This window comes from Homalodisca vitripennis, chromosome 2, assembly GCF_021130785.1.
Source record: "Homalodisca vitripennis isolate AUS2020 chromosome 2, UT_GWSS_2.1, whole genome shotgun sequence".
NCBI lineage: Eukaryota > Metazoa > Arthropoda > Insecta > Hemiptera > Cicadellidae > Homalodisca > Homalodisca vitripennis.
This window is the reverse complement of record NC_060208.1, coordinates 67741935-67852500: the sequence shown is the minus strand read 5'-3', so window position 1 is coordinate 67852500 and position 110566 is coordinate 67741935. Positions and strand designations below refer to the sequence as shown.

At 33.8% G+C, this 110566-nt stretch overlaps 2 protein-coding genes across 2 annotated transcripts; both read right to left on the bottom strand.

The window, feature by feature from the left end:
• Window positions 1–23932: 23932 nt before the first annotated feature.
• On the bottom strand, window positions 23933–57951 carry LOC124355662 (cytochrome P450 4C1-like). The gene is made up of 13 exons (XM_046806823.1): window positions 57853–57951; window positions 50166–50340; window positions 49023–49129; window positions 46866–46956; window positions 44543–44725; window positions 40254–40323; window positions 37987–38110; window positions 34936–35002; window positions 34736–34845; window positions 30399–30467; window positions 28095–28266; window positions 25953–26120; window positions 23933–24302 (listed from the first exon to the last, which is right to left on the bottom strand). Exons 2-13 carry the CDS (start codon window positions 50317–50319, stop codon window positions 24139–24141), a joined length of 1479 nt encoding a protein of 492 aa, XP_046662779.1. The 5' UTR covers window positions 50320–50340; window positions 57853–57951; the 3' UTR covers window positions 23933–24138.
• A 13631-nt stretch (window positions 57952–71582) lies between these two features.
• Window positions 71583–102938, bottom strand: LOC124355660 (cytochrome P450 4C1-like). Its single transcript, XM_046806822.1, has 12 exons — window positions 102824–102938; window positions 102119–102225; window positions 100377–100467; window positions 98856–99038; window positions 98235–98304; window positions 95966–96089; window positions 84934–85000; window positions 84733–84842; window positions 78425–78493; window positions 77030–77201; window positions 75054–75221; window positions 71583–71973 (listed from the first exon to the last, which is right to left on the bottom strand). Exons 1-12 carry the CDS (start codon window positions 102936–102938, stop codon window positions 71813–71815), a joined length of 1437 nt encoding a protein of 478 aa, XP_046662778.1. The 3' UTR covers window positions 71583–71812.
• Between the last annotated feature and the right edge of the window lie 7628 nt (window positions 102939–110566).

Genomic DNA, 110566 nt, shown 5'->3' with positions numbered 1-110566 from the left:
ATGGACTCCAAAAACAAACATATTTAAATTAAAAAAATGATGTGTATTTATAATTATTGCAACGCTGTACTCTACCACACTATGCCCCTACTTTAAACACTCCTTTACAATACTAAGCATCATTAACGTCGTATACACTTGTGTATGAGAACCCCTATGGCGTTTCAGTCCACCAAATTCTACTCTATTTTAACTTTTCTACTGATTTAATTAGGGTTTATAAAGTGGGGAAAAAATAATTTTATAATTCTTACAACGAATAGTGTATTAATGAGCTATTTGTTAGGTGGGCCTCATGTTAACCACAACCCTATTTTTGCTTACACAGTATCTATCTTGTGTGCAGCTTAAGACACACACCAAGCCTGACATGCGCAGTGTATCCCATGGTCGCACCAGATTTCAGCTACTAAACTGGCATCAGCCCTCTAAGCTACATGTATATATATATATAGATATATATATATAGTATATATAATATATATATATATATGTTTCTTAATGTTTTGGTAGCCTAGTTCCGTAAAGCTCCCAAACAGCTATTATTTGTATTAAATACAAAATACAAATACCAATCACTTTATTTCCAATTACTATTAAGTATTGAAATGGTGTCAGGTAATTAAAAAAAAACCAAAATTCCGTTTTCAAGTAATTGGTTCATTGTAATCTTATGGAACCTCAGCCACGAGTAGAAATGAATTGATGGTGTTCTTCAATCTTCCTCTTGGAGGGTCTTTATTTTGCTTGGCAGTAGGTTATACATAGCATTGTTGCTATAAATTTCGGCGTGTTGTAGTCATGAAGATCTCTCTCTACCTTGGTCAAAAAATTGTCCAAGCAGCATATATTCATAACTTCTTATAGTAAGAGGTTACTAGAGTCATAGATCTTTAGGACATTATAATGCTACTCTATAACTGTTCCCCGAAGCCTAGGCTCTGCATAAGGCCTTTTCCAACACCAGCTATTGGACCCAATAGAATAAAAATGATGTGTGTGGCATGAGTAGGGACCTCATGGCAGATAAAACATTGTACACAGTGACATTCCTAAATTGAATACAATCTGATGGTTTTTGCCCAATTTCTCATAGTGTTCTCAAGATATCAAATTTAACAACACAGCCAAACCATAGGATTTTTTGCTCCATAGAGAACAATGTTATAACAATTTGATCACCTAATTATTATTATAGAATCATGGAGATTTTCATTTATAAATGAAATTATCATTAAATGAACATGGAAACACATTTTTAGTTTTTATATAATTTAGTTTATTTTTATTCAGACAAAAATTTCAAACCATTTTGTGCTTCCAAGGAAATAAATATTAAAAATAGGCTTACACTTTTACAAGAAAAACTAAAACAGCATTTCAGTGTGTAATGAATTCTTTTTTTTTTAAGAAGCGACGCCTTTTCCATAATTCTATGACCACATACTAAGGATGTGAGGATTTTATAATTTAAAATTTTTCTTATTAGGAGAAACTCAAGGTAATTCTACTATAGCCAGCTCTTGAATAAGCTGGTGAAAATATTAGCCTCAAATAAACAACTTCAACACACTGTCTTTTATTTTTAATTACCTTGAACCCTTTAATTTGAGTATGAAGTTCTGGTAATAGATAATTTTTGTAATATATAAATAAATAATTTTTCTATTATTTAAAATTATGAATTTTATTTCATTTTAAAACTTAAGCTTCTGTCTCAGATTCCATAAACATTAATCTGAGCAAATCACTTTCATAGACAACCTTTTAGATTTTCCTAATCCAAAGGCAAGGACGGATTTGTGAGAAGACAGTGTCACCAATGCTAAACCACCAATTATAAAAATTTTTATATTGTGATATTTTTTATTATATTATATAATTGAAAAAGAACGCACTTGCGTAAATTCATTTTACTATCATATTAAATTGATACATATTAAAAATGACATCAAACAGTTTGGTCAAAAATGATCAATCTTTAACAGTTAATATTTACATGTGTTTGAACTTCAAGTAACTAGTAAACACCCCCTCAGCCCGCATTACATTGTGGCAGCCAAACTATGACAATAAGGCAGAAAAAGTTACCAGAGAGGATATAGGCTATTGAAACAGTATGTATCGTTCCAAAGGAAATTTCATATAGAAAAAAAACCATTAGAAATGCGCTATCATGAATGAACTATCATTTGATTCAGAAATGTCCACTTGAAAACATTCTAATTTAGACTGAGTTCAAAGAAAGCCTCATTTTATAATGTAACTATTAATCGTAATTGTAAGATTGGTAACTATTTAATATTTGACATCTTTTTCACCAGCTCCCCCACAATTTAGATAAAATACATTAATCCTGGTAATTTGTATAAGTCAGTAATCCTCCACTACCAGCTCAGAAATTTAACAACATAAAGAAGCTCTATGATATATAATACAAGATTCCCTAACAGATGTTCTGCATACAGTGATGGACACCCAGATTGTAAAGATGTACTTTTTTGAAGTACAGCACACTTACCTCTTCAGTTGTATTTATACCCACATGATTCCCTCTGTGGTTATAAATTACATAATCCTCCCAACAAAAACCCCCCTGCACAGCCACTATATACTAGATGCCATTGATTTTAACATATTAATAACAAAATAATCATGTTTTTTGATGAATAATGATGCGCTTATAGCAATATATCATTAAAAATGAAGTCTTAAATCAACACACTCCACTGTGAAAACACTGTCATATTTTTAAAATATACTTTGACGCATGATTTCAACAATTAATATGGAAAGGAGCAAAATACTTCAACATATCAATGTAAATGTTTCCAGAAAAAAGGACCATTATTCAATCGATAGAAATTCCACACCATACAGTAATTACTCTTTACTTACTATCCCTCAACAATGTGTGTTCTCAGTTCTCCATATCCTAATATGTTTGCTTTTTTTACTTTAACCTGATAAATGAAACATACCTTATCAAGAAAAACTATTCTTTTTAACATAAAGTATCGTGTTTAAGTTAAAGTAGCATAGTATACAGCAAATACTTTCAGATAATCCCAGTAAATGGTTTTATGTAATCTTTTGTAAAATTTGAAGTTATTTATGATGGATTCCTAGCGATTTGGAGAACTCTGTATACAGGGTTCGTGTTTCATATCTTTTTGATTGTTTCATAATGACTGATCATGCCACAACATCCTCATCGCTGATACAAATAGGTACAATCATTATTTTTCTTGTAGTTTAAACTGCCAGTGTTCAGAATTTTTTATTCCAAGCCTTAATTTTCAAAGGTCAGGAGGGTCTATATTACATCTCATTTTTAAATACTCTGCTGAACAGTCAAACATCAGACTTTGTTTCAATAAACAATCCACCACTGATGCTGTAACCAATAAGTGTCTAATTGCAATTTCAATGAGACTTCCTATTATTTGTTTATGTTTAATAGTCAACAATTTAAAAACCAATCAAGCTGATAAAACTTCTTGAGCCTCTAATGTATAGGTGGCATTAAGGAAACTTAATGAATGAATAACTAATATAGTTGCCTCAATCAATGGAATAAAAATGATGGGAGAATATAGGAGCTGTACAACTTATTTTTTTAAATACCCTTTATTACTTTTGAAACCTTTCTTTCTGATAGAAATGAAAACAGTAAGTCTAATAAATTTGATAAGTATTTATATGTACCCTAAGTAAACCACTGAATTACATATATACCTAAAACCACAATATATTAAAATTGTCAGAATTTCAAAAATGATGATTTAGTTTTGTGAAAATAAGTACCATAATTATCGCTTATGCAGAAGTAACACATTCATCTACAACACAAGTAAAATGGTGCAAAATAATATCACATATCACATACCAGTATTTTTATTTCCCAAAAGTTTGTAAATAAATATAAATCACTGTAATGATGGCACACACTTTGTATTTAAACTGCAATTCATGGTAATAAAAAGTTAATTAAATCCTAATAAATAACTATACCCTGAACTGACATTTCAAAGGTTTAATACCGTGTCACAATTTAAAGTAATTTCATTCAGCAGATATCTTTGAGCAAAATAACACACAATGTGATATTCAGTTGATTCCTGATGTTTATATTCACCATAACACATTAGTCAAAGTTGTTCTCCTAAACTAAAAAAGGTTATTGAACAGTTATAGTATGTACAAATCATTCAAGTAGAATGATGATCTCATACGTAACCAATTCAAGAATAAAAAAATAGAACCAAAACTAGCAACAGTCACAAAGAAGTGTTACGACGACCCCAATGCTCCATGTGACAACGAAACTTATAAAGCCCAAAACAACCAGATTCAAACTTAGATAACTCTTAGTTTAGTTTCTAAAATGTTTTATGTTGAAAACATTATTAAGTAAATTTAATTTTTTCCGTGAAACATGTTTAATTGTTTTTCTAAAATGTATAGATTCTAAAATCCAAGTTGAAAATGACTGTTAGTGAATTATTTCCAGCAATTTAATGTAACCATAATAAAAAGTACTGATTTAAAACAATTAAAAAATTTAAGTTTTCTTTAAAGTATTAACAAAATGAAGTATTAGATATTTGAAATGAAATTTAATGTAAGTCTGTTACAAGAATATCTAAAAACTAAGACACTATTTATACAGTAAAATAGAAATTGATAACAGTATTTGATATTGAAAAAATGGTTTTAGTATAAATTAAGGGGAGTACTAAATTGTTTGCTTCACGTATATAAATTAGATTTCCTCCTGTGCCTAGTGGTATCCCTTTGAAAATAATATTAATTATCTATTGGTATGAATTGTAATGTTCAGTATACAAGCAAAACAAGTTTTTGTACTACTTCCTGCTCCAAATGAACTTACAATTGATAAAGTAAACTCTATAAAACATTAAAGCAAACGCAACGTCTGGAAACAGGTCTTTGTAACAATTTAATATGGAACACAGGTGACAAAAAGGTGTTTTGAAAACATCATATGTTCAAAGAATGACATTGTGACTGCTAAAAAGATTACTCATTATACGTTTTATGACTTAAAGATTGTCAATTTAAGTTAAAAATCTAAACTTAAAGGAACCTTGTTTAATAAATTTTTTTGCAGTAAATCATAAATCTCAAGGAAAGATGAGATCATTTAAAGCTTCTAATGCACAATATATGTGCGTAAAAATAAAACAAAACTTATGGTTTCTAAAAACCACCTTAAATGAATCACAAATCAAATATATTGAAACCGATAAATAAAATTATTTCCAACCTAAAGTACACAAAACAAAAATGAAACAAATTTTTTCAAAAACTGACCAATAGCTTCACAATCAATACCTCCAAATACGATCTGAACAAACCATAACAAATAAATATTGCTAATATATTCTTTTTAGAACCACTAAAAAGCTTAAGCATTAGCTTTAGATATATAAAGCCTTTTACTTTAAAACTCAAAACCTTTAAGATGAAATAAATTTGAATATAAAAAAAAGGCATTGTTGAGATGTTATTTCACAGCTTAATTGTCGAAACAGGTTATTGTACAAGACCTGTTGTTTCTATTCTGTGCTATAAATCTTGATAACTGCCTTCAAACTATAAATTATAATTAAATTACAATTTCTATAATGTTACCTTGTTGTAAATAAATAATTAAACTTAGTACAGCTGTTATAAATCAACCTTTTGAAATATTATAAAAACAAGAAATAAACAAAGTATATTAAAAATTATAAATCCTAAGACACCTTTTTGCTTGAGCACTGCAAAATGTATTACTTAGATATCATATTTACTTTTTTCCTACTTAATAGATATTGAATATTGATAATTTGTGTAAGTGACAAAGATTGTTAAAAATTTCTTATATGAAACAAGCAAATTTCTTATATCAAACACATCATCTGTGGCATCTACATTTGGGAAATGCGTTAAAACAATATTCTTGCACAAATTCCCAAATGACCACCATTAATGTAACTTATTATTTGTTAAGACTGACTTAACAAACTGAACCAAGGTGCATGTAAATAATTAATATCAGAATCTGTATTACTGTCAATACTGTAAGTTCAATCTGAATCTATATAATAGTAATATTGCATTAGTAATAAATTATTATAACGAATATAGTATCATTCCAATCATTGAGGTTTAGATTGATAATAGGTATTAAAATCCTATAGACATAAGGATAATAAACAAATACAAATATTCATTCTTGCTAATTTGAGAAGAGGGTAACATTTCATAAATCCACAAGTAGGTGCCAAAGGTGTCCGTTGGAACCGTACCCCTAAGTTGATGATTTGGTCTGTGACAGTGTGAGATTTTATGTAGAAACCAGACACCTACAAGATTTCAATGTCATGCACTATTATTATGTAATCATTTCATATATGCTATAATCTACTTATCATTTCACAAAGCATTTGCCACATAATACAAAAATGTCATCGCAGCCTTTTGCGATAAGGTTTGGTGTGCTTGTGGAACTATGTTGTATTTGTGGAGCTTTTGAGACTGTAATCCAGGATCCAGCTTTAGAAATTCACCGGAGTAACCTCCTAGATGTAAAGGATTTGATCCCGTTCATTTATGCCAATGTTATTTATTGTCACTGTTATGCACATTGTTTTAAAACTTATTCTTATTGTATTAGTGCCTGATGCAAAATCATCTAAGGAAAAATCAAATTATTTTTTACCTTCTTTGGAATAGTAAAGAATGATTTGTAACTTTACTGAAGATAGTCCAAAGAGGCATGTGTCTTAGAGGACATCAACTAACAATCTGCAATTCAACTATAGCTTCTGAAGTCCCATATTCAGACACCAGATGGTCTTGTCATTCAGAAGCGGTTCTTGTGGTTTAGTATGCTTATATGAAACTGTAAAAGTCGAATTGAACATTGTATGGACCTAGTACCTGTTCAAAAGTTTAGGCAACCAGTAAAAGTATTTTGCTACAAGTTGAAATCTATTAGATTTTATTCAATACTTATCAAATATGCCTCCCGTTACTTCAGCTTGTTGTGAAAGTGAGTAAAGATCTGCAAAGTCATAAAATAAACCCTTTTCCCCAGCAAGTTTATTATGTAAACAGCCAAGATCTTGCTTAGTAAATAGAGAAATGGTGAAGAACAATTTGGAGGAAATCTTCTATTAAAAACAAAGGACCATGTGTAGACACTAGATATTGAAATAGCCCAATATTCATAGAAGTAGTAGTATAAGTCGTATTAAAGACAAACTAGTTGCCCTTTTTTTTTTCCCTTTCTATACACACCCACATAAAGAAGAAATAAAATTTAACTATTTACTTATTACCCTGTTTTGGACGCTCTTGTAAAACATCTGAATGCTGGGAATTTGTTCAAGAAACAAAGAAAAGTGATTTCATATACCGAGATTGATGGGAAATAAATATTAATGGCTGTATGTGAATGTGTGAAAATGATGATCTAGAAATTCTCGCAAAACCAGACAATGTCAATTCTGCAGAATTAGCCGCAAATTTTAAGCTGTTAAAATCAGAGAAGCAAGGTAAAGCTTAACTCATTTTCCGCCTAAAAAGAGTTTCGATATGTATCAACTGTTTCCGAAGTTCCCACAACGAGATTCACAAAAGCTATCTCAAAACACATTGTCATGAAATCCAAAGCTCAGATCTAACAATGCGTCAAGATCGTTAAAAAAGCTTGATTACGTTATGTGGAACAAGAACTGGCTGGCCTAACGACAAGAATTACATCTTCAAAAGAACACTGTTTCAATCAACCGTCAGATGACAATAAAAAAAAAAGTTACATGAAACATCAATGTGTAATACTTGCCATTAAGACACATGTAATGCTTTGAATCCTTTGACTTTGAACTTATTCAACTAAAAATTAGGATAACTCCATTACTTGGCTCATACTCATAGGACATTTATGCTTGGCTAAGAAGACTAAATGTATCAACTACTCACTCAGTAAAAGAAATCGAATTAAACTGAATTACAAACACCACCACAACTGAAAAAAGGGGAGGAAAAATGGCCAGCATCACGCCTATGCATATCCACAAATGACATCTTTGAAATGTCAAAAACTGAAGATGCAATAATTAGATTAGATGGTTTGAATAGTAATGATGTACTATAAAATAATATACTCGTAAACACTTTCAATAATTTATAAACACCCATCTAATAACCCTCCCAAACAAATTTTTTGTGAAAATATAAATTATTTGTAATGAATATAACTGAACATATAAAACATTCCAAACATTGAACCAACCATAGAGAAGATTGCACCCCATAAAGAAGAAGGTTTGATGTTCAGATAGATATAGATTGACAGTTGCTTAAGTGCTTTGTCAAATGTTGAAATATCATGTTGGTTCTAGAACAAGTTAGCACGGCAACTTTCATTTAAAATGAATAACCAGTGTTTTTAATTTTACTGTGTTGTACAAACATATGCTTTTTATGCCCCTAGCTTAAGAATATTAACTGAGATTTTGTATTCTTATTTATTATTACCTTTTGTAGGATAGTCATTATAAATTTTCTAAAACAAAAAAGATTTTCTATATAATGACATCAGAAGAATGAATCAAGCTGTTTTGTTTAAATTCAGTTTTATTGAGTATAGTAAAAAAGAGCAATAAATAAAGCTCATATAAATTAATTTCTTTTCAATAAAATGCCATTACATACCTTGTCAGCCTGCAACTAACTCTCAGAGAACTATTGGCAGCGATCAGGCTGAGCTGCTGAGATGAAAGATCCAGCAGCCCAAGTTACCGACATATGACAGGCCATCGGCGGCTATTGTACCCCATCACATATGCCGGTTGAAGTAAATCCAACTGCGGGTAAAAATCACGGAGCTAGATGGTGGACCACACCACGATACCACAGCCCCTGCTGTGCATTGCTATTGCCCAAGCAAACAATGTTGCCACATGATGGAAAGAATCTAAAACATTAAACATCTGTGTACTAACTTAACAATATGGTATCATGGCAATTAAGGCCTAGAATAGGCTATACATTACTTTCATCTTTTTTTTAAACACCTAAAATAAACATACCATATAATTGATTGTTCTCTTATTTATACTTTTCTCATTTCTAGCTATTTGGTTTTTTTATAATTTGTTAATGCACCTTTTTCTATCAACAAACAGTTTTGCTTGTTTGTGTTAATTTTAATAATATAACATGTGGAACCAGACCAACTGGAGCTCTGAATTGGTAGCTGTTTAAGTAACGATAGAAACTAGGTGTTCAACGTACCCTTTTTTTGTGTGGGGCAAAGAATTCAATACAATTATTTGAGAGCACCTCCCAAAATATTCTGTAAGGGGTTTTTTTTGTTGGGTAGGGAGGGGTGGGGTTGGTTTGAAGAAATTTTTCAAATGTAAAGGTTGAGCGTTCCTCATTTTAAAAGGACCTTTTGAAAGAGGACATAAAAAATTTTTCAGAATAATCATTAAAGATAGAAGATAAAAAGAAAATAAGCGTAACATGTTTTTATTGCTACTTTATTGAACAACTTGCAAAACCAGCAACAGTTTTTAAAACGATTTTTATAAGGGTAATTGTTCTAACGTTGTTATTGTTTTAAATAAATTGGAATAAGAGTAATTGGAATGTAAATTTTTACCTACAGAACAAAAACATTTTAGATAAGACAAATTTTTTAATACAAACAATTTGGATCTGTATTACATTTATTGGTGTTAACAAACCATAACAGTTGTAATTAACTAATTTTTTTTAGTGATAAACCTTTTTATCATATTCAAAATGTAAATAATTGTTAAATGTCAAAATATTTTAGGAACCTATCTTAGTTTATTTCTTGCAAGAGTGGGCTCTTTAACTATTTTGAACTAAACATTTTAAGGAGTTTCTTAAGTTTGTTAATAAAGTAATAATAAAAAGAACTTATGACATCTATTATAGAAATATAAATTGAAAACATGGTTTTATGCACTGCAAAAACCTATAAAATAAGGTACCACATGCCACCACGTTTTTACATTAAAAAAATTCCTGCAAAACTAACACAACTCCCCCCACACCCCCAAAAAAACTCAAGATTTGAGGGTTTTGCAAAATAAGTTAAACCAAATTCTTTTTGCCACAAAATAAGGGGTGGGGAGTTCTATCTTCACATGATACCACGGTCCAACAGACTTTTGTCCAGTTGCTGACCAGGGACAACAAGCATAAGGCCGTAATATGCAAAGAAAGGCTTTTATCCTTGTTCGATTGACTAATAAAAAGAAAGTATAAATAAGCAAAACCGTCAATTATATGGTATTTATTTGGTACTTTGGATTATACCGACCACAGCCTCAACATGAATCGTTAATTCACATTTCGTATATCTACTGATTACTAGATAGCCGTAGAACAATATTTCGTCCAATTATAAAACAGGAATTGTCCTTATCGCAAACCCCTCCCCAATCCTCAGACAGAGGTCAAAGTCCTGAGCGTCAAGTTTATAATCGTGATTGCAGAGTCCTCGCCGCCGCGTTCAGCTGTGGTGCATCGCTTTGTTTGTACTTCCGTGTTTTACCTCTACATTTCTCCCAAACCACAAAAATTTCAACAAAACAAACATTTACCAAACTAAACTTTTTATTAAAAAAACTACTCAAAAATTCTTTGTTTTATTCTTGATCACTGATTAAGCCACCCAAAATGCGAGTGCCTCCGGCCCATCACGCGCGGCTTCGGCAGCCACTCGTTGCTGCCCCGCGCTGATGTCGACGAAAGAGAAAACATCCCTCGAGATTGTACCTATCAGTAAAATATTCAAATTCTAGAAGGAGCAAATCCGAAATATAAATTGAATTGTAATGTGAAATGCATGATGTACCCGTGCAAATCACGTGATCGCCGCGCTGGCCTGCCGTAATCAGTATTCTCGAGGAATGATAAGATAAACAGACGACCAACATATACCGATCACAATACCTTGAAAATGCTTGTAAGTTTGTAATTTTTGGTAATTGAAAGAGTTTGTGTTTTTTTCGTTCTATCATGTTTGGTTTCTATAAATTTCTATTTAGTGTTTCTTCATACTGTTGTTGGTCGTATAATCCCAAAGTACCGTTTATTTTTCGGTTTCCTAACACGAAGATGAAAGTAATGTAATAGAAAAGAAATACTAGTAAGCTATGCATATGTTGTATTGTTAGTAATACATATTTAGCTATGAATTAAAAAACAGTTGACGAAATAAAGAAGAAAAGTTATTGTGAATACAAGAGAAAGGACCAATTCTAGATAAGACAAATGTACATAATAATGTAATTAACAATAGTGATTTATTAATCCTATACTATGATAATTAAGAAATTAACATTTGTAAGTATAAAATATGATAAATAATTGTAGTTTTTTATGTAAAAATAAAGAGAAAACGATTGAACATTCAGATACCAGTATATGAGGGAAAGTAGCCCTATACATTTTAGAAAAATTATGAACAAACCAGTGAAAATATTATAAAATTATAGCCCTTAAACATTCCGATTGAATATCAAATTATATGTATTACAGATAAATGTTATAGTAATCTTCGTTCTAAGTTCATTAAGATATATCTCTGATTTTAACGACTCCTCGGTCAACAGATTTTGGGTCAACAAAATAGCCCCCGCCTGAACTTGATTGGGATTTGTTTTTTTCGTAAACACTTAAATATACATTAGTTGTCGAAAATTAAAAGAGTGCAATATTTACATCTGCCAATTAATTTTGCTGAGATTCAAACCGGAAACCACTAACCATTCAACAATTGAATAGAAATGCATGACGGTAGAGTAACTATGAATGATCTCCGCACTGTGCGACAATCCTATCTTTATATACTCTGGGCAGGGTGGCCACTACAAAACAACGTATAATGTGTAAATACATTACCCCTTCTCACTAAAAGCCTACTATAAAATTTTTTTTTTCTTCACTATTCAGTTGAACTCTTAAATTTTGTTACTCACACACAAACCGTATTTAGTGTAATACTTGGGTGCCATCAATCATTCACCTCGCCTCCTCACCATTAATTACTCGATCCAACCATTCATAACCGCATTCAATAATTTACATTCTCCCAATCAGGGAAAAAAAAAAAACAAGATATGATTTTAACATACATTTACCACATTTTTTTACTTCTTGGATTTTTATAAACCTACATAATGTCATCCCTTCAATAATCCAACTGTTTAGTTCTAACTAAAGTTTGTATAATCAAACAGAAATAAAAAATCAGGATGTTTTTAAAATTATAACTATTTATTTCTCTACAGTAATATCAACAAACATACCAACAATAATAGTAAAAAATAAAAAAAAAATGATAAAGATTAATCTTGCATGGAAGTTAAAAATAATTTATTACTACTGAGGTAAAAAGTAATATTTTTATTTTTTACGTTAAGTTTTATAAAACTTTTGAGGAATACGCCACTTTGTCTAACCAGTTTTAAACTCATAATATTACAGACGATCAATTAATTAACTATGTCACTGTTTATTAACGCTGTGACCCAAAATTCAATAGTTTATTAACTCTCAGTCATATTTTCAATTGCTTGCTATTATTTTCTTGATTAACAAAATTTTCCATCCACTGGCGGCATTTCAATAAAAATTATAGTGCTGTGCCAATTTAACGTCTGGCTCAGATTTATTTTTAAGTTAAATTGATTAATATTCATATTTACTTTTTGAACCGTAAATTTTTATTTGTTTAATATGATTTATAAACCCATTTAACACCTGCGGATTAATTATTTACTCCATTTCCTTATTACGCTTAAGAAAATATATTTTATAAAAACAAAGTTTTTTGGGTGCTTAATTATAAACAACATAAATCTTTTTTGACAATACGTATATATTAAGGATTAAAGTTGATTGAAAGGATTGTAAAATTCAAAAACTTCTCTGTGCGGTTCTACTGAGGCCGTGAAGCTTAAGTTACATAATTTTATGAAACTATATATTTGAATTGGAACTTGTGTATGAAATATAGGCCTTAACAGTATTTTTTGCAGAAGTGATTATATACAAATGAAAGCAATAAGGGCTAAAACGTTTAATTGAAACTGCAAAGGGTGTTTCGCATATGCACAAATATCGACATGAAATTAAAATGTGAAGTGTATTGGCCTGAAACACTTCCACAATGATAGAATTGATAATGCCAACAACAATGTCGTGTCCTTAGTAGATCCATTCTGCTTTACCGACTTCATGATGTTCAGTTATTGTCGCTGAATTTGGTGTTCGAAAGCCTACATAAATAATTTACACTTTTAACAACAAATCTCCAACGCAAGCTAATTTTCGGAGTCGGGGGATTGTTATCGTGGAAGAAATTCAAACATTTCCTAGAAAGTATCCTTAAATTTACGGAAATGAGTGCAATAACAGCATCTCTTTATAAAATCTATATAATAGGCTACTACTCACTACAGTAGTTAAAATCACCTTTTATAACTTTCAAAATCTCGACACACAGTAAAACATGTTGGCTATCAACAAACAAATCTAGTATAAGTTTTTAATTTTTCATGAAATCGAAATAACAATAAATTATCATCCTAAGTTACCGGCTTACACCGCGCTGAATACTTTGCTAACATGATTAAATATTGATGTTTTTCGCCTCGCTAAATACAGAACCATTTTCAGTCAACTGATGTTCAACCACCTTCTAAACCAGTTTTGGTTTACATTTTATTTACGCTGGGACCGGACCGAAATATTTCAAATAATTATATATATATACAATATATATATATATATATTATATATAATATATGTATGTATGTATGTGTGTGTGTGTGTGTTGTGATACTTAAAATTGTATTTTGCTGGATATTTACAACATTTACATGATAAATAAAATTCGTCATTATCTCTTTATTCAAATATTATTGAACTTAATTTATTTAATCAAACAATGATTCACATATAGAGATTTACTGTGTGTTATAAATGTACATGCATCCATGCATAAAACATTATGTACAATTATGCATCTTCTGCAAAAAATTATGTGGTTATATAGAATTTTAAATTTAGAGTATTTTTAAACTTAAATACGTGGCATTTAAGTGTGAATAATGGTTATCGCAAGTTACGCAATACATTCCGGCACGCGAAATGATCTCAGAGTTTGCCGCTACTTTATTTTCGCGGTCTGTGGTTCACAGCCGTCAATAACACCAGGGCCGTAGCCTCATCAAGTGAATACTGGGTGTCTCGCCTTGTGATGTGAAAAAAAATAAGTAAAGTAGCTGTAAACCACAACTTTCATTATAAACAGGGCCTGCCATAGATTGTGCGGGCCCGGTGCAAAATTGTTATGGTACTAAACATTATTTATATATTACATTATCAGTATATATAATATCATGTATCACACTATATTTATATATCATATCAGTTTACAAATTACTGTACGCTATATAGATACGTCCCTGAGAATTTGTCTAGTTGGTAAACCACTTTATACCAAATTTTGTGTTCAACCAAGACTGACAAATAACAACTGAATACTGTGTTTGTGTAGGCTGTCTTAACGTCACAAACAGCACTGGGTACACCATACTAGATTACCCGGGGCCCGGCGACGCCACAATATCGGTTATAGCTGCCTTGGTTGTAAAAGAGGAAGACCCATCTTTCTTTACAGACATTCAAAAAACGCGTAAGCTCATTTGTTGTCTTTTTGTACACCTTGTCTTAAAAAGTCTGTTTATGTTATTTCAAAATAAAAAATATGGCAAAGAAAATTTACAAGAGTACGCTTTTACATTTCCAAAAACACAATTTATACGCACAGTATACAAATGATGCAGAAAGATATGAAACAAATGAATTGAAATTACGTAGTTTTATCTTTCTTTCATTTAAATATCTCTTAGGATAATTTAAATCTAGCTGATACGGTTTCACACGTATTTCCCTCATCCCTATAGCACAATATAGAGGCGTCTATGACGTCTTCTTTTTAAAAGGCTTCTTTTTTCCTAAAAAGTGGCGTAATAACTGCTACTGATTGGATATAACTGAACGTTCTGTACAACTCTTTGAGTCAGGGAGATAAACAATATTCTATGAGTTCCAATGAGAATTAGAATTTCTATTTTTAATTCCATAGTATTAGTCTAACTGTTAACATCTTAGTAGTTGGTATTGAATACATTTCAGGCTACCGGAATATGAAAATGTGTAGCCTACATGTTATTTTTCAGCAAAGCCTCAAATTAAAAATACTATACATTAAAGTGGAAGTAATGACCTGAATATAGTAGCAGAACATTGTTGTAAGTTGAGGTTCGAATGCCGTGACTTAGGCAGATGAAATTAAGCTTGAAAATTTAATGATCTTTTGGCTAGCGGCCTCTCGATAACAACACATTACATTTCCATCAAACATGTGAGGGTATGTAAGCACAGGTACTTGTGTTTGGGCGAGTTCGTGTGTTTTTTAATGATACTAGCCAACAGCACGACCTGTCATATGTATTACAGTTGAAGCTTATAGTAAAGTAACTAACTAATAACTCACTACTAACTAAGTAGTAAGTAAGTGACTTATACATCTGGGGTTTTCCGTTTAGGGCCACCGACGCTGAGGATGAAATCCAGGGATATGAAAGATATACACGAAAATCGTTGATAGAAGGGGCACATTTATAACAAAACTAGCTGACACGGCAAACGTTGTTTTGCCATGTAAATTCTTATTAGTATGTGCGAATGTGGTGTATGAGTGGAAGAAGCATGGTAATTTAATTTGATAATAGTGTTTTTTTTTCTATTGCTGATTTTACCTCTTTTCTGATAAAATACATATATACATACACAGCTCTGATAACCGCACTTTTGATAAAAGACAAATAATTTCGGTTTAATAACAGTGTTTAAATGTAAAGTAAATGTCAGACTACATTATCTCTAATAATAAACAATGTTTACACAGAGCAGTTGATAACCATAGAAATGCTCTTTTAATTAATATTTCAGAACTTTAGAGTTGCTACTTTAAAGACCAGTGGGGAGTAGCCCGGAGGGATTTTAGAAATAAGAATACCTTTGCATCTATTCATTTCAGGAGCCTTAAGAATCTCCATGTCAAATTTCAGCGCAGTTGTTTGTTTAGTTTATGTTTGGATAAAAAAAATCAAGTTAATTTTACAGACACACAATAATTCAAGTAACGTTTAATCAATAATTAAAATTAATTAATGATGGCAAATTAATGCTCATATTTAAAAATTAAATGATAGAAGATTTAAATTTTTTTGTAGGCTGAGGTGTCCTGCAATAAAAAATAACATTAAAAAAGACGCAAGGTACACGTACATGTACTATATTATAAATTGGTCTAAAATTCAAGCTTTAAGTTCAACCATAGATAATTTATTTTAAACAAAAATATACATCTTAACTTAGCACCTTCAAATAGTGTTTGGTTATATAACAAACGGATATGTCTCGTATTTGCAGTTTCCAATATGCAGGCGCTTTGAAAACTGTGATCTTCTAAATTCAATTGATGGACCACCCTGAACACTTCGAGGTATGAAAAATAGATAGTAGCCGATTTTCAGACCTTCTGAATATGCATATGCAATTTGGTGAAAATCGGTAAAGCCGTTTCGGAGGAGTAAGGTAACTAACATTGTGACACGAGCATTTGAGAATTCTACGAGAACTCTATACTGGGCATGGGCTCTCTCTCATCTCTTTCATTTTTACTTTTAATTAATAAAAATCGTATACGGCTAATAACGTAGTATAGTGTACATAACCTGTAATTTTCTTAGTTTATTCCAAATTTAAAAACTAAATTAAAAATTTAAAACTATGCTAAATATTTTTCCAGTACCGTATTTGAAATTTCAGTATTGTATTCCAATCATCGTTCAATGTGAAAAAAAGTATCCAGTACACGTTAGGTGAAATGTGGAAATTTAGTTTGTTGCTCAACCTTGAACACCCAGAGACGTAAGACTTAACTTAATCCCTGACTTCCATCTTGGCTCATCTCAAAGATACTGACAATCTACCTTAACAGTAGTGGGGATGTAGCACTAAAAACCTCCGTTTTATCCTTCCTTTAAGCTGCCAAGTGATTCTAAGTTTGGTGAAATTTATTCAATAAAAGTTTCACATCGCGTTTACATTATTTAGCAGAGCTAAAATTAACATGTGAATTGTCACAGTCAACACAACAAATAAAAAGAATCAGAAATAAAAAGTACAAATTACACTTTTGCTCAAAAAAACTTATTTAAGGTAAATAAGAAATATAAATTGATAAATTAAATATTTAAGTACTCGTCAACAGAGTAATATGCCCGGATTATGAATTTAAGGAATTTTTAAATGTTTGAATTAAATATTCAGTTTTTAAAGATTCTGGCAATTTATTGTAAAGTTTTAACGCAGAATAATACACTCCCTGCTCATAGAGTTTTAATCGATGAACAAGATAGTGTAGTATCTGATTCCTTATATTGTAAGGGTGAGATAATTGATTTTTATGGAACTGTTCACTATTGGATTTGTAAAAACTTAAAAAATGTACAGAGATGGAGGGGTCAAAATGTTCTTATTGATGAAAAATGGTTTACATGACTGTCGGTTTCGGAGCTTAAACATAATTCTTATAATTCGAACACATTTTTTGAGTTTGATGTATTTCACCAAAATATCTCAGGTGCGAGAAAACATATGCGTAGTAGACAAACTTAATAGTATCACGGTTTGATACAGAGCTAATTTTGTTCTCAAAGCAAAACAAGCTGTATTTATATTTTTTTATTAGTTCCTCTACGTGTTCATTCCATTTAAGGTGTCTACTACTACCCCGAGGAATTTTGAAGAGTGAACAATCCCAATATCAGGCAATTTTACTTCTGGAATGTGATTTAAAAAAGGTATGAAGAGAATTATTAGGCTTTTTCTCTTGTTGAGCATCAGACCATTAACGCTAAACCAATTACTTACTTCATATTGGGACGTTTGCAAAGCACTTTCAAGCTCATCCATATTATTTCCTTTTACTGTTAAAGTTGTGTCATCTGAAAATAATGTAACAGACGAATAGCTTAGGCTGTGTGGAAGGTCATTAATGTAAATGAAAAACAGCAAAGGGCCCAATACTGACCTGAATTGTGATTGTACTTCACATCACTGTCAAGTGCCCAGACATTGTGAAGACCGTTTGACAACCCTTTTGTTGTGAGGTGAAAAGTCAAGTGCTTTGGTGTCTTCGTCGTTATCCCTAATGGAGATAGTGAACTAAATAATTTTTTGTTCCAGCTAAATACCATTTGTTCCTCCATTCGCCTAACCATGGAGGTAGAAGTCCTAAACAAGCTCTTTTTAATGTGTATGTGTATTAGGAGATAGGATTGTCCTTAGACTAAGAGGTTTCGAAAGAAAACACACAGAAGAAAATATATCTATCACCAAACCATCAGCGATCTGTCAAAGGAGCAGTGGCCTACTCGTCATTAGATAGAACAATGTGCTTATGCACAAATGTGGATTAAAAGAGGGATTTAAGAAAGTTAAGTCGGATCTTAGACTCAATAAACATATGGAGACGAAACAGAGGAACCATTACTGAATCAGTAAATCAGATTAGAGATAGATTTGTGTTTATGTCAATTCCTTATGTACCGTCAAGAGTACAACATTAGGACCGTGTTTAAAACGCACAGTATTCTTAGACAGTCTTTTAAAAACAAAACCAAGAAATAGCACACAAGATTTAAGAAAACTGTGATTTCTGCATAAAATGTAGTTGTAATATGGAATGCATAGGCGATACAAAAAGACCATCCAGCGCTAGGATAAAGGAACACAATGGAGATACTAACAGAAATGTAAAAAAATGCACACCATCATCGTATGAATTGGGATAAAGACAGCATAGTATTATCATAGAATATCATTCCTTTAAATAGTAATTAGGCAACGAATAGAATAGAATAGAATAGAAAAATTATTTATTTTCTTGAAAATATGTACAATAGTAAAATTATATAAACATCATTTATACCTTAAGCATAAACATTGCTCCTTAGTTGTAGACACAATTGACATGAAAATAAAAATAAAACAATGTAACTTTTTGTTAAAGAAATATGAACATGTCTTTTTTTATATTAATACAGCTAAGGTACATCAATAAACAAAATTCAAGAAAACAAAATAGGACCTCAAAAGGCAAGGAACTGCCTGTGTAGAGGCTCCAACTTTCTTAGAAAAACAAAAGAAAACAACACTCAAGCAAATGAAATTAACAAATAAATTCAAATACGATAAATCTTCCCATTTAAACTAAGCTTTAATAAAACAAATTTGAATAAAAAAAACATTATATAATTTTCAAAGTCTAAAGCTAATTCAGTACATAAAATGCCATGAATATAAATTATAACCATATCCAGTTATTATATCTTCCATATAGACTTAACGTTTGTACAGACTTAACCAACAATAAACTTAAAATTAATTATCAACTATTTATATTTACTAGAAAATCAACACTTTCAAAAGACAATAACCACGTTTTTAATTTTTTTGAAAATGATTTAGAATTATTACAATTTATTATTACACTTGGCAAAACGTTGTAAATTTTGGGTCCTAAAAAGATGTAACCTTTTTGAAAAAAAGTTAAATTAGGCTTGGGCACAGTAAATACAGGTTCATTTCTTAATTTAGAGATATAACTACTATTTTTTGTGGTAAATTCCCACTTCTTACATAAAACAGCTTTAGGACCTTTGAAAACAAACAAATGCTTCAGAGGAAGAATTTTACTAGTTACAAATAGAGGATACGAAGCTTCTGTCTTCACCTTTCCTGTCATTAATCTTAAAAAAAAACTTTTGCAAAAGAAAAATCAGTTTGATATTTGATTCATAATTCCCACCCCAACAAATTAAACCATATTCCAATCTACTATTAACTAATGAGAAATAAACCGTTCTTAAAACTTGATCTCTACAAATTGTTTTCAAAAAGTAAAAACATCTCAATACATTAGTACGTTTAGACTTCAAATTTTGTATATGTTTCTTCCAATTTAACTCATGATCTAATATAACTCCTAAATACTTCATAGTGGTTGTCTGACCTACTATAGCACATTCAATATTGCATTTGGATTGAAAACAAAGGCATTTAGCACATTTATAAACTATACAGTCTTGGAATTTCTTCTCAATCCTTAAATTAAAGTTTATATATTTTGTCTTGGCAGGACTTAGCAGCATATTATTACTAGAAAACCACCATTGAAGTGCATTCAAATCAAAACTAAGGGAATTTTTGACCGTTTCCCAATCATCTTCAACATAACACAAGGCTGTATCATCAGCAAAAGAAGTTATGTGACCGTGAAAACGTGCATCGCAAAGATCATTAATATAAATTAAAAATAAGATCGGACCAAGCACAGATCCTTGGGGTACACCGTGTTTTATTATGCCAAAGTCACTGATTGTTTTACAAACTTTTACACATTGTTTTCTATCTGTTAAATAGCTTTGAAACCATTTTAAAACTTTACCTCTAATTCCACAGCCAAACGTTTTTTCTAAGAGTATCCTATGATCCACTGTATAGAAAGCTTTCTTAATATCCAAAAACAGACCAGTAACCTTTTTAGCTGAATTCAAACCAAAGTAAACATTTTCTAAAAAATTTCTTAAAGCATCTTCTGTATTTAAACCACTTCTAAATCCAAACTGGTTTTTACTAAAAAAATTTATTTTTTCAAGAAATTTTATTAATTTTTTTCATTACTTTCTCATAAATCTTAGCAAATGTTGAAAGGAGCGATGTAGGCCTAAAGTTATTGCAATCATTTTTTGAATTACTTTTATGCAAAGGAATCTCTACAGCCTGTTTTAATTTATCAGGAAATATACCTTCATTAAAACTAAAATTAATTAAATAATGTAAAACTTCCAATATTTCTTTCAGAATGGACTTAATTAAAGTAGAGTTGATACCATCGACTTCATATACATTACATTAGCAGACCAAACGATCAGTAAAACATTAATCGAAATCAGACAGCTTTGCTTGCCAACTTTGGAAAATAGGCTAACAGGACTCATGAAGTATTTAACAGGTTAGAGATTCTAATAAGCCAATTCGGAGTCATAGTATGGTTTTGAGAAGTTCATATAGAATGAACCAATAGCAAACATTTCTTTTCTGCCGCCATCATGTTTCTTCCATGATGATTGCCATTTCTTAATTACTAGCGGCCTTTGGTCAGTACTCAGTGGTTGATATAAAATGAAAAATGCCTTTACTAAAGAGGCGGAGTTAGAACTGTAAAGCCCTCTCTACCATTCAGTCTCAACTGGTTAGTCGTTCAGTGGAGAATTGTTCTGATGCTTTAGTTCGGTTTTAATACTTAGCGTGTTGTTTTTATTAACTGGATAATTTAGAGATAGTGTGCATGGAGTTGACATAGAAAATGTTTGTAGTGAATCCTGATTGACGCGTGTCGCGTCTGCAGAAGAGAGCAGATTGCAGAGCTCGAAAAGTAGTGATACTGATTATTTGTACCACTGAACGATGGAAAATATCCGGAAAATCCTGTTTCTTCCATGCTATTTATTTTTATATTGTTATATTGTTTAATTCATGTAATAAAAGTGTATACTTTACAAAAAACCTTGAAAGGGTTTGGGTGGTATTAATTAAATTTTATCTAATTAAAGTGAAGCATACCCATAATTCTACGACAAAAATAAAGGCATGAATGTGTTTGCAGTTTAACATTGTTGTTCTACGGAGTTGTTATTAACCTCAATGTTGTATCACACAACAGGACTTTAATTAATATACTTCATTCATGAAATTATTTTTATTACTTTACTGAATTTGTATATTTTGAAACTAAATGATTACATCCTTAAACATTAACCTGCATAATAGATTAGTCTTTGTTATGATAACATATACATTAATCTATGAATTTATTACTATGGATAGGAATTCTAAAAGCTTACGAATAATTTAATTAGGTCACAACGCAGGCTTTTTACCCCTATAACTACGAAATGAAACTTAGTTAATTTGTTAGAGTTTGTGCTATAAATATAAATTGTAGTATAACTCGAATCAAGACTTTTGCCAACGTAAGACAGTAACACTGTTTTCGGCGACGCACATGACGCTATGGCAGGTCGCAGTGAAGTCAAACTAAAACCGAGTCCAATTGGATCGCAGATTCAACCTCGTATTAGGATTAGAGCGTTAAGAATTTATTAATAACTATTCTTCCAAGTGTTAGTACTGTTTCTCAATTCTGGGAAAACTCCAGAGTCTACAAGATGAAATAGATGTGACTGAAAGCATTTTAAAACCATCCATCATGCTTTAGTACCTTTATACTCAATATTTTCGTAAACATCGAATTCATGTAAAGTTGAACTTTTACATGAATTAATCCTAACAGCCCAGGATGGTGTTGCCTCGGCAGTCTGACGATTCTCCTGTTTAACCGAGCAGGCCCCTGCGTCGGTCTTGGTAAATTAACAACAACCATAAAATCTGTGTTAAAAGTTAAGCGTTCTTTATAATTATAAAACCATACAATTACTTGTACAAGTGCTTGTAAAAATGTGGTCTTAATCAGATCACAAGTTTCCAAGTTAATAATTTTTAGAGTTACAGTTTGGTTGAAAAGCGACAGAACCGGCATATTTTTCCTTCTTTCTGACACAAAAACCGGAAGTTATTGTTTGTTAATTATTTGCTTTATATGTTTAAACGCATGTATACACAAGGTAAATATTAGTAACTATCGTTATCTTTGCTCTATTTGTCAGTTATGGTTAACGTTGAAACTCGGGTATCAACACTTGTTGATCCGCGAATGGGATTAACCAAGAGGGATGAGTATTAAAAAGTTCGAATTCTTTGTTTAGTTCCTTTGTACGTATTATTCTTGAACCGATTTATAAAAACTCTTTTAAACTTAAAAACTCTAGTAAATAACTTTTTTTGTATGTATCCTATCTAAAAGTCTTGAAACCATACGAGTCATTTATAATTGTACACTAATACATTTGACCCTATTGGAGTTGGGGTAAAATTCCGTTATATGTCCCTAAATATTCAACCTCATCTGTAGACAACCAACAGTATAATACTGAAATAGTAATATCCACCAAGAATATGTCTTTTTGACTATTTAAACAAGAGAAAGTGTTTATAATTTCGAACTGTCTCCTTCCATCAGTGCTACGGCAGCTGTGAAAAACATCCTTCGAGATAGTGCCTATCACAACAGAACAAAAGTAGAGGGTTTGGTCAGAAATGTCTGAGAAATCTATAAAATATTATAAAATATTTTGCTTAAATGTTTCCTATGAGAAAAGTTTCCAAGGAAGTTTTCAAAGAGAGTTCCAAGCACGGCTGATCAGTTGTATTCTCGTTATCTTTATAGTGATATGACATTTGATAGTTACGCTGATAACTACGTACTGATCCTTAGTAGTTAGTAGTCGTTAACAGTGTAGAGTAATGTACGAAATTGTTTCGGATCGTTATTTATCTAATGGAAAAGAATTAAGATCTGGGACCATACATTGAAATTTGATTGTATAACACCATGTCATCCGTTTTCTTTAGTAAATTTTACACTTAAATCAACGTTTAAAATATTATGTATATATATTAACAAACACAGCATATAAAAGTGCCCATAAATTTAAACTAATATAAAATTAAAACCATTTCCCTTAGTCAGAATAGATCACACGGGCACGATTTGTTGGGTTAACATCAAGGATAATAAATCAACAAAAATTATTAAATATTTGTTTTAATGTGGAAACCAATGATTACACAACCCGTCCGTTGCGTAATATTAACCATTGTCCGTTGTTAAGTGCCAAACAACACTGCAATACCATACAGACTCGCACTGTTATAAATCCTAAGTTACTTACACGTATCCATCCTTTATATTTCAGGATAGTTTATAACCTCATTGCATGTTTCATTTCGAAATTACGCGGTTCAAAAAAGACCGCTTTATACTTTGGTGTCGCGAGGTTCTATACGAATGTTGACACCAGAGACAGACTTCACGACTATGTAGTATTTTAAATCCAAAGGAATGTCAGATGGTAGGATTCGGTAGTTTCTGAGGACTCTGGATAGCACAGACTTCATTTCCAGCATAGCAAATCTTTGACCTGAAAATGCATTGATATTTTAATATCATCGTTTTAAAGAGATGTATTTTAAATTATCAGCAGACAAATAGTGAAAGGGGTTTTAGTCAAACAGGGGCGGTTTTTGTTTCAAAAAATGTAAGCTCGTATTTAAAGAAGTCCATTGTTACATAAATAATCAAAATGTTGATGTAACTCTAAAACAAAACTGGGAAAGAATCCATTGTTTATCCTTCACTTATCAGTACTTACATATTTAATAGTAGTGGGTCGGATCAAACTACAGATTTGAATAAAACAATAATCTCGGTCTAACCTGGTCGATATATGGCATTCGGACTCTCTCTAAATGTATAGTAAAAGTTACATAGTAAGATAGATAAATTTGATATCTTCATATCAGTACTGACTAAGCGCTGCATAGTTAATATTTGCTAAAATGTAGTGAGTTTAAAGTAATTTCTTATCTGGACATTGTATGGGTTGCTGAAAAGATTGAAATAAGAAATGTTACTATGTTTAGCCAAATCTAACATTCTTTAGCCTGAGATAATGACAATTCTAAAATGTGTACATGATGAACTGAATTATTTCGCTGAGCTTGCTGCGCTTTGAAGACTATAAATGGAAACAAAGTGTGGTTAAATTAACATAACAAACCGTTTTCATATAATAACAATGTTTACACAGCACAGTTTATTACATTGAACATAGTCTATCAATAAATTATACATTTTCTTTCCTGTAATGAAACTTTAGAGACGAGTAAGGCGTAAAGGAGTAAACAACAAATTAGCTTTGGAATAGAAATAAAGTAACAGTTGATTAATTAATAAGAAATGTGTTGATCCCTTCTACTAGAAGAATAGCTAACATGATGTACCAAAATGATTACATATGTTACATTTATTGTATGTATAACAATGTATGAGGAGCTAAAGCTGCAGAAGCTGGATTGAGAATGAAACAAACTCTTAGTGCAGTGATGCATAGCATTTTTGGTTGGATTCTCATAAAATAAAATAAAAACAAAATATACCATCTTAAAGAGAAAATTCAGGAGAATAATAAACAAACACCAAAGTCGATTTTTTTCATTTTGGAGGTTTAAGACTCCCCTTAATTATTTATTCAGTTTAATTTACACTTGAATAAAACGTAGGTGCTAGTCCATTTCAAACAACCACGGAAACATACTACCTCAAGTATATATTTTGGTCTTATATAAGTATTATAATACTGTGTTTACTATTATAAATGTGAGAAAAGTTTTATACCTTCTTTGCAAACAGTTTTAAAGTGTATGCCATTGTAAAGTATGTTGGTAAATGTTCACAGGAAAAATTACTTGCTCGATTTTATTAATAATTCAATCCGATTTTCAGTAAATAAGAATAATTAGATATTAGCTACAAGCTACAACCTCCCTCACACAAGAAATAAGATAAAATACGATGAGAGTATCTCTGTCGACAAGACGTTATCAACTTATACAACTCTGCGTATGGACAATAACACTCGAAACAATAATCTGTGGAAGCTACCAAGACACAATAGTGGCTCTTGTACTGTAGGCTAAATACAACTCTTTAGATAGCCCACCCAGTTCTGGTGCTGCAATAGTAATATAACAACTAAGTCGATATATCTCCTAGAGAATATCATACAAACCTATGCAGTTCCTTATGCCGGCTCCAAAGTGTAAGTAGGAATAGTGGGAGCTCTTCTTCTCCCATCTGTTTGGGTCGAATGTGTAAGGATCAGGATAGACCTGAGGGTCATGGCATATCGCCTCCATCAGAATTACTACACTAGTGTTTTTAGGTATTACGTATCCACCTGAACAAAAATATAAGAGTTACGGTTATTACAGCATATAAATATTAGTTACATTTTATCTTAAATCTGCTAAATTTCTGAATATATATCTTTCAATGGTTCTAAGTAATGTTTTTCTCAATTATTTAGTAGTAAAATCCAAACAATTGGGACTGAACTTTATAATATATTATTTTTTATAACAAATAACAAAGAAACGAGATGTTATAAATGAAGAATACCCAAAATTTATTATGTACACCATTGTTAAAAAATGGAAGGTTGACTATAATTATACTAAGTAAATTGGGTGAAAACTAATAATGGATGGGTATGAAATAATTTCAGAATTGTGATTCAAAAGCTTTTAGGCCAAGGAAAGTTTATTTGTCTGATTTATATTGTAAATTATAAAGTACTAAATTTAGAAAGTGCTAAATATTAATAACTTGAACGAGCTCACAGTGCTATGGGAAATGAGGGGTGTCCATGACGATGAGTTCAGCTGATTTCAGATAATGGCGGACATCTCTGTTTCTTCCCGGTGATGATAAGCTCTCTCAATAGGTTTAAAATGTCCAGTTTTATTTCTCTGAAATAGTGTGTGAAGGTATCCCAACACTCTACGTTGGTTCGATAAAGATGAAATATATAGTAAGAGGCCCATGCTTTTTGATCTGATATCTTTTACTTATGGAATATATAAAAAAGAAAGTTCGATTCAATCTATATTCATTACGAATTAAAATCTTCTTAGATAATAAGGAATTAAATTAAGTATATTATATGCTGGAAAGTGACAAATACGCAGGGGTAAACGTAAATAGGAAGGGTACAATGAGTTAAAATCTGAAATTACTGCTTGGGGATGGAGTACAAATGATAAATGCACTGATAATATGTTGCAGAAAATATACAGTTAAATATATTCGAATTTTTCTTACTTGATTTTATAACTTATTACTGTGTCATTATTAATTATCATATATTTATTATTGTTATTTATTAATTCATTACTATATGTATGCTTTTTTGCTAAGATTGTTTTGTACTGTTGTCACCTGTTTACTATCCAAATTTAACACAAAATGATTATGTTTGTGTCAATAGATCTTTTTTATTATTATTGTACATTGGGTTTACCGTTGGAAGTGAAATAAATAAATAAATGTTTTTTTTTCTAATCGGGTCAGATTCTATTAAATTGTGAATTAAGAATAAAAATCAGCTTGATAATTGTGACTTAAATTAAAATGTCTAAAACAAAATAATATAAAGTAAAAAGAGTAAATTAAAATAAGTTTACTTTAATTTACTTTAAAATAATATCAAGTATGTCTGAAAATACAGGGCGAATAGTTGTTAATGATACATGATTTGTAAGATAGGTGACAAATGTACATTATAATAAAAGTTTTCTTATTGCGAAAGTGCTCGTTCATATGTTAGCACATAGTACAATATAATTTTGCAACGTTAGTGAAATATATACAAGTGGGAGATCCTGGCCGAGTCTTGGCAGGGCAGGTACTTTATGTAAATCAATCTTTATTGAAATTATGTATCATATAAGATATCATATTTATATATGATGTGTGTGTGTGTGTGTGTGTGTGTGTGTGTGTGTGTGTGTGTGTGTGTGTGTGTGTGTGTGTGTGTGTGTGTGTGTGTGTGTGTGTGTGTGTGTGTGTGTGTGTGTGTGTGTGTGTGTGTGTGTGTGTGTGTGTGTGTGTGTGTGTGTGTGTGTGTGTGTGTGTGTGTGTGTGTGTGTGTGTGTGTGTGTGTGTGGTGTGTGTGTGTGTGTGTGTGTGTGTGTGTGTGTGTGTGTGTGTGTGTGTGTGTGTGTGTGATATCTTAGACAAGGATATCAGCTATAGTGTTAAATAGTAATACAGTTTTGAATTGGAACTCTCTTTGGACTTACTTTTCTAAAAATGCCCAAACTAAGAAACCCAACCAGTTTGAAGTTTCAGCTAGGTACCTGTATCTACCTACTTTTTAACGTTATTTCCTCACAACATACACGAGCTATGAATCCCGTCAGGGGGTACATTCTCAAGGACTCCTTGATAACGTTCTCAAGGTACCTCATCTCCTGCAGATCCTGGTGGGTGGCGTCCCGGTCACTTTCACCAAATATCTGCCTAATTTCTTGGTACACTCTCTCCTGAAACAATAATACAACTTATTTTGGTAAAGAAAGCATTTATTCTGTTGTAACAGTGAGAAACATTATTAAAGAAAGAGAGATGTGAAGAAGGATTCTTCCGCTAGTACCAGTGGTTATCCATATGAGCGTGTCATTCGGCCTGTGATTGCAAGAGGAAATGGAGGTAATGAAACACTTGAGGAGATTTCAACATTTAGTTTGCCAGAAATACTAAAAGAACAATTGAAATAGATTTGTACTAACCACTCAAAAATAATTTAATTTATTGTCAAAGCTATGGTACAACTGTTAAAAACGAAAAGTACTTGCTCCACCGACACTCGAATCCGGATCTCTCACTAGCCAGACCAGCATGTTGCAACACATCTCAGAGGCCTCACATTTTGATTTTGATTTTTGTTGTATTTGGCTTTTTGTGTGAAACATGTGTTTATTTGACACATGATTCATATAGTGTATCCTATGCTTGTACATTCTTGAAATTCACGCAATAGACACATTACAATTTATATAAGCCAATATATTTGACCGTGTAAACATTTTCTCAGAAGATAACGTAGATACTTCCAGGGATATTTATATTTGGTTTACACCGAATATTAATGACATATAGTTATAACCTATAATACATTTTGTTTTAAAAAGTTGGACTATTTTAAACTGGAGTAGAATAATATACTGTATACTGGTATAAGTGAGATTAACATTCAGCTGGTACTTGAGAACTGAGCAAGTGTAACATCTGCCCACTCTTATTTTTCCTGCAAGGTTAAGTGCAAGCAGCAACGTCTTCTATTTGTCAGGCAGAGTAGCTCGAATGGGAACTGTTCGACATCCAACCATTCTTTTTGCGGCGGGCTTATCAAGACCTCAAATTTCTACGAGGGCTGGTCATTGGTCAACGGCGATATAGACTGTCCTGACCTGCTGGGAGCTGTGACTTTCACTGTTCCGAGAGGGACTCGCTCGAAGTCAGTTTTCAGTATGCGTTACCAGCCAACTAATTATACTCAAAACCACGGCATATCCGGACTCCTGAAGACTGGCGAAGCGGCTTCTTCCTCCGTCAATTTCTTTGGGAATTCTTTTTCCAGGACGGATGCTATTGGTTTCCTGAGAGACTGGAAGTGATGCGTGGTGCATGAGCTACGTAGTCTCTGTTTTACAATTAATTCCTATATGTCAAAATACCTTGATATTGTTTTGTTTGTTTTTTTGTTTTGTTTGTATACTTTATATCTATTGTTGATTTCATTCGGATCTACTTGTAATATTTGTAAAATTGGTGTTATACCATTGAAATAAATAAATGGGAAGAGTGACTGCTTGCTTAGTGATCATAATTGCAGGAAACTGGATCAAAACCGTGTGTGAATATCGCCTTTTGTGCTGCTCGTTCCAAATTATTTATTAAATTATTGAACATAATTATTTGAATGTTTGTATTGTTGATTGTATTTTAGGGTATTTATGTCAATATAAGTAAATATTATTTTAAACTATGATTTTATTTATTATTGATTTATTGCGCTACTTGGAAGTATCAATTTATGATGTTATAATATTTTTTTGGCTTGTTTCTAAAACCCAGAATTACCATTTACTTTTATAAATCAATGTACCTTAATGTTTTGTATGGATTAGTATTATATCAGTGTCACTTTAAATTCTGTAGCATGTTATTATTTTATATGTTAATTTTTGAAAACTAAATACTTTATATTATTTCAAAAGATTGATTATGTTTGGATTCAAACCTGAGTTAAACACCGAACTTGCCATAGCTAACTCTATAAAAAAGAATTATATCATATCTTTATTGTAAAGAGCACACTATTGGCCTTTTTGTGATCTCAGCAGGGGATTTGATGCTGTAGTTCATCATATACTTCTTAATAAACTTGACAGTTATGGATTTTGAGTATTCGTAATTCAATAGTTTAAAACTTACTTTCTGGGACACGTTCATTGTGTTGATATCCACAATAATTACCAGCAATTTCTATCGAATTTTTGTGTTATCAATACCGGAGTGCCTCAGGGATCTATCCTTGGACCCCTACTTTTCATACCACTGAGTAAACTAACCTTAGTTTATTTCCTTCTTAATGAATAATCAGTTACCGTACCTGTATCTCAGGGTGGTGTGAGAGGCAGTACAAAGTCAAAGACATGGCAGTCTGCGAAGTGTCATATCCCTGAAACATAAATATAATATTACTGAAAATGATATTTCGAAAGTGTTAATTTTTATTTAAATACCATATTGATTTCTGAGGGTAATAAATAATAGCTGTAAGATATAACACGTCTTGGAATATCTAATCCATTGAGGCAGAAAAACACATGCTCTAATTCTGTTAACTGTCCTAAGTACATGTAATAAGGTTGTGTCGTGTCAGTATCGCATATTCTGACCGTTAGATCGCGTGAACAACATCGTTTCCTGAGATTTCGCTGCTCGCTGACCCATTCCCCCACTCAAAGTACAGGATATTAGTCATCTATCCCATCTGCTCATCTCTCTTTCAATCTTCGTGAACCCTGATCCCTAGATCTGGCAATTTAGGATACTTATTATATATTTTGCATGCGTTCTTATGGAAATTCAAACAAATATTTTGATACTCAATACATCAAAGAATTGGTATTGCTGTCTTCATAAAGTTTGATCAAACAATGTGAGATAGCAAAATTTTGCTAAAATGAGTTTTTAGAACTTTAAAAATAAAACACGAATATATATAATTTAATTAAAACTGTGCAGTGATAAATGATATACAGTTATATTGCGGAAATAGGGGTAAAATGTCATAATTTCTAGCCAATTCAAACTAAAATTTGTACTATCGCACACGGATAGTTGGTATGTTATTCGAAAAAAATATTTACTCTAAAAGTCTCTCAACCAATAGAAAGTTTTTTTAAATGCCTTACTAACTAACATTGTAAAACGTCGCGACATGTTGTAATTTTATGAACATGCAGAGTCTATAAAACACATGTCTTAAACTAGTGTTTTGACAAATGACTAGTTATAAGCAACGAAATCCAAACAAATTTTCCATCGATTTATAGTTTATAATCTATTTGAAAACTAAACAATTTATATATGCTTATTTTAATCTTTGGCATGTTTCAAAATGATTAAGTAATAGCTATGAATTATTTTAACACTCATAATACCATTATTTTTGAAACTACGTCATGAAGTCAAAATTCCCTTTCTGTCTAGTCGGAAGAAAGTAGATTTCACATGTGCTGTTATTTCGAATTATTATAAAGATTTAATTTTCTTCTGTAACTTCTAAAGCTTTCGAACGACCGCTTTTATAGGAAAAAAATATTAAGAATAACAGTAGTTTTAAAAATGGTTGTCTCATTTATAATTTATGTTGTAAAATCATCCCAGAAAACAAATTTATAAAATTGCGAATTAAACAGCCATCCTGAAACTTTTCTATGGTTGATACTAGCCAAAGAACTTACCCAAACATTGCATAACTTCAGTTTAAATTGGCTATAACTGATGCCAACCATGTTTTCACTTATTATTCCCGTAAACGATACTGCATATTATTCAAAAGTTTGTACCGATGTTATTCTGAAAATCCTTCACGACAGAGTAAAAATACGAAAACAAACGTTTAATGAATGACCTGAGAATTCTAAATGTTTCGTTTGTGTTTTTTTACGATGAAATATAAACATTCCTTTGGAAGTATAGCAAGGCAGGTATGTAATCGTTATATGTAACAATGTTAACAAACACGATTTCTGATTGATTTTTAACTAAATAATCAATTTTAAGATGTAAAAAAAGAATTCTATGTTTGTAATATTTTTCTTTCTAGAGGTTTCATGTCAGGCGATAAAGTTTTTTTAAATATTTGGAAGTGTTGTAAAATTTGTCTACCAACCTTCATAGTCATCATACCAATCAATGTTGTACAAATTAACTGTCTAAACTAAAAAAGCCAGTATGTAGTTTTGGGACGCTTCAAGATGGTAGATCCTTCCTTAGTGAAACCTATTCTTTTTGTATCAAATCAGCGGGAATATGTATTCCTAAGCCATATATATATATTATATATATATATTATATATAGTATTGTATTATTAAATTTGTATAAGAGGCAATAGCCTAATTTAATTTCAATAAATATTGAATCGCAAAAAGTACTTGCTCCGCCGGGATCTCTCACTTGCGGGTGAATGTGCTACCACAGAGGCCCACTTTTTTACCATTCAATTATTTTGTATTTGGCCGTTTCTTTCACATATAAGAGAATTTTTTAAATGAAGCAATATCCAAACAGATGGATTGGTCGAGGAGCCCAGTAGCAATGGCCTGCACAAGGTCACCTGACCTCAATCCTCTAGACTTTTTCTTATGGGGACATTTAAAGACGCTTGTCTACGACTCCGCCTGTGGATACCATAGAAGATGTTGCGAATAAGGATTGTTAACGGGATTCAACAGGATTCGTGAGGACACCTGGGATCTTCGAAGAGTTCGGCAGTCTATGAGAAGACGGCTGGATGCTATGTATTTTGAATGAGGGGAAACATTTTGAACATCTACTGTGACGTGGTTAGTTTTTTAGGACAAGTGTAACTTTTTTGTTGAATGATAATTTCAGATAAATTTTTTATGTATGATAATGTTATGATTGTTAAAAATATTTACTTGATAAAAAATAATAGTTATCTCATTAATTCTGTTTTAATAAAAACAGCTGTTTAATTTCAATATTACATTTTGTAGAGAGCTTTACAGATTTTGTCTATTTTTTTCCGTGCGTTTTGTATGTACTTAAGGATTATTTTTGTAAAGTTTGCGTTTGTCTAATTTATAGACTTATTTTACATCTTTCTCTTCGAAATTAAATTTTCTACAAGACAAAATACCTGTGAAAAAATTTTTTGTGTTTATTGTACATTTAACATAGTAACATCTGCTTTTTCAAAACCTAAATGTAACTTGTTTTTCTTCGGGACCAAATTTTCGCGTATTTCGTCACATATCTTAAAAATTAATGTAGCCTACAGGTCTGGAAACGGTTTTATTCAATTTTTTCAGTTCATTTTACACAAAGTACGCTAAATAGTACATCTTAATTAACAGACCATACAAATACCCGTAGGGCTTTCGTTGCAGCAGGGGAACTGAAATTCAGACGAAATCTTTCATCCCTGTATAACTTGGTAACCTAAGCATTTTTCGGACCTATATGTTTAATTAGACATTTGAATTTTTTTCTTATTTTGTTGTGTGTGAGGAATCACGCCTGACTTATGGGCAAAACCTTTTTTCTTCAGAACACCCTGTATATATTTATAATATAGTAGCAAAAATAAAACAAGGACACACACACACACACACACACACAGTAGATTAATATACGTAATGCAAATTATATCATCACCCGTAGGGGGTCGCTCTTTTTATGTGGTATAGATAAAATCCAAGTAATTATAGCACAGAATGTCCTGGTTTCGATTATGCATTATAACAGTTAAGATTCTGTATTCAATATATAGCAAAATTTTCTAAATTTGTAACCGATCAAACGTGAAGTTTGAAGATCAAATAATCTGGGGAGAGTTCGTTCTTACTGATAATAATCCACATTACTTATGTCACTTCTCCGGCCCGTTGTTAGTTATTTTTTGGTTGTAGGTTTGATTGAAGGTTTTATGCTTATACTCCCTCGTGAATACTTGTGCAATTGTTCATCACAAAATATCATCATATTTGAGGTGCCATATTTATTTTTGTCTTCACTGAACAAACTGTTAAACAATTCTGAAAATGCAGTATACACGGAATTTACCAAGACATAGTTATTAAGCGTATAGTTTTTAACATTGTTTATCGGGGGCCAAGAGGCTAAATACGTTGTAACGAGAGCCGATTTCGTTAAAAAGATTTGTATGTGTGTTTTTTATACTAGAATATCTTTTAAAGAAGAATAATATCTATTTAGCTAGCTGAACTGAAAAGCTCCTATGTTGGGATTGTATCAAAACAATAATTTATCGGAATTTACGATAGTGTATAGGACAACCTGTAGCCTTTCCCACTTAACTTATTAACAATTTATTTATTACGTACAGTGTAACGAGACATTGTAACCCGTGTAATTGCAGCGGAGAGTGGATGATTGAGATCTAAATAAGGTATCATTGGGAGTCCTAATCTTGGCAATATTTAATATACCTATTTCGATATTAGAGATACTCGAGAAAAACATGTACCGTAGTTCTATTTTAGTCTACATCGATGAGCACAAATGTAAAACAAACATAAGGAAAAGTAAAGAAGAACGGACTTACCTGTTAAAAAAGGCGATTTGAAAACTTAAAAAGAGGATTGCAGAAGCATACTATTTGTCATGTAATGCATATGTATAGAACTACTCGTATAGTTCTATTATAATAAAATACTCCACATATTTCTTACTGCAATCATGAAGGTGTTGACTTGTTGGCGAATTTCCAAGTCTGTCATTCCCGCGCCGCCACTGCTGTATTCTAACATCAAGTCCAAAAAAGGTTTTTTCTGTTTTGTTCCTAAAAAATACGTATGTACGTACAATAATTTGTTTACATGAAGTCCAAGCGCAAAAATGTTTGCACTTGTATAAATCAAAGAATACATACCTATGTCAATATCTTCTTCGTGCATCTCTTTAGAAGTGTTAAACGCTTGTCTTCTCTTCCGTATCATCTACAACACGATTAACATTTGCTATAATTTCTTTTAACTGCGACATGTTAGCAACATAACATTTATAATATTCTTTAAATTTTACAATATTATTTTGTTAATTGTTAATATTGTTAAACAACTACATCATCCGTGCTTATTACTTATATGCTACAATTTATTGTTAGCTATAGATTGGAAACAACGGCGTTAGAACAATATTCGTGCTATAAAAATGTTAGTTGGAGGTCACATAGAGCGCAGAAAATATACCTTCTGGCAGTGTACGCTGAAGTGATTACCAACGTGCAAGGAATATTTTGATTCGAACGATTGCCGCACGTTATTTAGCAGTAGTTGTTTTACATGATTACGAAGATTTACGGAACAACGTTTGTTCCGGGTAACATTAGAAAGAAAATCTTAAAGCGTTTCTATTACACCTCATAATAGAGGAGTGATTAGAATTTAGCATAATTTGTACTCGTAAAGCTACAGAGCGAGCCAAAGTGACGGGTATTCAGCAGCTCACTCCCCATTCTGAACCCTACAGTACATCCCTTATCAGAGTGATTGAGTATAAAACATGAAAAGTGCTTTTACTTGTTCAGTTTTGTTAAATGTAATTTCTGGAAACATTTAAAATTACTGTAGTTTATAAACCTTCAAATAGGTATACTATTTCTTACAATTATAAACCACAGTCGTATGACAATTATTCATACACAGTCCCCAAAAAGTTCTTAGATTAAAGATAATTACATCTATGGATAGGTAGTAAACCATCCATAATGTGTGTAACAGGTCATGTGGTGACCCAGTGTAACTGACAGGGCTTCACCTCTTATCAGTTGTTGAGTATTTTCTGTGATAATTACAGTCTATTGCCAGTAGACAAGAGTAATTTCTGTTCTCTACTTTAATTACGATGACAGGCGAGCGAGAAACCACAACAGTGCCAGGATGCTCGGTCACAGTGAAGGTGAGGAATTTCACTGTTAAGGAATTTTTAAATGCGGTAAATCTCCGATATGATCCTGTATCACAATCGGCAGTAGAAAAAAACAACTTCAACGACAGTTTTAAAGAAACAGCTTCGGTCAATAATCGTGCTAGATCAGGTAGACCTAGATCAGCAACAATCGAGGAGCAGATTTCGTCGGTTTTGCAGTCTGTTGTTGAAAATCCTCACGAAATAACAACTTGAATGTCTAGAAAACATAGGATTTGTAAAGTTTTTGTGTGTAAGATTTTGATAGAACATGAGTACAAATCATACAAAATTAATCCTGTGAACGAGGATGACGATCGATGTCATATTTTTGTTATGAAATGACTTATACAAATTTATAATATGATAATCTCACTAAAAAATATTGTTTTCGGTGAGGAAACAACTTTTATGCTCAATGGAGTAATGGGTTAATAGACACAATTGGCGGCGAGTACACCATACACAATATCCGGAAAAACCAACGCATGGTTTTATGACAGAACGAACTATAAAACAATTATTCATTGACAGGAACCTTACTGCTGAAGTATACTTCACAATAATTCAACAAAAGATAAAGCTATTCAGGAGGAAGTGTGGTTTCAACCAGAGGAAGCGCTTCCACATATAGCCTGAAAATCCGCCATTATTTGGATAGTACCGGAGAGATGGATACTCGTAGATTGACGTGATGCTGTTGGGTGTCTGCCAGAGCACCAGATTTGTTACTACTTCGATTGAAAATATGTTAAAGAATGTATAAGACAAAACTAAAACATATTATTGATCTCAGAAATCGAATAGTCCAGGAATCCCAATTAATCCCGCAGGAAAAGCTGCAGCTTGCAAGTTCATATCTTTACATAAGGCTAGCATATTGTTAGGCCGTTGAGGGAAAGCATTTGAGAATCTCTTTTGAATCAACATGGTGGTAAGATGATCAAAACTACTTAGTTCAGTAATAATAATGATCGAAAACTTAAGTTGTTCCTTAAATAATACGAAATAACCTAAAAATGTTCATGTTTATTATTATTCCGGATATGATAGACATTGAGACCTCTTGATATACGCTTTTAAGTTTGTTTTGTCGAGTTCTTAAATAGAGGGTTATATGATATTGCTTTGCATTTAAAAAGTTTGAGCTGACCCCAAAATTTACAGTTTTTGGGCATGTATTAACATTGAACCTATATCAAAAAGTACATTTGTATTCCTTATAAACACATTATGAGTTTGGATTCTCTACTGCAACACATAGAAATGTACTCTAGTTGTGTCCAGACTTTCAGTTCACCTGTATAAAACACGCACCGCAATTTCAGTAAGTTGTGAGTTAGAAGAATTGTAATATCCATTCCATCGTTTTGTCTGGTATGAATCTGGAGTTTACTATTCGGAATCAAAATTTACAATAAACTTCCATCACATCTTAAGATTTAAATTTAAATCAATCAATAATATTCAGATTCTTAATATACTAACCACAGTTCTTATGGAGTACTTCGAAATACAAAACTATCATTGATATAATAATTGTTGTTCGCGTACTCAAAAATATGAAATATACGTCGAAGTTTAATAATAGCTTTATTGGTAATTAGCTATATTTAATATTAGCTGTGCCATAGTGTTGTCTTCAGTTTTCATGTTTATTCTTTTACAGAAAAAGATAAATGTTCTGTAACTCATTCAATACAAATTAAAGTTAAAGATATAACTTATGGGAAGAGCCATTACCGCAAAAATAATACTATGTCAGAAAGTTGGATCGAGAAGACACTGATTTTATCTCGTCACATCCGAGATTATTACAGTCCAATACTATGTTCTGTGTGAGTACTGAGTATTCTGTGAGCTGTGTGCTATATGGCTAGACTAGGCTGTTACGGGTTTAATAACTGACATACCAGCTAGTTCAACCCGTCACAATGGAAAATTTTACGGTCCATGACGTCCATGCTCTCTATACAACTGTGTCCACTTGGAAATAATTATTCTATATATTTACCTCTTCCGTAACTTCATGTACGTATTTTATTAACTGATTGTGTCGTCTGCCTTTGGACATGAAATGGAACAAGAAACTGCTCTGCAGCACACTGAAGTGACGTTCAGTCAATATTCTCATCAATCTGTAAACAAACTTTATGTCAAATTTGAAAATTTATGCCTATGTTAAAACTTCGATGATGACCGGTAATTAAAAAACGCAACAGGATCAACGTCCTTTTTAATAATTATGTTATACAGTAGAACTGTAATTTTTCACAATTTGCTTTTTTTCTTTTAAGGTGTCAAATCCTAAAACATAAGATAGGAAATTTAAACAGCATGGAAAATAATTTAAAGATTGAATCATGTATCATGTAATATGATGGAGTCCTATAACATTTTCTAAATGTAAGTAAGCATACATCAGATACTGCAGTGTTCGTGGTTAAGATGAAGGTTAAGAGTTTAACCTTCCCTGACTTCTATATAATGTTTTGCTTACGTAGGGGCATTTCTGGTTCGAATTAATTATACTGTACTTCCGACTATCGATGCAGTTAGGATATGCTTCAACTTGCTTTAAAAGAAGGACGTCATTCATACCTGCCTTCTCAACTTTGGGCACATCGTCCAATGTCGTCCAAAAATTAGTGCTAAAAACAAGCTTATCTCAGTGATTCCCTTCTTTTGTATACATGTAAGGGTAAACTGATCCTTAAATAAATATATTTTGAGTCAATAAATAGCCTTAGCCATAAAACGTGCATTGTGCAAAGAACCTGGGGATCGGAACTTAACTTTCGATTCTTAGCTTGTACGAGTATCACTAAGAAAAACGTTACACAACTGTAGAAGCTCTAAGTTATCTTGAGGCTGCTTTGATTGATTTTGGTCCTCTAAAATAGCACCATAATAGTCCATCATATATTTTCTGAGAGCTTTGTTTGGTCATTGGCTTCAAACAAATCATTGCTACCGCGGGGAAATTTTTCTTTGTCAATCTGAGGCCAGTATTTCTTGAAACGCTTAAATTTGGCAACATCAGGGTTCTCACTAATTCCAAAAGCTGAACTAAAAATGGAGAAGAGCACAATTTCAAGTACAGGGTGTCTACATGGAATCCAGACAAGGCAAGAATTTAAACTGTCTTCAAGATTGGGACATGCGCCACTCTTCAATCCTGTATTGGCAACTGCTGTGTCAAATACTAAAGCACGCGCTTTTTTTCTCAGTTTCGTATAATCGAGAGCGTTTAGACAAGCTGTATCTTGTTCCTGTGCAATCTCATCTTTGGGACTCCTATCAGTTTTTCAACCCCGTATCCAGTAACAAGAATTGCCACTCTGTCAACTTTTTCAGTGCCCCCCGCAATGTCTGTGAGTGATTAACAATAATGGATCTTCACAAGTGGAAGTTGACTTGTCAGTTTTGCTACAGTTTCTCTTGTTTTCATACGATCGTGCTTCGAGATGCTGATGACTTATCTAAACTCGCACCACAGGCCTCAGAAACTGCATTGATGACAAACATAGCTTTACGGTCCGATAAGTTGCTGTCGAATGATGCTGCTACGTTTTCTGTGAGAATCTTCTTTCTTTTTCTGGGTTGTTTTGGAGTTGTGCTCGTGGAAAGTTGATAAATAAATAAAATCAGATTCATCTAAACTATTGGTTATGAATTCATCAGATTCTGTTTGTTCACTAGACGTGAGACACTCGTCGAGTTTTTTAATTTCATTTTCAGAACGCTGACATCTTAGTTCTTCTTGAGATTCACGTACTCACTTTCGGGGACTTTTTAGCCAATAAATTACAAATCATAGAGACCTCTAAACGTTCTCCGATTGGACCCAATTTGTTCCTGGTTATGCAGTATGCATAGTGGAACATAGGCAGCACCGTAGAGATACATATTTAAAACTTATTTTTCGTATATAATTGTGGACCAACCTAATATATATATATATATATATATATATATATATATATATATATATATATACACTTAATACTTTATCGTACGTATACACTGAGAAACTATTTCATCCTTTTTCATCTTGAAATGTTCAAAAGAACTATTCATATATCTGAAACCATACAAAAACCTTGGAACTTTTGCTTATATGTCAGTTTTGATTTGGAAGTATCGCATTACATATGAACCAAACGCACACTTTTTGGTTGATGTCAATACAAATAATACAAACCATTGTACACATTAAACATTTAACGATAGTTATCCAGATGATGGTGATATCTTTCTTACATACACAGCTCTACTTACTCATTGACTGCATTCAAAATGGCTGAATTTTTGTTGATCTGGACTTGTGTTTCCAATCCCATCGCCGTCTCTGGAACAGTATGTATTGTTGTAGTTAAAATCGTTAAAATTTTTATTGCATTCATCAGTATGTCTATATCTTTGTTAAGTGAATTGGGTCTTTAAAAACATTACCTTTTGACACTCTCATATCAATATTATTTGTATGTTCTCGGAATACAATCCTCATTAAATAACGGTCATGTTTGTGCATTGCTTCAAGATATTTTTATAGGACAATAATGAGCCTATTAATTTTGCAGAACAGCCAAAAAGTTCTTTATTACTTCGTTACTAACAAAGATTATGCTCATAGTGCGTGTATAGTGAGTGCCCTTCGACGACTTTTGTTTCGGGTTATTAAAATAAACCACCTTCAGTCATATTCAAATTGGTTTCACTAGGATATATTCCAGGATTCCAGTATCAATATTGCTATTTAACCATGATCCTACTAAGGGGGTTTTTAAAGCAAGGCCTTAATCACGTATTACATTAGGTTTTGCCTCAGGGAAGAAAGAGGGTAGTTGACCCAACCCATCAATCACTCCCATGGCTCAATAAAATTCGCTCACTAAAATTCCTAAGTAAAATTAATTATTCAAATAATACATTTTAAAATCCTACCCTGTGTTGTGAGTATGAAGCTAGTTTGCAAGCTAATTACACGAAATAAAAATTAATACGATTAACCTCGTTTGTCAATCACACCGTTGAGAATGACAGATTCGCCTATCGCAAAAAGGCATTGTAAGTACCGAATGACAGAAGGAGGGACGGTGTGATATTACCATAATTAAATCCACTAATTTAAGCCACTTGCCTAATATAATATTGTAACGAACTAATGGTATAGTCTTATAAAACCAATCTCTACTCTCTACAAGGGATTTCGTAAAAATCTCAAATACACAAGGTGAGGGTGGAAATCAAATTAAAACATTTAATGATAAGAAATTTGCTATGATAACTACATAAAGACTGAGGATGCTACTGTAAGAGATTAGTACGCCGGATTCTACACGGTAAACATGCTAGCTGTGTCGCTCCGTAATTTATTACGAGTTTGAACAGATATTTCGATTATTATTGACAGTTGCTGCGCTCGGAACATTTTTTTTAGTTATAATACAAGTGTAATGTGCATTGGACTACAATATACTTGTCTTGTAAGCAATCAACTGATATAATGTTCAGAACCAAAAGGCCGTTTTTCAACAGTTTTTTTTTTTTTCATTTATTACGAAACGTCGCACACTGTGAATTTTAAATGGACGATCTCTCCCCTTATGTGTCTATAGCGCAGTCAGTAAAGTCGCGACTATCTATACCTGAGTTACAAGGTTCGCTCCTCAGTCATGACATTTTTATTGCATAATTTCTTTATATTAATTAATAAACATTTTTTACAATTCATATTTTATATATTTGTTATATTGTTGAAATTGTATATTATTTATTATTTATAACAATTTTATTAAGATAAGTTTATATATTTATTTTAAGTCTGGACGATGATTTCAATAGAAAAACCAAAACTGGCAAACCATATCTATTATTCAACAATTACAAATACAGGCTACTATATACAGTATTAAAATCTGGAGAAAGTCCTCGGCAATTTTTTGGACGTAATTGTGGCGTATCAATAAAATCAGATGCAAACACGACTAAAGTGACGGTGTGCAACGATAAACACAGTGGCGAGCATCCTATGGCGAGACTATGCGTACACTGTCATCACCATGCAGGAACCTGCGACTGCTGTATGCCGCTCCGTTGTCCGCGTCCCGCGCTCCTGGTTGCTCCACGCCCTGCCCCGACATCGTGCTGCCCACTTGCCCCCTTCAACACAACTCCAACTAGCTTCGGAAAACTCACCGACATTTGAATTATTAATAGATAACGCAAGGTTGAAAGCAAAAGTTATCACACGCAAGGCGGAGGTTAAAGTTATCCTCGATCACTCAATTGAATCGGACCAACGACTTCTACAATTCCCGGGTGCAATATTTAAATCCTCAACATCGGTGACTCCTCACAAAAAACCTTGCACAAATTATGTAAATGCATCAGCTCAAACTGAGGAACTCCCGTACGTCCTAGAAAATACTCTAGTGAAGTCTATGAAAATAGCCGACATCGAAAAAGAAATACAAGATTTAAAACGACCCTGCCGTGAACTCTCAGAGAAGAAATAAAAAAATGATCGACTCAGTAAGATGTCTAGAGGAGGGAAATAAAAATTAGTTACAGAAAAAACACATGAAACAGATAATCAAGTTTGGATAGAGCATTTCTGGAAACTGGATTGATTCTTGTCTTTGGTGCTTGTGTGGATTGACCAAAGGTCGTATTCATACATGTTCTTGTGTTGGTTAATAATAACTTCAGTCACTATAATTTGTGCCATCACTATTATATTTTACTCTTATCTTCACCAACTACCACGGTCCTTCTGCAAGCCTTTTCATCATTTCAAGTAAAAGAAATAATGAAAAGGCCTCTTCTTTTATTGTCATGTTGCAGGAAATTAACATTCTTTTATAGAATATTGTTTTGTCTCTCTTATTAAGGATTGAAGATTGGCATGTTTATATTTTAGTAATGTTTTTGGAAGCATTATTTTACTTTTATTTTATACATTGTTTTTCTGATTATAATAATGCATATCTGTTTTCAAGGAGAAAAAATTGATTTTTACTTTGGTGTAACAGAATAATAATATGATAAGAAAAATTTGCTTGTGTGCTTAATTGTTATTGAATCAGAAAATTTGACTTAAATGTAACTAGCTATAACTAAATACAATACATAAAATAATTGCAAGTGAGTAATTTTTTGAAGGTGGGTTAGATTTCTCTAATTAACAAGTGTAACTTTAATGATTTCTAGTAATTTCAGATTGTTTACCATTAAATTTGCTTGTATTTTCATATTGCTATTGTAGAACTTGGGATTACTGCTTAGTTTTTTTTTTCTTTCTTTTAATGGAGAAGCTGATGATGACTCCCACCCAAGTGCAAGATTTATTCTTTTTGGATTGGTATATTTTTCTCAAACTTTGATTGTTGTATACTGTATTTACATGTATTTGAATGACATAGGTAAACAAATTTATTATTATTATTAAATAGCTATGAGGTGCTGGAAGATTTGTCCGAAGGTAGTGAAAATGATAAGTTCCCCAGAGTGGAAAAAAGGAGAAAAAAATGAGAAAAAAGAAAACACGTAAAGCTAAGTTGCATTACACTACTTTGAATAGCCAACAAAATGAATACTGGTTCCAAAAACGAATCTAAAAAAACCACATATCACATCTACCGTAACAGTGCACTATTGCAGGGGACTATTGAAGGGGATAGTCATGCACGCTTCATAGCTGAGCTGGTCCAGTCCCTAGTGACTGCAGGCAGGGACGGCTGTGCCCGGCGGCTGCAAGCCTGGAGCCGGAGTGTTGGAGCTTGGTGGTGGGGAGTCAATCTCTTCTCCCGGGACGCTGCAGTGTTTTTACTACCGGAGCGAATGACATCAGAGCCGGTCGATCGTCTACCATGAGAGGAAACTGCTGCAGGCCGGTCTGGTGGTAGCCGACTTGAGGAAGGCTAGCTTAGTCACTGTTTACAGCACACCACCAACGCCACTGCCATCGCCAACACCGCCTTCATGACTGCCACCGTCACTGCTTCTGCAATTATATGCCACCGGAGTTGAGTCTTCGGAAATCGCGGTCACGGAGCCGGCTGTTGATGTCGCACGACAATCGGTCCCTGGTTTGTGCCTCCCAAAATGAAGCGATGTCAGCGACAGGGGGCCACTCTGTCTCTATCTACTATTTGTAAATAGACTGTATACACTACGTAGGTAAATACGTTAGTACCTAATATAAAGTTAATAAGCACTCACGTCACCTGGGCTTGAATTTAGGTACTATTCCAAAAAACATTCTTTCAGTGGTGTTTTCGATCGGTACTTTCCCGAGCTCAGATCACATGACAGAACGCCCAACGTGATCAGACTGAATAAATTTAAAACATCTTATGAATTGCTGTTAATTAATCACATTTTTACTTTTATGCAGGGTTTTTACAATATCTACGAATTGTGATTTTGTGTACTAATATAATTATTATGGCTGTATATGTGACATTTACATGTGACAATTACAACTTGTATTGTATAACATTACTGTAGTGTCAAAATAAATGAAACATTAAGCAATTATTAAAACAAATAATATCAAAATTTACCACAAATTATATCGAAGGAGCAGAGAGACATCAGTTTGGTCACGTCAAATTCTTTCCCCACCATCTCCGACAGATTCTTCACTAGGAGAATAGCACTCTTCTCGAAGTATGAAATGAACGATTGAAGCACAGAAACGTGGAAGGCGGGAGTCAGGAACTTTCGCTGTTTCCTCCATTCTTCACCTTCAATTACAATCATTATGTCATAAATAAGACTTACACAAAACAAATAAATAATTATATTGTAATGTAATCTAATTATCCAGTCTGTACTTTAAAAACAAAAAAAGTAAAACATTCACCTTGTAACCATTGAAATGACAGCCATCCTACAGTATCTTCGGAATGTCACGTACACGTAAACTAAACAGCACAGGACTATGTATGCACCCTGGCCTAAGGCCTGTATTAGTACTAAAGCTACCGGAAACTCCATCCTAGCCCCAGACTGAAACGCGAGTGTTGTATTGTTACAAGAATGTGGGAGAATGTTCCATATAAACGGGCCAACCTAGAAAGGAATGTGAACTGACACTCGAGATCCCTGACAGGAACGAAAGGAGAGAGAGCGCTCAGTGGGTTGGGTCAGTTTATTTACATCGGCCGACGCCCCTCCTTACCTAAGTTTCAGTTCAAGTCCAAAACATCTTTATTCTGAGAATTGTGAAGTTGAATACATACAAAACATTAACATTTCATGCAATTTTTATTTATTTACATGAATTCTTTGCCGTACATTCCCAATACCTCTAATAATGGCGCATGCTGGACATAAAGTTGGCTTACTAAAGTACAGCCATTCCTTTACTTGTAATAGTTCATTTTAGATCTTCTCCACGAACAAGTTACTCACAATTATTCTATTTAAATATTACAAATAGATATTCGATATAAATATATTCTACCAGTTACATGCATAAATATCTTTGAATGTTAATATAGGAAAATAATCATAATATAAATTAATTGATGCCATCATGTTTTCCAATTTGTTACTGCTAACAACTAGCATGCGTAAATACATACATATATTCATTAATAACAAGGTAAATGTATATAAATCTACATACATATACTCGTACACACCTACATACACACATATACAAGTACATATAAATACCAAGAGATAAATAACATAAGCAAGTAGCAAGGTATAAACATACAAACAACAACAATAAATTAACATAATAACAATAACAGTAGAAAGGCTCATTCATTCATTTTATACAAAATCATACAGCTCCAATAATAATATATACATATAAACACAAACACACACACACACACACACACAACACACACACACACACACACACACACACACACACACACTCACTTTTTTACACGTGGCAATGCATAAAAAAGAAATATATCAATTACAGAGACAGAAAACAAACCAAATTTCAGTTTTACTCCCGATTCGAACTTTATACATTCTCCACTATAAATGTTAAACATTTCATCTTAAATTTAGGATTTTAGTTCAAAATATATACTATTGCCATATCTCTCTAAGCGGTAGGTGGGCTCTGTGACCCTTCTCTACTTGTCTAATAGGTTCTGGAACTTCAATATCCTGGAAGCAACTATAACCTTATAACACTCAGCGAGTGAGTTGACTCCATTTGCGTTTTTGTTCTTTGCTTTCTACAAAACCGCCACCAATTCCATTAGCGTGAAATCAGAATCCACCACAGCTAATGGTTCCAAGTAACTGATACTTGTGACTGGCAATCATCCTTATATTTCTTCCTACAAGCCTATGACGGTAGGAGATGTGTCTTCCATCATTCCATTTCAGTTGAAGAATGGTTTTATTCCTTCCCTTTGAATCGCGTATTTATTAAATACAAATTAATTCCAAAACCTTTAGGTTTGGTTCCTATTTGATAACACAACTTTATATGTAATAATATACAAATAAATTGAAATTAATTTTACAGCTCATTTTAATGAGAAATAATAAAAAATGTTCATTCTTGTCATGCAAATTTGGTCTCTGTTTCTACAGTAAAAGATCAGCCATAACATGTGCATAGATGGAGCATCTAAGCACATTCTACTCTACAACCTATTATAATGTAAAAATAACAGGAGTTTGGACATTTTCTAATGTGATAAAGTTCTGAATTTCTAATTCAGAATGTTCTGATGAATTCTATTCATAGAGTTAATTTCGTTCGTTTGTTAATATTACATGCATTGCCTGGAAAACGTGAATAATACTAATGTATTTATATATAATTGATGAATGTTTCTGGGACAAAAGTTATGCTATATAAACTTTAAAAATATAATCCACATGTAACATTTACTGTTTTACCTGAACTTGTGAAGAGTCCTTGATTTACCACAGGAAATAACACTTTGTTACCGTCCGGTTTATTCACCATGGCGTTATTGGACAGCACTACCTATGTACAAAATAATTGTTGATTATATTCATAAAAAGACTTAAAAGATATAAATTATCTTAACTCCTTCGAATGCTGTAAGGATTACAGTGAAACTAGAAGAAACTTCACCTAAATATGACATAAATATCAGTTGATTTAAATTGGTTCATAGATATGTCTATAGTCTTGCAATTGAAAAGAATTTTCACAAGCATGACAAGATATTCGTTATACATAAACAAATGTTAGACGTGGCACTTGAGTTTTGTAATCGGCAGAGGACCCAATTACCAAAGCTTGGATTATAAAAAAATACGTAAATAAGCTAATATACTAACTAAAAATTGCCTACAAACTAAAATAAGATATTTCGATATTACTTCTTTAAATACTATTTTAAAAAGATAGAAATAAGTATAATCGTAGCTCGCCAAAATAAGTAGTCAAAAGGGTTTCCTTTTTTATAGTCCAAGATTTTACAAATCTAATCACCATCTTTTTTGATCCAGAACTTTTCCATCAGTTCTCAGTCAGTAACAGCATAACCATTTTAAATCAGGCTCAATGGAAAAAGTTGAAAACTTTAGGTCTGTATTGATTCAGTCCTTCTTTTTTAGTGGTTTATATTATTTTAAAAATGTAGGAAACGTTGGTTTCAATTCTTCGGAGGAATAATTCCTCAGCAACATGGTTTCAACAAGTCAAAATCCACCAATGCAGCCATGTTTCAATTCATTAACTATGTTTTTAATTCGTTAGACAACTAAATGGTTCCATCGTAGTATTTTTTTGTGAATTATACATGAAGGCTTGTTGGGCAAACTTAAATGTTACGGTACACATGGTTCCACCCTGACTTGGTTCAAGTTGATATTTGGAGGAGACAAGTTGTGCAGCTCCCAAGTGATAAAACAATTTATCAGTTTTCAGTTCTCAGCCGATGGAGTCCCTCAAGGTTCCATTCTGGGGGTAATTCTTTTTGTGATCTATATGAATGATTTTCCTCTACATATTAAACAGGTCTAGCAATTAGTCTGCATGGTCTTTACACTTTAGGTATCTCAGTCGTCACACTCCCCAGTCATCCAATCAGCAAATATTTGAATGTAGAGTGCTACAATTGGTTCTCTTTGTATGGACTATCCCTGAACTGTAGCAAAATATACACATTGGTTTTAAGAATCGATCACCTGTGGCCTTAGACTCCATTATTCTCTCTAACATTAGTCCCTTAAATCATCACTTTTACGTCGTGCTTCAGTGCCTTAACGTGGAAAAATCATTTATTTGGGACTGCCATGTGTAACACGTTTGCCGCAGTTTTCATTTCATGTGTTTTACTGTGGGCGACCCGGGCATCTGAAGTCCCTGGGGATGCTCCTCACCGTATGCTTCTCCAACTTAGAATCCATACTACGATATGGGGTAATATACTGGGAAAACATTTTATTAGAATTTTTGGAATGCATGAATGGTGCATTAGTACCGGTTTAATACTTAACAATCATGCAGACCCCACTTTAAATTACTTAAAATTACTTCTGATCCTTGTAGACTTGGTGTTGCATTCTTGCCAGAAAGTGCCCTAGCCTCTTCACTTGACCGTAGGGTTGAATGTACGTACACTGGTGTAATTTCCTATAAATCGTACAATACGAAAGGCATGACCATGCTGGTAGTTCACAGGCATTACACCACGGGGTATGAAAAAGGGTCTTTTCACGTATACGTGAACATTTATAATGCCTTGCCCACTGATATTAAAGATGCAAATTCAGAACTTTCCTTTAAACGTAAATTTAAAACATTTCTTCCTGGAAAGAATGCCATATACAATTAAGGATCTCTTCTCATAGCAACTTAATACTCTTAATAATGTCAATGTTTTTAATGTTTTTGTACTTTTATTTATTTAACAAGCTTTGCTTTAGTACAACCATTGTACTTATGACGTGTTCATAACTTTTAAAATGTGTTTTTAAACGAACAAAATTCGATTTTGAAATCTGCGTATGACGTCGTGGGGAATGTATTTGGTATTTTATATTAAACTCGCATCTATGTTATACTTAGCTCTAACTTACCTCTACATCGCTAGTATTTCTAATGCATACAACGTTTTCACTGCACATTCTCATATAGTAGACGGGCCCGTACTGTTTTGAAAAATTCTTCAAAGTTATAATTGGATCTGTAAGACAGAACTTTTATAACCTTCAACTTTTTTTCAAACGTTTCAATTAAACAATATTGTTCATCAAAGATACAGTATCACTTCACTGAATAATAGTTGTATATGTATTAAACATATTTTATATTTGAAATTGTTGAACAGTTTAATAATACATAACATTTTATATTAATTAGTATAATGTTTGTTTTTGTCGTATATTAGATGTTTTGAGTTATTGTGTTCCATAATGTTATAATTCTTGTAAAGACGTGAAGCATCAATTATTCAAGTACTGCCAATACATGAAACCTATCAGAAACCATTAGCAGTAGGTACACTGGAGCTCCCTCTGTGCCTACATAGAAGGCTAGAAGCCCCTACAGGCAAGGAACGACTAAAAGCCGTGAATATCCAGAGTGCAGGTATTTCAAAACTTAAAGTTTCTATTTACTAAGTTTCTAATGATCCAAAAGTCTGATCCTGACCTATCCCGAAAACGGTTAAGAACGCTACAATTTTAAAGGCTGGATACTCCCAAATATTATGTGAGCAACTAGAAGCCATAAGATCGTAACGATTTCAGATGCAAAAAGCAATTACAGGCCCTAAGCTAGATAGCGAAGTTTAGAGAGATTAGGTGGATCCAGGTAAAGATGAATAATCCTGCCCAGTCTTTCCAGAAGCGGAAGTAAAGACCAGGTAAATCACAACAAGACATGATTGATTAATGTTGTAACATAATTTAGTGCTTTTTTGTAATTCAATCAGGGTTTAAATGAAAATTGATTACCCGAAGTTTCCGTACTCTCGTTTCATGTAAAATTGAAGCAAAACTCTCGGATTTTATGATAATTAATCTCGCAAATAAAATTAAAAAAAATACTTATATACATACACACACACACACACACACACACACACACACACACACACACACACACACACACACACACACACACACACACACACACACACACACACACACACACATATATATATATATATATATATATATATATTATTTTATATGTAAGTATCCATAATATCCACTGACCTTCCTTAGCGTGGTTGAAATAAAACAAGTTCCCTACTATAGGGTAGGGTTTGGGGCCGGGAATTTTTTCGTACAGTTTCTCTGCTCTGCTCTTGAAGAGATACTTCCTCAACATTACGATCAACACGGCAAGTATGACCAGCTCCACGAGCATCTTTTACGTAGATTCTTGATCCTGAAATCAATTATATAAACAAATTACTAATACTCCTTATTTAAACAAAATATATAATGAAGTAAGAAAAATACTAACATACCTTTAAACTTGTCATTAGTCTGCTAGTTAGACAACACAATTAACTAAAACCCACAAACAATATAGGTTACCTTGATAAACAAATATGTCTGCTTACAAGACCAAGATCACTGCTACCATGAAAAATGAAACACATTTATTTCTACCACGTGTGGTAACTGCTTCCTATTTTACTGTTATATAATATCATAATTATAGCAACTGCTATATTTTATTTATAAGTTTAATAAATAAATAATTATAGGAGGAGATATATATATGTTGAAAATGAAAAAGGAACGAAATGTGTTGACAGTAAAATAGTTGAGATTTGTTTAGGATATTGCCAGCGGCCTCTATTACTCCAGATGTTCGAACTCAATGGAGAGTATGTAATAGTGAAATTCATGATAGCTGGTTGACAACTATCATTCCCTAGTCACAAAGAAAAAATCTAAATTGAAAAAAAAACTTTAACGTCCCTAAAATTAACGAGTCTTTAATTAACTTTATATTAGACATCAAGGATGGACTAGACTACTAGCTGTTCATTTGTCTGAAAGGAAATATTGGACTTGATTAAATTTGGTTTAAATCCTGAAACTAAGAACAGATCAAGTTCCTACATGAACAGATTTATGAAAGATTCAAGTACATTCAATGAACTGGATAAAGGTCCAAAATTTGGAATATACAGATATACCTATATTGGAAGAAATATCAAAGTTTTATGAGTAAGGGCCTAGGCCTAATGTTAACAGTTTGAATGCTAGAGATATGAGTGGAATAACATGTTATAAGTGTGGTTAACTTAGTCATTTAGCAAACGATGTAGACTTAAGTTTTAGCCGATGCAAAATCGGTTTAATACAATCATAAATTTCCCTTCTCTATTCAATGCTGGTTCAAGAACCTTGTAAGGAGGAAAGTTCTGAAAAACCTTAACAGAAGACGGACATTTTCCAAGAAATTGTTAAAAAAATGAACAATACAGTCAAAATTGAATTCTCAAGAGAAGTGAGGTATAGTGAACCATACTTGGTAGAAAAATTTCTGACAAAGTTTACCAAGAATTCTTGTAAGCTTTACAAAGTAGTTTTAAACTGTATTTGTAACTGACACTAGAAAAAGTATTTCAGGCCCAAACATTATCAGCGGCGATGAATACCCAATCGTCGACGATTGACAGACGAAGGGGGACAATCGGCTGTAGTAAAAACCATGAAATTGCATAAGTACATAATTATATATCTGGTCGTTACATCTGTGCATCCAAAGCAGTATGGAGAATTTCCTCTGTCAATGTGCATGACCGAACCCCTACTATTGTTCATCTTGCCCTGCACTTGGAAAATGGCCAAAGGGTCTACTTAACAGAAAACAATATCCACGATGTGTTAACTAATCCGCGAGATACAACACTAGCAAACTTCTTCAAATAGTGTGCGAGGTTGATTTTGTATAAACAATGAAATACGATACATTATTATTCATGGAATCAAACTGCAAAATCTTACAGCGTAAAGAGTAAGGTACCCCTTTGAAGAGGATCCTGGTGTAAAAAAACGGATGCTCTTGGTAGGTGGTTCATTATAATAAAAGCGAATGTTTTTATTTGAGAATGCAAACGATGCTATGTATCATGTATCATTATGTAGTAAAAAGGCCAAACTTTTTTACAGGCTTAAAGACTATACAAGGTATTACTATCAGGCAGCTTGCCAAGCTAGGAGTCTCTTGGAGGATGAATCTCATTGGGAAAATACATTATTAGAAGGTGATGTTTGAAGTTCACATATAGGTCAATGAGATACTCGTATTTATTTCCCATTTGAGTGCTGTTTTGTCAATTATCCGACTCTGTTTTTTGGAATAAATTTCAAGAAAATATAGCAGAAGAAATTGTAATTATACGACGGCGAGAGTTAATGTTAGACGAAATTCAGTACTACCAAATTATATTTGACGAAGCGTTATTTTAATTCTATAAAATAGTAGAGCTGCTTTCTGGTAAATCAATTAAAGATTATGGATTGCTGATGCCAAATCATACGGCAAACACAAATTTTAACAATACCGAATACACGACTTTTCCCATTGAATAACCCATTCCCACTATTGATACGTTATCTGTAGAAAACTCGAATCGTGTATAAGACCATAATAGTTTTAAATACCTACATTCGGAGAACAAACATCAAGAATTCTTGTAATAATATAGACTCCAGACATAGATTTCAGCACGCGCTGTATTTTAGCGCATGATACGGCCGGGACATTGCGACGCCTTCAACTATTGAACATAACTCCTGTTCATCCATGCAATACTTATTGCCGGCCTGCTGAAATACGGCTCACTTCACTATCTGTGCTTACTTTTATTATTATTTTATTGTTATTTATTTGTTGGTATTTATTTATTAGTCTATTTATTACTGTTGATTGTTGTTACTCGTTTTATTAACTATTTATTGTTATTAGCTTTATTGAATGGTTTTAGTTTTTAAGGTTGTGGCTCGTAATTGCTGTTAATTAATTATTAATATAGTAAATTATTTAATTATCATTATTTATTATTCTCATATAATTAATTGACAAATTTTATTTATTGTTAGGTTATTTTGTTTTTAAATTTGACTAAAATGCCTCCTATAACCAGATCTAGCGAACTTCTCAACGTTATTGATGGCTTATTTTTTATTTATGAAGATGTAATTCATTTAGCAGCTTTATTTTATAGTGAACCTAGATCAATAGCGGCTACATTTGGTGAAGGCGCAATTAATAAATTAGTTCCTCGTGTTACGTCTCTCATGAATAAGCTCAATGACTTGTCTAAAGCTAACAGTGAACTCACACAGGAGCGTGACTCGTTGCGTGACGAGCTCTCTTCGGCTGAAGAGCTTTAAATGTAAATCTGTTCAGTTCTGTGAGCTGGAGGACCGCTGCGTAGCCGACATTAGCAGACTCGATGCCGAATTTATTAAGTGCAGGGAGGAAAAGTTGCGTCTCCAAGAGTCTGCCAGCAAGAATGTAAACGTGGACACTGGCAGGGTGCTCTTGGAGACGCAACTTTTCACGAAAAGCTGGCAGCTCTGACTGCTGAGCGCCAGGCTCTGCTAACTACGATGGAGGTGTTGGAGGCTGACCTCAGGTGTCTGCGTGGCGAGGTGAGGCGCATGGAGACTCGAGCACGACAGAGACGGAACTCCGGCGCTGACTCTCTCCTTGACGAACTGCTCGCGTCTGATGCTGCATCACGTGAGACCAGTGTCGGACATGTCGGCACTATGACCACCCCTGAGACTGGACGGCCGGCAGACTGCAGCACTGGCACCACTGCCCCCATTTCGTCCCCCGTTCCCTGCTCTCCTAGATCTCGCCCAGCTTCGCCCCAGTCAGCGACCCCCCAAGACTCTTTCAGCTTCAAGGATGTGCTGCTTATTGGGGACTCTCACCTGAGATATGCAGGCAGGCAGTGTGTATCTCGCGGGCTTATTTGGAGTGTTGTCCAGGAGAAAAAATTTTAGACCTTAAGAATAGATTGCTAAGTTATGTAGGAGTAAGTCTATCGGTAATATTTATTCATGTTGGCTAATAATCTAAGGAAAGGCTACCGGGGGGGGGGTCCTGGATACAACGGCGGGCATGGTACAGTAAGTGGGAGGCCCTGCATAGTATGGCGGATCTGCTATATGCTGCCAAAAGCGCACCCTGCTCGGTTTGGGTCCTGTGCCTGGGATTGTTTTGGATAACTCTCCAGCGACTCCTGAACCTTCTCAGGTCTCTGGACTAGTATCAAGTGTGGACACATCAACATCAGATCCCTCAACACAGGGTTTGATGAAATGACTTCACTTGTCAGTGACTTTGACTTTGATGCGTTTGGTGTGTCTGAGACGTGGCTTAGTCCTGGTACCCCCTCAAATAATTTTAAAATACCAGGGTACGTCATGCTGGGCAGAGATTGCAACCCTAAGAGACGGGGCCACTCAGAAATACAGGTGGGTGGAGGAGTGGCCTTTTACATTAAAGAGGGTATTGTTTTTGATGAGTACACGTTCAGTGAGAGTGTAGACCCTGGTATTGAGTCGCTCTCTGTTGTCTTGAGGGTGACGGGGCTTAGGCTTGGCATTTGTGTAGTTTACAGGCCTCCCTGTGTAAGGTACACCTCACTTTCAGCTTTGTTTCACTCTATTTTTGTTGGCCTTGCGATTGAAGTGGAATCAGTTGTAGTGTTGGGAGATACAAATGTAAACTTACTCTCAAAATCGTCTAATGATGCAATCTACTTACGCCGACTCTTGAAAGAATCAAACGCAATACAGCTGATAACAGAGGCTACAATAGTCACAGACACCTATACTACCTTGTTAGACCACATCATAGTGGACAGGTCTGTGGAGGTCGAGAGGACCGGCGTTATTGATGCAACTAGTATCAAGGACCACAGAGGGGTGAAGATAACGGACCACAGGCTTATTTATTGTATTATAATATGTAAGAAGGAGAAAAAAGGCCAACGTTTGTTACTTACAGAGATTACTCAAAGTTCGATGCTGATAGAGCTGTTAAACACATTTCTGATATTGATTGGGGAGTAGCAATGCAAGTCCAAGGGGTTGATAACATTGAGAATTTCATCGCGACTCATATTAGAGAAGTCTTTGATGAGCAAGCCCCAGTAGTTTTCAAATGAATCACAAAGAAGAGAGGCCCTTGGAGAAACGAAAGTATATATAGATCGATAATGACAAAACATAAATTGCGAAGACAATACTGGAAAACCAGGGCTAGTACCGATTGGGAGAAGTACAAAAGAATACGAAATGAGCTGAACTGTATGGTGTGGAGGGCAAAGAAAGATTTTTTAAATCATAAACTGACTTCTAGTAAAGATCCTAAAGCTTTCTGGAACTGTTTGAAGCAGTGTGATATGGTTAAGAACAAAGCTAATGACTTCTTACCAAGCCATTAAAATGTAAATGAGATCGATAAATACTTTGTTGAAATGGGTAGTCATAACAAAGCTAGTCAAGCCACTATACATTCTTTCAAAGAGATGGAAAGAAACCATTCAATAAGTAAGTTCTGTTTCTCAGCTGTAACAACAGAAGATGTAAACTCAGCAATGAATGACATCAAGTCTAGATCAGAAGGCAGTGATCAAATATCAATTCAAATGATAAAAGCCGTGAGTCCGTACGTCCTGGGAGCTATTAAACATCTCATTAATGAATCTCTTGCCAGCGGAGTGTTTCCCCAGGGCTGGAAAACAAGTATAGTTCACACTATCCCAGGTTGCTGCCCCGAAAAGTGTCCATGAATATTAAGGCCCATCTCGATATTGCCACCAGCTTCAAAAATATAAGAAAAATCGTCACACACCAAATAGAAAACTTTCTGAAGGAAGAGAATATCTTGCCAAAAATGCAATCAGGTTTCCGAAAACGCCACAGCACTTGTACTGCCCTGGTAAATCTGCTCAGTGATCTATTAGATGCAAAAGATAAAGTGAACTTCAGCACGCTGGTAATGCTAAACTTCTCCCAAGCATTTGACTCCATTAATTATTCACTGCTGATGGCTAAGATGCACTTCTACGGATTTGGCGAAGAGGCAATCAAATGGGTGAGATCGTATCTAGAAGACAGAGATCAGATCACAAGGCTAGCGAGTGAGACATCTACCCCTCTGATCAAAACGCGGGGTGTACCTCAGGGTAGTTGTCTTGGACCTTTGCTGTTCAACCTGTACACATCTGACTTCCCCAGTTGTGTGCAAAGCTCATTTATACGCTGATGATTGTCAGTTGCATTTGTCGTATGAACCTGGCTCCGCTGAAGAGTCCATAGCAAACATCAATTCTGACCTTTCAAACATCTGTATATGGTCAGTAAACAATGGTCTCCAGTTGAACATAGGCAAGTGCTCTGTCATTCATGTAGCCCAACACAATGTGGTGCAGCCCTCAGTGACAGAGATGTGGTGGTCAGAATCGGTGGTGAGGGCTTGGCTGTGAGCGACAAGGGGAAAACCCTTGGCATCGTTCTTGATAGCGACCTCACATTCTCTGATCATGTCACTGACACTATCCAACGTGCTTTGGGCAGGTTGAGGGGCCTGTATAGATTTAGGAATTTACTGCCGGAGTCTGCGAAGCTACAACTCATGCGGTCTGTGATTTTCTCTGTTTTTTACTACTGCTATCCTGCCTATGGAAACAGCATCTCGAGGGAGGACATTGGAAGGATTCAAAGATTGCAAAACTCAGCCGTCCGTTTTGTATTCTGTCTAAAAAGGTTTGACCATGTGTCCTCTCATCGAGATGCGGCCAATATTTTGTGTATGGAACAGGTATGCAGAATAATTAATTACCGTCTGCATGATCCACAAGGCCCTAACATTCGGGGAACCTCTTTATCTCTGTGAAAAACTTGTGCAAAGACAGGAGGTCTCGCAACGTAGCAGTCGCCAGGACAACCAGCTTCACTTCCCCAGAGTGAGGCTGGAAGTCGGTAGGAGGAGCTTTTCCTACTTTGGGCCCAAATAATTGTACAATGACCTACCCGGTAGGTTGAAGAGCACACAGTCACTGTCTAGTTTTAGATCTAAATTAAAGGATTTTATTTTAACTAGTTGTAAGTGCCTATTGCGTATTTTAACCTCACCAACGAATTTAGCTTTAGATTATTTATAGGTTGAATTAGAATAGCCAACCTTAGTAGTATAAGTTCTTAGTGTTAAGTTTGATTTGAGTTGTTCTGTAAAGCAGTTTGTACTGAGAGACGCTCTAATTAAAAGGCATTTTTATTTATTATTTATAAACACGTTTATACTGGCTATAGCAGCATGTTAAAATAAACTTCGTGTACTAAAAGTATTTATGTTTAAAATTAGATGTACGGTATTATAATGAAAACTCAGTCCCTTCTAAAGTATAATTCCCTTTCTAACAATATATTTTTTACCATAAAACTCATTAATTGACTAAACATCCTTAAACTTTGCGCTTAAGCATTAGTACCGGTATACAAAAGTAATGATATGTTCTTATACTCGTATTTGCACCCTTTTTTATAAACGCTCATCAATTTGTACGTTAATTTAAAATCACGTTTAAAAAATAATTCCATATTTGTTTTTACCCTCAAATCTTTCTCTAACTACAAATCCTATGGAAAGTAAAGTACTGTTTTCGTACAAAATTGTTGTTAAAAATACTTTTCACGTTTTCTCATCCCATCAAAATTGAGGTTTTTATAATAACCACAAACACTTAGCTGCTAAGTAAAACCATCCTATTTTCCATATTAGTCCCATGAAGGAGGAATTAAAAAATGCGAACTTTGTTTAAAATAGGAATTTTAAGTATTTAAGATTTTAAGGATGTAAGAATTTAAGGAAAGTATAAGAAACTTTTTACTAACTGACGATGCCCGATTCACTTACCACAAATAAGCTAACCTAGAGATCGTTTAATCTTCAAGACAATCTTAAGACTGTATATACTACACCCTGCTGCAAGTGTTATTCTATATACAATCTTACCTCGAGAAATGAAACAGTGATACTAAGGAACAGAGTGTTACAATAGCCTTGTAAAAAAGCTACTAGCTAATGTTTGCTTACGTATTCATATCTCTCGGTATCAATAAGTTGGGTAGTGATATGCTCGTATTTACTCTGCGTCTGTTCTACACATTCAATTCCTTATTTTTGTTTCTGCACTTCTAGTGTTGCGACTTAAGACAACCAACCTCAGGTTTTGAGATATAAAATGCCTCTTTATGTCATCGAATTCCTAACATAATGTTGCAGTTTTTAATCTTACAAGATAGATGCATTGATTTTTTAGGATTGGTTATTTCTACATATTACTGCAAAATTTATTAGCCAACGTGTGGCGTTTTGAAAGCTCTTCTTAATAATTCTATAAAGAAATACATTATTTATTTTTCTTGACGGAACTAAACATTTAAAGGCTTTTTGGAACAAAACTGTTCTCATTCTGTAGTGTGCGGTTTTGCAGCAGAAAGGTCCCTGAAAACATAAGCCCTAAAACTCGTATTATTTTCTGTGTGTGTGTTTTTTTTATAATCAAAAACCTCTTGATATGCCAACTTGAAACTGGTGGCCATGTATGATGACTAGCAGGGTCTATTTAGAAGTGGAACATCAATTTTCTATTTTGTTCAAAAACAAATAGCGTCCGTTTTAATTTTCAAGCCATAATAATCCGAAAGCTATAAATATATAAAAATGTAAAACGATACACTCTGAAAGGAGGTAAAAATGTATTAATGAGGTCAGATTATGAATAAATTATCAATTAAACTTGTTATAAAATAACTTCTTACCAATTTATGGTTAAAATACGTACAATGTTTCAATATTTGTATTCCTTTGTGACAAAATACCTGAAAACAATAAAATCGAAAAGTATTTTCCTTAGAAACGTCATCGTTTAAGAAGCAAATGGACTAAGATACATGACATAAAAAATGTTATGGAGAGTTGCTCCGTATAGCAAATGATGCAATGGGTTGTTTAAAAGGCAGTGTTCATTGTTATGCTACCAGCAAAACTTGTTCAAAAAATGGTGGCCTCTGTTAAAAATGAATTTATCTAGGAGCCACGTCATTAAAAGACGGAAATTTTAACAGATGTATGCTGAATTTTAAATATTCCGTTTAAAATTCTTGGTATTTACCCTTCTACAGTGTCTACTTAGGTTGCATAAAGAAGATATGTATGATGGCCCCCACACGAAAACAATCTGGAGGATTGAGGTCGGAAGATCTTACAGAGCAATTAACCGGACCTCATCGAGTTGTTGGTGAAGGTTTTGACAGAATAAGTCTACTCTAAAATAAACATTTAAAATAAAATGAGGAGGCCCGTAATTCATGAACAACGTATTAATAAAAGTGATAAAATGATCAAGTAAATGCGGAAGGTCACGATACGACATTGTCAATAAGTCTTGCATTTAAGGATATTAGTTATAAAACTACAAAACAGATTGTCACGAATTAGTCCTGTCCAAACATTTAATAAACAATAAGAGCTGAGTAGGCCTAGTTATAATAATGTTTTTAATATAACAAATGTTTGTGCTGCGAGAATTAACAATAGCTGTTCTTGTAAGTGTATTTTCATCGGTGAAAACCACATGGAATTTGTGTTCCCACATTTCTTATAGCATATTGGCATGGCTGGATTGTGGATTGCGATTGATAATCTTGTGGCGTGTTATACATACCAACTGCAAACCAAATTCCCGAGTGCTGGTGTGGTTCTGTATTTCATCCAATATTATTTCAGGAAATCTTACTGAAAGTGGCCGGCCTGAGTTACCGTACTTGTATGTTGTTTTTCAAAACATCTCGAAGTCAATTCCCATGTTGACTGGCACTACAACAGGCTCTTAATGGTATATAATGGAATGTTATCAATGCTAGTAAAAAACCAAGCTGATGATATATAATACTACTATTACTAGTTTGACTACTCCTTTTGCAATTAGGTGTTGGAGCAGTGTGCCTCAGTTAAGGACCTTGTTACTGATTCTTACTTTAGCTACAGTCTTCATGTTAATGAAATATGCAGAAGAGTTTTACGTATGTGTTGCCTGATAGTATGGACCAGGTGGGCCTTATTAATAGACTTAAATTCGTCCAGCGGAGACTCGTCTGGTTTTTGGACCTGAGAGAGGCAGCCAGAAATCCCGACGGTCATGCTCTGGTCAGCACAAATGCCTACGGACCCCATCAACGCGAGGTTAGAAGACCAATCTCTGATATCACGTTTCTCTATCAAGTTCTCAACTGTGCAGTGACCTGCCACTCTCTGTTGGAGCAAATCAGATTAGTGTTCCTCTTGCCACTAGATTTGACCACTTATTTGCTTTGGAACATCATAACCGTAACTATCTCCAGTTCAGCTACATCCCTTAGCTTAGGACGGCGCGTTCCAATGCCTTTGTTCTATGTTGAAGAATCCGAAAATCGTCCCTGCTCTAATCTCGTATTGGTGGACGTCACTGCTTTGGACCACCCCGCATTTCAGTCGCATAGGAGAACGTCGTGAATAGAGTTGCAGGGTAAAGTAACATTCTAAGCTCTCTGAAGGCATCTTCGCACAACTCTATAAAATTAAATTTGTAAAGAGTTCTGACAGCTTTCTTGAGCTCTAAATACTCTTTCAAGTTTGTATTTAGAACAGCAGCCACACAATCTCAAGCCATACGACAAATGTTGATGTATTAGACGAAATTAGGGCTTTTCAATATATAAAATTACAAACATTTAATACATCAAAATTTTGAAACGTTGCGCAAAACATACATGCCAAAAGTAACATTTTAGCAGAAGCTGTCAATGTGAACGTCCCATATCAATCCTTGATCAAGGTACATCCCAAGGAACTTAACGGATTCGACTTCTGGTACGAGAGCGTCGTGTATCATTACCGCGAGACGACACTCTTGATCTTGTTGATGCCGTAGGCAATCATCTATTAAGTTTAATTTTGAAAATGTTGTTTTTGAGTTGTAAAAATACTCAGTGCATGTATTAAGTCGATAAGTGATTTTACTTCAAGATCATTTTTAGATTTATATTTAATACAGAGAATCGAATCATCAGCACATCTTTCCATTCTGGATTTATGAATTTAACCTGTTAACATAAATAAGAAAGATAACTGGTCATAATATTTATTCATGAGACACCATACGGCATCTTGAACCTGTTTTACACAGCAGTCGATCCGCATGCTATAAGATACGACGAGAGCCATTCGTACGGCAAACCCTTCATAGGTTATTAGTACCAAAAGTCCATAAATATAACAAATACATTTTTTTATTGTGCTTATTCATATAAACCCTTAGAAAATAAGATTAAAATAGGCAAAACAAATCAAACATTAAATTATATAAAAAGTATACCAGTGGTAATTATTTATATTCTACGGTTTTTACGGTTGCCCTAAATCCTGAAATACTTCTTCAAATCGTTGATTTCACCTAGACACGTAAATAACCCCTTTTGCAGCCCAAGACATCAAACTGTGGTCGAAGACATCTACTGTGATGAGACGAACGTTTTATGTATTACATCGCCAAATTTTTTACAATATTACTTTGATCTAAAGACAAATAGAAAATAAAATAATGTCTTACATTTAAACTTTGAAAATTTTCCATTTTTATTACCAGCATGAACTATCACTCTCTGAAAATCTCAGAGTTCTAATAAAACATAATTTATAATATATATAACGTTAATGATTCGTATTGAACCTCATTTGTAACCTATTTATAATAGTTAAAATATTTTTTTCAATTTAAATACATAGCAAATAATCCACAAACATCTGTATAATTGATTTTTGTAATCATAATACCTGCCTTGCAATTGTAATGTAATCAAAATTGTATTGATTTATCAATTAAAAAAATGACGGATGTATCTTAGGTAAAAAGTTATGTTAGAGATATGAATACAGCGTTTGTAATTTTGTCGTGACTATCTCAGGAAATGTTAAAAATCAAAATAAGTCTGATAAGTAGGCTATAAATTGATTTTGGTTTTGGTGTAAAACAAAACAATAACCTTCAAAGAGGCGGGTGTATATGCCTACATTGTACACGTAATAAGCTTATGCAATATAGTTTATTTTCACGTAATTATCACGAATCATGTATTAAACAAAATTTTTCAAACCTTGGTGTGTATTTAAAGTCTACAGAAGTGTACTTTGGATTTAGGTTAAAGTTTAAAATATCAAACATTTGATGTGCCAGGTTTAAAATACTGTACAATAAAAAACTATTTCAATCGAATAATTGACAGAAATAAGCAAAATTAAAGAAATACCGTCCTAAATCACAACCTACTATTAGTTCCTTAAAAAGTTCATTGAACTTCAACATACAACACTGGTTTGCAAGTACAGCACATTATGAGATATTTAAAATACAAAATATTTATAACCGTGAATTTCATGATTGGTATAATTCAGTTATTATTCACAAAAATGTTAGAAAAATATCAAAAATAAACATCTATATTGATTTTAAACCCAAAACGTATATCGGATAATGTAGGATAAATCAACCTATCTTAGGTTTGAAAGTTTCAAGAATTGAGCATCCATTTGTTAAACATTATGTACTTATAAATTAACTTACAAAATCCAAGAACTTGAGTGGAAGGAACCATTTTAAAAAGTTTTCTCTATTTTGATATAAGCTATGCTCTTGGCATCAAGAGCTTATCTTGTTATCAATAAATATAGATAAAGAAACATACACCAAATAATATTATATTTACAGAGTATTTTGACTACGTTTTTATTGCTTACATTTTACTTTCACTTAGTAGGAGAATTAGAAAAATGCCAATGTCTTACTTTTTCATAATATTTATTTAAACTTGTTACAAACATAGTTTTTTGTACGTAATTCGATACATTACTTATCCCGATGATAACTGGTGTTTGAAACCTCTCCAATCAAAACGTAGAAGTAGTTACCAATTTTTTTTATTTTTAAATAGTGTTAAAAATAATCAAATCAATAGGTTTACTTAAACTAGTTCAGAATCATGACATTGTGTGGCAAACAATGGACGTGACTCTGAATAAATATTTTATACAGTGAGAATATAAAATTTTTAATGCGGCTTTAATTTAGCAGGGTGTTGCATGGTTTTCAATACATATTTTGTCTAGTTTAAAACAGTTATGAGTTGAAAACTGTGAATAAACCAATATCATAAAATTGATTTCCACATGCTTGCATATTTGCAGGATGCGATGCTACCTGCACTACCTTCTTGACACAGAGAACACAAACGTTCTTCGAATGTTATAATTTATATTCTTTTTGTGTCGAAATACACATAAGTTTTTAAATATATATAATGTTATTATTACATTATTATTAATAATTTATAATAATTTAGTTGAATTCAAAATATAAAAACCCTCACATTAAGCAAATTGAGTGTAAATTCTTCTTTTGCATTTAGAATTTGCATTATACATAAGTATTACTTTATATTTCAGGCTACATTCGCTGCAGAGAAAGATTTACGAATAGACTAAGTTAAATGATTAATTTTATTTCACCAAACTTAAGATTTTAGATAATTTTAATTACCAAATAAGTAGTTAACGTTCTTGGCTTATAAAGCCATAAAGTTTATAAAGTATATAAATTTTATAAGCTTATAAAGCTTATAAAGTATAAATAACCACAGTAAAATAGTAATCTAACCAAAAACTTCTGCCAGTATAAAATGTTTTGATTATTTTATCTGCACTTCTGTTACTAGTTTGAAAATTATTTAGTATTGACTATTGATGAAGATAGACAGAATACTTTCTTAAAATTCGAAATTGGCATTAAATAAAATAATCTTGAATCAAAATTTCAAATATTTAGATTTAATCTACCAATTGGTTACAAGACTACTTGTCTTTCTTAAGCTATCTAGAAAAAGGTATTTAAACAAATTAAATTAAAATTCAAAACTTATAGGCATATACGTAAAATTAATAATCGAACTAAATTTAAAGCAAGTAGCTTTATCTCATAAATTACTATATTATTATTATACATATATTTAATTAGGTTCATAATTATAATTGTTATTATATCATTTCTATTTATAATGATTTCATATGTTTAATATGCCATTGCCGTTGGTCAAATAAATAAATAAACTTTCTTATGAAAATTAAATAAAGTAAAATCTTTCTAAATTTAATTCAAAATAAATTCAATTTTTCTTTTGAGTGTAGCTAAATAAAATAAATAAAATTTCGTTGAAAAATTCTTTGGGCCACGTGTTTTACTTACTATTTTAGGCACAAATTCAAAGTAAAAACTGTAATTAAAATATATTTATTCGAAATTATTTACTTCAAACCTTGAAATCTTGACATATTAGTTTAAATTTTATTTTAAAACTGTTTAATATTAAATTTGTATTGCAAAAACCTTTAAATAATATTTAAATTGAAAACTTTACTTGAACAAAATTCAGATTTAACTTGAAATATCTTGCAATCTTTCGTTAATTTCCAAATTTTTGTTATACAACTTGTATTAAACTAACATAATATATAAAAGTAATAATTTACGCAGAATTCCATGCAGAAAGGATTTAGAACACTGTAAAATTGAAACACAACAAAGTAATACAACAAAAGACTAAAAAATATCTCAAAATCGTTGACCGGAGCCGAATACTCGGAAAGACCTAGCCTACATTACATCACGAGACTACGTCATGAGGCTAAAAAATTACTGTCAAATTAATGTCCTACTTTACTGTAGTCAGTATTGTAGGCGACGCGACGTCCAGATTATCATCTATCTGTCTATACCTTCTTCGCGGATCCTTTCTAGAGAAATTACACTTTAAATTTAACTGTGCTTTAAAAATTCTACTTACATTCAAAAGTATTTTTTACTATTTTGTAATAATTTTTGTATATGTAGCAAGAGCTACATATATATATATATATATATATATATATATATATATATATATATATATATATATATATATATATATACAGGGTGTAACTGAAATACACCGACAAACTTCAGGAGGTTGTTCCTGAGGTCAAAACGAACCAAAAAGTTCCTATAAATGTATGTCCTAAAATGCATTGTTTTCCGTCTGTCCGTCTGTTTGTGTTTATTACATTAAATTTTTTTTCTAAACAACCATTAAAGGTACAAAGTTAAACTTTTCAACATATGCTAATCTAGTAAAGATTGTCAATTTTTAAAAAAATTGAAAATTTTTACTCGACAAAATTCAAAATGGCGGCTAGTTAAAATCTTTGATGGTGAATTTCTCAAAAACTACTTCCTGTATAAAAAATTTACTACAATATATAAAAATATAAACTTATTTATAAAACGAACGGTACCTCATTTTTTGAAATCGCTCAAGAAATAAAAAAGTTATGGCATTTTTCTTAACCTAGTAACATATCACATTTACAAGTTTTTTTCTTGTTTCAAAAAACTACAGTAGCCTACAATTGTTTAGAACATTCAATAAAAATATCTCACATTAAACAAAAATATCTCACATTAAACAAAAGAGTTTTAAGCTGTCATTATTAAGAAATACGGAATAACTTAACAGAGCAACATTTATTTCAAAATATTAGGGATCACTTTACAACAAATGTTCAATGTGCCTTCCATTTGATGCGATGCATGCATTAACACGTCTGGTCATTGATTGCCGAGTTCTTTCAAGTATTCCTGGTGTATTCCTTACAGTGTTACAGGCTGCAGTGATACGCTGTAAAAGGTCACCCCTGGTATTAACTGGTCTTTCATAAACTAGAGTTTTCAAATGGCCCCAAAGGAAGAAATCGATTGGATTTAGATCTGGCGACCGAGGCGGCCATGATACAGGTCCCCCTCTGCCTATCCATCTTTCCCCATAAGTTTGGTCCAGAAATTGCCTGACATCTAGTCTGAAATGCGCGGGAGCTCCATCATGCATGAACCAACAGTGCTCTCTCACACCCAAGGGAACATCATCTAAAATTTCAGGCAATTCGTGTTGTAAGAAATGTCTGTAGTTTTCACCATTTAGTATGTCAGGTAATACAAAAGGACCTAATAAACAGTCTCCAATGATGTCTGCCCAAACATTTATTTTAAACTGCTGTTGATGTCTCCCTTCATGAATGGCTTGTGGGTTTTCATCAGCCCATTGATGCATATTGTGGCAGTTGGTTATTCCATCTCGATTAAAACAAGCTTCATCTGTATACACAACTAATGATGTAAAACCAGGGTTGTTAGCTTGCTGATAAAACCATTGGCAAAACTGTAAACGTAATGGAAAGTCAGCGGGACCAAGGGCTTGTACACGCTGATAATGGTACGGATATAACATCTGCTCATGTAGAACTCGCCATACTATCATGTGGTCTATGTTGAGTATTGCTCCTAACTGCCTAGTACTTACGCCTGGATCTTCCTCTACTCGCTGTAAGATGTTTTCTTCCAAATCAGGAGTTCTACGCTGTCTCTGTACACCTCGGTCTGCAGTAGAAGGTAACAAAGTGCCAGTCTCATGAAGTCGGTTGAAAACAGCAGCAAATGTTGAATGAGTAGGTTGTTGTCGATTTGGAAATGATTCGTAATACAGGCGGGATGCTAGGCGACTATTACCATTAGCTTTTCCATACATAAATATCATGTCAGCTTGATGGCTAAATGGGTAACCTGCCATCTTCAATAGAATAAGAGCACTATCGACTAATAATGTTTCTACAAGTGAAAGTAACAGATCATATCTTGTCAAAAATAAACAAGGAAATGAACGAGCTCCTCACGTGTTAGATTTAATGGGGTGATCAACCGAGGCGGAGAGAAAGAGTGGGGATGGAGGGGCCCCTCCTGCCAACTACAGATAGCCCGTGTGAGGAGCTCGTGTCAGTTTTGGATCCATCAGTATAAACATAAACATAACCTAAATGTGATAGTGACATTTTTTCTAACCACAATTGTTTTAGAGTTTCTTTACTCGTATTCTTTTTACTTACTTCTAAATTTGTTAATCTAGTATCGCCTTTTATACTATTTTCTTCCATAAATAAAGGTAATTCAAAATCCCAGTCATTTTTAAATCCTTCAGTTTCCATGATGTTAGGCATCATTTCAGTTACATTATTAAATGACTTTGGTAAATCTTAAGACCAGCGGCACGTAATTTCACCGAAAAAACTAGTCCCGATTATCGCCGTAGCCGTTTACTCCCCCCCCAAAAAAATTTTTGAAAAAATAAAATTTGAAAAACCTGACTGACAATGTATTTATTTGTTTTTTTGGTGTTATTATTTCGTAGGGCAGTAGTCCAGGTACTACTTCTAGTATAAACTCGTCTTATCTTATCAGTCATAAACGCGCGCCGGTTACCTTTTGCCTGTAATGAAACCTGCGTTAGTTCTGTCTGAGTTTTGTGTGTGTAAGCAGTCATGGCGTGATCTGGGCTTGGACTTTGCAAGCTCGAGTTAATTTTTTTTTCTAAAAGAGCAAGCAGCGCAAAGCGCTGCGCAGCGGGCAAGCATCGCGTGATCTGAGTTTTGAATACGCAAGCTAGGGTCTTTTTAGCGTGTGACAAAAACCATCGCACGCCATTTCAATAACTTCACTAATTATTCCTTTCCTTGTCCATGTGGGTTTGTTTGTTTACGTCTGGCGGTCAATCGAAGCCGTCCTATAGGTCACGTGACCCTCTCGGCCAATCGGAAACTTTCCTGTTTGTCACGTGACTACTGTCAACTCATCAAAACGACCATGGTCGGCCATTGTTTTTAGTTTGATAGTCGTAAATCTTGTTATTTATGTGTTTTGTATTGCCAACATTTTACTGCTGAAAAACTGGTTGTTATATGTTAAGATTTACCATGACTTTATAAATAAGGGTAACTTTTTGGAGTTATAAAGAAAGTTCAATATTAATATAATTAATTCGATATAATTTCTATGTTTTGCAGATATGTTCGTGTAAAGTGTCTTTGGAGTTATAAAGAAAGTTCTATATTAATATAATTAATTCGATATAATTTCTATGTTTTGCAGATATGTTCGGATATAAAACGACTCATTAATTCGGATATAAAACGACTCATTAATTGGTAAGATAATAGAAATCAGAACCGTTCCGAACTGAGGTCGCTATTAGCCGCATGTACAGAGTTTGTCAGGAATTTTCGGGATTTATCGGTACTGCTCGGCTCTGCTCGGCTCTGTCCCCACTCTTTCTCTCCGCCTCGGTTGATCACCCCATTAAATCTAAATCTAACACGTGAGGAGCTCGTAGGAAATGACTTACTTATCTGAATTCATTGTTGTTCTAATCAGCTGTGTCTCAACATGAAAACAGATTCAGCTGTTTAAACCATGAAAGTTGAGTCATGTAGATTGCTTGTTACAATGTCGTTTTTAAAATTTAATACTAATTATCATGTTTAAAGTTTTTTAACCCAAAATATCGTTTTATTTTTATACTGCCTAAATACTTACATTAACTTTTGAAACAAGAAAAAAAACTTGTAAATGTGATATGTTACTAGGTTAAGAAAAATGCCATAACTTTTTTATTTCTTGAGCGATTTCAAAAAATGAGGTACCGTTCGTTTTATAAATAAGTTTATATTTTGACGTGACAACGTCTTAAATTAGGTTGCGGCTCGGAGTCACTCATGAAAAAGTGTAACGCCCGGTAACGTTACGATGCCCGTCCAGTGGGTCCGCCGCACGGGATCCGCACGGGATAAAGCAGATAACTATGTTTATTCGTGAAAATGTGGAGTGCTTAGATTCGTCATTTACAACAACTACAACAATAAAGGTAAATAATTGTACACTGATATTTCGGTACTTTGGGATTATACCGACCACACCCAGACATGAATCGTTATTTCACATTTCGTTTCTACTGATTACTAGATTAGCGTAGAACAATATTTCGTCAATATAAAACAGGAATTGTCTTATCGCAAACACCTCCCCATCCTCAGACAGAGGTCAAAGTCGAGCGTCTAGTAGATAACGTGATTGCAGAGTCTCGCCGCCCGTTCAGCTGGTGCATCGCTTTGTTGTACTTCCGTGTTTTTACCTCTACATTTCTCCAAACACAAAAATTCAACAAAAACAAACATTTACCAAACTAAACTTTTTATTAAAAAAACACTCAAAACTTGTTTTTATTCTTGATCACATTCCGCCACCCAAAATGCGAGTGCCTCCGGCCATCAGCGCGGGCTTCGACAGCACCTTCGGTGCTGCCCCGCGCTGATGTCGACGAAAGAAAAACATCCCTCGAGATAGTACCTATCAGTAAAATATCAAATTCTAGAGGGGCTAATCAGAAATATAAATTGAATTGTAATGGAAAGGCAATGATGTACCGTGCAAATCACGTGATGCCGCGCGGCCTGCCGTAATCAGGATTCTCGAGAAAGATAAGATAACAGCGACAACAATACCGATCACAATACCTGGAAATGCTTGTAAGTTTGTAATTTTGTAATTGAAGAGTTGTTTTTTCGTTCTATCATGTTTGTTTCTATAAATTTCTATTTTTGTGTTCTTCATACTGGTGTGGTCGGTATAATCCCAAAGTACCGATATTTCATTATCGTAAACTATGATTGATTGATTAATTGTTAGATTGACACAAAAGTTGAGAAACTGAGTTTATAGGTTATGTCATACTATTGACAAATGTTGATAGTGTTAAGTAAATTATTAGTTTAAATCACTCTGCAATCAATCGTAATTCAGTCGATTGAGAAGAAACAGCGCGTATTGCTAGTCAAACATTTAAAATAACAAATTATAACCTCTAACCTGTCATAACAGTGCGACCAAACAAACGAACTAAACCGACCAATCACCACGCGCGGAGTTAGAATTTAACTGTGTTTAGCAAGAATTTCAAATTCCAATTTTAGTAAATGTTTTATTCAACTTTACCATTTACAATAACAAATTTTAATTAATTTCAAATTATGTACAATGTTTTAGTAAACAAAATATATTTCTATAGTTAAAATTTGTGCAATTCTTATTTTCATTCAATTCCTTGTTCCTATTGTGCAATTTAATAATATTCATATCAATAAATATTCTACCGAGAAAAAGACGTTGTCACGTAAAATCTTCGCCCGTAAAACCGACTTTACAGGCAACCATAATTTTTATTTTTTTTATATTCTAGTAAATTTTTTATACAGGAAGTAGTTTTTGAGAAATTCACCATCAAAGATTTTAACTAGCCGCCCACTTTACACTTTATCCCTGACATCCCTCCTGGCTCATCTTAGTGATATTGGAAATCTACCTTATAAGTGGTAATATAATATAGTCCATACAGGTTACAACATTCATCAACCTTGAACACCCACCACTACAACCACCATGCTGTTTGTCATGTTTTAGATTTAGTAAAGTTGACTCACAAAATGATGGCCGTGTTTCCTGACTTACGCGTATCATAACGCTCTGGTATGATTTGTTTATTTTAACATACATTTTAATTATTTTTGTATTAGTCATTTACCTAAAGAAGGGTACAGATCTTGAAACATAGTGTTACCGAAGTTTGGTATACTGAGCGATGGCAAATGTCCGGAAAATCCTCTTTTCTTCACAATCCTTCCATCGTCAAAAACAAACTTAAAACAAAGAATTCTTTTGTGTGTATTAGGCCTACTCTTGTATGTATTGTACTTGATTAAGAAAATATTTTTCTACAATATTTATTGATAAATGAAATTAGTTTATTTTGTTGTATTTATCCTATCTATACGTCATGTACCCATACGAATTATTTATGGTTGTACACTAATACGCTTGACCCTATTGGCATTAGGGTCGAATTCCGTTATGTGTCCCCAAATCTTCAACCATTTCTGTTGACAACTAACGATATAAAACTAATAAAATAGTATTTCTAACCAAGAAAAGGCTTTTTGACTATGTGAACAAGAATGGAATGTATTTCTGATTTCGAACTGTCTCCTTCCATCAGTGCTACGGCAGCTCTGAAAACATCCTATCCTTCGAGAGAGTGTATACCGCGTACAAGAACAAATTCTAGAGGGTTTGGTCAGAAATTCCTGAGAAAGCTATAAAATATTATAAACTTATTTGCATAAATGTTTCCTATGACGAAAGTTTCCAAGGAAGTCTTCAGAAAGAGTTCCAAGCACGGCTGACCAGTCGCAATCTCGTTATCTTTATAGTGATATGACATTTGATAGTTACGCTGATAACTACGTACTGATCCTTAGTAGTTAGTAGTCGTTAACAGTGTAGAGTAATGTACGAAATTATCTTGGATCGTTATTTCTCTACTGGAAAAGAATTAGGATCTGAGACCATATACTGGAATTTGACCGTATAATACCATGTCATCCGTTTTGTTTTGTAAACTTTTACACTTTCATCGACGTTTAAAATATTATATATCTTAAGAAATTATAACAAACACAACATATCAAATTATCTATAAATTTAAACTAATTTAATATTATTATTAAAACCATTTCTCTTAGTCATCATAGATCACACGGGTACGATTTGTTGGTTAACATCAAGGATAATAAATCAACAAAAATTATGAAATAGTTGTTTTAATGTGGAAACCAATGATTACACAACCCGTCCGTTGCGTAATATTAACCATTGTCCGTTTTTAAGTGCCAAACAATACTAGCAATACCATACAGACTCGCACTGTTATAAATCCTAAGTTACTTGCACGTATCCATCCTTTATATTTCTGGGATAGTTTATAACCTCATTGCACGTTTCTTCTAGAAATTACGCGGTTCAAACAAGACCGCTTTATATTCTTTGGCGAGGTTCTATTCGTATGTTGACACCAGTGCTAGACCTCGCGACTATGTAGTATTTTAAATTCAAAGGAATGTCAGATGGTAGGATTCGGTAGTTTCTGATGATTCTGGATAGCACAGACTTCATTTCCAGCATAGCAAACTTTTGACCTGAAAATGCATTGATATTTTAATAGCATAGTTTTACGAAGCAGCATTCGAACAATAGCCAAAAGTACTTAAAAAACAAAGGCATTTTTTTGTTAAAAATGTAAGCTCGTATTTAAATTAGACCATTGTTTCAGACATACGCAAACTTTTAAACGAGCACCTAAAAAACTGACAAAGAATCCTAATTCCATCCTTCACTTATCAATTATGGGTCTATTTAATAGTAGTGTGACCAATCAAACTAAAGATTAGAATAAAACAGTCATCTCGAATTTAAAACCCTGAGGATACGTATACAATGGAATGGCTTCGATGGAAATAACCTTGTGGCTTGCGCTGTCGATAGAAGTTTCGTATGAATACAAAATAAATTCAATTTCTTCCGTTCTAGCCTATTTTATAGAAATACTAGCAGCCATCCACCACTTCGCTCGCACTTTCGTAAGCTTTGCATGTGTATGAACATTTCTGGTTCGAACGAATTATATATTTCCGACGCCAACGTTGAGTTTGCCTTGTAGCCACATTCTGCAAAATGATCAATAAGTGTATATTTATGGGCATTGTGATTTACTCCGGTCTTTGTGGCATAGTTTATTTTGCCTTGTTACCCTCACGTAAACAATATTTAATCATAGTATCATGTTAATGCACTTTTATCTGTACATTTTTATCATATATCATTAATATCAATAACACCCATCTTAGTTAACTTTTGAAAGAAGTAGGCTTCTCTGATCTATGGTATGTTCTTGATCAGGAAAGAGGTAAAATCAGCTATGGTGCAAAAAATACTAACATATAGTTAAATAAAAAAACTAACATAGATGGATTTGGACCGAGTTCTAAAAGCAGAAAAAGCCGTGGCGAGGCGTTAGAAAATTTAAATGTGTCAAACTATTACATTGGCTAAAATCAGACCTCAAGGTGTATACCAGAAGGACCCAGACAAGCCCATTTATGGTGTTGTATTACACTAAAGTTATGGTAACCTATGTTTAGTACGCTTAGAACGTTTATTTGTATATCACTTTCCGCGTATGATTTTATACGCGGGACTACTAGATAAATTTTAAAATACATTAAAGTATGGTTCTAAGTTACAAGGTTAAGGATATATGTAACAAAGTATGTTTGATAAATGGCATTCGGGCTAACATTAAATGCATAGTAAAAGATAATGAGGTATATAGTCTTTGATACCTCCATATCAGTACTGACCAGGCATATGGAGGCATATTATTTTTCATATCTGAATATTTTCTTGCTCTGGGCTTAAACAGCGGTTGCAGAAAGGTTGAAATAAAAATGTTGTTTACTATCAAGCTTACTCTATTCGTTCAAGGCAATAAATAAAGCAAATTAAAATTGTGGTCAAATTAATTAAACATGTGAGGTTTTTCAATAAATAATAAATTTTCTTTGCTGTACGGAAAGACCAAGATAAGATGTTTTGTAGGTTTAGAGACGAGTGAGTCTAATCCAGCGGAGTTTTCTAGATAAGAATATACCTATATGTTTACCAGGAATCATAAGAATGCCCATATACATTTCAGTACAATCGGTCCAGTACTTACATAGTGATATACAGTTATATACAATCTGCTTGACCTTACAAAATAAACCCAAAAAAACCTAAAGAATTAAAACTTTCTTAAGCATTCCATCTGTCTGTGACAATTACAATTCTAAAATATGGATCTGATGAATTGCATTATCTTACTGATTATTCGTGTGCGAGTTACTTTAAAAGAGTATAATATTTATATCCTAGAATGTCAAGAACACATTGTCAAGAGATTCCTTACTTAAGTAACAGTGTGCGAACACTTTAACATAAATCAATCCAACCGCTTCAAATACTGTTTAAATAGTTTTTAAAACTCTTTTATAATGAAAAGTAAAGTGTAAATGTAAATTGGCAAATTTAAATTCACTATTTATATTTAGTTGAACTGAGAATATACTCTAATCTTTTAGTAACAAAGTATCATTTTTGAACCATATTTGAATGAGTTTTCGGTTAATAGGGACAGTATTGACAATTGATTCCGTCATGTCCCTAAAAATGTAATTTTGGCTAACATAAGTTTTTATGACATAAAAATGGCATAAATTATTATATAAATTTAAGTAACAGTCATATTTTAACAGTTTAAATATCTCTTTATTCAAATAATTGTTTAGAATTTCTATCAACACAGTAACGGTATCTCAGTAGTGCAGTTAGAGTAGGAATAATAGTTAATATTTATACATTCATGGGAAGTATGTCCTTTAGTCCAGAACTTCCTGAGTGGCGTTAAAGGGCTCTTTGAAACCGTCAAGGATTACTTCAGATGTTCTACTTACGTTTTGGGAGGGTACTGAAATAGCCTACACCCGTCTATAATGGTTTGTTTCCTTACAAGGATATGTGGTATACTGTGCTAACAAGGTAGTGTCCATTGTTGTGTTGTAACGGTAATGGTATCCAGCTAAGGTCTGCCCTGTTGTAACGGAACCTAAAATTGTTTGGAGTATGTAAAGAGCTATTACTCCCAATATTCCCATTTACTGAGAACTTTCTTGCAGCTACTTGAAGCCCTAGTGAAGTCCTGTAAGACCTGTAATAGATCTCTCCTTTATTACCAGGATTTTTTAGATTCGTCCATTCCCAGACTAATGTCCATACCTATGGTGTGACTCGAAGAGGGAGGTATACGCTGCTGTAGCAGCATCTGTATTAGCAGTTTGTTTAGTAAAGGCAAGATCCATGTATTTGCAGATGAAGCTTCCAGGATAGTGTAAAGCCACATTTAGAGTAAAGCCTAAGTGCTTTGTTGTATCTGAAATTTGTGAATTCCGAAAGACAACTAAAATGGTTTCGTAATGCACTGAAAATTAGATGGTGAGGTTTGCTCTTATTTAACACCAGATCATTAGCATGAGAAGAGTATATACCATACCATGCGCTATTACAGTATTACTATTAATGTTTTACTCAGTTTGGACTGGATATGAATATGTTTAAACAGTTGTTATAATGTCGTAAATTTAATGACTTATGTGGTCTATAAACATAAAAATATCATACAAACCTATACAGTTCCTTATGCCGCCTCCAAAGTGTAAGTAGGAATAAAGGGAGTTCTTCTTCTCCCACCTGTCTGGGTCGAATGTATCAGGATCAGGGTAGACCTGAGGGTCATGGTACATCACATCCATCATAATTGCTATAGTAGAGTTTTTTGGTATTACGTACCCACCTGTACAAACGTATACAAGTTATGGTTGGATATGATAAAAATATAATGAAAAATAAACAAAAATGTGACACACATCATCTTAGTGTCTTCTTGCTAGATTTCTGATGGTCTACTTTTCAATGGTTCAAAGTGATCTTTTCCCGATTATTCAGCTGAAAAATCGAAACCGTTGGGACTAAGGTTTATAATATATTATTTATTTATAACCAATAACAATAAAATGAATTATTTTTAATGAAGGATGCTGAAATTTACTAAAAGAGCACACTTGGCAGGCCCGGATTATAAACCGGTTACACCCCAGGACACGCTTTTGAATTGGGGCCATACCTTTAAGCCAACTTCTACTTCACTCAGACCCACGCTAAAAATAAAACCTTATCTTCTCCTTTGATATTCAAAACGCGTATTAATGATTATTTGCATTGAGAGAAACTGACATTGATATTTACTAACATTGAGAATAATTAGTAAGTAGTCTTGGATATTAGGTTATTATTAACCCGTGAAGGATCAAAATTCGCTATCGGGACAGTATTACAGTATTGTACTACTACCGGCACTGAAAGCGTTAAAAATACGCGAATTACGATGTTTATAATAACGGTACAAAGCATAGTAAAACATGTTATTAATCATAGTAAATAATAATTCAAAGACAAGTGCAAACTCAAACGACTTTGTGTGGAGTTTTAAAATATATTCTTCTGTGCTTTGGCCCACGCAAATAAGTCAATAGTTTGGTTGAAGTCAACACTTTTGTTACATCGGCTTCGATACACAGGAGAGCAAGAGAATTAAGTCGCAACTGTTGCATCATTGACCTGTGACAACTTTGTATCCTCTTCAAACAGGAAAATTACCTTAAATAAAAGAAAAGTTTGTTAAAAACAATGAAACCAACTTACATAAAGAAGCAAAATAAGCATAGTTAATTTGTATTATTTGAAGCAGGGTTAGGCAACCAGATTAAAAATATTTATAAGATAATAGAAACCATATACATTTAATGTTACAACATATACTTGGTTAGTTATTTTAGATTGCAATTGATTATTATACTGCATTGATTTCAATGGACAATAAACTCGTTGTTATCATAGTTCTCCTTGAACTAAACTTATTTTGTTTTTTGTTACATACCTCTCAGCTAATGCGTTCGTCACTGGGGCAGAGAGAAACATCCTCAGCAAGATTTCTACATTGGGATAAATTTCCTGTAGGCCACTTTATTTAAATATATATAACTACACCTATATAAAGTTATATATATATAAAAGTGTATATGTATTTAGTGTATATATATTTGACAATGGGTTTTTTATAAACTGGACAGATTAATTTTTGGAAATCAATCTTTGTTGGAATTATATATGGGACACAAACCTGAGTATCTCACTTACCTGTTCAACTACACAGAGTTCTGACTTTTTACAATTAACGTTTTTGCATTTGACTGTTTGTGTCTCATATGTGTACGTAAACTAACATATGATCGGTGGGCCAAATACCTGTCAAACGACTTTTAAGATTTATTAAATTTGTATAATGGCAATAGCCTAATATAATTTTTAACAGACATTAAATAGCAAAAAGTACATGCTCCGCCTGGATTCGAACGCCTCTTACTTGCCGGACTCTGTGGTATGGGTAACATGCTTGCCCGGAAGTGAGAGAACCGGGCACGAGTCCCGGCGGAGCATTTTTTTGAGATTCAATGCTTATTGAAAATTAAATCAGGCATACTTTGATGCAGATGTCCAAACCAATCAGTTTGAAGTTTCAGCTAAGTACCTGTATCTACCTACTTTTTAGCTTTGTATCTTCACAACATATACGAGGAATGAAACCCGACACGGGGTAGAATCTCATGGACTCCTTGATAACGTTCTCAAGGTACCTCATCTCCTGCAGATCCTGGTAGGTGGCGTCCCGGTCACCTTCACCAAATATCTTCCTTATTTCTTGGTAAACTTTCTCCTGAAACAATATTGCGTCTTATTTTGGTAAAGAAAGCATTAATCTGTTGTAACAGTGAGAAACATAATTAAATGTTACATTCCAGGCCGTGAAATGAGAAGAAAGAGAAGAATAGATGATCAAATAAGTGACTATGGTTTAGGCAGTCAAACGCTTTGCTGAGGCCAAGGAACAAGCTGGTTACTGTGCAGCCTTCTTCTAGCTGATCGACAATGTGCTTAAAAAACTGTATGAGGGCGGTAACTACCGCCCTCATACAGGGCAGATCTACAACTGTAGATCTGCCTCTTAGAAAACCGTTTTGTTGGCTTGTTAAAAGGTTATTACGCTTAAGATGCTGCAGGAGGCCTTCCAGCAAAATCTTTTCAATTATTTTTAAAATGTTGATATTAGTGAGATAGGTTGATAACTGCTGGTGTTGGTTTATTGGCTCGTTTTTATATTTTGGGTACATTATTACAGTTTTAAGTTGGTCTGGAAATATTCCTTCTTGAAGTGATTTATTTATGATGTCAGTAAGAGGAGTGAATAGTTCTTTTTTGCAGGATTTAGTCAGCTTTGCTGATATTTCGTCAGTACCAGATGAGGTTGTTGGCTTAAGATTGTCTATGGCCTTCTGTACTTCTTTGGGAGTTACATGTTGAAAATAAAATTTATTAATATTAACCTGCTTTAGGTGTGGAGAATTATAATACACCCTTTATGCAGATGTTTAATTTTCCGCTAGTACCAGTGGATATCCGTATGAGCTTATAATTCGGCCTGTGATTTCAAGAGGTAATGGATTAAACTCTCGGGGAGATCTTAACATTTAGTTTGCCAGAAATAATAAAACAACAATTGAAATAGATGTGTATTACCCACTCAACAAACAATTTCAACTATTGTCAAAGTGATAGTACAACTGTCAGAAGCAAATTATAACTTGCTCCACCGGCTCTCGAATCCAAATCTCTTACTAGCCGGACCAGCATGTTGCCACACACCTCAGAGACCTTACTTTTTTATTTTTTTATTTGACTGCTTCCTTCACACTTGTTTGAAATAAACCAAATTGTGATCGGAATACCAAATACATGTCAGTTGACTTTCATATTAATGACATTTGTACAATCGGCAATGAGTATTTCTACACAAAATGGTTTGTCAAACATACTACTAAAGCAAAAAAGTAAACCTATCCTTTGTTTATTTCCTACTTAATGAATAATCAGTTACCATACCTGTATCTCAGGGTGGTGTGAGAGGCAGTATAAAGTAATAGACATGGATATTTGAGAAGTGTCAAATCCCTGAAACATGAATACAATACAAGTGTTATTCTTTATTTAATAGCATATTGATTTCTTAGGTTAGTGATAGACGATATAATACGTCTTGGAATTTATAATCTATTGCAGCAGGAAAAACATAATGACGCTTAGTTCAGAAATAATAAACGTAACAACAGTTAAAAGTATATTTATAACTCTACACACAAAACAGAAATATGATTAAAGCACTTTGACCATAATTATTTCCACATTATGTTCGATAATCTAAGAGATATAGCCATATTAGAACAAGGAGACAAGGTCTACGGTATCAGATTCGTAGTCTGAGTTCAAGAAAGAGAAGTTTTACATCCTATCGTCGGTCCTGAGTAGAAGACTTTATACTTATTATTTCCCTTGTTCTGTTTGATAGGACCCTCACTACGGTAAGTGGCTCTTGATGGTGAGTAAAATAATGCTTCAATTCTATTAATTGAAATTTAAAATTCCAAAGACGCTGAGAAATCAAAAACTTTGATGTTGATTTTAACTGACAGGCTACGTAGCTTTGACGTTCAAAGTATGTTTATTAATGTGCCATTACCAGAAACATTCAAAATCATCGAATCTGTGAGTAGTAAGAGATAAGGACGTCTTTAATACAGTTTTCGTAAGAAAATACACACTGGTTTTAACATCTAAATTTTCAAGCACATTATCAAAAATATGTCAAAGAAGGAGTTGCATACACTTTGTTTGAAAGAGATAAAGCTTGTGCTCAGACCAGAATAATTTAAAACAGTAGTCGCCGGACAGTCCATCGCGAGGTGGGTACTTTTGAGTAATTCACGGCCATGACCGGGTTGGCAGCACTGCTTACGGTGACCATAAAAAGACAACTAGCAGAGTGTGGTAGTTAACTTGATTTCCAAATAAACAAAATTGATCGTATTTTGGACTCGAGGTGGATATCCAGTTCCTTTGAAACAGTAAGTACTTTCCTTTCATTTGGTATGGCTATCAAGCATTGTTCTCCCATTTTAAGAAGGCCCAAAAGACATAACAACTACTGAATGAGTTATGAATAGAGGATTAATCAAATGTCTGACTACTAATTTACGTGGGATATAAATAACAAGGAAATGAGTGAATATTTATTTCCTTATAGAAACACGGATCACAACATAAATACAAAAAACAGGAAATGATCTAAACACGGATGTAGCCTGTGTGTGGAGATCGAAACGCGATCAGCAGTCTCCATAACAATTAATAGCAAAATATCTTGTACTAATGACCAGCAGTTATTAAACAGGGTAATTAACAACCTTGATAGAAAGCTTTTAACCACTAAAAACGGCAACGAACCATTTACGTGGCCCGGAAACAACGAAAAAGAATATAAATCACTTCTTTAGGGACTGCTCCTGAACATTCCATTTATGCCGGGTTCCACACCAAACCAACAAAACAAAAACTCCAACAAATCAGCAACACAACAAAACTGCAAGTTTTCGAAAAACAGGAACTAATTGTCAACTGCTGTCCACATTATGAAAACAAAAATCAGTCAACTTTGTGATCCCGATAGAAAAATGTGGCGAGCTCGAAATTTGGAATTACAAAGGAACAATGAATTATTTATTATGGCAGCTGGTTTTCTATTCCTAAACCAAAAAAAGAAAAAACGTTTTTGGGTTAGGCCGAGCTTGAAGAACCGACAAAAAAAACTATGTTGAGGAAACTATTGGAAGATTTAAGAAAAGACGATAGAGGTATTAGTGGAGAAATGCGATGCAGCTTCAAAAAACTTTTTAAGAATGACCAGTACTGATCTTGAAAATCTAATAGAAATCATTGGACCCTCGATACAGAAGAAAAATACAAATTTTTCGAAATGCCATTAGTGTAACAGAACGTTTAGTGATTACTTTAAGATTTTTGGCAACTGGGGGAGTATTACCAGAGTCTGATGTATCTTTTCAAAGTATCCAAACAGGCAATATCAGTAATAATTCCAGAAACCTGCGATGCTCTCATAAGTGCCCTAAATACATATGTCAAGGTAAAATTTAAACATTATTAATAGGTAGCTGTTTAAAAAATAAACTGATTTTTTTAAAATAACTTTTATTTGGAATGTATCTGAAATTACATGTATGACTGAGCTGATTCATTTGTTGTTATCCGCGTAGCTGGCCAGGATTCATCAATCTGGGTGGTATGTTGATTCGATGAGCAAGACGGACTAGTCAGTATCTCGTAGGTTGAAACGCTGGGTGGGTTTGAATAAGGTTGTATGCCGCCTGGATTTGAGTAGGTTCCAACGCTAAGGGTACTTGCGCAAGACCGAATGCTATCTGGACTCATATAATTGTGGTTGTTTGTATCTGTAGAACTAGTGTGAACTGCAATTGGAGATCGAAAATGAAGGAACGGTGTCAATTGCTCTTGAGTGTTTCTGTGTTTTTTTGGTTGGTCATATTCTCCTATTTCTGCTTTGTAGAGAAGATCATTGATCAAATGCTGCACAGTAGCTTGCGCATAAGGAGTACGAAGTTTTCCGCACTTTTCTAGCAACTAGCTCACCAAATATATCAAAATCATCGGGTTGTACAGATGTTCCTTGCTGATTTTTTTTATATACTTCTTGTAGCATTCCATAAACTTCTGCATTTTGCTTCTCACTAGTGGTTAGAACTCTTTTCTTTGGTGTGGTAGATTTTGCTTTTAAGCTTTTGGTGTTTTTATCAGTAATTTCCTTTTGAGCCTGCAAATCTTCGTAGCTTTTCTTGTAATTCTCCCATATTACTTGTACTCTGGCTGACGCTAGCGGTATCATCGTCATTTGTTTCGGATTCTTTTGCCTCTTCATCACTGTCTGAATCATCACTTTCCTGTAAAGTAAAGAATGGTATGTTATTAAAAACTGCATAAAAAATATATTAAAAAAATGTATATTAAAAAAAATATATAATAAGAACTTTCAATTAAATTTAATTTGTATTTTATTTCAGACTCCTAAAAGTGAAGAGGAATGGGGAAAAAGTTAGCGATGATTTCAACAAGATTTGGCACTTTCCACATTGCATAGGCGCAATGGACGGAAAGCACATTGTAATCGAGGCACCTACATTCAGTGGCAGTGAATTTTTTAACTATAAAGGAACATTCAGTGTAGTTCTTTTTGCTGTTGTTGACGCAAATTAATAATTTTCTGTATGCAAACGTTTGGTTGTCAAGGACGAATCTCTGACGGAGGTGTTTTAAAAATACGCCATTTTACAAAATATTGGTTGAAGGAAAACTAAATTTGCCACAAAAACGTGTTCTTCTTGGAAGGGACAAAGAAAGTCCTTATGTTTTAGTCGCAGATGATGCTTTCCCCCTTAAACCATGCATTATGAAACCATATAGCGGCCATCAAGATAAGGGGTCAATAGAACGTGTCTTCAATTACCGAATTTCACGTGCTCGAAGAATAGTTGAAAATGTGTTTGGCATTTTAGCGTCTGTGTTTTCGAGTGTTTCGCAAACCAATGCTGTTACAACCAGAAAAGGTAGAAAAAGTGACTTTGGCATGCATTTGTTTGCATAATTATCTAAGGTGTGTCTTGTCGAAAAATAAAATATAATCCACCAAACAGCTTTGATGTAGAACATATTGATAGTGGTACACTAGAAGATGGCGCATGGAGAAAAGATCAACAAACTTTACAGTCGTTTTTTTAATCTACAACAGACTGCAAGAAAATCATCTGTAGAAGCTATGGAAATAAGAAAAAGAATTTGCTGAATATTTTATGTCTGAGCAAGGTCAAGTTCCATGGCAGTTAAAATTTTGTTAATCTATTGAGCAATAGTACTGATTTTTTAGGGGAAAATGATTTTTTAATTGATTTAATGATTTATTATTCTAATTATTAATAACTAATAACAAGTTCCATGGCAGTTAAAATTTTGTTAATCTATTGAGCAAAAGTACTGATTTTTAAGGATAAAAATGATAGAATGTATAATGAATAAATATAAGTAAATAAATAATGCATAAATATATGTAAATTTTATATCTAATAAATAAAAATAAATAAATAAATATCTACCTGTGTATTCGATAATCCGCCTATATTCCCACTTGGTCTTGGCTTGTTTTTATCTTTTAAGAAAACTTAATAGTGAATAACCAAAACCACTTCGAAACGAAAGTTTTACCAGCTCCGGATTTTTTCAATAACTGATAATTTCTGTATTCTCTTTGGTACTGGGTATTGATGTTTTTTATCTTTCTGTCTACTTCCTCTGAAGAAACATTACACAATATTCCTATTTCCTTTAAGGCGTCTGCCTTTTTATAACGATTTTATAATCAGGGTGTCGGGCATCCCATAACAATTTACTTTCTCTATAAAGTTCGATTAATTTACATGTATTTTCAACACTCCATTTTTATTGCTTTTCCCGATGAAGTCATTTTGCACACAGCACGAGACAAACTGAACCACAAATTTTAAGTTTTGTTTTCTTCCTGTGGAAAGCGTACACACTAGACCAACAAAGTTGCCAGAAACACAAACAAAACAGCAACAGTTTGATCTTTACCGCCAGGCGACGGGAAAACAAAAAGTTGTTGAAAACACGAAACAAAACAAAATTGTTGCCGAAATGTTTCGCTTTTGTTTCAAAAAATGTTGGGAAACATTGAGTTGCTGTTTTGTTTTTTCTTTTGTTGGTTTGGTGTGGACCCGGCATTAGATTCTGTGAAAAAGAAATTGGACAAGATTCTAGCTGAATTCAAACAAAACTTAAAAAATCTTCAGAGATTATTTAGAAAACAGCATGACCACTCCAAAAGATCTAAACCCCCTAATCAATTGCTGCAAGCTCATTTGTTGCTGTACATCAGAGTGTGAGCGGAGTTTTAGTCACGTGAACGTAATGATATCGCCATCTAGATCGAGCCTTACCATCATACATGTATCAGTGCTGATGTTTATCAAGCTGAATTGACCAAACACCCGGACTTGGAGACCGGAGGACATGTCAGGACATGGCTAAACAACACCACTCAGCCATTGACACAAGAAAACGACGAGCTCAACCTAACAGAAAAGAAGTGGAAAAGGATGTATATAAACAGTTAAGTATATTTTTGTTTTTATTTCCCTCCTTGTGATATTTTGACTATATTTGTAATTTAAGTTGACATGATAGCAAAGTTAGTTGAACCTTCAGAATAATTCTTAATAACGTTTAATAATGCATTGTCAAAAACTAATTGAAAACCATAAAAATATAGATTTTTTCCCTATAATTTTTATATAAGTTAACATAAACTTCCTGAAGGCTCAGTGATATACCGTGGGCTTGGATACATTCTATTTTAGGCTCGTAGCTATTGTAGGCATTCTAGGATATCATATAAATTCAAATTTCCTTATAATTTGTCAAATGTAATAATACATTTTCCACACTAGAAAACTTGCCACTACACCACTGCACAAACACCCCAAGAATAATCAAGAAAATTATTTCATACTTAAGATATCAGTTTGATAAACGATTCCAATATTTTCAAAATACATGAACCACAATTTGTCCAATTTGTCAACTATAAGGATACGCAAGGGCGTAGAGATTGATGCAGAACTTTTATCAACTTGTGTTGTAAAACATTTCTGTGAAGATCAGGCTGCAGTTGAAATGGAAGTTGTTGATTTTCAAGATGATGAGAACCCTATCTACCACTGTATATATTTGGTCTCTAGTCCCCAAATAAAAATATCCAATTGTGGATATACATGTGAGATAATTGGATATACTTCAAACTATGGCAATGGAAATATCTTAGACCGAAATTAGATTACAAGGCCTGAAAAGACTTACTTTTTAAAGAAGGCAAACTCAATTATACATTTCTGCAATACTACCAGTCGCCCTTCAAGATTGTAGCGGAGAGTGAGAAAGGGCCTTCAAATAAGGGATCATTGGGAGTCCTAATCTTGACAATATTTAATATACCTGTTTTGATGTTAAAGACACTCGAGGGAAACATGTACCAAGACTAGTAGACACATAAGACCGAATACAGAAGAACGCACTTACCTTTTAAAAGGGCCATTCGAAAACTTGAAAAAAGGATTGCAGAAGCATGTTTGTCACGTAATGCGTTCTATATATATATATATATATATATATATATATATATATATATATATATATATATATATAGAACTAGTCGTATAGTCCTATTATAATAAAATACTCCACATATTTCTTACTGCAATCATGAAGGTGTTGACTTGTTGACGGATTTCCAAGTCTGTCATTTCATCACCGACACTGCTGTATTCTAACAACAAGTGCAAAAACGGCTTTTTCTGTTTTATTCCTGAAAAATAATATGTGCATACAATAATTTGATTACATGAAGTTCCAAGCGCAAAAAATGTTTGCTCTTGTATAAATCAAAGAATACATACCTATGTCAATATCTTCATCGTGCATCTCATTAGAAGTGTTAAACGCTTCTCTTCTCTTCCGTATTATCTACAACACGTTTAACATTTGCTATAATTTATTTTAACTGCGACATGTTAGTAACATAACATTTATAAAGTTCTTTAAATGTTATAATATTATTTTGTTAATTGTTATTATTTTTAAACGGGAACAACATCCATGCTTATACTTTAGCTAGTTGTACATCCCACAGTTTAATATTTGCGATAGATTGTAAACAACGGCATTAGTAGAAACAATATCCATTCTCTAAACATCTTACGTGAACACAGCTATGTATATTCTGGCTGTCTTTGCTGAATCGATTGCCAACGTACAAGAAGTATTGTTATTGGAACAATTGCTGTACGTTAATTCGTCAGGAGTTGTTTTAACACGATTACGTAGAATTACGGGAGGAGTTTGGCTTGAAGGAACTTTTTGAAGATCTAAAAGAGTTTTTATAAACCTCTTAACAGAGGAGTGATTAGTATCAGCATAATTTGCGAGCCAAAGTGACGGACGTTCATCGATTCTCCCTGTATTTTGAACCCTAAAATGGATCGCACCCGAAGTAAAAGTGATTGGGTGTAAAACATGAAAAGTGCTTACTTGTTCAGTTTTGTTAACCCTTTGAGTGCCGGCTTATTTTGATGTTGCATACGAAAAGTGCCAGGCCTCCACACTATTGGTTATGCAAGAAATGCCAGAGCATATTTGTAAAAAATGTAGAAGTTTAGGAAAACGTTTACAGCTCTCTTATTTATGAACAGATCTTTGTGAAACTTTTTTAAACAGTTCATAATACACTATATTTGAACATTCAAACACAAAATATAAAGTCATGCATTACAAAATATATATTTTTTTAGTATATGTATATATACTTACATGATTTTTTTCTTTTTTTCAAAGTTTAAGGTAGATATCAATTACAAAAAAAATCTATAGGCCAATTTTCATTTGTTTTTAGTGATGCTCCTATGGTTGAGCACACACTGTCCAAGTTTTATTACATTTGATCCACAAATAACATATTTACATCACTTAAAACAAAATATACGATACAGTACTTTTTCAAAAGCTTTCGTTTCTATGGCGTAACAATTAAATTCAAGCTTCCAGTTGCAAAACAACTTAAATAATATATTTTTTATAAAAACAAAAAAGAACTAATTCACTTTTTACAAAATAAAATAATTACTTATATACAAAATGTCCGTTTGGGCATGTACCTAACAAGTATGTTTCGGGAACCAGAATGTGTGGGTACTTTGGGATTATACCGACTACACGAGTATGAAGAACAAAAAAATATAATTTTATAGAAACAAACATGATAGAACTAAAAAACTCTTTAATTACAAAATTACAAACTTACAACGATTATCAATTGTTAATGGGGTCAGATTCCGTTATATGCCCCCAACGCTTAAACTTTTTTCAATGAACTTTGAACGTTATAAAACGATGTAGTTGAGTAACAGAACTAACATTCCATCAATCAACAAGCATTTCCAGGTATTTTGATCGGTATTGTTGTCGCTGTTATCTTATCTTTCTCGAGAATCCCGATTACGGCGCGATAACGGGCGGCGAGCGGCGAGACTCTGCAATCACGTTATCTACTAGACCGCTGGACGTGTATGGGGATGGGGGGTGTCTGAGGATGGGGAGGAGTTTGCGATATGACAATATTCCTGTTTTATATTGAAGAGATATTGTTCTAAGCTAATCTAGTTATCAGTAGAAGCAAAATGTCAAATAACGATTCATGTCTGGGTGTGGTCTGTATAATTCCAAAGTACCAATGTGTGTACTGCCCTTTTACACTTTCGGCAGATGTAAGAGGATCTTTCCTTGAGATCATTAACCTGTTGACGTTATGCGCACATGTATACGCTATAACATTTTTTTAAATTGAAGACAATGAAATACATATTATTCCTTGTAACATTTTAAATATATGAAGTTGTTCAATCTTCAAATAGGTAGACAATGTTTTACAATTATTAAACTCAGTCATATATTAGTCAATAAATTTCTTACGTTAAAGATAATTTACGCGTATGGATAGGAGTTAGGCTAACGAGACAGCACACCAATGATAAGGATGCTCGGTTACAATCAAGTGAGTAATTACACTGTTAAAAATGTTTTAATGCGTAAACCCCAAATCTGATCCTATATTGAAATCGGCAGTAGAAAATACATTTAGGAGTTTTAACGTTTCTGTCAAGAATCGTGCTAGATGTGGCAGACCTACACCAGAAACAAGTCTACTTCTAAAGAGAGTGTTCGGTGTCCAAATCTGACCATTTTATGTATTGGGGCATTTTGTAAGATATATGAGTACTTACCTAATCGTTGAAGTCTGTAATAGCGTTAAAAATATTTGTACTCTATATAAATGAAAAATATTGAAAATAATAAACAACGTTTACACAGAACAATCGATTACAGTAGAAATGTTCTTATGTAATATTTCACTACTTTAGAGACCAGGGTGGGATTTTGTCGCTACCTTAAAGACCATTCTTTGTTTGAAGGTTATTTTTGACGATGGAAGGATTGTGAAGGAAACAGGATTTTCCGGACATTTGCCATCATTCAGTAAAACAAGAAATCAGTAGAGACCAGTGGGACGTAGCCCAGAGGGATTTTCGAATAGGCCTATTTTCATCCCAGGGACCATATGAAGAATGTGCATGTAAAGTTTAAGCGCAATTGTTTTATGCGTTTAGGGTGAAAGCGAAGCAAACAAACAAAGACAGTTTTGCATTTACAATATTATTAGTATTAGGATTTGTAGATAGAGTTTTGAGTAATTGTAACAAAAATAAAATCATTTTTTGCGACACTTCTAATATGTAAGGTAAGACAAAAATCAAGTCAATTTTACAAACAAACACTAATTCAAAGTAACGTTTAATAAATAATGAAACTTTTTTCATGATGGTCATTACTGTTAATATAAGTTGAATTATGGAGGATTTTAAAATTTTTATAGGTTTTGGTGTCCTGCTATAACCACAACAAAATTATAAAAAGACGCATTCTACAAATACATGTAACTTTATTATAAAGTGGTATAACACTCAAACTTTAAGTTCAACCAGATATTTACTTCGAACACAAATATACATCATAATGTAGCACTTTCAAATATTGTTTGTCAATTTAATATACGTAACTGTGTTTTAATTGTAGTTTATCATGTGCGTTTGGAAATAAAACCATTTTCGAAGACACACTAAAAATTTCCAAAAAATCTGTCCAGCCGTTTATGAGGATCTCAGTGACATACACACGTACACAAGATATATATATATATATATATATATATATATATATATATATATATATATAGGATAGACATACTGTAAGGACTTCACGTGTGGTCTAGCCTGGTGTACGGTAGAGTGGGGTTGATTCCAGCGAATTCCTGGAATTATCCATTCCAAAAGCATGCCGTTATTCCCCACCCCCCAACCATAGTGTTTAAATACCCCAATGCCTCCACGTTGACCACACTGTGTACATGTTTCTCATTCCAATTATATGAGTGTCATTTTTGTCGTTGTTTGCGATATAGTTAACCTAGTGCCTTATTTAATTAGGTACTCGTAATTTAGGAATTATCGAAATTTGGTGGCCGACTCTTTTGTATTTGCATACTTTTTTAATGCATGCAGTTTAAACGTATGAAATAAAATTGATAATTACAACAGTAGCAATACAATTAAAAATATTAAACAATGTTACAGTCATATTAATGTAATTACAAATATTAGACTAATAACCAATGAAAGTAGTCTAATCGACAAAAATAAAACAAGGCAACGAGTAAAACAATGTATTTAATAATTCTATGCAAACATGCAATTTTTCTAATTTAAAGGAAAGATGTAGTCAAATTATTTATTTTCATTACAAATTAAATACATCATGTTATTTTATATAAAAACGTAAGTAAATTATTCATAGTCTAGCATGAACAATGTAGTTAGAAATGCATTAAAAAGTGATTGACAGAGAGCCATCACAGTGAGGGGCGCGTTTCCCCCCCCCCTCCACCCACAACACTCGGGAACTCCATACAGTAGATAGCCTACCTCTTTAATAATTATTTGTGTTTAGGTCTAAAAGTTTTGAGCTGACCTACAAATTTTAAATTTTTAGGCATGTATACACATTAAGCAATGTATAAACAAAACAAGGTTTAATTCCTTAAACACAAAACAAAATATCAGACGGATCAATATAAGAGTAAGTTATGACTCGAGACAAAAAAATTTGCAATATCCAATCCATCTTTTAGTCTTGTATGAACCCGGACTTAACTATTCGGATCAAAATTTTTTCAATAAACTTCTATCTTATCTTAAGATTCAAATTTCAATCAATCAATAAAACTCAATTTCCGCAACAAACAAACCAAAGTATTTTATGAAATACTTTGAAATTTAAAACAATCTATGCTAAAATTAATAATTGTTCATTTCTCAAGAAGCTGAATTATACAAGGCGTAGTTTTATATTAGCTATACTGTCAATGTGTTTTTTTAACTTTTCATGGCGATATTGTTAGGGAAAGCACTAACCATTAAAAGCAAATAATTTAGTTCAAGATTATAAAAATATAATTATGTAAAATTAGTGAATCAAGAAGATACCCACTTTAACCCGTTACAGACAAGATAAAATCAGTACAACCGTTCTCTGAGTATGTACAACTTTGTCCATATGGCTAGAGTAGGTTGTTACGGGTCAAGTAATTGTCTTACTAGCTAGATAACCTGTCACAGCCAAGATTAATACGGTCCATGACTGTACTCTGAGTATGTACTGTGCGTACAAGTGTGTCCATGTGTCTAGAGTAGGTTGTTACGGGTCAAGTAATTGTCTTACTAGCTAGATAACCAGTCACAGCCAAGATTAACACGGTCCATGACTATACTCTGAGTATGTACTGTGCGTACAAGGGTGTCCATAAGTCTAGAGTAGGTTGTTACGGGTCAAGTAATTGTCTTACTAGCTAGATAACCTGTCACAGCCAAGAGTAACACGGTCCATGACTATACTCTGAGTATGTACTGTGCGTACAAGGGTGTCCATATGTCTAGAGTAGGCTGTTACGGGTCAAATAATTGTCTTACTAGCTAGATAACCAGTCACAGCCAAGATTAATACAGTCCATGACTATACTCTGAGTATGTACTGTGCGTACAAGTGTGTCCATATGTCTAGAGTAGGCTGTTACGGGTCAAGTAATTGTCTTACTAGCTAGATAACCAGTCACAGCCAAGATTAATACGGTCCATGACTGTACTCTGAGTATGTGCTGTGCGTACAAGTGTGTCCATGTGTCTAGAGTAGGTTGTTACGGGTCAAGTAATTGTCTTACTAGCTAGATAACCTGTCACAGCCAAGAGTAACACGGTCCATGACTATACTCTGAGTATGTAATGTGCGTACAAGGGTGTCCATATGTCTAGAGTAGGCTGTTACGGGTCAAGTAATTGTCTTACTAGCTAGATAACCTGTCACAGCCAAGATTAACACGGTCCATGACTATACTCTGAGTATGTACTGTGCGTAAGGGTGTCCATATGTCTAGAGTAGGTTGTTACGGGTCAAGTAATTGTCTTACTAGCTAGATAACCTGTCACAGCCAAGAGTAACACGGTCCATGACTATACTCTGAGTATGTACTGTGCGTACAAGGGTGTCCATATGTCTAGAGTAGGCTGTTACGGGTCAAATAATTGTCTTACTAGCTAGATAACCAGTCACAGCCAAGATTAATACAGTCCATGACTATACTCTGAGTATGTACTGTGCGTACAAGTGTGTCCATATGTCTAGAGTAGGCTGTTACGGGTCAAGTAATTGTCTTACTAGCTAGATAACCAGTCACAGCCAAGATTAATACGGTCCATGACTGTACTCTGAGTATGTACTGTGCGTACAAGTGTGTCCATGTGTCTAGAGTAGGTTGTTACGGGTCAAGTAATTGTCTTACTAGCTAGATAACCTGTCACAGCCAAGAGTAACACGGTCCATGACTATACTCTGAGTATGTACTGTGCGTACAAGGGTGTCCATATTTCTAGAGTAGGCTGTTACGGGTCAAGTAATTGTCTTACTAGCTAGATAACCTGTCACAGCCAAGATTAATACAGTCCATGACTATACTCTGAGTATGTACTGTGCGTACAAGTGTGTCCATATGTCTAGAGTAGGTTGTTACGGGTCAAGTAATTGTCTTACTAGCTAGATAACCAGTCACAGCCAAGATTAATACGGTCCATGACTGTACTCTGAGTATGTGCTGTGCGTACAAGTGTGTCCATGTGTCTAGAGTAGGTTGTTACGGGTCAAGTAATTGTCTTACTAGCTAGATAACCAGTCACAGCCAAGATTAACACGGTCCATGACTATACTCTGAGTATGTACTGTGCGTACAAGCGTGTCCATATGTCTAGAGTAGGCTGTTACGGGTCAAGTAATTGTCTTACTAGCTAGATAACCTGTCACAGCCAAGATTAACACGGTACATGACTATACTCTGAGTATGTACTGTGCGTACAAGGGTGTCCATATGTCTAGAGTAGGTTGTTACGGGTCAAGTAATTATCTTACTAGCTAGATAACCTGTCACAGCCAAGAGTAACACGGTCCATGACTATACTCTGAGTATGTACTGTGCGTACAAGGGTGTCCATATGTCTAGAGTAGGCTGTTACGGGTCAAATAATTGTCTTACTAGCTAGATAACCAGTCACAGCCAAGATTAATACAGTCCATGACTATACTCTGAGTATGTACTGTGCGTACAAGTGTGTCCATATGTCTAGAGTAGGCTGTTACGGGTCAAGTAATTGTCTTACTAGCTAGATAACCAGTCACAGCCAAGATTAATACGGTCCATGACTGTACTCTGAGTATGTACTGTGCGTACAAGTGTGTCCATGTGTCTAGAGTAGGTTGTTACGGGTCAAGTAATTGTCTTACTAGCTAGATAACCTGTCACAGCCAAGAGTAACACGGTCCATGACTATACTCTGAGTATGTACTGTGCGTACAAGGGTGTCCATATTTCTAGAGTAGGCTGTTACGGGTCAAGTAATTGTCTTACTAGCTAGATAACCTGTCACAGCCAAGATTAACACGGTCCATGAGTATACTCTGAGTATGTACTGTGCGTACAAGGGTGTCCATATGTCTAGAGTAGGTTGTTACGGGTCAAGTTATTGTCTTACTAGCTAGATAACCTGTCACAGCCAAGAGTAACACGGTCCATGACTATACTCTGAGTATGTACTGTGCGTACAAGGGTGTCCATATGTCTAGAGTAGGCTGTTACGGGTCAAGTAATTGTCATACTAGCTAGGTAACCAGTCACAGCCAAGATTAATACGGTCCATGACTGTACTCTGAGTATGTACTGTGCGTACAAGGGTGTCCATGTGTCTAGAGTAGGTTGTTACGGGTCAAGTAATTGTCTTACTAGCTAGGTAACCTGTCACAGCCAAGAGTAACACGGTCCATGACTATACTCTGAGTATGTACTGTGCGTACAAGGGTGTCCATATGTCTAGAGTAGGCTGTTACGGGTCAAGTAATTGTCTTACTAGCTAGATAACCTGTCACAGCCAAGATTAACACGGTCCATGACTATACTCTGAGTATGTACTATGCGTACAAGGGTGGCCATATGTCTAGAGTAGGCTGTTACGGGTCAAGTAATTGTCATACTAGCTAGATAACCAGTCACAGCCAAGATTAATACGGTCCATGACTGTACTCTGAGTATGTACTGTGCGTACAAGGGTGTCCATATGTCTAGAGTAGGCTGTTACGGGTCAAGTAATTGTCTTACTAGCTAGATAACCTGTCACAGCCAAGATTAATACACGGTCCATGACTATACTCTGAGTATGTACTGTGCGTACAAGTGTGTCCATATGTCTAGAGTAGGCTTGTTACGGGTCAAGTAATTGTCTTACTAGCTAGATAACCAGTCACAGCCAAGATTAACACGGTCCATGACTATACTCTGAGTATGTACTGTGCGTACAAGGGTGTCCATATGTCTAGAGTAGGTTGTTACGGGTCAAGTAATTGTCTTACTAGCTAGATAACCTGTCACAGCCAAGAGTAACACGGTCCATGACTATACTCTGAGTATGTACTGTGCGTACAAGGGTGTCCATATGTCTAGAGTAGGCTGTTACGGGTCAAGTAATTGTCTTACTAGCTAGATAACCTGTCACAGCCAAGATTAATACGGTCCATGACTATACTCTGAGTATGTACTGTGCGTACAAGTGTGTCCATATGTCTAGAGTAGGCTGTTACGGGTCAAGTAATTGTCTTACTAGCTAGATAACCAGTCACAGCCAAGATTAATACGGTCCATGACTGTACTCTGAGTATGTACTGTGCGTACAAGGGTGTCCATATGTCTAGAGTAGGCTGTTACGGGTCAAGTAATTGTCTTACTAGCTAGATAACCTGTCACAGCCAAGAGTAACACGGTCCATGACTATACTCTGAGTATGTACTGTGCGTACAAGGGTGTCCATATGTCTAGAGTAGGCTGTTACGGGTCAAGTAATTGTCTTACTAGCTAGATAACCAGTCACAGCCAAGATTAATACGGTCCATGACTGTACTCTGAGTATGTACTGTGCGTACAAGTGTGTCCATGTGTCTAGAGTAGGTTGTTACGGGTCAAGTAATTGTCTTACTAGCTAGATAACCTGTCACAGCCAAGAGTAACACGGTCCATGACTATACTCTGAGTATGTACTGTGCGTACAAGGGTGTCCATATTTCTAGAGTAGGCTGTTACGGGTCAAGTAATTGTCTTACTAGCTAGATAACCTGTCACAGCCAAGATTAATACAGTCCATGACTATACTCTAAGTATGTACTGTGCGTACAAGTGTGTCCATATGTCTAGAGTAGGCTGTTACGGGTCAAGTAATTGTCTTACTAGCTAGATAACCAGTCACAGCCAAGATTAATACGGTCCATGACTGTACTCTGAGTATGTGCTGTGCGTACAAGTGTGTCCATGTGTCTAGAGTAGGTTGTTACGGGTCAAGTAATTGTCTTACTAGCTAGATAACCAGTCACAGCCAAGATTAACACGGTCCATGACTATACTCTGAGTATGTACTGTGCGTACAAGGTTGTCCATATGTCTAGAGTAGGCTGTTACGGGTCAAGTAATTGTCTTACTAGCTAGATAACCTGTCACAGCCAAGATTAACACGGTCCATGACTATACTCTGAGTATGTACTGTGCGTACAAGGGTGTCCATATGTCTAGAGTAGGTTGTTACGGGTCAAGTAATTGTCTTACTAGCTAGATAACCTGTCACAGCCAAGTGTAACACGGTCCATGACTATACTCTGAGTATGTACTGTGCGTACAAGGGTGTCCATATGTCTAGAGTAGGCTGTTACGGGTCAAATAATTGTCTTACTAGCTAGATAACCAGTCACAGCCAAGATTAATACAGTCCATGACTATACTCTGAGTATGTACTGTGCGTACAAGTGTGTCCATATGTCTAGAGTAGGCTGTTACGGGTCAAGTAATTGTCTTACTAGCTAGATAACCAGTCACAGCCAAGATTAATACGGTCCATGACTGTACTCTGAGTATGTACTGTGCGTACAAGTGTGTCCATGTGTCTAGAGTAGGTTGTTACGGGTCAAGTAATTGTCTTACTAGCTAGATAACCTGTCACAGCCAAGAGTAACACGGTCCATGACTATACTCTGAGTATGTACTGTGCGTACAAGGGTGTCCATATTTCTAGAGTAGGCTGTTACGGGTCAAGTAATTGTCTTACTAGCTAGATAACCTGTCACAGCCAAGATTAACACGGTCCATGAGTATACTCTGAGTATGTACTGTGCGTACAAGGGTGTCCATATGTCTAGAGTAGGTTGTTACGGGTCAAGTTATTGTCTTACTAGCTAGATAACCTGTCACAGCCAAGAGTAACACGGTCCATGACTATACTCTGAGTATGTACTGTGCGTACAAGGGTGTCCATATGTCTAGAGTAGGCTGTTACGGGTCAAGTAATTGTCATACTAGCTAGGTAACCAGTCACAGCCAAGATTAATACGGTCCATGACTGTACTCTGAGTATGTACTGTGCGTACAAGGGTGTCCATGTGTCTAGAGTAGGTTGTTACGGGTCAAGTAATTGTCTTACTAGCTAGGTAACCTGTCACAGCCAAGAGTAACACGGTCCATGACTATACTCTGAGTATGTACTGTGCGTACAAGGGTGTCCATATGTCTAGAGTAGGCTGTTACGGGTCAAGTAATTGTCTTACTAGCTAGATAACCTGTCACAGCCAAGATTAACACGGTCCATGACTATACTCTGAGTATGTACTATGCGTACAAGGGTGGCCATATGTCTAGAGTAGGCTGTTACGGGTCAAGTAATTGTCATACTAGCTAGATAACCAGTCACAGCCAAGATTAATACGGTCCATGACTGTACTCTGAGTATGTACTGTGCGTACAAGGGTGTCCATATGTCTAGAGTAGGCTGTTACGGGTCAAGTAATTGTCATACTAGCTAGATAACCAGTCACAGCCAAGATTAATACGGTCCATGACTATACTCTGAGTATGTACTGTGCGTACAAGGGTGTCCATGTGTCTAGAGTAGGCTGTTACGGGTCAAGTAATTGTCTTACTAGCTAGATAACCTGTCACAGCCAAGATTAATACGGTCCATGACTGTACTCTGAGTATGTGCTGTGCGTACAAGTGTGTCCATGTGTCTAGAGTAGGTTGTTACGGGTCAAGTAATTGTCTTACTAGCTAGATAACCTGTCACAGCCAAGATTAATACGGTCCATGACTATACTCTGAGTATGTACTGTGCGTACAAGGGTGTCCATATGACTAAACTAGCCTAGTACGGGATGTAGAACTTAACAGCGAAAATAATTATTCTATGTATTTACCTCTTCTGTAACTTCATGTACGTATTTTGTTAACTGATTGTGTCGTCTGCCTATGGACATGAATTGGAACAAGAAACTGTTCTGAATCATACTGAAGTGACGATGAGAAAGAATATCCAACAACCTGTAAACAAAAGTTATGTTAAAACCTTATTATTGATGACCGGTAATAAAAAGACTTATAACAGGACCAACGTTGTTTTTAATAATTATGTAACACTATAGAACTGTTACGTTTTCGAAACTGGCATTTTTTTTCTTACGGTGTCAAATCCTAAATCACAAGATAGGAACTTTCAATAGCATTGAAGATAATTCATAGATTCGTAATATCTACATTAAATTAATGAGTTATGCTATCATTACGTCTTATTAGTCAAGATACAATGGCGCTACCTTAAAAAATTGTTTGGTTGTTGATTGAAATAAGCTTGGCTTTCAAATTAATAATACTTTTGAGCTTTTAGTACATTAATTTTATTACTAAGGTGTCACTCTCGGCTTCACACGCAATGTCCTAAATCGAAGCCCTTGCACTAGTTAGTAAACGAACTTATCATGTAATATGATAGAGTCCTATAAAATTTTCCATTCGTAAGTAAGTACACACCAGGTGCATATTATTGTAAAGTTCATGATTGAGAGAGGGAGAGAGAGAGTCACTGGCGCAGTCTGGATATTAAATTTGTTTTTGCAATCTGCAATCAGTGCTTATAAAGCACGGTTTTAAAATTTAAAATGTAAAGAAATGTTTTTACTATTTGAGGAACTTCGCCTGGTAGTGGCAACTGCTGTATAGTGCCAATTACATTTCGATCAAGAAAAGTAGGTATATATTAAATTTTGATCCGAATTAAAAAAAATATTCCAGGTTACATTTCATATCTTTCACCTCATATAAACCTTCCTCGGATTTCAAGGAGTATTTTACAAAAGGAATTGACCGAATTTTTATTGTGTTATTTATAAAACAGGCGTTCGTTTAATAAAATGTAAATAATACCCAAATATTATATTAAAGGACCCGACAGGTCCTTCTTAAATTGTGTTGTTGTCATAAATGTCAAAACTAAAGGTAAACATAATTATAAAATAACGGTGGTGTCTTATGGATAACGATATGGTAATGAAAAATTGTATTCTGTTTTCGAAAATGCTTTGTTCACTTGTTTATATATAATCAAGTAAACATTTCATAATTTGTTAGTTACTAACATTGAATGCGTTTACTGGAGTAATTTAAACGAAGGCCTTTATTTTCGTTAGTTGAATTGCAGAAACACATTTCATATACTTTTAACAACAATTAGAGCTCACAAGACACGGTTATAATCACTCATTTTAAGGCTCTGTCCCTCAGGTCTTGGGATGTTTAATGACTAACTAACGTTTTAAAAAAGAAAGTACATACAATAAATACCAAACACATTTGCGTAGACATGAATAGTATATCGGTGTTCTCTAAGAAAACCCTCATTGCTTCGAGTACTGAAGTTTAATACCGGTGGCCTCTTGTTTTTTAATAGAGACCACATAAATATCAAGGAGTAGATACAAATCTGTCTGTAACAACCCAAAAATATTGTACTTTTAAGATTATTCCACAGTACTCACTTGGAAAAAGTGCTTTCCGATTTCAGGTTCGGAACCCCAACCCACCATCCGACATATTCATACCTACCTGACTCCACCAGTCCTTTCACAAATGCCACGGAATTTTGCAGATACCACCAAATTACTGCAAATTGGTGGATATAACATCCTGCAAAATTAGCTATCTGACTTTAAGGCTCCTACCCAGTGTACTTAACAGTTTCGATATTAACTATTTAAATATGGGAAACTATTCTAACAGAAGAAAAGTTTTCACTCTAATAAAATTTCTCATGCCAATAAACTTTATATATTTAACTATTAAATAGACACCATTTTGGCTTCAGAGCATCACCATTTGAAAATTATAACAAATACTGTTACTTTTATTCAGGAATTCATGCTTTTTCGTTCATACATTTTAAGAAACAATTTCATCTCTGTTGATCTTGAAAGGTTCAAAAGAATTATTCATATACAGGTATCTGAAACCGTACAAAAAGCTTGAAACTTTTGCTTTTATGTTAGTTTTGATTTGGAAGTAACGAATTACATAAAAACCAAATGCACACTTTTTGGCTAATTTAAATACAAATGCTTATAGTACACATTAATCGTTTAACAATAGCTATCCAGATCGTGGTGAAATCTTTCAAGCAAAAACAATTCTACTTACTCATCGAGTGCATTGAAAAAGGCTGAATTCTTGTCTATCTGGACTTGTGTTTGATATCCCATCGCCGTCTCTGAAACAGTATATTGTTGTCCATGAATAAATATATTGCTATTGTTAAAATCATGAAAATTTATATTTCAATTCATTAACGTGTCTAACTTTTTGTTTAGTAAGTTGAGTCCAAAATGAACTGTTGACACTTTCTTGTCAGATACCTTTTTATTTTAACACTTATTTTAAGATTGGGTTTGTTCTTCATAATTTCAACATCACGCACATTGTAGACCAAACATTTTCTCTCTCCTTAAGCTTCAGCTCTATTCTATACTGGTGTGGGTTCCGAAGACAACATGAAGCTTCTACAAATGTCAGAAACTCCTTAATAAAAAAGGGATGTGTTGATACTAACTCTTATGTATGTCTATTAATTAATAACATTTTTATTATTTATGCAGGATTGTTACAATATCTGTAAATTTAAATTTGTTCACTGTGTACAAATATAATTATACCTGTATATGTGGCACATTTATATGTGACAATTACAATAATTGTGTTGTATAATATAACAGTAATGGTAAAATAATTGAGACATTAAGCAATTATTCAAATCAATTTTACCGCAAATTATATCGAAGGTACAGAGAGCCATCAGTTTGGTCACGTCAAATTCTTTCCCCACCATTTCCGACAGATTCTTCACTAGGAGGATAGCACTCTTCTCGAAGCATGAAATGAACGATTGGAGCACAGAAACGTGGAAGGCGGGAGTCAGGAGCTTCCGCTGTTTCTTCCATTCTTCACCTTCAATTATAATCATTACGTAATAAATAAGACTTGAAAATAAGAAATAAATAACTATATTGGAATTTAATCTAAAAAATCCAGTTTTTACATTGCAAAATTTTGAAAAATTGCAGATTTCATATTTTTCAAAGTGATTTGAAGCGATTAAGCTATAGTTCGTCAAATCAAGGTTATATTAGAATATCTGGAAAGATATATTCTAGTATTATAAAGAGTAACTTATACAATATCCTATTTTCTGTTGGATGAAAATATTCCAAGCAGAACTAGTCATCCTAGTCTATTCAATAAGGCTATGTCGCAAAGGCATTGTGGATACCGAATGACAGAAGGAGGAAAGGTGTGATATTACCATAGCTGCTAATTTAAACCACTTTCCTAATATAATATAATAACGAACGAATATTATAATCTTAAACCTATAAAGAGACAAATCTCCATACAAAGCACTTCGTCAAAACTGAATCTAAACCGTGCCAATGATATTTCCCATGAAGACGAAGGTGAGATAAGAAAATAAGACACAGATTGAGTAGGGTGTTCAGAATAAAAAAAATTAGACGACTATAGAGTTTTTTCTTATTGTTGGTAATTTGCTATGATAGTTTTCCCTACGGTTGTCAACACTGAATTTAGTGTTGCATTTCGGCGTAGGCCTACTGTTTGTTTTAGGATCACATGCAGTTTTGTAGTTTTGTTTTTTGACGGCATGCTTAAAACACTGGAAGACGTGTTTTATTACATTACAGCCTATTGTCAAGACATCTGACATGAGATATTTTCAGCATATATTTAATAGAAACGATACTTGAGTAGTACAAATTTCATTATGTACTATTTAGTACGGTAGGCATTTGAGCATTATCATTGAGTATGCAAAGTAAATAAAAAATTATCAAAATGACGCATTATTTCCGGGAATGCTCTCACTGACGTGGATCAACATTTTTCTAAAGAAATATGTGATCATTATGATTTGTCATTTTTACTTTTGATTATACATGAAATGAATGATGGCACTCTGTATAATGCATTGTATAATATTTATAGATTTCATTACGTTCTCTTGTTAATTTTATATTCGCGTTTTTCAACATGTTATGCACCTACTGATACGTTATAAACTAATATAAAGATTATAATAATAACGTATTCTTTGTATAATATCAAGCTGTCTAATATAACAACCATTTTTGGATTTCTTATGCATCATAATTTATGTATAATTGCTAAACGTTTCTTGGGATAAAGCATAAAGGTGTTATGAAGTTAAAAGGTCGTACAATCCACAACTATTTGTATAAACGTTGTATGAACTTGAAAAAACTGTTTTACCTGAACTTGTGAAGAGTCCTTGATTCATCAACGGAAAGAACACTTTGTAACCGTCCGGTTTATTCACCATGGAGTTATTGGAGAACACTACCTATGTACAAAACAATTGTTGATTATTTTAATTCAAGGAATTACAAAATATAAATTAACTTAAGCATAAATTAGGAGAACTAAAGGAAATCGATATGACAATTGATAACTAGTAGATGCCATGGATAATATTGTAATTACGGAGATTATCATTGAAATTATCAAGCATTCTGCGTTATTTCTACTGTTAATAAAGTTCTTGATGTCATTTGTGTAAGTGTGCCGCTGGTCGACTGCCAAGATTCCGCTCATGACAGATTGAAGCGTCTGAAAGACAGCGATAGGTTGATATACAACTACTATAGTCCATTCATCGAGAGTTGAGAGTGATGTGCCGTCCTCCACTACAATGACGCGAGACAGACCGGTTGACATACAGCACAACTAACCAGTTTTCTGTTATATAGCGTTTTATGACGTTATATATATATATATATATATATATATATATATATATATATATATATATATATATATATGTGTGTGTGTGTGTGTGTTATATGTTTGTTATATAACGTTATATGTATATAACGTAGATATGATATGGAGTGTTGATTCAATATGATTGTTGAGTTCGGCTCCAGATTACCCTCCTCTTAGTGCAGCATCTGAAATCTGGACGCTGTAAAAGGATTGACTCCTGGAATCTGGAATTCCGTCTGAAGAGATAAAAAAAATCGGCAATGAAAAAGTTCAAAATGAACTTGAACACTTTACATCTTGTCGACATCAGAGAGACTTGGGCGCAAAATATTGTGTAATCTAGTGGAATAGGTTTTAACATTGTTTCATCAGCTGCACAACGGAATCCTACCGATGAGTTTCTCTCCCCAATTGGTCACAATCCCAGAGGCATAATATGCTATGAGTCGGGCATAACTCAAAATACTCATTGGATGAAGTATGTCAGTGCTGAGTATCAAGAAAAGTGATGTTTATTTTGTCGTTCAATTTTTGACATCACCGACATTTACTGTATTTCAACATACACAGTTCAAGGTTTATGATTGTCGCGCTGTAAATCGACCTCACACACAATCCAAAGTCTTGATTTAGTGCTGGTAACACGCCTGTTACCGAAAGAACTCAAAGCTGTGAATTTTTGCACACGAGGTACTCAAAACCTTCTTTGCCAAATTGCGACATGACATAATTGCAGTGGCTAAGGGAAAACAGAGGAATTGACATGAATATGCCCGAACGAAATGACAAGACTATTGCGCTTAACATGATATTAATGATTATTTTGTAGCGTTACATACAACTATTAGTAAGAGGTTTCAACCATTCCCCGTATACATGAGATGTTTTTTTACCGAAATAGTCTATTCAATTATAACGCATGTGTATATTTTCTTGGTCGAGGTTTTTTTCATACATATTATTTACCTATACAACATGGTAGACTATGGCACTGGAAATATTTTAGGGCGAAAGAAGATTGCCAGTGTAGGTCTCTGAGGCCTACATTCTATCTATTATTATAAATGTGAAAGTGAGTGCAGGAAACGTACTTTCACATTTATAATATTATTAAGATATTAAACTTACATATATATGGTTAGTATAATAAACACTCGATTTGTATTTTTCGTGTCAGTAGTGTTGATATATTTACTATAATGTTGAAGTTACTTAGCTCTCTAGCTTACCTCTATGTCGTCAGGATTTCCAATGCACACAACTTTTTCATTGCGAATTCTCAGCAAGAAGACGGATCCATACTTTTTTGAAAGATTCTTCAAAGTTACAATTGGATCTGTAAGACAGAACCTTTATAGCATTCAACCTTTAACCATTTATACGTTTCAATTAAACAATATTATTGATCAAAGACACTGTATCACTTCACTCAATAAAAACAAATTTTGTATTTTTATTTATTTTTTTAAATCTAATAAACATATAAAATGATATATCTATTAATAAAATATTTTCCCGTAAAATAACAGTTTTGATTTATTGTGTTCCATGATGATATCATTATTGTCTTTAAAAGAAGCATTCTGTATGTATTATTTATTTATTTATATGAATAATTCATTTATAATTCAATACTTTTATATGAATCATTTTTGTCTTTACGGAAAGTACCAAGTGTCACAGTACTATCAATCCACGACACGAATAAGAGACCATAAGCCATGTACACAGGAACTCATACGTCTAGAAGGCTAGAAGCTCCTAGAGGAAAGGAACGACTAAAAGCCGTGATTTCCGAGAATGCAAGATTTCCAAATTTAAAGTTTTTATTTACTAAGTTTCTAACAGTCTGAATCTTCCAGTAGTCAGATCCTGACTTATTCTGTTATAGTTTAGGAATAACCCTTTCTACCTTAATAATATACATGACTGACCTTCGTCAGGGTAGTTGAATTCATACAAGTTCCCTACTATAGGGTAGGGTTTGGGGCCGGGCATTTTATCGTACAGTTTCTCTGCTCTGCTCTTGAAGAGATACTTCCTCAACATTACGACCAACACGGTAAGTATGAACAGCTCCACGAGCATCTTTTATGTAGATTCTTGATCCTGAAATCAATTATATATACAAAAAAACTAATCTCTCTTCTTTGATTAGGTTTAACCGAAATACGTACTTAAATAAGAAAAATTCAAACATGATCTTTTAACTCACCCTCAGGTTCCTACTTAAACGGCATAATGAACTAACTAAAACCCAAAAACAATATCCCTTAGGAAACACATGGTAAGGTTTACAAGACCAAGATCAGAGGTTTTTCCAAGGTGTTTCTTCTTCTACGGTTATGTAGTATAATAATACGCGCGCACAAACTGTGCACGTCTAAGCAGTTGTATTGGAAAATCTAAATATTATTGGTAAATATTTTGAAAAACTAAAGGAACCCATTGGAGAATCTTTGGTAAATTTATTAAAAATCAGCGTAGAATCAATGTAAAATCTATTGTTAAGGTAGTAAAATCTACTTGGAATTTATGTAAAATCTGCTTGGAACCAATCTAAAATCTGGGTGGAAACAATGTAAAGTCTATGGTAAAGTTGTAAAATATGTAAAATATATCAATTTAATATCTGTTTGTAATCAATGTAAAATCTGCTTAGAACCAAATGGTTTATTAATTTTTAATTTGTCTATGTAGCAAATGCTACAGCCCTATCTTCGCCTGGTAAAATAAAATATCTTTATTTTACTTTACACCGATGTTAAACCAGATTTGACAACATTTCCAATGGATCTTTCGAATCAGATTTTAACACATTTTCAATAGATTTGTCATTGATTCTAAGTATATTTTAGGGTAAAAACATGTCACCCCCTTTTAAAATGGGGGAAGAATTTTCAGACTGCAACCCCTATCTTGTGAAATGAAGGTCAATTTAGGTCAACCCCTATCTTCTATAGGTCTATCCTATAGAAACACAATGACACTAAGAAAACATCTCTATGCCGTTTCTAGCAAAAGGTATGGGCAAATAACTCAAAAAATAATAATCTGTAGGCAAAATACCAATCTCTTGCACATATCAATACAATGAAATCTTTTAGTAAGACTTTGAGGGGCTTAGCTTATCCCTTGACGAAGCATCTAACGTTTTTTGGTGTGCATAGTTTTGGCAAGAGATATCTTTTTCTAGGTGGCATTACAAGGTAAGGGATTATTTACCCTTAACTTTTACTAAGATCGTTGTAGAGATGCATTGTGTTTCCATTGAATAGACCTTTAAAATGACATGTCACAAGTAGGGGTTGCCATTTGAAAATTTTAATTTACCCCTTCTATTCCCCTTTTAAAAGGGGATTGAAATATTTTATACCCTAAAAAAAATTAAAAAAAGTAATTTAATAATTATTGTGAAGGTTTTACATTGATATCTCAATCCGTTTGGAATATATCCAGGCTAAGTAAGAAGTAAGTTAAATATTTTACCTTAATCCACACATTTCATACCTTAAATTGGCAATGTTATACAGGATGAGTCAGAAATATGGTAAAATATTTTAAGACGTGATAGTAGAGCTAAAAATAAGAAAAAAATGTTATATAAAGGTAGGTCCGGAAACGCTCCATTAGTGAGTAATGGCTGGCTAAAGATTTCGCTTTGTTTTCAGTTCACCTGGTGAAATTAAGTGATTCTGAAATGTTTTGATCCTACTTTTTAACTAAAATAAGGTGGATTTATAAGGGAAATCACACGAAAAACCAAATAAAACCACTCTAGAGGTTGTAGTGTCAACAGTTTTTGAGAAAAAGTATGAAATTTGACTAAAATCTAATAACAAAAATACCGTCTTAAATGTTTGATGTCCAATAACATTTTAAAATGACCGTTAAACAAATTGTTTTTCTTAATACAGATTGTAGAGAATTTAATTCTGAAAACAACCATAATAAGCAAAGTTAACTAAAGGTGTAAAAATGTTATGAAATTGACTCCTCACGTATTACACTACACCGCAAACTTTTCCTGTTTTATAAGGAATGAGTATCTGATTGGTAACAGCTGGTGAAAAACAAACATATTTTTAGTTCAAAATTATATTTTTAAATACAATAAACATATCTAAAATCGCTTTAAGTCTCACCGGAAGATTAAAGATGATGTTCAAAATGACCTCCGTTGTTCAAAATGCATGCGTTCAGGCGTCTTTTCATCGAGTATCGGACCCGTTAAAAAACTCCAGGTGGCTGCTTAATGGTTTCTATTTCATTAGAAATGTTTAATCGGAGTTCGTCAATTGGGTTCTTCTATCGGGGAAGAGTAAGCTAATGTTTTTAAAATTCCCCTAAGGTAAAAGCCAAAGAGTTAAGTCCGGTGATCTTGCTGGCCATGAAACTGCTCCACCTAGGCCTATCCATTGATTTGTGAAACTCTCATTTAGGTGTCCACGAACAACCAGAGAGTAGTGCGCAGGTGCCCCGTCTTGCATAAACCACATGTTTTGGCGCAAATGCAGAGGTACATCATCAAGCAGGTTAGGTAGCTCGTCTCTTAAAAAGTTCAAGTACACCACGCCATTAAGCCTAGGAGGAAGCACGAATACAACTAAATGATCTGCTAAGATTCCAGCCCAAACGTTTACTGAAAACTGATGTTGTGGGTGATTTGATAGCATGAGGATTTCTGACTGCCCAAGTGTGGTTGTTATGGAAGTTAATAATAGCTGTTCTTGTAAAATAAGCCTCATCGGTAAACAAAATTGTATTTAATAAGTTTGGATCAGCACATCATTTTCTCAGAAGCCATCGACAAAAAGCAAAACGGGGAGCGTAATCTTGTGGCAAAAGAGTTTGGACATGCTGGAAGTGGTGTGGCTGTAACTGGTACTCGTGTAGTATTCTCCGAATACTAGATTGGCTGAACTGTAGTAAAAATTCTCTAGTGCTCTTTTCAAGATAATCAGAAATTTCATTAAGAAATTTCTTTAAGAAAACTCTTCTAACGCAATAGTCCTACATTATCGGGCGATGCCTGTATTACTATGCTCCGAAGACTTCAGAGAACCTGTTTCAGATAGGCGTTGATGAATAGTGGAAAAAAATCTTGCGCTTGGACACCTGCGGTTAGGAAGAGTTTGAATACACATGAATATTACCTTCCATTTTAAGTAAATGAAACACAAAACACTAATAAAATGGATGAAAATAACTGCTTAAAATACTTAACACGCACAGAATCTTTACAGTTTGTTATTTTGTTCAACAATGAGGTGACATACGTCATCTAATAATAAGTGCCCAGCTGATTATTTATTATTTAAAAATGTTTAAACAGCTCTTGTTTTAATGATTAATTATTACCAGTTGTTAGCAATCAGATACTCATTCCTTATAAAACAGGAAAAGTTTGCTGTGTAGTGTAATACGTGAGGAGTCAATTTCATAACTTTTTTACACATGTAGTTAACTTTGCTTATTATGGTTGTTTTCAGAAGTAAATTCTCTACAATCTGTATTAAGAAAACAATTTGTTTATTTGTCATTTAAAAATGTCATTGGACATCAAACATTTAAGACGGTATTTTTGTTATTAGATTTTTGTCAAAATTTCATACTTTTTCTCAAGAACTGTTGACACTACAACCTCTAGAGTGGTTTTATTTGGTTTTTCAGATGATTTCCCTTATAAATCCACCTTATTTGAGTTAAAAAGTAAGAACAAAACATTTCAGAATCACATAATTTCACCAGGTGAACTGAAATCAAAGCGAAATCTTTAGCCAGCCATTACTCACTAATGGAGCATTTCGGACCTACCTTTATATAAAATTTTTTTCTTGTTTTTAGCTCTACTATCACGTCTTAAAATATTTTACCATATTTCTGACTCACCCTGTATATACTTATGTAAGATGAAAACCAAATATTTGGAGCATTGTTGTAATTTAATTAATAAATAATAGTCTAAAATTACATTGAAAATGTAATTTAATGAAAGTTATACCTTATGACAATTTACTCTCTACGCCATAATAAGAGTTAAAATGGTGCGTGACCTTGTGTCTCAGGGTCTTGAAAGAGGGCGTGTAAAGGGAGTGAAATGTTATGTTTATTAATGTTTTGCAAATATCTTGAGAATCTTGATATATTGCAAACACTGTGGAGTACAAAATTAATTTCCAATTTATTTGGAAAAATAAGGTACTATTCATTATAGTTGGACTATAATTTCCTATTCATTACTTGTTTATATTATAGTTGGACTATCATTTCTTATTCATTACTTGTTTATATTATAGTTGGACTATAATTTCCTTTTCATTACTTGTTTATATTATAGTTGGACTATAATTTCCTATTCATTACTTGTTTATATTATAGTTGGACTATAATTTTACTAGACTATACGGTTAGACGGTATGACAGACATTTTAGGTATAAATATTAAAAACTAAAATTAACCAAAAATGGACTGCACCCTATGAATAAATAATAATAACTCCGGGTTATTGAGACTAAACATATAAAGGTACAACATATTAACGAAGTAAATTTGTCCGAAGATGACGTGCTTACCTTATGTGGAATTCAGCAATGAGAATTTGGTAACATTACACAGTATTCACCATTTTAGATCTTCTTCCTCACTTCAACCGCGAAATATAAGAGGGAGTGTGAGAATAGAAGTATAGGAGATAATGTACATTTACTAACGAGTAAAAGAGTCTATAGTTGTCAAGCTTATGCCTTAATTGATACAGGTGGTCTGGTTAGTTTTATAAATTGTAAAGTTTGAAAGAAGTAGCCATAGCACTTTGTTCGCACGTAGCCATAGCACTTTGTTCGCACGTAGCCACAGCTACTTCTTTGTGATCCACAGCAAGAGGTCAGTGTAAAAGTGATCTTAATCTAAAATGATGCGACTACAAGAATACCACAGTCATTAACTTGCCATATTTATGGTAAGACATAACCATAGGATATGCTATTTCGAAACACTATTCCAGTGTATAGGTACAGTCTGGTGGCTCTGAGGCCCCTTTCGTATTATGGGCCGTGACCTATGTTGACCATGCTCAGCATTTTGCTACCTCATAGCCTACCTGTTGCAAACCTATATCCAAAGTCTCCTAGACATAACATGTTAGATGCCAAGTTTATGTTATGTTTCACACTAGCCAACTAAGCGAAGGTGAAATGGGGCTAAACTCAATATTCGCGTTGAAGCGACCCTTCCTACCATTGTTACGTTATCTGTACAAAACTCTAATCGAGTCTAAAAACATCGTAGTACACTCAACTGTGCACCTGAGACAATGAAAACACTTATTCATCTAGATTACATTGAGTGGCTGCTGGGAAACCAGACATACCTCATATGTTGTCTAGGTGTGTCTGATGCCAAAACGATGCAAAAAGTATTTTTGAACGTCTTTGTAGTCGACCTTTTTGGATCTCATCAAATACACAGTGGCGCAACCAGGGGTACCCGGCCAAGGTAACCACAAGCAAGCTACACATGACCAAGAGGTTTGGTGGGGTTGGTTGCGCTGAGGTAGTAAGGTTACGAGGGAAGACCCGACCCCTGTCGGGTGTTTCCGTCAGAGGTCGGACATATCCGATTCTCATCATTTGCAAGCAGTGATAGTCACTGCACTCTGTATCAATCCATTCAGTGATAAAGTTATGTTTTTCCTTATTCAGTTTGTTTTCATTACTACATGTGACTGTGCTTTTTTTTAACTTGCATCTATAAATGTGTAGTTTTATGTGAGTTTATTTGCAGTTATGAAGAGACACGCAATCAATCAGTTCTTTAAAACTAAATTAATAAAGACTGAGTATGAAGCACCCACTGCGACAACCACCTATTGCCCTCCGACGTTTGATGCCTGTGAAAACACAGACGTAGCTGTAAGAAAAGATCTTACTTCTTTTGACTCAGGTGTAATATCGGATAGTCTATATTATGGAAATGAAAAGGTCGTTATGTCCTGTCGTTTAAAACATAAGATTTTGACAAAACTGTTTGTTACCGAAAAGACATTTAATTCCCCTATATAAGTGAACATAACAATAAGAAACACATCAACATCAGCTGATTCAACAAAGCTGGTTAAATAAGTGGAATTGGCTTGCATATTCTAAGGAGAAAGATGGTGCATATTTTCAAAATTTGAATTGCTTTTGGACTTGAATATACTTACCAAAGGAACTTATCGTAAATGGAGTTTCTGTTGCTGTTCCGTTTAGAAAATGGAGGGACTCAACCGAAAAATTCACAACTCGTGAAGTTGTACTTCAGACAACGATACTTTTCAATTAAAACTTTCTCCGTGGTTAGAGTAATGGATGTATCTACTCTATTTGACACTCAAAGGGCCAAGGAAATCGAGTGTACTTGAAGTTCATTGTTGATAACATTTTATTTTTGGAGAATATGAAATTCGCTTTAGTGGTCATCGAGATTGTAGACCGCTAACTATAGAATAACCTCCAAATAAAGATGGAAATTTAAGAGCCTTACTTAGATTTCGTGCTAAAACTGATGAAAAATTCAAGCTTGTTCCTTGCTTCCTTTTGGGAGGAATAAAACAAGAACTGATCGTCATAATTGCATTTAATTTTCGCAGGAAGTCAAATAAAATCTGTTCTTTCTAATGTGGGTTATTTAGGTATCAAGTAAGAAAAATTCATCCATTAATAGAAACCACCGGATAATACCAAAGTACCTTATATTGTTTTAGATTTATTAAAACAAGAACAATGTTAACTGGTTATGGTAAGGTTATTTGTAATATAATATTAAAATAAATATAGCATTACATTTCGGCCAAGTTAAACTTAAAATATTAAATTTAATAGTGTTTCGGTTCACATTTACGTGAGTAATTTTGGTAAGTATCGGTAGCTTATTTTACTTTTTCAACCTTATAACCAATCAGATGATATTAAGTTGGTTAATCAATATTGGAAGTAATTGCTTCAGCAACACGAGTGTTTGTAGTTATGATTCAAAGTCAACTTTTATTGGCTTGAGGAAGCCTAAAACTTATTTTTAACAACATCTTTTGCATGAAAAGAGATCTTTACTCAGCAATAAATTTTTTATGAGAGAGACACAAAAATCAGGGTTAACCTAAATTTTACAAACGAAATTTCCAAATAATGTTCAAAGCGTCCAATTTTTTGTAAAAAGGGTTCAGTAACTTATGAATTTACGTGTAGTCAGTTAATGAGTTTTCTTTGTAATTATTCCATTGCAATCTGAATTATTTAATGAAAAAACAATACTCTCATGAGTTAATAATGGAACTTTGGAAGTCCGTGGAGCAGAGTCCAAGCGATTTCGATTGACACTATGTGTGTTTATACATATATTATACACGTGTGTGTGTGTGTGTGTGTGTGTTTGTGTGTGTGTGCGCGCGCGCGCGCGCGTGCTAGTATACAAAACGACCAGTGTTGATAACTCATTAACTGACTACGCATCCTTGCAATTTGGACTTAAGCATTAATATACAAAAATAATTATACGAGTACGTTCTTGTATTATGTTACTGCACCCTTTTTTATCAACGCTGAACGCTTTATTCATTATTTGCAAATTACGTTTGTAAAATAAGTCTAAACTTGATTTTTTTCATAAATATTTCTTAACTAGAAATCTTATAGGG

What these genes read in the sequence shown, in the direction of transcription:
- LOC124355662 (XM_046806823.1), bottom strand. Translation starts at nt 50,319, where the DNA reads ATGCTCGTGGAGCTGGTCATACTTGCCGTGTTGATCGTAATGTTGAGG. An exon ending in CGAAGAAGATATTGACATAG is followed by an intron (nt 34,846 to 34,935) that starts GTATGTATTCTT and finishes CGTATTTTTTAG; the next exon opens with GAACAAAACAGAAAAAACCT. An exon ending in CACACCACCCTGAGATACAG is followed by an intron (nt 28,267 to 30,398) that starts GTACGGTAACTG and finishes TTATTGTTTCAG; the next exon opens with GAGAGAGTGTACCAAGAAAT.
- LOC124355660 (XM_046806822.1), bottom strand. Translation starts at nt 102,938, where the DNA reads ATGTTGAGGAAGTATCTCTTCAAGAGCAGAGCAGAGAAACTGTACGAT. An exon ending in GAAATCCTGACGACATAGAG is followed by an intron (nt 100,468 to 102,118) that starts GTAAGCTAGAGA and finishes TTTTGTACATAG; the next exon opens with GTAGTGTTCTCCAATAACTC. An exon ending in TCAACACCTTCATGATTGCA is followed by an intron (nt 78,494 to 84,732) that starts GTAAGAAATATG and finishes TTCATGTTTCAG; the next exon opens with GGATTTGACACTTCTCAAAT.